Source organism: Boleophthalmus pectinirostris, unplaced genomic scaffold (genome assembly GCF_026225935.1).
Source record: "Boleophthalmus pectinirostris isolate CB_2022bp ecotype Guang Dong unplaced genomic scaffold, ASM2622593v1 HiC_scaffold_20, whole genome shotgun sequence".
Lineage (NCBI taxonomy): Eukaryota > Metazoa > Chordata > Actinopteri > Gobiiformes > Gobiidae > Boleophthalmus > Boleophthalmus pectinirostris.
In genome coordinates, this window is record NW_026571153.1 from 10,752,089 (window position 1) to 10,873,984 (window position 121,896).

Sequence of the window (121,896 nt, forward strand, 5' to 3'; positions counted from 1 at the left end):
GTACATGGAGCCTCATAAAAATGCAAAATGCTGTTACCGCAGTCAGTTGAGCCCTCAGTGATAATATCCCGTAATAATAATATCGTGGTTACCGCGACAGCCCTAAAGCTTCAGTCTCTCAAATCAAACTTTCTTTTACTCAAAGCTCTTCTTGTGCACTTATTCCTTTCACCTGCTGTCAGGTGTAAATGTGGGGCTGTCCCTGTGTCCTGTAGAGTGCGAGCGCAGGGGTTTGGGGGCTCCACAGATGTTTACAGTGGGAGCTGGGAAACAGCTGCTGCTCTACGCTGTAACATGTTCACTGTGGACTGTTCACTTGACCGCCCCAACTCTAAACTGAAATACATTGGATCTGGTGAACCAGCCGCCATTGTATGTGCGTAAATGACAAACAAAAGTAGTGTCACTATGATACAAAATAACATGTTTTAATACAGGCCACAACCACTCGACCATTAGACCCTCTTGAGTTTGGACGAGGCAACTAACTTGGGTAAAATGTAAACAAATATTATTGTTCAGTCATTGGATTTTAGGCATATGCTGCAGACCATTGCAATCAAATGCACAATAATACAAAAAGAAATACATGATTTTGTCCCCATCTAATTAAATAGAAATGACAGCTTTAAGGAGTGTATGTGAGAACAGAAAAGGGAACATAAATGAAACCAAAAAATAGTCCCCTGGCTCATTTCAAACCTCTGATAACCCTCAGTGTGCACATGAGGTCATATACACAGTTTGTATTCTACATGCCACTGGTCAGTGCCAACTGCCCTCTTAACTGCACGTTCTTTCAGTCAGACAAGAGCGTTAAACCTCCTCAATATCAGGTCCTCCAACACCACAAGTCTGACTAGAAGAAACGTAGACACTGGGGCTTTATTGCTGCATTGGATAAGCCTCAACAGACACACAGCAATGTAAGACATCAAAGTAAAACATGCAAGAAAACAAATGAGATGATAAATGTAATTAAACAAATGAATGAATAAATGATCGGGGTGGTACTAGAACATATATGAATATATATAAAACACTAGAACAATATGTAGTTTGGACTAACAGGCAGGAGCCTAATCAATGTTCATGTGATTTACTGTCAATGTGCGGCCACTTTTATTATGAGAGTGGACCCAAGGAAGAGTAGTTTGTGCATTTGCAGAGACTAATTTTGGATCCTTAAATAAACAAATTTGAACAATGTAATGTGCTGTATGATGGCCTTCCTCCACAGGACTTCATAAGAACCAACAAACATCACTAGCCTACAATTTACACTTTTGCACAATTTAAAATATGTTTTTCAACATGAGGTAGTGTGTTTGCTAGTATGTTGCTTTGAAACCATTGTCTGGCTATTTGAAAGTAAATCTAAGACTATAGTGATATGCGCAATTAATGCTCCTGTTGTGAACAAATTTAGAGGACTGAAAACAGATCAGTGTCAACAGATGGCTATGTGACAGTGGACAGTGATGCAAAATGATGTGAGAGAACTAAAGCAACGAGCCCATAATAACATGTGCTACAGAGGAGAACTCCAAACCCTTCATGAAAACAAAAAAGTATACAAAAGACCTTTACGTACAGATTCTCTGTAATACAGATATACACTTCATTGACACTGTCATGGGGACAGTAGCATAGGCTAAGAACATGCTAACATGTGCTTTAAACCCGTTTTTTTAGGAGACATTTGGTGAACTCATGTACCACAGTCAAACCAACGTGGTGTGCCATGCATATTGAGTGTCCTGTGGATTATGGGCGCACATTTAATGGAATTAGCCAGGGGGGCACAGAGAAATGCTCGACATGTCCCAATAATCTATGAGAGAGCCATGTGAGCATGGGGCCTTTGCAGTGAAAACACTGTCTGGTCGGCCAGACCTCACAGGGACACTGGTACTTTTCCATTGGGCTTTGGGGCTGGTGCAGGCCTGCCAGCCCACTCGGCTGCTGCCAATGAAAGCTATGCTATTTTGTTTTCAACTTGTCCTCTCTCACACATCCATCCATTCATTCATTCTTCTTCCTTCCTCTCTTCAGCTGGCAGCGCACTCCAAACACACTGGAATCTGGCACATTTGTAAAGATGGTTCAGATGCATCAGACATGGCAACAGCCAACGGCTTTGGGGATTTCCACAGATCGGTTGTGTTCACAGCACCATGAGACCATGAGGGGTTTGCTCAGGGCACAGTCCTGCTGCAGACTGCTCAGGACTGCATTAAGCACTTTTATTTGCGCTGTGTAAGTCAGTGAATTGGATTGTGAGAGTCTTTTGGTCCCACAGCCTGGCGTCCATGGAACAGGCTGCCCTGCATATCTAAGTGCAGTGAGAAAAGTTTGAGTTTAGTAATAGCCACAAGCTGCATGCACCTGCCGAGCCTGTTGAAGTGTGCTGCCAGCTCTGCCCTGTCTGTCACAGACACCCAGCATAATGTAAAGAAGAGATGTGGAGCAGCAGGTAAAAGGAACACACCATGTCCTCAGCAGCGCCTCCCGCTGGTCATGTGGTGCCGACACCAAATTCATTCATGTCTCTGGGGCGGATGGTCAGGTCCATGGCTTCGTGCCTGTGGGCTCCAGGCTGATGCAAACACATTAGCATTGAACTGGTCCGGCCTATACATGAGACAAACCATTGACACAGAGGCACCAGAAAATGATTAGTTGGTAAATATCCAAAAATCATTCTGTGCTTGTTGTCACATAATGACATCACTCAGTGTGGTTTGGGTTTTCTGCATTTAGGAACATACTCACATGGGCACCGCTGAGACCTTCTAACATGGTTTACATTACACACATCTTAGGCATACATGAAGCTGGTATCCATCACAGTCACTGGAGGAGCACTGATGTCCAAGGCAAGATAGGGAAAAGTCATTTGGATTTTAGCACAACATTTTTTCAGAATAACCCATTTCATACAGTCATTGAGGTCATTGCGTTGTTTACTGAAGAGATATTAATGGATCTAAATGATTTCTTAAACCAACTGGGTTATTATAATAAACATAATCACACAAAATAAAATACATAGACTTTGTCTTGGTTTTAACACAACATTTCGGTAAGTTGTAGAAATATAACCAGTAAATAAATGAGGCAGATTTTAAAAGATGGTGGCCTTGGCCCAGTGAATGTGTAAGGTCATCTGCTGGAGAATTAGTTTTCTCTGTTTTTCCCAATCCACAGTAAAACACATCTATTTCACATCTGCTATTTGCTAAAAAAAAAAAAAAAAAACATTCTATAATTGTTTCAGCTATTTTCTTACCTATGGAAGAAAAAGACAGAAATATTTTTGACACTCAGGTGTTGATCGACTTCATGATAAGTACTGATTTGAAAGGAGAAAAGACTGGAAGACTTGCAGAAAAGAAAACACATTGTATTCTACAACACATCAAATTTTACTGTGGTTAGGATACATTTAGTCGACGGTCATAATAACAATGACGATAATAATTTTACAGTCACTACAAATTACTTTAGACTTTGATGTTACATTTGTGGATGATTTCTTTCAAGACTAATTTTAATTCTGGGCAGTTCAACCTCTTGACCTCTTAACACACAAGCATGTTATGTTTAAGCCGCCTTTGGAAGAAAATAACAAAGAGATGTAACATGATATGATGCCTACAATGAAAAGCTATTCTAATGGTTAGCAGAGCAACCGTAGGTCCTAGCAGCCTGTCTATGGCGGCCTTGTATGTAGTGCTGGTGGTGGGGGTGGGGAGCTTGGAGGAGGGGAGGATTTATATATGTCATCTGTCGCTGTACAACGATAGAGCAAAGGTAAATGTGGAGGACAGACACGCAACAGCTTAGTTTATTCACATGGATTATTAGTTTTGATCTAATAATCATAACAACTAATAATAATAATAATAATAATAATTGCACTGCTTGTGCGTCTGTTTTGGTGGCATATACATATGATTCTATAGCTGCATTTTTGTGATGAGTAAATTCTTCTTCCTTTTTTTTTTTCTTTTTATCTTATTTTTTATGCTCCCATACTCTATCGTGTGTCCATCTGTCCACTTCTATCATCAGACATCCCTTACTTCTTCATATTGTTAGCCCCCATCCCCTCTCTATTTTGGGTCCTCTGTTGGAGCCCTCTGCACTGCAGCAGCAGCCTTGCACTTCCAGGACCCCTAACGCTGCACAAATGGGAGTGTGTATGTGACTCCAACATGCGCTGGGCACATAGCGTAAATCTGCTTCTTCAATCAATGGTGGGAGATAACCCAGCAGGCTCTTATGTAAGAATGTCACAGTGATCACAACCTTAACCACACTCATATAAATCAAATGGGCTACAGCCATCTTGTGCTGTTCATTGTATACATGTTACTTACACTTATGGTTTATTCAGGTATATTGTTTCTATATAAGGTTATAACGTATGTATAAGGTATTTCCATCATCACCCTGAACTGTTTTGCAAAAACTGATTGTTGATGAGTTGTTGCTATTTTTAATTTTTATGTATTTATGTATTTATTTTATTTATTTATTTATTTATTTATTTATTTATGTTGGCTAAACAGAGGATAAACCATACCCAGAGAAAGGAAGCTTTTGTTAAGAACTAAACCTCTATTATTACATTACATTATTCTGATGATAGCCATTCTGTGTCGTGTCCATCCACCTCATGCCCTCACCTAATCATCTGTAGAAACAATTCAAAGCTTATGTAACACAAACTCTCTCTCTCCAGTGAATAATACCATGATGACTCTTATTCATAGTAACAGTCCTGATCCAGGGCTGATATTCAGAACATATTGAGGACGCACAGCCCCTAGAGCCCCGAGCAGGTCAGCAGATGCATCTGAAAATACACAACAGCTGCACACTTCACCTGCACACAACCTGCTTTTTCCACAAAGACCTACTCCAGCATACTCAAGTTTATGACTAATGCAAGAGAGACACAACAAGAACATATAATAGCTCAAATAAAACCTTTAACACTTCTCATGGTAAATATACACTAGCTTATTTGTTACATAATACATTACATTTTCAGTTCAGCATAAGTAAAATGTAAATATATAAGGTACCCTTCAAAACTCCACCCTCTGCTTCTGTGGACCAATAACCTGCACAAGGAACCTACTTTATTGAAAATAATAAAGGCTAGGCTAACTACGCCTAAGAATTATTTGCATGATTTAATGTTTTCATATTTAAGCAGAATTTGGTCATTTGTATGGGGTTTGCAGATTTGACAATAGCTGTTTGCAAGGTTAAACATGTAAAAATGCTTCTGCAGCCTTTCTGTGTGTGACCAAGGAAGGGGGTAGTATAGAAATGAATTACAGATCTGCACCCCTTGCCTCCAATACCTACATTTTCTAACGGAATCACCGTGCCTTCAGACATCTACCGCAAGGGCGACTGACGGGAACTGAGCATGGACTGTCAATTGAGGATCCAGCTGGGCTATTCATCCTCGATCTACCCGTTCCACACGCGAGAAAGATAGATAAGGCCTAAATCTTTCGACTACACCAATTGACATGCCACTAGCGCGCACAACGTCAATGCGGATAAGGTTTAAACAATGGTACATCGCCGGTGCGTCACGAGAATTGGCCCCCCGATCGCTCACACGGTCTGCTGGTAATTTTCCTCCCGTTATCTAACCGCAGCGGAGCACCGGGACCGGCTGTGCCCGCTCTGCCGCAACTCTTACCGCAGGAGGGGAGGGGGAGCCGTGTCCTTGCAGTGCCCGGAGAGTGGAAGTTAAGAAGGCAAGAAGAAGATGGAGGTGATGGACGGTGCCTTTTGCGCGTTGCTGGATGCTGCTGCTGCTGCTTCTGTCGGTGGTGGTCTAAGAAGCTGGAGGATGAATGGATATAAGGCAGAGAGGAAAGAGAGAGAGACCCGGTTTGGAACGAGAACGAGAGACGTGTGCCCCCGAAGCACCGCCCACTCCCAGTGAAACAACGTCAAGTCTCCGTACTGGACTGACTGGAGCTGAGGACGAACAGAAATGGGCCCCTCCCCCTCCCATAGGCCCTGCATCCCTCCCGGAGGCTCTGCGCTTTGTACCCGGGACACATGGACTCACATGTGTTTGATATGCAGAAGGGGAGGGGGGGTCCGTGGATTCATTGGTGCGCTCTAGTCGTGCATGGATGAATTAAAAGCTGACTCCGCTTGTAAATCTTATTTCTTTTCAGGCTCTTGTAGAAATTCTCAGACAGGTTCATTCAAAAGTGGCTAGGAGATGTCACATTCTTTTATTTCTTCTAAAAGGGGAGTGAGCTTCTTAAAAGCCCCACATGCATCGCGGTTTCCATGGCACTATCTACCCGCAGGTGCTCATTACGCACATTACTGAATACCACTAATAGGCTTTTGATTAATGTATAGGTCTGCATATGATTGAGTAAGTATGCATGCTCACGAAGTCTGCAATTCACAAAAGTTTCAGTAGTGGAAATACCGATATATTTTCAGCACCAAGGACAGCATTCATAACGGCGTAGCCTGCGAGACTCAATTCCAGCAATCATTTCAGTCCAACACAAAAGAAGATAATTTTTCTGCCATTTTCACAGTCAAGATCTGTCAAACAAGTCCTAGTTTATGTGAAATAAATAGTTGTCACCACAATGGTTTATTGAAAAGAAAAAGATGCTCCTTACATGCATTAAAGCCTACTAATAGATATACTAATAGATACTAATACTAATACTAATACTAATACTAATACTAACACTACTAATCAGAGGTGGGGACTTGCAAATCGTGACTTGGACTTGAATCAGACTTGAGTCACTATTCTTCGGATTTGAGACTACTCTTGATAAAACAGACTAAGACTTGGGACTCGACTTGGACTTTAAGCTAAATGACTTGGGACTTGACTCGGACTTTATTCATGTTACTTGAGAAGACTTGATGCTTCTCCTATATATATATATATATATATATATATATATATATATATATATATATATATATATATATAGAGAGAGAGAGAGAGAGAGAGAGAGAGAGAGAGAGAGAGAGAGAGAGAGATACTTCTCTCTTTTCATTTGATACATGTGGTGCTTAATTTTACAGGAACAAGCTGGAACTTGTCCCTCTCACTTCTCTATTTGTTACTTTGGGTGTAAATGAAGTACTGTGATGTGGTATCCTCAAATGTACTACGGTGATATACAGTACAATACAGTAAAACAGAGGGAACTACATAGAACATGATACTTTTAATTTTAAGTATAATTTAGTTTAACATTCATATAAATTGCAAAAATCTAAGATATATTTGGTACTTTGGTTTAAAAACTTGAAATGACTTGAAGCTCAAAGCAGACGACTTGGTCTTGACTTGGACTTATGGGCCAGGGGCTCGAGACTCGACTTGGACTTTTTTGATTTTGACTTAGGACTTGACTCAGACTTGAGGTTAAAGACTTAAGACTTACTTGAGACTTGCAAAACAATGACTTGATCTCACCTCTGCTGCGAATAAATATACTAATACTAATAGATATAATTAATTGTTTAAGGAACAAAGCCATTCTGCACTGGAGAGCTGTAACACTTTATTTTGTATTTTTTGTGTTTTTATATGTGTTTATTGTACATAATGTGGATGAATGAAATGTGAAATGTGAGACCTGCCTCTCAAATCTGCAAAACAAATTTACCTACGGGTATGAATAAAGCAACCTAACCCTAACCTAATATATGTATTTTGCAGCTATATGTATATACAGCTGAATGAGCCTATTCTTCATGCAAATGCAGAATAATAATGTATATATGCTGCTTATTACATAAAGTCACAACAGACAGGAGGGTGCTTAAAGGAACATGCGTCCTATAACGCTAGCACCATCCTCACCTATGTGCTTGTAATCTCTGAAGTGTGAACCTAACACTATTGGAGCTAAAATAGACTATAGCCTACGTTCTTACAGCTTTTTTTTTCACTTCATGTCATTGCATTTAGTCTTACACATAAACTTTATTGATTCACAAGGGAAATTATCTGGACATAACAGCTCACAATCACAATGAATTATAATAACAAAGAGCAAAAATAAATGGTAAAAATGGCAAAAACAGCAAGAAACTGTTGTCAAATAAGATATAATTATATAAACGTATGTCTACAGTAAAAATAAAATATAGCTAGATAGTAATACTAGGGATGTAACAATAACTGAAATATCATGATATTGTATTGTCAAAGTTCTCACAATAATATTGTGGATTGTCAATAATATATACAAGTCTCTTTGCTTAAATTAAGAGTTATGATGCAGCAATAGCTAAAAAAAAAAAAAAAAAAAAAAAATCTTGGTTCTTTGGATTAAGTCTTGTTAAGGCTTGTTAATTTTAAGATGAAAAAGTAGCATATTAACAGTGTTGTTTGCAGCCTCTACCAAATATCGGAATAAATATCATATCATGAGATGTATATTTAGTGAAAATATCATACTGAGAGATTTGGATATTGTTACATCCCTAATCATCAGCCTCCCACGATATCATAATAAATATCGTACAGTGAGGTTCATACTATGACGATATCGCATCTTGAGACTTGGAAATTGTTGCACCCTTAGGTAATACCAAATATATCTGGTCTATATACGAGAGATAGACAAAGAAAAACAGTGAAAAGATGATGAGTGTGTGATGGAAATTTATATTGTGGAAAGATTTCTCTCAGTCTGCCTTTGTGTAAATGAATGTGATTTACCTGAAACCCAGACCAATCATAAACATGTGTAAATTTATGTAATTAAAGTCTCTCTCTCTTTTAAATTTTATGATGATTATTTATGTTTTGATATGTTTTTATTGTGATTTTAATGTATTTTTTATTCTGTAAAGCACTTTGAATTACTTTGTGTGCGAATTGTGCTACACAAATAAACTTTCCTTGCCTTGCCTAAAGGCTCAGCAGACACAGCTGTCTTCACCCTCTGGAAACTGTGTGTTCTCTTAGCTGTCCTCAAATGTATGTTAATTCAGTACAAGCCTGTGAAAATAGTCACTCTGCTTTAATATTTATGTAACTTGTATTTCTGTATAAATTCTCAGAGCTCAAATGAGACAGAGATTCAGAGAGAGGCTGTTGGTCTGTGGTCAGGCTCTGTCCACATCTGCTGTAACAAGAATAAACCTTTGTTTGTCTTTCAAAAACTCATAAAGCTTTGCAAATGGATTAATTATTTATCATCAAGAGATATAGTATTTTTTTTTTCCAGAACATAGTAATTGATATGATATTGGGTTATCTATTGCATAAGGGTGAGTTGTTGTAGAGTTGCATGGAGTTTGGTATGAAGGTAGTCCTCTATCTGTTACTGTTTGAGCAGAGCCTGTTTGAGAATGAGCTCCTTTGTCTCTTTAAGGTCTCTACTTTCTGTGTATCAAACAATCGTCTATATTTACCACACTATTAGGCCAGCTATTCTTCTCCCACGTGCACCTGAACATTTTTAAAGAGACTGCATCACATTCAGTTTCAGATTCAATAAAACCTTCAAATCAGGCAGGAAATCTAGGGGTAATAATGGACTCAGACGTGAACTTTAACAGCCACATCAAATCAATAACATCTGCAGCCTTTTACCATCTAAAACCATAGCAAAAATCAAAGGTTCACTGTCTAAATCAGACTTGGAGAGACTTACCCATGCATTTGTTTACAGAAGGTTAGACCACAGTAATGGTCTGCTCACTGGCCTCTCCAAACGAGCTTGGGTCCTTACTTGAACTAGGAAGTACGAGCACATAAGTCCTGTGCTCAGGTCTCTGCACTGGCTCCTGTGGCTCAGAGAACAGACTTTAAAGTGTCTCTGTGTGTGCACAAGTCTTTCCATGGACAACCACCAAAGTACATCTGTGACATATTAGTGCCTTATGAACCATCTCACACTCTGAGGAGCTCAGGGACTGGCCTCCTGTTGGTGCCCAGAGTCAGGACTAAACACCGGGAGTCAGAGTTTCAGGTTCGCGCAGCTAAAACCTGGAACAGTCTTCTTGAAGATGTGAGACAGGCCTCTACTTTGACTCTGCTTAAATCCAGGCTCAAAACGGTTCTGTTTAGCTGCATATGACTGAAAGGTTTTCACTTCACATTCTTCTCTCTAATTTATGTAATTAATGTCCCTCTCTCTTTTTATTTTTTAATTTTAATCTTGAATTTTATGATGATTATTTATGTTTTGATTTGTTTTTGTTGTGATTTTAATGTATTTCTTATTCTGTAAAGCACTTTGAATTACTTTGTGTACAAACTGTGCTATACAAATAAACTTGCCTTTCCTTTCCTTGCCTTCAGTTTTCTTGCATTTCGTTCGTTCAGATATTCGCCAGGATTAACTTTAAAATAAGGGAGATGTAAACCAGCTATCCCTTTGGCCTAAGAGGATTAAAGCAGTGCATGCGGATTTTGAGTTAGATTGAATAGCAATAAATAACAAGCTTTTAATAACAGTACCACGTGTGAGTTATTGACTTAAACAATATACAGGGACATCGGGTGAGTCAGTACGTTATAATGTAGGTCTCCATGGTGTTGAAGACACAAATAGAATCCAAATGTAAAAGTTATAATAAAAGCAACAGCAAGGCTTATTTTCCTGGTGCAGAACTGGAATTGTTGTCGTCATTCAGCACCAAGGACAGTGATCACCTGTTAGGGAATACAATGGAGCCTTTTGTATGGGATTAAATCTGTATATTTTTGTGGCAAGGCAAAAGTCAAAAGAAGACAATTCTCTATGTACAAAACAAAACATCAGTCAACAATATGAAGTTTGCTACTTTTTCATAACCCCTTTTTGTTTTTAGATACCTCTTGATGCTGTTTTTGGTGTCCTGCTTACAAAACAACACTGAAAACACACTAACCTGCAGTGTTATGTTATTGAAGAGTTGACGTAATCTATGAATAAATGAACCAGAATCAAAATAACTTTTATTGAATTCATTATTGCTTCCCACCTCTCCTACTTCTAAAACTGTGGCTTTTAAAACCTTCATCATAAATGGTAGACCAGGGAGTTTTAGGCTTTTTTTGGTGAGGCAGAAGCTCAGTTGGTAAGAGCTTTTGCCCACTGATCTGAAGGTTGACGGTTTGAATCCTGCTCTTGACATAAAACATCATTGGTTGAACGGTCAGATCCACAGGTTGGCAGTGCAGACGAATGCTGTCATTGTGTCGTTGGGCAAGACACTTTATCCACCTCGTTCAGTGTCTGTGCACACTGATGTATGAGTGTGTGTGTGAATGGGTGAGTGGTTTCTTGTTGTAAAGCGCTTTGAGAGCCTTGAAAGTGGAAAGACGCTGTATAAAAATGTGATCTGATCATTTGACAGTGAAAATACACACAAATGTAACACCCCGTACAGCAGGTATTGTGCATCACCAGAGAACTAGAGACAGCAGAGTTTAGTTTTAAGGGTTTAATTTACATTTATATGTCCAGGGGTGAGGGAGTTGCTTAAAAAGTTTGTCGAGCTTGTCCAGAGGTCCGGGCGTTGGTCGGGCTGGCGTGGCTCTGTGGTGGGCAGTCGACAGCCGTGGCGCCATGGCCCCAGAGCGCCCTGGTTTCAACCACGGAGCAGCCGACAAGTCTGAAGTCTGCCCGGGGACCTCGTCTAGACAGAAAGACAACAGGTTGTGTGAGAGAGGCACACCAAAAAAGACGTTCAGTTAAAACAACTAAATTAAACATAACCATAACTTTAACATTTACAATGAGTCCCACATCAAACAGGAAAAAAATCACACAAAGAGAAAAAACACACCCATTTAAAATGGCAGAGGAACGATACTGTTACCCCTGTTACACACACACAGACACAGGTTCATTTTTATATGTGGAGATCTGTATCAACCCGTAAATCTGACACTTAAAACAAAAGCAACTCATTACTATAAAAAGAGCAGTGTACGGGAAATACTGCCCTCTGCTGGTCAAGAAAATAATGAGAATAAAATGAGAATAAAAATCGACCTTAGTCTGATGTGTACAGAAAAAATGCGCACTTTGAGATTATTATAATCGGAATAAGACTAAATTTAGTCTACTTAATTAGACTACTCATTATTTTCTTATAGTCCTAAAAACGCTGTATTATAGAGAGACTATAGCCTATAAATCATTGTTTCTCTGCCCTTGTTGTTTTTCTTTACATACTAAATTACGTTCTGCAAGGAAAAAAAAAAGCATGCTTTGACACTGAATTATTTTTTGTGTGTGTGGATTCATTTACCACACAGTGCCCCTATGGATCAAGTTTGTCTAAGTAAGTAACTCAGTAGAAATATTATTATTACATTGAAATTATTATTATATTATTACAAATAAATGAATACATATGCATAACCTAAACCTTTTTCCTCTGGTGATCTCTGTTTACAAAACAAAAATGCCAGAGACCTACTCATTTTAGAGATTGGAATAAATTGAGTAAATATAAGAGCCAAGGCGAGCCTGATATGGGGACATTTAGATGGCAATTATTTTTTTCCATGGGGCCACATGAGAAACAGAAAATACTGTAGAGGGCCATGCCAAAATACTTAACTCAGTTCTGCAAAATATTAATTGTATTTCTTTATTTTTTTAAAAATAGGAGCAAATAGCATTGTTTTGACCGGCTGGTAAGACTGGTAAGAGTTCATGTCAGACATGTCAAACTCAGGCCCGGGGGCCAAATTTTTCCTGTGATATAATTATATTTGGCCCGTGAGATCATATCAAATATGTATTAGAGCTGCCAGCCGGCTACAGATAGACTATAGAGACATTATTTATTTAATAATTTTGTTATTATTTTATATTATGCTTGTTCTGGATTCAATGTTTAAGCAAAACTATTATTAAACATTTATTTTAATAAGAAAATGTTTTACATTACATATCTCAAAAGAAGAGAAAACATGCAGATGTTGTTGAAACTTTTTAATAAATATTTAGTTTAGCCCACGACTTGGTCCCAGTTTTTAAATTTGGCCCCTTGTGAATTTGAGTTCGACACCCCTGGTTTATGTTATGACGAAGCAGTGGAAAAGTGAGGTTGCCTTACAAAAAATGTCATTAAAAACACCTTTAAAATAAAAGCAATGCAGCTTTAGTCCATGCATAGGACAAAATTATAAAATACGTTTATTTTGTCATTCCAAATTATCGTAAAAGGACCGGTCAGAGTCAGCCAAAGGGCCGTATGCGCTACAGGTTGGAGCTCCCTGCCCTAAACCAAAGCAGTCTGAACAGAATGGGCGTATCCAGCATGTTTCACTGCCTACACTCTCCTTTTATGGCTGTAAAACTTCACTTCCCAGCGCACATTGCGGGATACAATTTGACAAGCAGCCAATCCGCGCCATGACAGAGTGACACGTGACACAGAGTGAGTTCCGACTGTGGCTTGGGGGAAACAGATCGACATTCAGCCACGGGAGAAACGCACTTTGCGGGTAAGTAAACGCGCCCAGCCTTGGTGTAGCCCTCTGATCTGTTCTTAAACGCCTTTCGGGGAGCATTAACCAGGATTTGTGCGCACTGCGGGGCATTTTTAGCTTTTATTTCTGCCAAAATAATCTGTCGTTCTGTGCTAGGCCTCCGCTATTTCCTGGTGCAACTCCACAGCTGTGCCCACTGGAATAGCCAAGTTGGAAAAGTTCAGTAAGGGGCTTTAAGAGGGCCGCTTTTCTTTGGTGCCTTGTTTCTAATGGTTAATCTGAGGCAAATGTGTCGGATTAATCTTGCATCGCTGTCGATCGCGTAGCTAAATGCACTCGTGTTGATCTGTTTTGACAACTTAGACCGCCAACTTCACCAGTCACCAAAAAGACCTTTCCAATCCGACGCGAGCGCACTGTGCCATTCCAAAGTTACACTGTCCTCACGCGTAATTTTGGTTTCACTACACGTTTTAGCCATTTGTCCCTTTCTAATATTGTTGCCTAACATGTAAAATCCCTCCCTGGTTAAGTGAAAGTTGTGCTTGCTTGGTTCTAATATCTGGTGCCATTGTAATGCTCCTGCCACTTTAACCTACTTTGAATGTCTGTAGGCGATATGTTTTAGGTTTCTCCTGGGTAAAAAACAAAAATTGGCACCAATTGGCACAATACAGTTCCCACATCATAATGTTACGAGGCCAGGTGTGCAGCTGCAGGTAACATATTTTGGGAGGAGTAACAAATCATCTTCTGTGTAAACATTCAGGGTTTTGTTTCAAAGTCATATAGGCCTAAGATTCATTCATTTCACGCTTTGGATTTTCCTGACTATGTTGTTTCTACAGGGATATTATGAGAGAGAAAGTCATGCATTTGTTATTTTACTTTCAGCTGAAGGTTTTAATATCAGATGCCCTTCCGGATCCTCCGTAATTGTCAGTGTTTAAGATGGCACAAAGTCCAGAAGGAGTCACATCTCTAACCACGTGGCTTTTATGACAGATTTGTGTAGAGTTAAAAATAAATGTAAACATTGTCTATTTTGAATATAGTTTCACATAGTATTATTTCAAGAAAAACAGTGTCACGCCATCTTTTATTTTTGTTCTCTTCTTTCCGTCACTCTTGGAAAAAAAGCTCCTATTAAAACAAATTTGAGGGTATTGCTATTGCTTTTGAGTTAAGTGTGAAGACAAGTTCTAACATATTCAGTTTGAGGCACATCATTTGTTGAACAGGGCTAAATGTCGCATTCACATGTCCCTGCAAACTGCATTTTACCTTGGTCTATTATTAGCCTGATGTGATTTGTGGATGTGTTCTGTTGTGGAGTTGTCTGTGCACTTTAACAGCTTATAACAAGTCCATGTTGCAGGGAAAACTAATTTTGAATTATTTGGATCTCCTTAACTAGGGGTGGGTTATGGCCTAAAAATGTTACGTAGCATGTATGAATCTACTCTATTTGTAAATGTCTTGACAGAGGTTCAAGTGTTACACAAAAATGATAATGTGCTATGGCTGTGTAATTACCAAATTATAGAGATTCAGTATTTTTCTTTTTGTTTTTTGTGTTAAATGCTAAGGAATTAAAGTCTGCATTGTTTAAGTAATCTTGAAATTGGTTTATAGCCTTTTAACAAACATATCTACTATATCTCCCTCCTTTTATATGTCATATTCTTTTTATATGTTATCTCATCAATAATGATAACACTATACAATTTCCTTGTTCCTGTTGTGGTTAATAGGGCCATAATGTGCTTGATCCAGCTCTGACCCCTGAGTGCCTTATACTTGTGCTATCTTTTCCAGCCGCTGTGTATCTGATGACAGCGTGTGAGCAGCAGGAGGAGGAGGGATGTAGCCAGGTGTTAGGAAGTGGTCTAGGCCAAAATCACACTTGGTTTTGATGTTTTTGCACCTTTATTTTTCAGATTCGGCGGCTGATGTTTTCATTTTGGATCAAGTAAAATGTAAATGAGTTGAAATGTGTGTCGTTTTTATTACAGAGGAAGAGGTTTTTTATGGTGTAGTACAAAGATTTACTGTGTTGATTTGATTTGCTTTTTGATGAGGGGAGGTTGGCAGGTTATGAGTAGGTTACATTGTAAATGCTAATTTCAATGTTTATTAAAAGAGCTGATTTAAAATGAAATATTAAGCCTCCAAATAAGACTATACTATGACTATTTAGCAATAATTTCTCTTTGTCTGATACTTGAACCTCAACTTACATTTAAAGACAGATTTGACCCTTTCTGTTTGAATCCCGATGGCCTATAAGACTTTTTTAAAACAGAAAATTCACGTGTTGACTTCTGGGGATTGGGTCCTTAAAGCTGCTATTCCTGTGGCAAAGTCCTTTCAACTGATAACATTTGTGTGTTTGAAAAAATACTGCCTACACATTTTAATACTGTAATGAAAATGTTTCACTTTAGTTAACATTTTGACCATTTTATTCTATTTATGGATAGACCAAAAATAGAAAATATTAACCATATTAAAACATCTGCATTTTGAAATATTTAGGGAAGATTCTACCATCTTTCTGCTTAAAAATCCTGCCTTTCTGTAACATTTCTTGTGGTGAGTCTTCGACCTGCTTGTTTCCGTACAAGCAGGTGGCAGACTCTCGTCTCCATGGAGACAAGCCACCAGGAAATGCCACCAGGCTCAGTTACACGTCAGAACTGTGTAGTGGTTCCCCGCTCGCAGTACTATGAATGTATTTTTAAGTTTTTGTTTTTGTAATTGAATAAATCTAAGACAGATAAATTGAATTCCATAATGTAAAATTCCAAAGCAACAACTTCTCCATGGAGACAAGCTGGTGGTGGACATTAAATTTACGAAGTGCAACTTTTGGCTTAAATGGCTCGATTCAAACTAAAAACCCGCCTTGATGGGTTTAATATTCACTCTATTGTTAATGTTATATGGTTGGAATGGACAGTGTTGACAAAAATTGGTTTACTTCTCTTCATTCTCTTACAGTTTCTCATTTTCACCCGTATTTGTTTTTATGACTATATGCATGACACCCTACTATTGATTACAACCTAGTTTACACCGTTATGACGTGTTCTCATTATTGTAATCGTGGAATAATTGTCCTGAATGAGCTTCTTGTAAGTCCAGCTCCACCAAAACAACAGGTTCGGAGGTGTGGTCTGTGAAATAAGAACTCCTTTGCTTCTTTCACTTTCCATGGTCCAACTGTAGCGTTTGAACTCCTCCATTGTGCCCCGCTGTATTCATTACAGATCTGGCTTTGTCCCGGTCTTTTATACGATATCCACAGTTATGTAGTTTAATGGGGCGTGTCCCTGACCACTGCCAGCTGGAGGAGTGGCTCACTAAACTTGCCATTCTCGTTACTTAGAGATAATAGTGCAATGTTGGGCGCAGTAATCGGATCGTCCAAACAGACCAGCTCCTGAATTTTTCATCATCTTGCTAATAGCCACACCTGCTTGTGGTGCTTAAAGGGGGGTAGGCTTTAAACACAGGTGCACAGACCAACCCATGGCTGCTAAACGGTGCCAAAACTCTTGGAATTAAAGCTGGCATCAGATGTGATGCTCATGGATTTTATACACTTGTGTGTATGTTATGGATTTCTTTCAGAAAAGTTCTTATTCAGAGCATACTGGGATTGTTAAACAATGCCAATAAGTGAAGGAAAGCGGGTATTATGTAAATGACGTATATCTATGATATATGTGAAAATAGGCACAAACAGGAGTGAATTTAAGTGAGAACTGAGACGCTGTGTAGTGGTAATGTGTGAGACGGTGTGCGGTCATGTGCACACACCTGCTGCCAGGGAGGAAGATGGAGTTACAGAAGACTCACTGATAAAAACACAACACTTAGTCATTTAGAAGCATCACAAGATATTACAAATGTGCCTCCCACTTAACACATTATATTAAAGCTTAATCTTTAGAGACCATCTTTTAAAGCACCATTGCTTCTGTTATTGTTTAATATTCCCACATGTTTTTGGACTCTCTGGGTGACAAAGAAAGTGCTAAATAGATGTACTTTAAAGAAGACATTTTATCATTTCCTCTCTTCTCAGAAAAGATGCATAAGAGAAATGCAGCTCATCAGAGGCTTCAAATAGACACACAGCAGCAAGTGCATTCACTTAAGCCTCTGTGTAAATGCATTGTTAAATATATGATACTAGCCTGAGGCGTTCATTACTCATTTCATAATATTTAACATTTAATAATGAAAAGTACAGTTTATGAAATGGAAAAACATTCAGGTTGTACTGTAAATCAGTACTGGTGAGTCTGATCTGACAAGTTTATGTCCATTAATATGCACTGTCCCCATTTTCTAAAAATATATATTTTCTTTTAAAGAACTTGGGAATATGAAAGCAGTGTAAAGCTTCTTTGATGCTTGTAGGTGACCGCTTAATGTTTTGTCTCTTTGTGTGTCTGTTTGTGTGTCTGTGTGTGTGTGCAGCCTGTGGAAGTGCCTCCTGAGTGATGGCCTCACCCGTGTCTGTCTGCAACTCCAACTCTTTGGACACACACATCTCTAGCGTAAGGGCACCTGCTACCTTTCTTACTATTCTACTAATACTATACTAATCTAATACTTATTTTACAACATGTTTTCATGCTTAATTTACACGTGTAGTTTTTAAGAGGTGGTAAAGTATTATAAATTATATTTTATTTTCATTTAAGTTTAACTGAATATGCATTTTGTGAGATAAATTTGTCAAATCAAATTCCAAAGTCTCATCTTACGTCCTGTGGCACTGTTTTGTACTTAAATGGAAAAGCACTAAAATCTTAACATCCCAGCATAATGTATATTACTCAGTAATATCATTTACCGGTATACATTTATACTCATTTATACTTTACCACTTATACTTTAAGATCCTCTTCTCAGGCTGACGTCATCTGTTTGAATGTAATATAAATATTCTTTGACTCAGTTGCATTTCCTCTTGCCTGCAGGTGTCCAGAGACTCTCTAAAGATGGAGCCACTCACTGATGTGTCGCTGTTGCCCGGGGAGGACGGGGTCATAGGTCAGAACAGAACACTTACTCATATGCACAAGCTCTGAAAAGCCCACGCAACACCAATTTATATCAAAGACCCACCCTTATGTGATTTCACCTCAACTCGAGGCCAGTGTTACTGATGTCCTCTTCATTTGACCACTACAGACATTACATTTAAAAAGTGAAAAGTATTAGTATTATTATCTAAAGCTATTAGTGCATAGACTTTGGAAATTAACCTAAGCTTTTATCAATTCAAGTTGCCTTGGACTTTATCTCTTGTTAACAGTAAATTAAAGGCTACTCATAATACATGAATAGTAAAATTTTTATTTCTGAGAGAGTAGTTAAAAAGTTTGAAATTTATTCTTTAGTTATTTATCTTGACTTTTGACTGCATATTTTTATTCTGCTGCTGTTATTCACAAAATGCACCCACTGTAGGACTAAGAGTACATGTTCTCTTATCTAACCATTTCTATTCACCTTATTCAGTCCTGCCCTTTTTGTCTCCAAATGTTCCTAAACATCTCTTTCTTGTGGTGGCACTTCCAGTAAAATTAATTCAAAAGTTCTGCCACTTAAATATGACATAAAGTAAAGCAATTTGTGTAAAATTTTCAGTGTTCAAATGGACCAACTTCTGCGCCGATTCTCTGGGAGGCTTTAAAACAGCTTTATAGTCCATATGGAACTTATTTGCTATCAAGAACAGCAGCCCTATGCAAAATAATACAACTTGAAATAAGGTGAATTTATATTTAAAACTAGAAAAGCACTCAGAGAGCGCAGACCTCCGCCAAGGACTACCCCCATTTTTTATATAAATTGCGATAAAATCAGTCTTCTGGATCAGATCCGGATCAGCCTTTGGAATATGAAAGAGGATCCCATTGTCCATCCCTGAGTCAAATTTCATGGGGTTTGGTCAATAATTAACCGAGATATTGAGAAACAAACTTTTTGGCCCCATTTACCACAATGTTAACTAAAATTTCAAAGTGATCCAGAAATCCTGAAAATTTCATCAAAATTGGTCCATAACTTTTTGAGTTATGTTGCTAACAGACAAACAAACAAACAAACAAACAAACAAACGCCAGCAAAAACATAACCTCCTTGGCGGAGGTAATTATAGATATTTCTTTTAGCAGTTCCAAACAGTACCACACAAAGCTCTACTGTACTAATGGAAAGTCTTGTTACTGAGCTCACCTCTCAAGTCATTATTTATAACTAACCTGGCTGCTCTCTTCTGCTTTCTCTTCCCTACTGTGTGGAATGACTCTAAATAATATAATAATAATACGGTTTATCTTTGCGCAGAAAAAGAAGTCATCTACATCTGTCCCTTCAACGGCCCAGTCAAAGGCAAAGTACTCATAACCAACTACAGATTGTACTTCAGGAGCTCGGACGCGGTGAGCACTTCCACACACTCTCACTTCAGCTGTTACAAAGGAAAAGAAAGTTATACCTGTTTCACTTTGCACACTCAATGGGTCAGGGCTGTCCAGAATTACAAAATAAAGGCAATTTTCACTTTCAATTTTGCTAAAAAGAAACTCCACTCCTCAGTCCTCTCACATCCCACCATAGCAACAGCAAAGGCCAAATCCCGAGAAGATGAGTAAGCACTACAGAAATAGAACGATACAAGGTAGTGTTACCAAAGATTCTAAAATATCAAACTGGATTTACATTATAAATTAAACGTTTGACAAACTTTTTGGATTTAAATACACTATAATTATGTTTTTTCTTTAATTTTTACCATGTAGACGAGTGTAGATTCTGATTGAGCCCTTTTAGAAAAAATATTCAATAAAAGTCCAGGAAATATTTATGTGATTTTTCAATATTCGTGCTCGTTCAAATGAATATCTAGTCTTAGTAATGATAAGGAAATGTAAAGCTTGGTACGTTTACAGTATATACATTTCTTTAAATAGCCAAATGTTTTTGTTTTTGTGATTCTGAGTACAGTTGTTCATGTCTTTTTAGGATTTGATTGTAACGCTAGATGTTCCTCTGGGTGCCATCAGTCGAGTGGAGAAGATGGGCGGAGCTTCGAGTCGGGGAGAAAACTCATACGGCCTGGACATCACCTGCAAGGTCAGACCCAGCGACACAAAAGCTGCTCTGACTCTATATCTACATGTTTGATACTAATGATCTTATTTTAATGCCATGGTGTTTAAAATCTCCTGTTCTTGTGTCTGTAGGACATGAGGAATCTCAGGTTTGCGTTGAAGCAGGAGGGTCACAGCAGGAGAGACATCTTTGATTTCCTTTTCAGACTTGCATTTCCTCTCTCACATGGACTGGTAAGATTCACAGTGACTGTATAGAAATGAAAATATTATTTGATGATACTATATTAAAATATAATATTCTGTTTGGGTCCATTAAGGAAAATGTGGTCTAAAAGGTTTACATTTGATAACATTTTGGGGCAATAAGTGACCAATTATTTTTCATGTTTTCTTGGACATCCAGGAACTGTAGATTTATAAATCTTTCAAATCTTTTATTCTGCTCTATGTCCAGATTGGAATTATGGAAAAAACTAACATGGAGTTATGTTGCCAACACAGTTTTAATAGGATTACTTTATTTTGGAAACAGTGTCAGAGATGCCATGTTGAGATGGCTTGGACATGTGCAGAGAAGGATTAAAGAATACATTGGAATAAAGATGATGTTTTTTTTTTTTCTTAAGGAATAGTCACGTATTATAAAATGGTAATAAAAGAAAATGGGGATTTTTCATCATGGTGTCAATCATTATAAATAACTGTAACACAAAAATGTGTCATTGTCAAACCCCAGGATGACCAAAGAAGAGATGAATGACTGTGGTAAAGCAGGATGATGGTTTGGGTTTAAAATGGAGCTGATTTACTGAAAAGGATAACACTGTACATGGTTTTAAATTGTGCTTTTGCTCTAAATGCAGTAATGCACAGAGGCAGTCCTTTTTAAAGTGTGACACACAGGCAGCCGCCCACATCAAAGCTCTCTGCTTGTGCATGAATTAGAGACTGAAATAGAAGATGCACTATACACTATGCACTTGCATTATTGTGTGTTTTTATCAAATAGCTTGGTCAAAACGGAGTCTAACAGTAGAGAAAGGTCAATGGAACAATACATTGTTTCAGTGCATCCTCAGATTAGTGCTTTGATTATGGAAGTGGATTGTGTTGACAGATTTATCATTGAGTATTTGGTTCATAAAAAGTATTTCCTGGAAAGTTGGCACTCTCACATTTAAAGGAAACAAACAGGCGTAACTGTGTGAGAGAACACAATTCAACATTATGATGTGTTGCAGCATATTTTCCAACTGTATTTTGACAAGTTCCTGTTTCCTCTTTGCAGCATCTGTTTGCCTATGTAACACAGGAGAAGTATGAGGAGAATGGCTGGAATGTTTATAAAGCCATGGATGAGTTGAGGCGGCAGGTAAAGCTACACATGGACATATATATATTTGTGAAATATTGTTTTAACAGTAAGCAGAGAATAAATAAGGTGTGGTTTGTAGGGTTTACCTAATAACAAGTGGCGCATTACCTTCATCAATAAGAACTACGAGCTATGTGACACCTACCCCACCGTGTTGGCGGTCCCATACAAAAGTAAAGAGGAGGATCTGAGGAAAGTGGCAGCGTTCAGGTCGAGGTCTCGTATACCGGTGAGTGAGGAACACATTACGCAGTACCTACGCTTAAACAGTAATAAGAAGAAATGTTTTAGTTATGTCAAGCTTTGTTAAAAAGAATCTAGACATTTTCTCTGCAACTGATTTTACTTTGAGGTGCACCATGCAACTTTTCTGGTGGAGAGTCTTGCCACCTGGTTGTCTCCATGGTGATGCTAATCCTTTGCCTAGAATGTTCCAGGGTATGGCATTAAATGGAAACAAATTAACGATCAGATCTGAGAAATTAGGTGCAAGTTTGCACTGAGAAAGCATTGTTTTTTTGCAATGGAAACACTCATAACTGAATAATTGCTATATAGATTTGTTTGCATAATGTGCAATGTTCCAGGCAAAACAATGGATACAAGCATGAAGTAGAAAAGTTATGCTTTACCATTGTTATTTTTCTATTCAGCAAGATAGTTTTCACACATCTATTTACTGTCAGGAGTTTAAAAAGCAAAAGACATAAGTTTTTTGTGTCATTGTGTTCCCTGTCTGATCCCAAACCCAGATAAATAAACAATCATTAAGTTGTAAACCATAACTTATAAACAAGTAAGATGATTTGCTGTGGTAATCTTTGAATGTAACAGTTATTAAGGATGTATTGCATGCTCCTTGTGTTTGCAGGTTTTGTCCTGGATCCACAGGGAGAACCAGGCAGTAATCGTGCGTTGCAGTCAGCCCCTGGTTGGGATGTCAGGAAAGAGGAACAAAGATGACGAGAGATACCTGGAGATGATCAGAGAGGCCAATGATACACCCAAACTCACAATATACGACGCTCGGCCCAGTGTGAACGCTGTGGCCAACAAGGTCTGTGTCTGTCTGGTCTATCAAACTCACTGGGTATGTTTACATGGCCAGTATAATCATCAGACAAACCAGTAATTAGATCTGATTTATGGTGTGTGTTTACAGCCACAAAATAAATCTGATAACTAAAAACACCTAGTGACATATATCAGGTAATCAGTGAATGTTTATAGTAACTTTTATATGGGAAACCATGAAAATAAAATGCTGTATATTGGTCAGCCTCAGCAATACTGTGACTAACAGGTGGATTTAACCAATTACAGTGAAGCGTGAATGTTCAGAAGTAGCAGATGACTTTACTTTAAGAATACTATGTTTACATGTACTGTGTTAAAATCATGATCTGGCTCCAAGGAAATTGTGAAATCAATTTTGAAGAAGTCAGATTACTCACGCCATATTTAACTGTTTACATGATACTTCATACATCTGATAACTCTAGAAATCCAGTGTGCGTGTAAACAGCCACTGACAAAGAAGGTTTTGTCTTAATTTATGCAAACTCTTCTGTTTCAAGGCCACTGGAGGAGGTTACGAGGGGGACGAGTACCAAAACGCAGAACTCGTATTCTTGGACATCCAAAATATTCACGTCATGAGGGAATCGCTGAAGAAGCTTAAAGATATTGTCTATCCGAATGTGGAGGAGTCTCACTGGCTCTCGAGTCTGGAGTCCACACACTGGCTTGAACATATCAAGGTTAGAACTAATCATATAAATACTTTAATATGCATTTTTACTATCAATATTTTTATTCACATATTTTATTTCATATTTTTGGTGCAGCTGGTATTGTCAGGGGCCATCCAGGTGGCAGACAAAGTGTCCACGGGGAACTCTGTGCTGGTGCACTGCAGTGACGGCTGGGACCGGACTGCACAGCTCACCTCTTTGGCCATGCTCATGCTGGACAGCCACTATCGCACACTCCGAGGGTTTGAGGTACGCCCCATGTACAATCACTGGGTTTGAGGTGAAATCACAACATTTATCGTATTTAATAAAAATGAGGGACAGTTAGGAAGTGTGATAAGTCTGTATCATTCTTTCATTAATTTTTCCATATAAAACCAAAAATAAGAAAACGAAAAAATGATTTTCTTCACTATTTGTCTCCAAAACCAAAATGAAAAAACGGATAATGATTTTTTTTTTTTTTCAGTTTTTGATTTTGTTGATGAATAATGGAAAAAACTGATAACAGCCGTTTCCCGTGTTCGTGACTTAACTCAGCATTTTATGAATATTCATTTTAGCTGCTCCTACCTGTCCTGGTTCAGTCTGGCACTGCAGTTTTTGTTGTAATACAGCGAGTACTTGGGTCTAATCACTACAGAAATGATCAAGTTCAACATCATATATTTCATTGTCACTACCAATAATGGACACCATACTACTCTGTTAACAAACTGAGGAATGTGGTGTGCATATTATTTGTTGTTAAGCTGCAAACAAATTAAATTCAATGAAAATGTATACAGATGTGTAGTGCGCATTTGCATGGGTTTCTTGGAAAAAATATTTTGTATCATATATTGGTAGTAGGGATGTAACAATAACCGAAATATTGTGATTGCTTAAATTAAGAGTTATGGTGCAGCAATTGCTAAAAAAAAGAGAAAGAGGGAACTACATAGACCATAATGCTTTGCTCCATTTCAGTGCAGACTACAAGAAGAAATAACAGTTCTAAGCACTTTTAAGTCTTAGATTTTTTAAATTTATTTTTATTAAGGACCACAGAATATAACATTTAACAAAATACAATAATCAACATTTAACAAATTACAATAATCAACATAAAACAAAGCACAAAACATACAGCAACATCCACAACAAATACACAAATTATCCCCCCCCATTTCCCCCCGACCACACATCATGAGCCTCCCCACCATATCTTGAGCTTTCTCATGATATCGTAATAAATATCATACCGTGAGGTTCATACCGTGACAATATCATATCGTGAGACTTGGATATCGCTTCACCCCAACTGGTTGGAAAGTCTCTAACCCTTGTGGTCCAGTGTAATAGTTTATGATCTCATATAAAGTTTGAAGTTGTTGTCGTTTGTCATATAATTTAGACTTACTTAGACAAACTTTATTGATCCACAAGGAAAATTATTTGGACGCAGTAGCTCACACATCACAATATAATTTAATAACAAAGAGAAAATCTATAAATTGTACTAAAAATACATTCTAAATAAGTAGCAAAAATATCACTGGGGTCAAATAAGGCATAATTATAGAAATGTATATGTACTAATTAAGTAAAAAATTGAGATAAAGTAATATAAATACAGTATATCACATTTATATACATGAGAGCGTAAGGAAAAACAGTGCAAAGATGTTATAAATTCAATATTTTCTGTTTCTCGGCTTAGGTGCTAATTGAAAAAGAGTGGATCAGCTTTGGACACAAGTTTGCCTCGGTACGTAAAAGTCACATACATATCACATATTGATCTATTACATAACTTTAGTACATTGCAATCCAGTAGACGCTTCACTAACACGTGCGGATGTGTGTTTGTGTGTTTAGAGGATAGGTCACGGAGACAAGAACCACGCGGACCAGGACCGATCCCCCATCTTTGTGCAGTTCATCGATTGCGTCTGGCAAATGACCAAACAGGTAAAGCTCCTCCTGCCTGAATGCTGCTCGTGGAGGTCACACATCATCTTAATTACCTGTCGAAGCTAAATGGGAAGTAGATGACCTTCTAGTGTAGCTGCTGCCAAGGTTGCACAACAAGGCAGTTTCTATAAAGGTTGATGGAGTCTCATTTGTTATTAGAGGGGACGTATAATGTAAAATTGACATTTATGACCTTTTCAGCCCCTCACCCAAAGCTTATTCTAAGTTTATTTTGATACATGTTTGTAATCTGTGGGGTATAGTGCTCAGAAAATTGCTCACAGCTCAGTATTTACTTGGAATTACTCCAAAAAAAAAAATGTAGGCTTTAAAAATGTCACATTTTTCAACAATAAAACCATGAAACTATGACACTGACAGAGTTTTCAACCATGAAAATCTGCTGCTTACTATGGTGAATTGCCACTATGAAGCGATGAGAAATAAGTCAAGTTTCTATTCATGAAGTTTCTGTTATAAATAAATAAATACTGCAATTTAGAAAAGAAAAGATACAGTAGTCTTTTTTTAAGCACACCCAATCCAAAGATGTGCTAGTAAAACAAAATGGAAAGTAAAAGAAATCACACTACATTACACAGACATGTTTTCCCCAAATCTGTTATGAGTTTTAGTTCCTTATATAGCTTCACTTCTGATTTAACTTCTGCCTTCTCAGTTTCCAACAGCCTTTGAGTTCAATGAGCGCCTCCTGCTGACCATCCTGGATCACCTGTACAGCTGCAGGTTCGGGACGTTCCTCTATAACTGTGAGAATGCTCGGGATCAAAATGTAAGACACAATAAACTCTCCACTCTTTATAATATGTACTATTTATAAATTATATCACTAACTCTCTCTAAATTTAAATGTGTCTTGTAGGAAGTCCGGATCAAAACAGTGTCACTTTGGTCTCTTGTCAACAGTAAAACAGATTTTTATTTAAATCCTTTCTACACGCCAGAGCCCAACATGGTGCTCTGTCCTGTTGCCAGCATGCGCCACCTAGAGCTTTGGGTATCTTACTACATCCGATGGAATCCACGCATAAGACAACAGGTATTACTTATGGGGCAAATGGGCAATGATGAAAAATTAGGACCTTTGTCATAATGATGAACATTTTAAACAAATATCAGATATTTTTTGAAAGGGTAAATATCAAAATGTTGCGTGTTATGGAAGCTTAAAATACTGTTGTAGCACTCGTAGTACCAAGACTTTAAAAACTACAGTCTACGTGCCTTGGTCTTGTTTAGGACTCGACCACAATTGGACTCGGCCTTGCCTAGGACTCGACTGCGTTTGGACTCTGTCTTATCTAGGACTCAACCGTGTTTGGACTCGGTCTTGTTTCGGACTCGGTCTTGTCTCGGACTCGACCGCGTTTGGACTCGGTTTTGTCTAGGACTCGACCACGTTTGGATTCGGTCTTGTCTCAGACTCTACCGCGTTTGGAATCGGTCTTGTCTCGGACTCTATCGCGTTTGGACTCGGTCTTGTCAGGACTCAACCACGTTTGGACTCGGTCTTGTCTAGGACTCGACCACGTTTGGATTCGGTCTTGTCTAGGACTCGACCGCGTTTGGACTCAGTCTTGTCTCGGTCTCGAGGTCTGACACTCAACAAGATAATGTAGAGATAAATTTATAAAAACGTTGAAATATATGAGCCAAACTAACTGTCAAATACAAATAAATGTCAAAAATAACAAAGCTGGTTTTGCTTCGGTCTCGATGGGCCATAGTCTCTGTCTTTGTCTTGGTTTCGAAGGCGCTTGGACTCACACTTGACGAGTGATAAAGTGGAGATAGATTTATAAAAACATTGAAATATATATTGCCAAAATAACTGTAAAATACAAATAAATCTCTAAAATTACAAACACGGTCTCAATTTGGTCCTGATGGGTCATGGTCTCGGTCTTGTCTCGGTCTTGTCTCGGTCTTGTCTCGGTCTTGTCTCGGTCTTGTCTCGGTCTTGTCTCGGTCTTGAAGGCGCTTGGACACTGTCTTGTCTCAGTCTCGAGGTCTGACACTTGACGAGTGATAAAGTGGAGATTAATTTATAAAAACATTAAAATATTTGTGCCAAAATTACTGTAAAATACAAATAAATGTCAAAAATTACAAACATTGTCTCAGTTTGGTCTTGAGGGGCCGTGGTCTCAGGCTTGTCTTGGTCTCAACCCTTAGAGGTCTTGGTCTTGTCTCGGTCTCGGGACCCTGTGGACTTGGACTGGCCTTGGTCTCAATTAGTATGGTCTTGACTACAACGCTAGCTTAAACCCATGCAGCATTTTTGTAATTTTTTTTGTGTGAATGTGTATGTGTTGAGCAACTTTAAATTCCCAACATGTAAACCAAAATAAAAGCACTCTAAATAAATATGTGACAGTTTTAAAACGTCTTGTTGTAGATGCATAATTTTGCTCTTTGCCTTCCTCACAGCAGAGCCCGGTGGAGCAGCGCTACAGGGAGCTGCTGGCCCTCAGAGACGAGTACTTGAAGAAACTGGAGGAGCTTCAGCTTTCCGACTCCAGCCCTGCACCGCGAGTGGCCAACAGCACCACCCCCAACACGCCCTCCTCCAACTCCTCTACACCCTCGCAGCACTGCACCCACCTCCAAACGCACTTCTGAGAGCTCGTACTGTGGCTTTTGTCGCCCGCGCACAGGAAGTACCCGGCTGTGGGGAAGTAGGAATGCTAATAGTTAGTTTGGTTAACGCCTAACACCCGAGTGGTGCTAGTGGTGATTATGCAATACGTCACACTATAGCCTTGTCTCTTGACGTTCCTTTACACTCATCTACAGTGAAGCCTTAAAGACGTTTGGTGATGTTCCGGAAAAGGGCTTTAACTCGGAACAGAGCACTGTACTGTACACAACAGGAACAAACAGGTTTACTATAATCCGCCCGACTTTCCTCCCTTTAACTGTCTGTCTGTCTACAAAGAGTCAGCCAACAACTCGTCACAGCAGGGCCGCCACTGCTTTCAGGGACGCTCAGTGAAAATCAGGGCTTTTTCTTGAATTAGATACAACACCAGGCAGATCGGCTGGATGATAGGGTAGACCATGCAACATAAACGTGCAGCCGCATTCATGTGGCTCTCAGATTGTGGCAAAACCAAGAGTAGAGTTTTATTCCCTTGATAAAAAATTTGTTTAAATGGGCTACTTTTGACAGTATAGTTCAGTTCAAGTGCTTTTCTTGACACAAAAACATGTCTTGCCAAATGCTCTGTTGATCAGGGTGTTTATAAAAGGAAAAAGGGCAGGGACCTACCTTGGATGAGCCACTTCTAACTGTAACAGGGTACACATAGCCAATCAGAGTATGTTCTTTTTAATCATTGCTGCAGAACTGCCACCAGTGGTCCAAAGGAAATACACATGTAGAGGGACACATGAATGCGGCGTCACCGTTGTGTTTTGATAAACTGAAATGGAGTTTGTATTTACCCTGTGCAATTAACTGACTAAAATTACTAGTGCTTTCAGGAGTTCGTGTGGCCAATGTTCAACGCACCTTGCAACACAAACTACTCCTACTGCTGCTTTACTTTTAAACTGAATCTAAAGGAATTTAAGGACTCTAGTATTAAACTGCTACTGTCCCTGCGTTGGAGGCTTGTCCCCAACTATATGTAAATAGCACTTCAGTTAGATTTTTTTTTTTTTTTAGGACAGAATGGTTTATTGGTGATTTGGAGTTGACTGGTTTTACTCTCTGCTGTCACCTCAGCTCACCTAAAAGCAGTATTTTTCTAACCTTTCTAAGCTAAGCACCAAAACTGTCCCTAAACAATGAACTTGTTGGGCATTTTGGTGCGTTTTAGGTGCTCGAGGTAGTGTATAGGGAAATGACGTGGTGTTTGCCTCTGATCCTGCTTGATTTGGTGTGGTTTTTGTTTCTGTTTTGTTTTTTCACTCGCAAATGTCAATGATGTTAAACATGCCAAGAATACCAAACACCGAAGTTGACTGTTAACAAAGGATAGTATTTGGCATGCAAGTTTTCATTCACAATAACAATCAAAATATTTTCATATTTTGTACATTGTAAAAAGAAAACAGCTCATACTTATTTATAATATTACCTAATAGTACAGAGATGTTATCGGTTTCAGTACAACAGTGTGGAGGCTGACGATTTTTACATGCATGGTTACAATCAGATAGTGTTCTCCCAAATTTGGCAGCTTTGTCTAAACCTTTCAAAAATTTTATCTGGTATTATAGAGAAGGCAATTATTTTGAAATAGTTTGTGGAAACACAATCTCAATTTAAAGGAGCAAACAGAAGTCATGTAACAAAACACTTAGGAAACACTGCGACTAGAACAAATGAATGAGAGGTATTAGCCTTTGTCTATTATACGTCAATTAAATCTAATGAAAAAGCAAATGCAGATATTGATAAACAGATTTTATATTCATTGCCATAGATAGATTTTTATTGGCAGCTATACACAACACCTAATCTGATCTTTTCAAATACATTTTCACACAACTATCTACTTAGCGTAATGCACTCACTTTTCTTTTGTGTATTTGAAGCACCTAAACAAAACTTTACTTCAGAGCATGAGTAATCTGTAAAACATTGAGATTGGACACACTAGTACAATAAAAAAAAAAAGGTTTCTTTTACTTTTTCTATCTGATGATAAAAGTTGGATATAGTTAAAAAAAAAAAAGAAAGGTTGTGGTATTTTGAGATTGACTCTGTACATTGAAGTGTCTTTGTTTGGTGAAATATTATGTGGCTTCTTCAGAAGATGAAGTTTCCCATTGACACCTGTTCACTTTGGGGTTTCCGGCCTCCTGGAGCACCAGTAATGTACTGTATGGGCACTGTTGTGTGTGTGCTGTAAACATACGTGTGTGTCCGGTCTAGATTTGTGCCTTGATTCTTTGTGAATCACCAGCTCCTCTTCTGGAGATGACTGTATCATCTGTCCCAGGTCATGTTTACAGAGAGACTGTGGCGATCACTTTGAGTTAAACTTCCACATAAATAACCCACCAGTGTTCAGAGACATGAACATGTGCTGCTACTCAAAGGTTTGAGCTGCAGCACATTTACAGAGCATTGATCATATATCTCCTGTGTAAAGCAATAGTCTTGCTCTAAGGCGATCTCCTCAGTTTACTCTGAAGCATGACTTGTTTGTTTGCCTTTTAGTGCAGAATGTCATTCTACCAAACCAGTCCTTTGACCTGTGTTTAGTGTCTGATCTGATATAGGTTTGAGGGAAGAAGAGACAGCAGCATAAAGCAGTGTGAGTGCATAGGGCAAACACAGATAAATCTATTTTTGTTATTTTTTACTTTGTACAAACAGTTTGTTGTAATTACCTCAATCAAAACCTATTTTACTGTCTAAAGGTCTAATGTTGTAAAATACAATTATTTTATGTAGTATAAAATTCTACAGTTTTATAAAAGGAAAATAATGTTGGCTCAGAAGATGTTGGTTAATTGTGGATTTTGTTTGCTTTATTGGTTTTGTCGTCTAATATTTTTGAAGGGCATTTTGGGTTTTTACTCACTAACCCCTATTGACAAGACAGGAGCTCTTTGCTTTGCCTGTCTCAAAAGTGTTTTAATTTCTCTGGTAAAAAGCTGTCCAAATTCACTTTGGCATAAAGCTAATTGACTAGAGAATGACTCCCTTCATTTCAACTTTGATTATTGTAGGGAATCCTAGTTCTATAACATCCTACTTTAACAAATACAGTTAAAATGTGTGTCAGGGCTTTTGGCATTACAAAGGGAACAAAATGTCCTGTCAGAATGCATTTTAAATGTGTTTGTTATAATCATGTTTTATTCTCCACTGTTGATGGATGGAATCCGTTTGTAAATAATACTGATTAAATTAATTTAAGAATGTTTGACTGCCTTCTTTCAGTTATTTTGATTTTGTTGTGTATAAATCGATTTGCATGGGCTTTATGATGTTTGTTTAAATCCTAAAGAAAACATGTTCTATGTAGCCTGTTCATGTGTTAATTCATTTTAATGTAATAGTAATGAGACGTGAAGGATTCCTACGCGCCTTTTTAGACGAGACTAAATGTGTTTCAGTGCGTTTCTAGGTTAGATAAACAGAGTGGATTTGGCCCATAAGCTTGAGGCGTGTGCTGAGAGTAAACTAGGCCAGGCTGATGTCTGGGCCCTAATGCGTGTAGCAGCCTCTCCTCTGTCTGCGCCTCTAGTACTTTGTAGACTCTGTAGACTCTGTGCCCTGTGCACCACGGTCTGCACTACTGTGTGCACGCGCAGTTACCATGGCAGCGCCACAGCGCGAGCTCTGCCAGATGTTTGATGCACGCGCGGGGTAGTGGCACGCGCCTAGGGGGCGGGGCTTGTGAAGAAGAGCCGCTTTGGGGCAAAACACAAAATGAACGTGTCTCAATATGACAGGAAACACGAGAGGCCTGCCCCGCAGCCCTCTGCTGCTGCTGTAAACTACTGACATGTCTCCTCAGTGACATTAGCAGAACAACTCTGAAAACGGAAATCTACTTGGGCTTGGCTCCTTCTGCACATCCTCCTTTATATCAGCGGAACTCGGCTGCATCCGCCCGGTGACCTGCAGTGAACCGTGCCGTGGAGATGGAGAAACAGATTGGGGCTGGGGCCGGGCCGGCAGACGGAGCGGGGCCCAACAGAAAGCCCTGGGCTCCGGGGACAGGCGGATCTACCAACGGGGACAGTCTGGACAGGTGAGTGTTAGCGGCTAACATGGCTGCTGTGCGCCTATTTCTAATGTTTGATTCAAGAAATTGTATTTTTTTTTTTTAACAACATTACTATCTGAACCTTATGCCGGTCAGTTTAGAGCACAAATTTCTAAAAGTTTTGGTTAGATTTGTACCAGAGATCAGTTAAGTTAACTAAACTACTTCCGGCGTATGCAAATTAAAATATGACAGCTGCGGCGCTACATTAGCAATAGCGAGCTAACAGTTAGCATGAGCTAACAACAATCCATCTAAAGGGCTTCTGCAGTGATGAACTCTTCATCGCTCCACCAAAGTATTAGTTTGTAGATGGCATTAGGCTCGTCCATGCTAGGTCTACCTCGCTGGTTTAGTTCGGCAGGCAGCACATCTGTTCGGATGTCCGAGCTTTATTTATGCATATTTGTTATGAAGACTGCAACATTTCCTTTAAAATCCCATCTAAACTGTCCTTGGATTATGTGAAATTGCTGAAACTACTTATACTCTGACCTCCAGTATAAACTAGTATGTACTAGATTAAAAAGACGTCACACTTATTTCAATTACAGATTTATAATGTGCTGAGTGTTGTCATCCTCAACAGTGCACTGTGAGTTTGGGGCCAGAGTATGTTGTTTTAGCTGTGGTCTCTATCTCTGTTCAGTCCCACAGGGTCCCATGTGGAGTGGTGTAAGCAGCTCATCGCAGCCACTCTCACCAGTCAGATCTCCAGTGTGGCCTCTGCAGATCCAAACCGAGAGAACAGAGTATGTATCCATTCCACCACAGTACTCTCTGTCCCTCACAGTGGGACTCGCCCTGCTCACAGCACTGTGTTCTTTACTGTTAGGTAGGAAGAAGACCCGACTGGTTGGTAAGGGTGCCACGTGTGGTATATGTCGCCACAGCTTTATATGTTTGTGTGTGGCTGGATTTTACTGCAGTTTAAAGAGCTGCTGGAGGTTTCTGTGCTTACAACGGCTTTTAAACTCGTTTTGTATGTGTCTACGCAGGCGCACTATTTTCACAGTTATGTATGTGTTCAGACACCCATTTATTGTGGCGAGAACTGTATTTTCAGTCTCTTTTTGAAACAGTGACATAACTCATGAAATACTTTATTCAATTATCATTTTGGAAAAGGGCAAGGGAATGTGCTGTAAATGACAGAGATTAGAGAGACTGTTACTAAGGAAATATGCAGACTAGAAGGAGAATGAACTTGGAACTAAGACTGTGTGTCCTACAGAAGAAGCAGAAATTAATGACAATAAGTGCGAAAACCTAATCAGAAAAGATGGTCACTGCACTTTATAATTGCTGGGAGCGTTCACCTGCTTTACAACATCCAGACCTTGAAAGACTGGTCTTTGAGCATGAAGAACTTGAACAAAGATCAGATGAATGCTTTGTATTTGTCACGCATTGGCAAATTAGAATAATACAATGCAGCTTGCAACATAAGTAAACCTTATAACTGCACCTATCTAATGGCTCAGTCTGCAGTGGCTTCAGCAATGTGTGAAATGTGTAACTGTGTGTAATAATCCAGGCTTGTTTGACCCTCAGGTTTCCAAGAGGCTCCCACACAGGGTAAGAGCATAAGGAGGAGCTGTCATGAGGTTTAATACTGTTTATAGGCAGATGAGCATTGTTTTGCACAGTGTTTTAAGCACCAAGTCTCTCCAGTCCACTGCACTGCTTCATCTATTGGAGTCTTTCGCGCTTTCCTTTATTATGATGTAGTCTAAACTAAAACATGTGTATAGTCATTACTGAACGCTGAATATGAACTCTTGTGGCCCTATCCCACTGTCTTGTTCCTCCTTTTCCACGCTGGCCTTTTGCAGCAGGACTCTCTAGAGGAAGAGGGGCTCAGTCACCATGACGACAGTGACTCTGAGCTTCCCCCTGACGCTTCGGCAAGTCTCAGTGTCTGCCCCCGTTCTGCATGTGTGTGCTGCTCCGGCCTGTACACTGTCCTCCATCTGTGCTCTGTGGATTAAAAGAGATAGTCACATTATTGTCTGTGCGAAGTATGGCATCGTCTTTCAAAATGCTTGATCTTTTTGTATATGTGTTTTTGTATGTTCATCTATTTTTGTAGATTAGACTGAAATCATGAAAGTAAAACCTCCTTTGAATAATTTAGGATACAATCTATTGGTTTTTAACAATGATCAAGGATGGTCAGTTTGAATGTTATATATAGATAACAGAGGTGGGATCAAGTCTTTGTTTTGCAAGTTTCAAGTAAGTCTCAAGTCTTTGACCTCAAGTCCGAGTCATGTCCCAAGTCAAGTCTCAAGTCACTGGCCCATAAGTCCAAGTCAAGTCCAAGTTGTCTGCTTTGAGCTTCAAGTCATTTCAAGTCTTCAAACCAAAGTACCAAATATAGCTTAGATTTTTGTAATTTATATGATTTTTAAGATAAATTGTACTTATAAAGTCACGGTATGTTTTATATATGAGTATTTATAGAGTATGTAAGAGTTGTAGAAATGCTATTTTTCCCTTTTTAACACTGCTAAAAGTAATATCTAGGTTAGTTAAAATTACTTAAATTAAGAATATTTGACTTTATTTGATTCGATTCTACCAATGGAATAAGTGTTTTTCTTAATTCAAGCAACATTTGATTTTGTTTCTTATTTTAAGTGCGAAAAGTAGTTTTTTTTCTTATTTTATGTGTAGCAAGATGTATTTTCATATTCTACGTACTAAAAGTCTTATTTTACTGGCAGATCATTTTACTTTTCAAGTGATACCTACTCAAATCATCATAAAACTTTCTTAATTTCAAGTCATCTTAACTCAGCTAGATTTAATTTTTTGCGGTGAAATGTCTTCACAAGATCTTAGCCTGAAACATTACAGTCAGAAATGAAAAGAATTCAGATTTAAAGTACTTTTCAAGTCACAGGCCTCAAGTCCAAGTCAAGCACCAAGTAGAGTCCCAAGTCTTAGTCTATTTTATCAAGTCAGCTCTCAAGTCCTAAAAATAATGACTCAAGTCTGACTCGAGTCCAAGTCACAACTTGCAAGTCCCCACCTCTGATAGATAATATAACACTTAATATGCACTTTTTGCAACCTTTTTTTTATTTTTAGTTAGGGTTAGGGTTACCTAGTTAATATTGAATTTTGTCATATTTTCAAATGAAAAATCCATTATCCCATTTCTAGAAATAGTGTAATTGTATCTCATACATGCATTGAAGGGTCAGTGGAGTTCCCATTAAGCTGATATAAAAAATATTATTAATAGACTTGCATGTACATGGATTGCAAAGGTAATGTAATGTGTGCAAGTATCATGTCTGCAGCATAACTGATATCCCATAAAACTCCTCTGATCACTTTCACAGGCTTCGTTCTCCCGGTGCCTCTAAAATCTAAATTGTATGTTCTATTTCTGTGCAGAATCTTCCCACGCTGAGGTACGGGGCACAGCTTAAAATGTCCCAGAACCAGGTCCCGCTGCTGCCGGGAGAGAACATCCACCTCACAGGTGCACGTCCAGGAGTGTTTAAAAGTAAAGCAATATTTATATGTATTGTGAACTTAATGGCATTTCTCTTAATTCCAGTCAAGGATGTGATGTACATTTGTCCGTTCAGTGGTTTGGTGAATGGGACTCTGACTATCACCGACTACAAGCTGTACTTCAGTGGTGTGGAAAGGGTAGGCTACTTAAACTACATTGTTAATTAAATAGTTTGTTTCACATTATAACTAAAATTGCTTATTCAAATAACCTTTTCAACCCTAGGAAACTCCTTTTGTTCTTGACGTGAATCTTAGTGCCATTAGTCGACTAGAAACCATTAGTGTCCCCAACCAAGGAGAGAACACCAATGGCCTTGAACTGGTCTGCAAGGTATCACATAGAACTGAATGCAGAGTATTTTTAACACTGTGGGTTAATTTAAAGGTCCTATATTGCACAAAATTGACTCTTGTGAGCTTTAGGCCATGTTATAATGTTGTTACCTCCTCAAAAACATACCCTGAGTTGTGTTTTGTTTTATTTTATTCACATGTTTGAGTAATCCTGGTTTATTGGGCTGTCTACATCTCCAAAACTCAAAATGCGATGTCTTTAACTGTAGTTTTCAACTTACAAGCTACCTTTTACCTTTTGTTCAGTAGAGGTATGTTTAGATGAAGATTATAACAGATCAGAAAAGAGCAAAATATGGGCCCTTTAATGATTAATCTCATGACAATAAATTTTCTTAAGTTGCTATGTACCCAAATTTATTGACATACTATTTTTCACAGGACATGAGGAGTCCCAGATTCACCTATAAAACAGAAGAGAGCCATCCTGATGTTGTCAAAGTCCTCTCTCAATACGCCTACCCTCTCTCCAACAGCCTGGTAAGTTTCTGTAAATGTTTTGACCTGATGTCCGCACTGATAATATATGAAATGATTGTTCTGTTCCAGCCCTTGTTCGCATTCCTCTACAAGGAGCAGTTTCCTGTGGACGGGTGGAAGGTCTATGATGCGACAGCGGAGTACAGACGACAGGTAAACAATGTCCCAGAGAATAAAGTAGTGTAACATGTATGGTACTGCAAGCGTCTGCCAACATCTAAGTTTATATTTTTTTCAGGGCTTGCCGAATGAGAGCTGGACCATCAGTAAGATCAACAGTAGCTATGAGCTGTGTGACACTTACCCCTCCGTCCTCGTCATCCCCACCAACATCTCCGACGAAGACATCAGACGGGTGGCCCTGTTCAGAGCCAAGCACCGCATACCTGTCAGTACTTTTACTGTAGCCTCTTCATACCTATTCTAATTCAAATTAAACCGCTATTAAAAGCGAATGACATCCAAACTCAAATTATAAAAGCATGTGGCACCATCTAGTGGTTTAATACTCATATAACACAGAACCAGGTTCATTGCTCCTCCACAGATGTGACTTATAACTTGGCCTACCCACTTGTCTCCTTGGAGATAGATTAATGTCATTGTGCGAAACATTTCATGCAAAGGAAACACCAAGCTCTTTGACCGTCCCCCAGCCCCTCTGCCCCCCGTGACTTGAACTGGTCCTATGAGGCAATCCTTAAAAATTGTCATGGCGTTTTGATTTTTATATTTATATTCAAATTTAATTATATGATGTATGTACATTTGCCGCCAAGCTCGAGATCAGTGGCGATCTATACACGCGCAGAGTTCTGTAGTGCAGTTAAGGACAGCAAAATGGCTCATGTTAAAGTACAAAAAGTTGACAGAGTGTACAGTTTTCAAAGAACAGTGGACCTCCAATTTTTTTTTGTTCAGTGTAAGGATCATGCAGTTTGTCTGATACGTAAAGAAACTGTGGCGGTTTTCAAAGAATATAATCTGCATCATCAGGGTCATACAATTCTGTTATGCGGCCAACGTGACCCCAGCCCCCATCACAGTCAGGAGCAATAATGTGGCCCCCAGAGAAAAAAATTTGGCGACCCCTGCTCTAATCCATTAATGTATTATTGATTATTGATTAATGATGTAGAGATATCCAAATTCAAAACTGGTCAAATTAACTTTTTTGAATAATCTTCAATATCTTATTGTTTTTCAACAATAAATAAACTGTGGCTGTAAAATGTAAAATGTCCATGTGTGTTATTGTTTCCCAGTTAACCTGCCTGTATCTTTTCAGGTGTTATCGTGGATACATCCAGAGACCCAGGCCACCATCGTGCGCTGCAGCCAGCCGCTGGTGGGCCCCTCAGACCGCCGCTGCAAAGACGACGAGCGCTTCCTCCAGATCATCATGGATGCCAATGCTCAGTCTCACAAGCTCACTGTGTTTGACGCCCGCCAGAGCAGTGTGGCAGACACCAACAAGGTCGTTCAAAGTGGCTAATAATCAGATTTAGCAGTATTTCAATCAATAGGTTGTGTTCACATTCAAGAATCTGATCATGTCATTTTCAGATGTAGAGGAGGGACCTTTATAACTCTTAAACTCTGTAATCTCTCACTCATCCGTTCATTTGTACAGTCCAACTACAGTTATAGAATATTGTGCTGTCATGTGAATTCATATTCATATTCTTTCTTCTCATGACTACTCTCCCTGCAGGCTAAAGATGGCGGCTATGAGAGTGAGAGTTTCTACACAAATGTGGATCTGAACTTCCTTGAAATCCCAAATATCCATGTGATGCGGGAGTCTCTTAGGAAAGTGAAGGATGTTGTGTATCCCACCATAGACGAGGCCCACTGGCACTCGGCCATCGACCAGACACACTGGCTGGAGTACATCAAGGTACTGACATCTGCTGGTAAAAGTCAAAATTACAGACACAATATTTTTAATAAAGGAGCAAAGACCATCTAACAATCAAATAGAAACCTGTTAAAGCCTGTAATTTATCATTTTAGTAACTTAAACATATCCATCTGCTTTAATTTGTCTTATTTATTGTAATAAATTGTTTGTCCTTAGATTTTACTGGCTGGAGCAGTGAAGGTGGCTGATAAACTGGAGTCGGGAAAAACCTCTGTGGTGGTGCACTGCAGCGATGGCTGGGACCGCACCTCTCAGCTCACCTCTCTGGCCATGCTCATGCTGGACAGCTACTACCGCACTATACACGGCTTCCAGGTCAGGCTACATCACATACAGAAGGATTTTACTTAAATAAAGCAACAATTGTGACAAAAACGCCACCCCCAGCCAAAGGAAATATGCATAAATTGCTCAACTACCCTTCTTTACCATAAACTGTGGTGATTTTGAGCTTTCACCACTGAGATTGGTATCAGTTTTTGCCTATTTGCGTTTATTTAGATCTAAAAATATTTGTGGTTGGTGAAGGATGATGCAGCAGTATCTGGACAGTAGAATGAGACCGAAAAATTTGGTATTTTTAAAAAATTGGCGATAAAATTAATGAATAATTTATGGGGTTTTTTTTGTTTGTTTGTTTAGGTTTTAGTGGAAAAGGAGTGGATCAGTTTTGGACACAAGTTTTCTTCTGTAAGCATCAACTTTGTTTATTTATGAACTATCACCAAAAATTATATCCTAGAATACTGAATTCCATTGTTGCGTTGCAGCGTGTCGGTCATGGAGAAGACAACCACTCCAGCTCTGAGCGCTCACCTCTCTTCGTCCAGTTTATAGACAGTGTTTGGCAAATGACTCGACAGGTGAGAGATGTTGTTTACGATGTTGTTTACATTTGGAAGTGTATTTTAATTAGTCTGGTTTAAAACTACCATGTTTCTGTTTCATGTGACTATAGTTCCCAGCAGCCTTTGAGTTCAATGAGCTGTTCCTGATCACGGTGCTGGACCATCTGTACAGCTGCCTGTTTGGAACGTTCCTCTACAACAGTGAACAGGAGAGGACAGCCCAGGTTTGTGCTAAACATTACAATAACATAAGTTTTCATGACGCCTGCTTTTATTTTCTTTCTACTTTTGTGTTTAGGAGGTCCAGAGTAAGACCATCTCTCTGTGGTCCTACATTAACAGGTAAAACACACTTTAAATTAAAAACATGTTGTGACTGTGTCTGATCAGTGCATTTGTTCCTCCTTAGCCAACCAGAGGACTTCACAAATCCCTTCTTTGTGGACTATGAGCACCATGTCCTGTATCCGCTGGTGTCATCCAGACATCTGGAGCTGTGGACAGGATACTACGCCCGCTGGAATCCCCGTATGAGACCGCAGGTCAGCATCCGAGGCTTTTCTTTACATTGCTGATTGCTTTGCAGTGAAATTACACTATCTTGTTTAAAGGTACACTATCTTGTTTAAAGGTACACTTTTTAATCTAGTACATACTAGTTTAAAGGTACACTTTTCTGTCAGACGGTCTGCCACTGGAAGGTAAATACAATGAGTAATTAAAACACCTGTAAGAGATGAACTGGAAGATCAATAAGTTTAATGCCATACTGGGAAACGTTGAAGTCACCTTCACGGGGTTAAACCAGACCAGTGTAGTGTCATAGTGCCAAAAGGTTATAGAAGTGAATTTGGAGCCAGGCTCAGTAGGATTTTTTTTGACAGACAAAATAGTGAAGAAAAACACCAGGAGAGTGAACAAAATGATTAGGCTTGACAATATTCTAATGTAAGTCAATGGGAGCCAGGGTCCGTAGGATCCAGAGGAGCCCGCATGGGAACTTCCTGTTTGGAACACGGTGACTAGCGCGTTAGTTATGTCCATTTATATATACAGCCTATGGTGGCAGTTTTATTTCACTATTATTTCACGTAGTGAAATGATATTATTTCACATCATCCCCTAGTGGTCACTGGAAGATGATGCTGAAATGTGCACAGGGAACATTCAGTACTTTCAGCACCACCCTTTGGTAGTCAGCTGGGATTCACAGAACTGTAGTTGAACATAACATACAAAGCTCTTTGATAGTTCTTTATTCACAAATAGGGAAATGGAGAATTGAAAAGTGTGCTTATTAACTTGTAGGTTTATTATTTTAGTAAGAGGTGAATCACACTGAAAACTTAAAATCTTTCAACTTAACTGTAAATTTGCAGTATTTTTGGTCACAGTGCAGTAAATACTTGACATGCAGCTGAGCCTTTGTGCTGTTTCATGTTACCTGACAGTGTTGTGCTGTGCTCAGGTCCCGGTGCACCAGACCCTGAAGGAGCTGCTGTTTGTGCGGGCTGAGCTGCAGAGGCGCCTGGAGGAGCTGCAAAAGGAGGCGGCCTCTCACTCCCTGCCCTCCTCCACAGAGCACTCCCCCTCACACCCGGGGACACCACTGCACTCTGCTGTCTGACGCCCCGGGACACCCTTGTTCCCGCCCCGGGACACCCTTGTTCCCGCCCCGGGACACCCTTGTTCCCGCCCCGGGACAATCCCTCATGCCCCAGGATATCCTAGGACACCTCAGGACAACCCCGCACTCCCTCACACCCCGTGACACCCCGTGACACCCCCAGACACCCCCAGCACTCTCTCTCACACCCCAGGAACAGACTATGCACCAAATGGTATAACAAACACCAAATGCAGGGTGTTGGAACAAAAAGGATTAGATTGGGGAATCTCTAGCTACTCCTAAATAAAATACTGACTTAAATTATGATTTTTTTAAAGTAGTTTTATATTGTAGTATTTATTTTAACATTCACTTGATGTATTTTAGTTACATTAAAATTCAATTTTTAGGCACATTGTTCATGTGTGTATGCTTTAATTAATTAAAGACAAACTGGTTACGCTGACCAGACTTAGATCTGCCACTAATCTATGAGAAATATTCTATATGGGTATGTTGTTTTTTAAGGTGGCGTTTCTGAACTTGTTACTGTCCCCAAACATCGAATAGGTTTTAGGCCGTAAATTTTCTTTTATCACAGCCCAGACTAGGTCAAAATATTAAGGGACATTTTACCGTTTTGGGTAAAATAAATTGTTGTGGATAATGCAATGCTCACATACTGTATATTTGTATTTATTATTTTAAAAATGCATTTAGTTCTCTCATTGTGCATTTTAATTAGGAAAAACCTCATAGAATGCAGAAAGTTGAAAGTTTGTGTGCCATAAATGTTCATATTGACACTGTTTACATACAACAGCATTTTAAACCAGTCTCTACCTGGTACATACATCAGAGTGTGAGGGATGAACTGTAGATATTCAATGCAATTTACATAATAATCACACCTGTACATGTTACCTTAAATCATACAAAAACTTTGCTGCCTTATGTATGTTTTTTTAATCATCCATGGTAATTATGTAATAACTGGTGAAGTTTTAAGAGGAAACAACTGCACTGTATTCTTACGGCTCATGTTGTAGTTGTATGAAGAAGCAGGTGCACCCATTACTGTTAAGATTTTGTTTACACAGCTACGCCATGGCCACGTTCACACAAAATCATGAAGTGTCCCATGTTTACTGTGGCCTTTAATGATTGCCTGGTTTGCTTATGGAAATGTTAGAGAATGCATGCTTGTACTGGATGTAGTCCTTTACTGTAGTGGTCTGCTCCTACAGACACCAACACAGACTAGTGAGGTGGGACACAGCCTATGTTATGAGCCAATGTGAATATATGGATATTCTCAGATGTGTGTCTTTTTTTAATATTACCTTTAATACTGATGTACAAACCTGTTAAGCCATACAAACTTCTGACATTCCACCCACATTTAAACAATAAACACACTGAAAGACTGAGGTTTCTGTTTTTATTATTATTTTCTTCATTAGTAACAATGAATTGTAACATACTGCCAAAGAGCTATTGTAATAAGAGAAAAGCAGATTGTTCACAATGACACTTAGAGCGTAACCACTGTCCAACATTCAGTTGTCAAAAAGACACAGGCTACCACTGTCTAGCTACAATAGCAAATGTTAAATGTAGAGAAAAGCATGCATCAAAGTGAATGTACACAGAGTATTGCAGTATTCTGGTGTAGTGGGGATTTGCTTGTAAGGTTTAGTAGAGCCCTCAGCTAATGTTTGTGGGAAAGACAGAGCTGCAGGTTTTGAGAATGAAAGGGTATTGTGGCTGTGCAGGACCAGGCACTGCGGTGGGCAACAGGGGGCGCTACAGGAGGGCCCGGGTCATGTGACTGAAGGCACAATGCACAGCAAACAGGGTAATGACAAGGTGTTTACAAAAGAGTTAAGTCACTGCTATGGCAACAGGTTAGTTAAGGAAGAGAAAGTATCCTTTCTCAGGAGCACATTTGGGCTGAACAGCAGTGGAGTAAAGTCAGCGGGGGTCAGTGTCAGTGCACAGTGTTGATGTGAGGTAAGGCAGTGAGGAGTCACATACAGTTACTGTGTTCAACTTTGTGACTTAAAGAGTCCCTATACACTTGGCACAGGCAGCAGTGCCAGGTCGACGTGGTGAAGATGTGGTTAGAAAAATTTTACAGTTATAAAGTGACATTCATGCTGTCAATCCTATCACACCGAGCCTTTTGTGAGGATATGACAAAGAATTTTAGGTGCAAAGAATAGCTATATATAGAGCAAATGGTGCAATTTTTGCAATGCAGTTTTGACCGTTTTATTTGATAAACTCGAATCCTTCATCTTTGGTGAAGATCTGTTGCTACGTTTTTTCTCCGTCACATGTTCTATACATTCATTAAACTGAAAGTTGTGCTCTTTTGGGTTTTGATGACCTTAGAAAGAAGCAGTCACTTCTGCGGGACACTTTCTCAGCAGAAGGAGGGACTGCTGTGTCCAGTGAGACAGGCCAATACAGAGGCACATAGAAATAACATAGGCCTCTGCCATCCTTCATGTCACATTTCAGCAAAGAAATTGCTAGATATAAACAGTTTTTTTTCTTTCTGGTAAAAATTCCTGCATTATATCTAGAAAGACTTTTGGAGAAGGTGCTTGGTCAGATCACAATTGTCTGATTAAAGATACTTGCTAAACATTTTGTTCCCTTCATCTTCAGTATCAACACTATAAAACATTCATTTCAGCAGCCGCACAGTCCTGCTGCAGTGTCCCAGGGGAAGCCAAACACAAAAGATATTTGGCACACAGACATTAAAAGGCTTAAGTAGTGTGTCCCCTCAGAGAGGCACAAAGCCAAAACCAGAGATATGCATAGACCCTCTACCCACTTTACCATCCAGTCACGCTTGGTTTAGTAAAACTAAAGACTGTGGTGCTTGAATGGCCCACTGAACAGCCCTGTGTAATGAAACTGTACACATATTTGCTGAGGATTTTATCCAAAACATAAACCTTGTATCCATGAACCTGTTCCAAGCTGCTCTGTAATCTTCATCTGGCTCTCCTCTCCCCCACATTCTCACAGGCCACTGGGGTCTACAACGCTACTGCAGAAATCTACTGCTCCTCCACCCCCTACATGCAAGCTGCAGTACGACCAGAAAGCTGAATTTACAAAAAGTGTCTGCTCAGCTACAGGCTAAGCTACAGGCCAAACTCGGGTACAAAGTGTAAAAAGACGAGAGGAAGAGTATAGCTCAAACACACTGACCACACAAAACTGCTCACTAAATATGTACAAGCCGCACTACTCTCTACAGCACACAGACACAGCCAAGTCCAGAAGCTAACTACTGCTAATGTCGCTAACAACTTTGTTTTTCTGCACGATCCCGCACCTCCCAACCACTGTCAACTATCCTCACATGTCAACGATCCCATGTCCATTCACGCACTCTTTATATTAGTAAGACGTTTAGAAGTGCACACTGTGGGAAGCAGTGGCACGGGGCACAGTCCTTAACATTGTTTTTGGGATTGTCTATTTGTGGCTTTTGTACAATTATTGCAATTACAAGAACATTTTCAGCTTCAGGTCGCTCTAGGGTGCTTAAAAAAGGCTGCAGGTGAGATTAATTTTCAGTGGAATCACTATAGCCACATAATATTTGGCAAAAAAAATCATCATTTCCAGTATCACAGTTTTTAAAAAGTGTCCACAGTTTCATTGTTCAAAAGCTCAATTTAAATAAAAGGCAGCAGAATAATTTCGCTAGCTTATCTGTAATGCTACATTAAGTTCATTGACTATTATTTCTAATTATTGTTACTGTTTAGCCATTAGTTGGAGACTATAGGAATTGTTTATCTCTCCCAAAACAATCTTACAACTAATCTCCACGCAACATTCCTTTCCTTAATATTATCAAAAACAGTGGTCTAAAAAACTAGAAAAAGATACAGGCTGTAAGTAGAGACAATTATCAGATGCCTTACAGTAGAAACAAGGCAACTGCATTATAAGATACACAACTAACATTACTATTATTATTATTATTATTATTGTCATTATTATTATTACATATATGAAATATTGAGAAAAAAAGGCAAAATACCACACCTTCTTTACAACTTTTCTTCATGTGTTAGAATAAGTGGCTCAGAGTTATGACTTATTTACTAGGTATAAGGTACAATACAATCTTAAATGAATTCCATGTTATTTTTTAATATATCCTTAAACTAGTCATGGGTTTCCATAAGATTAAAAGAGAGCAGTTTTCCAGTTTAAACAGGACAAGTACCATAACGGGCCAACAGTAAACAAACATGGCAACCGCCCTCACAAACTTTTTTTTTCCCAGAACGGTATTGAGTATTGAATCGTAAACTGACTTGAAATAAAACATCTATTATCCTTTGCATGCTCCTTGTGTGCTATAACACGCTGCAAATCCCCCAGAAATCCGGTCGCTCTCTTATATGAGCTGTTCTGATCACACAAAAATACTGAATCAAAATTAAAACACTTCCTGCTGTACATGAAAACATTGCCTTCATGGTTCCAGGTTAGTAAAAACAAAAAGGCAAACAGATCTGCAGACCTACACAAGTCTGGAGAAATAATAAATAACTATGTACAAAAGCTACTGGCAAAGTTTGGTATGAGCCAAGAGTCACAGCAGTAAAATAAAGTTAAAAAGTCACATTCAGAGCAGCGTATGCAGCATCTGGGGAGTGTGTGTGCTTGTGTGTACCTGTGTGTTGTCGTGGGTGTGTGTGTGTGAGAGTGTGGTGTACAGGTCAGGGGTGGACTGGAGGAGATTACACTGCATTCTCTTCAGCTGGAGGTTCTGCGTTGGCAGACTCCAGGAGAGTCTGCTGGACTGTAAAGAGTAAAAAAGAGTAATATGAACACAACATATACAAGTAATATAACATAATAGTAAAACAATAGTAACAGGAATGTAAAACCAAGAAGCCTTTTCAACTGGGTTATCAAAATGTTTTTCACTGAGATCCATATATTTCAGCACACACAAAGAGCCACAGACCAAAGATCAATACCGGAAACCAGAGCAGATCATGTAACATACATTAGATTGAACTTGGATCTTTAATATCTGGTCGGTCTCTCATTATAAACATGATAAACAAGATTTCATGAACATGGCCTTTCTTAAACTTCATGAAGCAATCATTTAAATTAGAATAGTGTAAATCACACACCTTGTGGCTCTGTGGCCACCACCGCATCTGGATTCTCAGACTTCACCATCTCTGCGTTCAGACTCTCTGTAACAGACACAGACCAGTGTTACAAACCCACCACAGGACAAGATCATGCCTGCATCAGAACAAGCCTGTTTATGCACAAAAAAAGAGAAAAGACTCAGTGGAAAACCTGATCACCTTAGTCTGGTGAACTCAGCTTTTTTTTCAGAAAGTTATTTTATTTTCGAGCTCATACCAGACATCCATCTCTATTAAAGTCTGGATAAATGGGGCAGGTCCCTGTGTGGCCAGTTAAAGACCACTGCTCTGCCCCAGGCGCACAATGTGACTCTGTCTAATAGTGTCCCAGAAGGTTTACATCTGATGTGCCATAGTTTTCATTATGTCACTCTTGCTGCACTCACCTATTGACTGATTTCATTTCAGTGTTAAAGAAGTATCCACATTATACAACTTTTATAGGAATTCCCCAAAAGTCCCAATGGCAAACGGTCTGGGTACAGGTTCAGAATTTTTGCATAAAGGCAATTTGTTGTTCAAAATCAGCACCCCAAATTTTTCTAAAATAATAAAATAAACTAGTTTGGAGCAAAATGTAATTTTGGTGTAAAAACAAAAAGAAGCAGGAGTAAGAATAGAAGTGTTTTTTCACTAAAATGACAAATCCTTACGCTGTATACTGAAGCACAGTTTCTTCTTCTGGAATGAGATGTAGCTGCTGATGGCCCCCACCAGCGCCATCGCAACTGCAGAGACTATCCCAGCAATAGTGCCCACCTCGGCTGTGGTGTCTGAAACACACTACAGTCAAACGCACGCAAACTGACTGTACATACAGTATAGATACACTATGTACCGCTGTTGTCGTCATACTGGTCGATGTGGTCAGGGTCACTGGGCTTGGCGCCTAGAACAACACATGCCCTCCTTTAGACAAACAGTAGATCCACTCGTGACAGTTACTGGGATTTCATTATAATGTGTACCTTTGCCCTTGTCTGGTTTGTATGAGGAGTCTTTACCCACGTCCGCCAGGTCGTCGTCAGAGAAGTCACCTGAGAATAAATATATCAGGGGAATGAGCTACCTGAAAATATGTTCCTGAGTTGCACAAAACATTTCACTTTCACACCACAAATAAACTTGTCTTTGGTTTGGAGGATCTCAAGGATCACCCAAGACCATATACTAGTGATTTGTGTGTGAAGTATGAAGCACAGGACAAACAGTGTGGGCCTCTCTTCCATGTTCTTGTGTTCTGTCAAAGCATTTGCCTCAATGTCTTCAAGTTTGTATCATTTTTGCACTGAACCAAGGTTATGAAAGGAGTCTCCAGACAATTTTTGCACTTTTGTATGCCTTGGCTTGGCATAATAGTGACTCAATAATGTGTTAAACAAGTAATCAAACATTGTACTTGTGTAACAGTGAGTGTTACAAATAAGAGAAAAACATGTGGAGCTCAGATCTATAAGGTTATTCTGAGGAAAATAGCTTTATGAGTTAATTCATCTTGGGCAGCATTCAAGTGCACATGCAGAGGAGTGGGATCAGCTACTAATATAAAAACTTGAAAGAAAAAACAACCAACTTTGAATAAACAAAATAGAGATGGTGTTAGTCAAGAATATTTTTGAAATATTCTTTCCTTCTTAATTTCTGCATTTATATTTATATGTAGCAAAATCCTGTAACACTTGTGCCTGTACGACTCCTGACAGAGACACCCACCTCCCTGCACCCTTTTCTTATCCTTTCCAGTATTGTCGTTGCTTGGGTCCAGGGCATCAGCCAGGTCAAAGTCATCAGGAGCAGCTGGGTCTTAGTAAGATCAAGGGAAGAACAAAAGAGGAACAAAGAAAATATTGGGAATAAAACGTCACAATAAAGGATATGTCTGATGTTTTTACAATAACTATTGCGGCGTATGTAGCCCAATGCTTATCCCACACGCCGCGGCGGGCTAAGCCACGGGGTAAAACACTGTGGACGCGTAACTCGGAACAAATGCATATACACGGTACTTGTTTGTCATAGTAGGCATACGCGTTAGAGCACTTACTTTAAAGCTGCTGCCGTCCGTAGCCATGCACCGATACCTTCTATATGCAAATCTTTCCTGTTAAAATACGGTCAACAGAAAGTTGCTCCCCGTGCTCACCCCGCCACCATGATCCAAGGCCTTACACTCAGCAGGTGAGCGCGCTCATATATAGGCCACACCACACCCACCGTGCCACCCCCAGACACCGCAGTGTAGTGCACATTAGTCACGTGAGGAAACCAATAGAACACCCACGAATGGCTCCTACAATAACTTTAGTGCAAAGTTTTTTTTTCTGACGTACATTTGTTAGTGTTAAATGTAGCTTTGAACTACTTCTCCAGACTGAATAGTAAAAAAGTATGTAACTATTATATATATATATATAACTAGTATATGGTGATATTTTATGCATACTAGTAGGGAGAAGAAAAAAATAATTCACTTAATGTAATGTGATTTATCAACAATTTTCTTATATGAAGGAGTAATGCAACGAATGCTTACTTTTGAAAGGTTGTAAATATAACAGAACAGCACAAATGAGTGCAGTTTAGTCAATAGCTTGTGTGGATGCTCTAGAGTAAGTCAGTATTATTATTAGGGATAAACAGAAAAGGTAAGGCACATGCAGAGAGAGAGAGGGGTTGGGGGGTCCCAGGAGGAGGCATGTGCCTTACTTGTATTTGGTTTGGGCTTCACTGGCGCCTTGGTGCTGGCGGGCGCCTTGGGGGCCATTTTGGGTGGGGCTTTGGTGGTTGTGGTGGCATCAACTGCGTCGTCCAGGGACAGGTCTTAAAAAAAAAGGTGCATTAGACATTCATTATAATATACAGTAGTCATCATCAGTAGGATGATGACTACAATATATTGTATCGTTTAATGTGATGATACAGTACTGATATATCAATATAGTACCAAAAGTATTTTTTGGTATATTTTACTAAATTACTTTGTTACAGCGCTACAGGTTTGTTGCTTGTTTAAAGGAAGGAAATTTGTTTATGTGACACATTTGACATATTCACTGTTTTGTGGATTAAAATGAGTGCGTTTCATTTGCCAGGCTGGCGCCACCTAGTGACTCCATTCAATTTAATTTCTCTCCAGCGACTAAGTCAGGAATCAGAATACTCTAGACAGCTTGCAAGAACCCCGGAAGTGTGAGTTCAGGCACCAGCCAATCAGAGAAGAGCCATACATTCAGTGTTGGCAACGATTCTTGAGATCGAGGATTTAAGGCCGGAACTAAGAGAATGTTTGGTGAATTTTATCAAGGGGAAAGACGTTATTGCCCTTCTTCCTACAGGATTTGGGAAAAGCTTAATATACCAGTTAGCCCTGTTTGCAGCGCATTACATATGTCACGACCAAATAGCAACGACTGGTTAAATAAAAAAACACCTATCATGGAGCGAACTAATTCTAATGCTGTGAGGTCAGACGGTTTCTACAAAGTGAAACCGGCTGATGAATCAGGCCAGCGTTTCATATTAACTTTTCACAAGAAGTGGTTTAATAAAGACTTTTAATATCACAGCCATCATTTAGCCCTTGTTTTTTTATCGAATCATATCAAATCGAATTTAAATATATCTATGAATCTCAGCCCACTGTATCGAGATATGTATCGTATCGTGGAATATGTATCGAGGTATTTATCATATTGGCAACTTCTGAATGATACCCAGGCCTAATCATCAGTGCCTAGTTTGAATAGAAATCAAAATACATGTACTAGTTCAAGTCCTGCAGCCTTGTGTAATTAATATGATCATGTAATTTTCTCAAACAAACTACAGCCACATACAAGGGTCAACACTCACTTAATATACATTGCATTGCTTATGTAAAGTTGGATTTCTAAGTATTATTTATGTCCACTTCATTGAAAGTCTTAAGTGATCCTATTTGCAACACTACACACGTTTGAACGACGGGTCTAGCTCGTGGTGTTGCCATGGATACAATGACAAAAAGTTCACACGTTTGTTAAGGACCAGTGCCACCCAGACTTTCAACTCAATGACCTAATGTGTTAATCTATTTGTCTCACATACCCTCATTTATTTAAAAAAGATAAAGATTTTCAGAATAAACTCAAGATAATTCTGAGTGTGACCCGATTTAGTGACATAACATCTTCTAAGTTGCATAAACAAGAGCTATGAAGTCTGTCTTGATCTTTTGACAACATGTTTATACATTTTTAATGACAAACACCTGTTCTGCACTGTTCTTACCGACACCTTCTTTCCCGGCACCACCTGCTGGAAGTGCTGGTGTTGCAGGCTTCGCTGTAGGGGTCACTACTAACAAAGAGGAAAAAGAAGAATGAAGCTTAGAGAACTTAAAAGTGAGCAGCGGATGACCTTGTCCAATCAACAACTGCACTTATGTTCTTTTAGTTATGTAGCCAAGGATGATGATGATCCTAACAAATACTGTATTTTCAGGAAAGTTTTAACCTTGGAAAAAAATCAAAATAAATTAAAAAAATTAAATTGATTGTCCAGGTTTTGTACACATTCCAGAAAAATAAAATGCATCTAGTTTTATTCAGTTTTTATAGGTTGTAAAAACTAATACTTGCCTGGATCAAGAGCATCAGACAGGTCCAACTCCTGCGAGATCACTGCAGAAAACAGAAAAAATAAGTTTGGTTACTGAAGCTCTTTCCTCCACAGTGAGCGGTCAGATGTTTTTGTGTGGGTCGGGCATGGGGCACTTGTACCAGTGTGCTGTGTGTGTGGACCCCCGCACCCACCCGCCACACTGTGCTCATGAGAAAATCATCCTTTTGTTTGGGCCCGGGACTGTAGTGCACATTATTGACATGAAAAGGACAAAAGCTGAGAGGAACAAAGAGCCCGGGCTTCACTGGATGCCACTCTGACATATGGAGAGTGAGAGGGAGCAGTGGCTGGGGCGATGTTTTTACAAGCTTTCAAGCCCTCTGTAAACATTAAAATAAACTCCAATTTACTTTTCACTTTTGTCCTTCTGTACATTTTTTGTATGTTTTTCTTTTAGTATAAAAGTTGTACAAAACTGCAAACTGGATAAATGAGTCTAGTTGTGGTAGAAATTGTTGCAGGAAGCCATTGTAGGTAGAGCTGCTCGATTATGGAAAAAAAAATCATTATCACGATTATTTTGGTCAAAGATTATTCAAACAATTTGTTATTGATCATTTGTGCAAAGCTTTCAAACTGACAATAAATTCAGGCTACAAATATGAACCTTAGAGCAGTTTTGCGATGTATAAAACATAAAATGAATAAAATATACGTTGAACATGAAATAAGGCATAGAAAAACATAAATGTATCAACAAAAAAAACTAAATATCCAGCTGTTCTACAATCTCTATATTTAAAAAAAAAAGAATAAATATACTTCTACTAAACTTCTTTAAGCTTTATACTTTCAACTTGATTATATGAGTTTGGAGATGGTTTGACACACAAATTGAAATTGTGTTCAGAAGTCACTTTATGCCACTGATACAGCAACAATATGGCATGACTGTTACAATAAACCATTTTACCCATATCTTAAATAAAGAATAAGCCGAAATAAAGAAGTTAAAAGATCAGTTACTTCAAGAAAAAAAAATGTATCCACAACAATATACAAAAAAAAAAAAATCAACATTATCACAATTAAAGACTGTGACTCAAAAATATTGCCCATCTTTAATTTAAGAGTTAAACTATTTCATTTCAATTAAGCAAATAATGAGACACTAACTATGCCAGCTTCAAATGGAGAACCACAGGCAAACTTTTTCATACAGGCTATTCTAAGAACATCATTTTCACATTCTTTTACGAACTGATGCGCCGAAAGGTCAGCCATCCGCTTTCAGAGTTACGAGCCCTTAATATGCATCAAAAACCCTCCGCACTTAGTGACCTCTGGAGCCGTGCAGAAGCGGCCTCTGCTCTGGGTGTGTCTGGCCCTATCCTTTATCACCTACACACTGGCATGACTCACAGCATTTAAATTATAGATAAACTATAGCCCTAATTAATGACAGCGCGCTCACAACATGTCCCCACTGCTGTTATGGTAACGAACATCATGTAAGATCATCTATGCATATGTAAGAGACGACGACACGACTACATTAAGACAAACCAGAACAAATCAATACACGTCTTTCATTATTTCATTTAAGTCACTGTACTTCCTGTGCCAGTCCCAAGCTTAAGTGCTATTTGAGTTTTGCAGAGACGAGTTCTGAATCTAAGAAGTGTAATTCTTTCCGTCATTATGGGAGAAAGGAAAAGGAAGTAGATCAAAATAATTTTCTGATCTGTATTAAGTGATCACAGATTTGATCTGATCTGCCACATCTGCCCTCGCTCACACCACACCGCACCGCTCTGCTTTTTGGATTTAGAGCCCACTGTCAGAACATTTTGCCGTGGTTCGATGATTGGACGGGATGTGAAACTTACCAGCAGGTGGCATGAAGTTCTCTGTTCTTAGTAGCTTCCTGTCTAGACTTATTTCTTACCACATTTTACCAATCTACACTATACAATCTACATCACCAAAATCAGGTTACTCACATTACTTTTCCAAATACCTACAAATATTGGCATTTAAGATGACTAGATATGCAATGTGTGTTTGTAAATGTTGAGATTTTTTACTTTTTACAATGAGAAACAAGTTATTTTACATTATTTATATGCGCAAAAATAAAGATGAGCACATTTTTAACTTACCACATTCACTTGTTTTTCTATCTGGTTTTTAACGTTTTTACTGTTTTGTTTTTTATTCATTGTATTTACTTATTCTTATAGGTCTATTTTAAGGTGTTATTTATTTGTTTTCACTCCGTTTTTACTGTGTTCAATTGTAGATTTTTTATTTCTAATATGTTATGTGTGCAGCACTTTAGCAGCACTTTGTTTATAAAATGTGCTATCAAAATAAAGTGGATTGGATTGTTTTACAGTACATGCACATGAATACAGATTAAAGTTCTGCTGACCTCTGAACCCTCTCTCAGCGCTTAATCCCCATTGGCTAGCTAAGACAAATACATTCAGGAGATTTCAATGCATAATTAATACCAACAAGTTAAGATGGCACGGCACAGGTTTTATGTACAACAAACATTTAAAGATGTCATGCAGATAGTGCTTAAATAATTCACTTGAGCACAAAGCAGTGTGAAATATAGTGGGTGGAGATCTGGACAGGCTGTCCTACTCTATATTCTGGCTATAGTCTGGCCTTTTGTTCACCTGCCTGGGTAGACACCTCATCTGTCTCATACTAACCACCATTTTGATCACCATCTTCCACATGGCTGCTATAGGGGAGAGTGACATCAGGCGTTTCCTGGCAGTGTGTGCCCCAGTCAGACTCACTGTGGGCGGTGCCAGCATCACTTTGATCCCCCATCACTTCTCCTTGTGCAGAAACTAGACTATTTTACAGCAATAAAAATAAAAAAAGAACCTTCCCATACATATTAGCCAAAGATATAACGCATAACTTCTCAGACACGGTCTTTCTCATTTAAACTGATTGTCTGGTTTTGCAGTCACAGAAAATCGAAGCACATGGACCTTTTCCCAATGAAGACAAAATCTGCGGCGCGTTCATGTGTGTACTGAAAACTGTGCCAGACTAAATCAGGCTAAAGATAGGGGATATTAGGGTTTGTGTGGTTAATGTTTGGTGCGGGAGTCGCTGGAGCCGCTGGGGCCCTGTGAGTGCGGCACAAAGGCTGAACATGTGGCGAGCGGTTCGGAGGTGTGTGCGGGACAAAGGCTTACCTTGGAGCGGCAGAAGCAGAGCCAGGACCGCGCACAGAGAGAGAGCGGAGCGGGGGAACATGTTAGCGGCGTCCAAGCACACTTCACGCACAACACGCTGACTGCACTCGGCGGAATAACGGGGCAATCCCTGGGCTATGAGTCTTGAGGCAGCCGGCCGGTCTAGTCTGCACCGCAGAGCGCAGTCAAGGCGTTCACTGTGACCGCCACGCCCACGCTGTGCCAGTTCCGGCGAGGTGCGTCAAAATAAAAGCAATTGTGTTGTGACTTTTATTTTGTAGGGTCATACAGGATGTCTAAAGTTTGAGCTTTTTTGAGTTAGTGTTTACTACACTCTAATCTCATTTGAGAAAAGCAGAAAACATAAAAAAAAACTATAGCTAAGTCTAAAATAACTTACTGTGAGCTGGGTCACCTCTTCACAGATCTGTAATTTGGCCTGGTGGTGCCGCTATGTGAAAGATAAGCTTAATGCCATAGTGCGGAATATTCAAGGCAAACGTCTCCATAGAAATGGTGATAAAAAGTGGCAGACGCGCTCCTACCTTTTAGGACGACTTTTTTTGATCCAGTTCAGGTTAATTTTGTGAGTGAGGGTATGACATGGATCTATTAAAACAACATGAGAGCAGACATTCTGTGGTGACAAACACATGCATCATGACTCGAGCCAGCGACATTACTTTTAATGGTATTTTGCTCCCTAGTAAACATTACAGATTTCTTCTTTTGTCATTTATTTTCATGCTCTCCACTCATGTTTTTTTTTTTTTTTTTCCTGTGGCTGATGTGATTGAAGTGGGCGTGGCTCTGCACAGCAGCCGAAAGAGTAGCCTAGTACGACGCGCGTCGCCCAAACTGCACTGAAGGCTTGTGGGTCTGAAGACGCACGGCGCGCAGAGGAAATGGGCGACAAACCAGGCACCAGGTGAGGCTCCTGATCGCAGATATCTACTGCACACGAAAGACCAAGAATTACAAAACGCATATTTTGTCGTCATATTTTGACAAATGTGTTCAGAATTTAACAAGAATTCAGGATTCAGTCCTAAATGTAAGCCAAATAAAACATATGGTCTTACGCAACAGGATGTTTATGGAAGATAACTGAGAAACAGCGAAAGTTCCCTTTTGGATACAACTGCATAACAGGAAACGAGATTGGCACATTTTCCCATTACTTTAATGTCTTAATATTTATAGCTCAGCTTCCACGTCGAAGCTGTCTGACTGAGGCGTATTTTGTGCATGCAGCGTTATAAGGTTTTATGTGTGTTAAATATTAGGTCTATTTTATAGGCAAGTCAAGTTATGTAGCTTACACTTAATATATACTGTGTCAAAATAGTGGAGTAGGGAGAATGTCTTACAAACCCACACTCCAAAAATTACCATAGGAAAACAAAAACATGATCAGTACTTAAGATTGCACATTACTTGCAGTTTTTGCCTCACTGTCCCTGGTTCAGAGGGGATTTGCTGAAGTTGAGTTTTTGGTGTCCTGGATTAAGGAAGTGAGGGTCTTTTTTGCTCTCCGCCCGGATGTGTCACTGATGTTTTCCCTGAGAAAGTAAAAACTAGCACATTCTTCTGTGTGTCCAATAACCTGATGTACAAGGGTCATCCGCTCAAATTGTAATACAGTTTGTTTTTTTTTTGTTTTTTTTTTATCAAATCATAATCTTACTGTTCACAGATACATAATAAATCATCTTTGGTCTTCCAATAAGTGTGGAGCTTTAACCTCCACAGACATATTGTAGTCCTGGTTTAGATGTAGCTTAGACCTGGTTTATTCCTGGTGCATTGCATCTAGTTGTTGTTAGAAATAGACAAGCTTTATCGATCCACAAGGGAAATTACTTAGACACAATAGCTCACACATCTAAATATATTATAATAACAAAAAGTACAAATATAAATGGTAATAATAAATTCTAAATAAGTAGCAAAAAGATAGAAAGAGACTAGTGTCAAATAAGGCATGATTATATAAATGTATATGTTGTATATAGTTGTTTTTAGATACTTAGTTGCAATGTATGTGAATTTTTGTTCTTCAGTTTTAGCTTAGTTAGAGAACCTGTAATATGTTGTTTTATCGATAATAAAGTACCGTAGTCATCCAAAACCTTGTAGCTGTTTTCATATTCCGCCCAGTTTTCCCATGTCAAATATAAAATTATGATCATCACAGCGTCCTAGTTTTTTCACATGTACATTGTCTGGTGCCTCTGTCTGTATGCACATAAACTTAACTTAAACCACCACTTTGACATTTGTTTTGTCTCTCTGTATGTACACAAGAGGCATTTAACACAGTCTTTGTAGAAAATTGCAGCCTAAATGCATTTGGTTTTCCTATGAGGGCTTTCTAATGTGCATTTTAATTGTTCACTTTTCCTGGAATCTATCAGGTCATTTCCTGTTTCATTTTTGCAGTGCCATTCAGCGCTCTATGTGATCTCTAATCGAGCTCCCTAATGCTTACTAGAGCCCGACCGATATGGATTTTGCTGTGGCCGATATGAAACCGATATAATGGGAGTTGGCGCTGCCGATAGCCGATATAATCGCCGATATATTTAGTGATGTAAAAATTCACTGTAAATGTTGAATTGTTTAAAAAACTTAGGTTTGGTTCTGGTGGATTTTAATTTGGGTTTATTTAGGCAACATTTATTGTTATTCTGCCTCTTTACATCATATTTACAGACAGTAGGTTGGCTTAATGGCATTTTTGCATCACATTCTAGACACTAGTGATGGGTATTCCAGTTCTTTTTAGAGAACCGGCTCTTTTGGCTCGGCTCACTAAAAGCTGCTGGTTCTTTTGGTTCCCAAGTGGCTCTTCAGATTGTTTTGTTGCAAGCAGGACTAAAGCATGTCTAAAGCAGGACTGAATCAGGACTGAACCAGGTCTAAACCAGGACTGAAAAAGGACTAAACCGGGACTTATTTATTTTATGCTAAACTACAGTCAAATATGCTCGTTTTTTTATTTTTATTTTTTTTAATCCTACGTACACGCAAATTTCTCAGAGTTTCGTTTTGAGCCGCTGCCGCTGTCAAACCACGAATCACGCGGCGTGAAGAGAAAAAAAGTGAGAAAAAGAGAAAACACGGCTCCCAATAAGGATCAGGCTCCCGTCGTTCCCTTCAAAGAGCCGGTTCTAAGAGTTATTTCGTTCGCGACGGACCCATAACTAGTAAAGAAAGTAGCGCTATTAGCCTTTAGCCGTAAATACGTGCGCGCTGCAGTAATTAATTATTTGCGCAAATGTCATAATTCACACGTCTGTTCACAGCTCATTTACATATCAGTGCAGGTCCAGGAGCAAATATACGGCCAATATAGTCACTTTAGAACAGACCAATAGAAAACAGTCTGTTTATGTGCGGGAGCTACAGCAGCTAACCCATAACAAATGACAAAAACTAGCTTCAGAGTCGACATATTTCCAACACTCACCGCTCATACAGGCTCCTCCTCACATCACAAATCTGCACTAATAAATGTCCTTTTAATCCAGACTCAAACCGATTGTCCGAAAAAAGAATATAATCTCAGTGTTTGGATCTGTGTCTGCAGGTGTAAACAAACACACGTGAGTGACGCGACTCTGTGGTGTGTTCAGGGACAGTACGGACTCCGTAGATAAATACTGATGTGGAGCCACATATTAGGACATTTATCTGTCTGTAAATTGGATTAAATGAACAGAATGTAGAGAGTCTAAGCTTTATAATGAGGTATAACATGCCCACGTGAAATATCGGCCCCTATCAGCAAGCATATCGGCCGATAGCCGATATGCCTAAAGTTGCCCATATCAGCTGATAATATCGGCCAACCGATATATCGGTCGGGCTCTAATGCTTACTTTACATTATATGCATTAATAACTGTAGATTTGATAAATAAGAAATATTCAGGACAGTTAACAGTCACATATTGTCTCTAATTTGTTGTTTTGTAAAACCTTTTCCAAATATCTTTTTCAGGGTCTTTAAAAAATCCAGTCCAAACAGTAAGGTATGGGTAGTTTCATTTTTAGTGTGGTTTAATTTGTTTATTTCAAATGTTGTTAATGTTTATATTTTGTTTTCAGCTAACAGTGTATCTTGGGAAGAGGGATTTTGTTGACCACTTGGACCATGTGGACCCAGTAGGTAAGTCCAAGACACACCAAGAGTATTATAGCTGACGATGTTTTATTTTGCTTGTGCACCACCTGATTATCTTGTAGGATATTCCACAGTATGACGCAAGAGTTATCTATCTCAATGGAAACAAGGCCAGGATGCAGGTCAGATCTGTGGAGAGTAGTCTGTTTTTTAAGCTACTTTTGAGCAATAAAAACACCTGTTATTGGATAAATGATATATAATGGTGGTGCACTCTTCACACAGATGTTTCATAGTGAACCTTTAATGAGATAAAGCAGCAAAAGATCGTCAATCATTCCAGCTACACAAAGTCAATAAAACAGCTAAAGTAATTACCAGGTTCATATCACTACAGAGATCAGAAGGTGTTGTGGCTAACTGAGTGGTAAGCGAAAATTTACCCATGAACTATTGATTGATCCTCTTAAAATGATAAAGCAGCAGATTTATTCAACAGTGCAAATCATGTAATCAGTGGTAAACAAAGGATACGTGGTAATAACAGGCGGATGTGACTCGTGTAATGGGTAACTTATGATGCCAGTCAGCCCATCATGTACCTCTCCATCTGACAGGGACACGCTGCATATTCATGTAATTATCAAGTGTCCTGATTGTTATGCTACATGCGAACAGCTCAAACAGCTGATGTTAAGGAGCTGTCTTCATCGTATTTTGTTTGTTATGCCACAAGGAGAAAAATTTCACTTCACTTCCTCAATAACAACTGGTTTTAATATTTAATTTGATCACCAAACTGAGGCTCAGTCTAGTATCATGTATCTATTGAAAAAATAAATACAAATTAAAACAAAATGATGATATTGGAGTGGTGCACTGGGTCAAATCTTACGCATACCAGTGCTCATCAGACCAGAGGGCTTGAATTCTTGCTGAGTAGAAAGAGGATGGCTGAGGCACTCTGATTTGCGGTGTATTTATTAATTAATTAATTATTAATTAATACACCGCAAATCAGAGTGCCTCTTTCCTCTTTCTACTCAGCATAAATACAAATTTAGTTTAGTTTTGAGTTCCAATTTAGTCAATAAAGTAATAAGAGATACACAAGAATTTTAAAAAATATATGATGAAAATTTAGCTTGGTTGCCATTGCAATTAACAATTTAGTACAAAATACTCTATCTGTGATGAATGGTGAAGTTTTCAAAAGTTTTCACTTTTTATATCAAGGAACCACTCTCCCATTTACACACATTCTTACACCAGTGTACGCAGATGATTGACAGCATTTATCTGTGGGAGCTCAGAGTTGGAATCGCACTGCCAAGCTGTGGGTCAGTGGATCTGATTACTCTAGTGATGTTTATGTCAAGCGCAGGACTGTCAACTTTCGTATCAGTGGAGAAACACTCCAGTTGATAAACATTAATTAAATAGTGAATGTATATTTTCAGATGGCATGGTACTTGTAGATCCAGAGTATCTCAAAGACCGCAAAGGTAAGTGTGTCTTTATAGTTTAAACAAATGCCAAATCCAAACCCCAAATCCTATTCATTTACTCTTATTCTCTGTAGTATTCGTGACCCTCACATGTGCGTTCCGGTATGGCCGTGAGGATCTGGACGTCCTGGGGCTGTCTTTTCGTAAAGTTCTCTTCAGCAGCACAGTCCAAGTGTTCCCCTGCCCTCCTGTATCTCAGCAGATTCTCAGTCCACTGCAGGAGAAACTCTTCAAAAAATTAGGACAATATGCCTACCCCTTCAACTTCTCGGTAATGTACCCACACACCAAAACTAACTATGTTTTATATTTGGGCTCATATTGTAAGATTCAAACTACACTGCAAACATGATATGGTAGAAATCTTGAGTAGAAATGTATGTTATTAAATAGGGGTGTAATGATATCCAAGTCTCAAGATACAATATCGTCACGGTATGAACCTCACGGTACGATATTTATTGAGATATCATGGGAAAGCTCATGATATGGTGGAGAGGCTCACAATTAGAGATGCAACAATATCCAAATCTCTTTTCATATATTGTTTTTACCTACTAATGTATAGCAGGACAGCTCAAAATTACCTAAAAATTGATTTAATACTGATATGAATTATACTGATTAGGGTAGTTAATGCATGTGTGCCTTGTAATTTTTTATTTTATTTTTTATTTTTTCAAAAGCCTCTAGAACCAATGTGGCTGGTTGGTCTGGTAAAAAACAATGTTATATAACAGTGATAGAAACATTGTTCATTGCCAGCTATCTTTTTCTATTATTATTCCCATAGCATTTATCACAAACATTAGGTAATAATAATTTTTTATGTGGTGGTAAATTGTTGCTTTGCAGTAACGTTCCTTGTTCATTCTTATAAGACAGATATTAAACAAAGTGTCTGTAGTAATTTTATTGTGCGTGGGAAGGTTGTCTGTGTATTAAACCCATCTATCACCTCACATCGCTCTGGGACCTCCCTTTAGAAGCGCTGGGTTTATTGGACTCATTCTTATGAATAACAACACTTTTATGTTACAACCCAAAGCAACATGTTAACAGGCTCCATGCATGATTCAAACCAAGATGATTTCACCTTTACCTCAAGATTCTCCTTAAAACTAAATATTTGGTTTCAACAAAGACGGTAAACATTGCAGCTGACAGGCCCTGTGTACACTTTCAATAACCCTTAAAGTTTTACTATGTACTTTTTCTAATGGGTGTGTCTGTCCAGCACCTGCAAACAAGACAAGAAGAAGGATTACAGACAAACTGCAAACAATATTCTAATCTGACCATCAAATTAATCCATTAATCAGATCTAAATATTGACCATGTAAATGCAGGGGCTGGCACAGAATACATCCATCTTCTGTGCGTTTTATGCACTTGTTTTGTTTTGTGCACTATGTAACTTTTCTTGTGGAGAATCATCACCTGATCATCACCTGTCTTCATGGAGATGTTATTTAACTTATTTATCTCCATGGAAATGGGCAGGGGGCACCACCAGGCCAAAGTATAGGTGAAAAATAAATTGAATAGCAAAGGAGAAATTCAATTTGTCAAGGTTTATTTGGTTGAATACATTTCGCAGCTCATCCAAGCTGCATCTTCAGTTCTGGTCAGACGCTGGTGGACACTTCCTTATATTTGTCTACAGGCAGGAGCTAACTACAATGAAACTACTCTGAAATTAACACACCTACTTGTTTATAGTTTCTGTTTGTTAGCTAGGCCTATTGAACTGCACTGAGTATGGAGTTATATTAGCAGAATCCTTCAGGGCCATAATGGAGCTTTCACATCTCTGGACCTGACCTGGCTCCAGCTATTGCTCTCTTGTTTGTTTTGATTTAGGTTTGAGGATGGAGTTGTAAATAGGAGATAGATGGTGTCTATCTAGCTAACCAATTCTTTTCTCTGGCTAAGATCTGTACCTCACTGTCCTCAAAAGAGTGGCCCGAGGCTTTTAAGTGGAAATGCACAGCAGACTGAGGTCCTGTGTTGCTCTCTCATCTGTGTTGATACATCCTCTTGTGAAGTGGCTGTTTCATTTCTCCAGTGTAGTGCTCACTGCAGTCTTCACTACACTGAATGGAGTAGACCACATTGCTTTGTTTGCAGCTCTGTGTTTTGTCCTTTGGGTCGACCAGTTTTTGTCTTAAAGTGTTTGTGGGTTTGAAATATACTGGAATCTCATGTTGTCTGAAAATCCTCTGTAGTTTTTCAGAAACATCAACCATATAAGGAAAAGTTATGCCCTTTTCCTGGGTTCTGATTCTCTGTTGTCCTGTTTTTTAACTCTCTTTATTTTATTGAACGCCCATTTTGGATATCAGCAAACTGAGAGGGCTTTCTGCACATGTTGTTCTTCTTTCTCCTTTCTATCTGTGCTTGTAGGCATGACTTGAGCCCTGTGTTGTAGTGTCTGAATATCTCCAAGTTTGTGTTGCAGTGGGTTACGGTGTTGTGGTGTGTTGTGTGTGTGTGAGATTCCTGAAGACCTCCACCTGGAGTTGCCGGTCTTCTCCTGTCGTTACTGGACAATCTAAGCCAATGTGTTCTCCTTGACATCTTCAAAATTTTCGTCCACATAATGATACGAGTGTTTGGGTGGAGTTCCTGGATAAGAGGCCAAGGCACTCTGTTCAGCTGCAAAATGTAATCAACCAAATAAACTTTGTCCAGTTGACAAATTGGATTTCTCCTTTGCCATGAATTCTATCTGGATGACTGAGGGATTTTTCACACAATAAAATAAATAATAACTGATTAAATACAATACATGTTTAATGCCATACTGTGGAACATTTCAGGCAAAGATTAACGTACCACTTTGAATCCAAGTATTTTTAAAGTATGGTTAGTAGTGATTCTATTTTTTCCAGATCCCACACAACCTGCCGTGCTCCGTGACACTGCAGCCCGGCCCAGAGGACACAGGGAAGGCCTGCGGAGTGGACTTCGAGCTCCAGGTGTTCTGTGCCAAGGCTGAGGACGAAAAGATCCACCAAAGGAACTCAGTGCACCTCCTCATCCGAAAAGTCCAGTACGCCCCCGAGAACCCCGGCCCACAGCCCATGGTGGAGACGAGCCGCAACTTCCTCATGTCGGACCGGTCGCTGCATTTGGAAGCGTCACTGGACAAAGAGGTACACCATTTTATTGTTGTATACTTTTTTACTGGGGCATGGGTGGGGAGTACTCAATTGCATTTAATCGAGTAACTGTTTAAAGAAATTATAGTTTTTAGACACCATATTTTTACTCATACTGAGGTAATATTCAGTTTGCAGTAACATTGCTCTAACTTGAGTAAAAGTTGTGGTTGCTCTTCCCACTGTGAGTAAGTCTAAAAGTGTAGTGTGACCAGAGTTTCTAAATAAAAAACTACATCCCCATTTTTTTGGTGGTTGGTAATAATAAAATTGTGAAACAAGAGTGTAATTGAGGAAAGTTGTTATGCAGAGATCACTCATGACTAACAAGTGAGTCAGTATAGTCATATTTTCTTTGTTTTGATTTGGTTTTTAAGCAGAATTCTTGTATTTTGCCTTAACAAATGACAATTAATGCTTCTCTTTACTCATAGCAGGTATCAGATTGGTCAAAAATAGGGAGATCTGGGACATTTCTTATATAAAGCTGGAACAAATCACTGGTTTTAGATAAATCCACTGGGACGGGACACAGGGGTCAAAACTGGGACTGGTAAATAGGGACGTTTGGTCACCCTAAACAAGTGACAACTAACAAACAACTAGTTGTGTGTTTGGGTGAGACACTTCTCCTACTCTGTTTGTGCTAAAAGATAAAAGTAACAGGAGGGTCCAACACAGAATGGTGTGTGAGAAGTACTGTACGGTCAATGGGTGATGGAAATTTCGAGATTCTGCATATAGTTAGCAATAGCATTATTACTTTTTATCATTGACCATGACAATTACTAAAAGGGACACTGGGCATATTCACAAACTGATCTGTAAAGCTGGTCACGTGATCGGCTGTGAGCTGGAGACATTTGTCACAGTGAGGGACACGAGGACACTGGACAAACTGGTTCAGTGGGTGAGCAGGAGTGTCCATGATGGAGAGCAGACTATAGAGGGACAGATAATACTCCCTACAACTGTACAACAACTCGCCCTTATGTAATGGATAACCCAATGTCCTGTCAATCTTCATTGTTGCACTGTCTTCCTATGACGTCTTGTATAAAGCTGAGATTTTGTACTTTATTGCTTATTTTTTATTTTGACTTGTAGTTATACATTTATATAATTATGTCTTATTTGACATCTGTCTCTTGCTATCTTTTTGCTACTTATTTAGAATTTATTATTACCATTTATATTTTTTACTCTATGTTATTATATCGTAATGTGTGAATTACTGTGTCCAAATAATTTCCCTTGTGGATCAATAAAGATTGTCTAAATCTATCTAATCTAAGTCTCTGCTTTCTTTGGCAGTTGTATTACCATGGAGAGCCTATAAACATCAATGTCCATGTCACAAACAACTCCACCAAGAATGTCAAGAAGATCAAAGTATCTGGTAATTCTTTCAAATAAATATACTGTACTCTGTGTGTATTAACATTCTGCTAATACCACTGCAATTGTGATGTTGTAGTTCGTCAGTATGCAGACATCTGCCTCTTCTCCACCGCACAGTACATGTGTCCAGTAGCAATGGTTGAAGCAGAGTGAGTACACTACTTCACACTGCTAGAGTTTAAAGTCATATGAACCAGGTGGCCTCTCCATAGAGTGGGGCAGAGTCCTGCAATGGGCCGGGTACCAGATTGTACCCGCAAATAGTTGCTGAAACGGGCAGGATTTAACGTTCTGGAATTTTACGGGCAGGTATGCGGGTGGGTAGTAATTACACACGGGTTGGTCAGGACAAAATCAGGACTACACCAGGACTACACCAGGTCTAAACCAGGTATAAACCAGATCTAAACCAGGACTAATCTTGGATTTGAGAGAGAGAGAGAAGAGCAGAGCAGAGCTCTATGCTGGACCTATCGCCTGCAGCCACATGACAGTCTACGCAGGCACACCTCCGAGCCCGTCATGACCGGCAGTCCTGGTTCAGTCCCGGAATCTGTCCTGGGGTAGTCCTGGTTTAGTCCTGGTTCAGTCTGTGGCGTGTGCAGTGCAAAAGTCCTGCATCTTGATCAATGTTTCTTCTGCTCAATAAATAATGCCTGTGTGATAACGGATTTTTGACAATAAAGTCGTGAATTCGTATTCGTACTGAAGAAGGCGTAACCGTTTAAATTCATTTTATGATTGTAATTCTTGACATCGTAACCTTTCAATTTATATTCTGATGGATGCTTCAGTTAGAATGCATTTAATTTGTTTGTGATTTTTCACGGGCACAGGCTGGTAACGGGTGGAATGTTAACGGGTCTGGCCAGGTGCGGGTTTAACTTTGATATTATATGGGTTAATTGGCGGGTGCGCTGCTGTACTGCATGGGTGCGGGAGGGTGCGGTTCTCCAAAAATTGACCCGTGCAGGACTCTGGACCGGGGTGCTTGTCTTCATGGAGGTAGATAAGTTTAATGCCATACTGTGGAACACTGTAGGCCAAACAGTAACATCTCCATAAAGATGATGAAGTAAATGACAGACCCTCCACCAACAAAGTTATTTAGTGCACCTTCAATAAATAGATGCAACAAAAATGTATTATTAAAATGTCTTATTGGTTTTGTAGCTTGTAAAATGATATGTGACTAGCTCTTCTATTATTGTATGCTGTGGTGAATATAATTTGATGTCCTCTGTCTACAGGGACCAGGTGAGTCCCAGCTCCACCCTGTGTAAGATCTACACTCTGACTCCAGTGTTAGGGCCCAACAGAGAGAAGAGAGGCCTCGCTCTGGACGGGAAACTCAAACATGAAGACACCAACTTGGCCTCCAGCACCATGTAAGCACAAAGCTAATACAGTGACCTCTGTTGGCACTGTTGATGAAATATTTTCCAGCTTTTTCACTAGTGTTGGTTATTCTGAAGTTAGAATGCCTCTTTTGCACATTCATGTCACTGTGCCAATAGATATATGCAATAGAGGTACTGTACATTGACAATTCATAAAATAAAACCCAGCAGACATTAATACAATAGTGTAAATCTGTTACAGAATGAAAGAGGCATCAGATAAGGAGACTATGGGAATCCTGGTGTCCTACAAAGTCCGGGTCAAAGCTGTGGTATCTCTTGGAGCGTAAGTGAACCATCTGACATTGTATAAATTGTATGTTTGATCTGCAGTAAAACAGTGGAGTTATGGATCGATATTTGAATACACTCACTGTTTTTTCATGTAACAAATTTGTTGTAATAAATAACAAATTATTAGTGAGCATTATAGTTGTTGTTCAAGTAGGTTTACTGTCTAAATTTATTTCATAGGTGTTGTTTGCTCTCTAATATTGAAACATATGAAATTTCCTTGACACCCTTATTTGTTTGTCCAACTATGCACATCTCTAAACGCATTCATTAGAAATTAGACTCAACAACCTGATTACATGAAGACTCAAAGAAAGACACAAAATAGTGGGTGGTTGAACAAAAAAAAAAACATAATTGGATTTCCTCTGAAGCTCATTTGTCCTTGGTGGGCAATGAGAGAGCAACAAAAGATAATGGCCATAATGACACGCCTGCCATGGCTGCAAACAACGTGAAACAGTATGTGATCATTATTTGTGTTTTGTTGATTGCATGGTAACCTTTGGTCTTTAGGGACGTGGCGGTGGAGCTTCCATTTGTCCTGATGCATCCCAAGCCTAAAGAAGAGACGCCCACTCCTCCACAACCTGGTAATCCCTTTCACGTAAATCTATATAATACTAAATAATCAGGGAACATCTAATTAACTCTTTGTGTTATTTCATCCCTGCTGCAGAGACTGGTGTTCTCGTGGACACAAACCTGATAGAGCTGGAGACTAAGTAAGTGCGGCCATGTAATTCTAGCGCAGCTGATCAATATGAATCTATCACCGCACTGCAACAAGGCTTTAGGCAGGCTTTAAACAATTCACTTATTGTGATTGGAGTGCAGCAAATCAGCAAGGAAAGCTCAAAAGTCTGCAAATATCGGAGCTAAGCTTTTGCAAACAGCTCAGGTGATTAAAGTCTACATGGCCAGCACATCCAATGCATGTTTCTTAGTATTATATATAGGAATGTAACGATATCCGAATCTCTCAGTATGATATTTTCACAATATACTATTTTCACAATATACATCTCACGATACGATATTTATTGTGATGTTTTGTGGAGGCTGACAAAACTGTGAATATGCTACTTTTTCCTCTTAAAATGCCTTGACAAGACTTAACCCAAAGAACTAAGACTTAAAAGTGATTTGAATTGTTATTTCTTCATGTAGTCTGCCCTAAAACAGCAAAGGAGTTCCCTCTGTTTTTTTTTTATTTTAGCTATTGCTGCACCAAAACTATTAATTTAAGCAAAGAGACTTGTAATTCGATATATTGTGATGGTCCACGATATTATTGTGAGAACTTTGACGATAAGATATCACGATATTTCTGTTATTGTTACATCCCTAATTATATAGTATTATACTTTTGGCATTGTGGTATTTTTGGCACACACAATATTATGCATAAGATTCAGAGGTGGGGACTTACAAGTCGTGACTTGGACTCGAGTCAGACTTGAGTCACTATTTTTAGGACTAAAATGGACTAAGACTTGGAACTCAACATGGACTTGAAGGACAGTGACTTGGGATTTCACTTGGATTTGAGGCCTGTGACTTGAGAATACTTGAGAAGCACTTTTAAATCTGAATTTATTCTATTCTAACTGTAATGAATCACTCTAAGATCTTGTCAAGACATTTACAAAGGAAAAAATTATATTTCTACAACTCTTATTTACTCTATAAATACTCATATATAAATAGACTATGAATTTATAAGTACAATTTAGTTTAAAATTCATATAAATTGCAAAAATCTAAGCTATATTTGGACCTTTGGTTTAAAGACTTGAAATGACTTGAAGCTCAAAGCAGACGACTTGGACTCGACTTGGACTTGCTTGTATTTGACTTGGGACTTGACTTGGACTTGAGGTCAGAGACTTGAGACTTTCTTGAGACTTGCAAAACGACGATTTGTTTCCACCTCTGATAAAATTACTTAAACCAAGGTAGGTCATGGGGGGGTTCTGACAGATCGGGAATCCAGTGTAAAAATTAAGATAATTCACAGTTTATTTTCATGTTCTTATTTGGATTTAAGTCCAAAATAAAAGCAAAAGAGCAGGATATGTTTAAGATTTAAGATGAAAACCTATTCAGATCATGCAAGACAAGCCAGTCCATGTATCATTCATTCATTCATTTATTTTTCAAAATAAACCCAAAAATAAGAAAACGAAAAAACAACTATTTTCTTCATTATTTGTTTCCAAAACCAAAATTAAAAAACAGATAACGATTTGCTTGACTTTTCTTTTACTTAAACTGCAATGCCGAACTTATGCACCACATACGTACTGAACCAGGACTGAACCAGTCTCAGTACTGGTCTGGTCCTGGTCTGAGTCCCAGTCTGAGTTCTGATCACCCAACAGTCTACGAGGGCGCACCTCCAGGCCCGTCCCAACACTCCTGGTTCAGTCCTGGTTTAGGACTGAGACCGGGACTGAGAGCGGGGCTGAAACCAGGACCATACTGGGACAAGAACGGGATTGAGAACAGGACTGAGACCAGTTTAGTCCTGGTTTAGTCCTGGTTTAGTCCTGGTTCAGTTCTGCTTGAAACCTGGTTTAGACATGGTCCTGTTTTAATCCTGTTTTAGTCCTGGTTCAGTCCTGGTTTAGTCCGTATGCAATGTAAAAGTCCGGCATCGCAGTTTAAGTCACGGAAACATTTTATTATTCATTTTAACACAAAATCGAAAGCTGAAAAAATGAATCATTATCAATTTTTTTCATAAGAAAATAGTTTTTTCGTTTTCTTATTTTTGGTTTTATTTTGAAAAACGAATGAACGAATGATACACGGATTTAAGCCAACGTTCTGAATATGAAATCAACCTTCTTATGTCTCTCATCAAAAGCTCTTATAAATTTTTAATGTGTTGAGCCTTGATTGTTTTATCCTTTTGCAATTTTAGTATAACAAATGCTAACAATTATTATTCCAGTAGTTATACCTCAGTCATGTTCTTCCAATAATGAATACAAGCCTGTAATGATGAATTGTAATATAAATTCTTCTTCTTTGTAGTGCACCGTCACAGGTGGATGACTTGGTGTTTGAAGATTTTGCTCGTCTGCAGTTTACTGATATGAATGACAAGGAGGAAGACCCATTCTGCTAGCTTCAACTGTAGCCACTACTGAGGAACACTTCTACACACAAGCACTGTGCACTGTAATATTGAACTTGTATGAACATTTATTATCAACATTTATAGTGGCCTTTACACAACTACCTGTGGGATAATTACTGGTGGAGATTGTCTATATGTTTGATAGTGTCTTTTGTGATTGAAATGTTTTAAATAGCATGTCTTTGTTAATATGTGCAAAAAATATTGGTTCTCAAGTTTTTAATTGTCACAAGTTGGCCTGAATACATTCCATACAGTGGTAATTCTGTTGCACTGCCATCTATGTATTGATACTACTAAATATTAAAAAGCTATGATAGTATTACTTAAACAAATGTGTTGATCGTTATTTTAAATTTAAAGCATACTTTATTTGTATTACTGAAAGCTTTGAAGAATGTATGAGGGTTAATTACTCAACTCTTAAACAAAAACAAATTAAACAAATCAAATTACGAAACTGCTGTACAGTAGAGTATTATATAAATGTTTTTTTTTTCCAATTTGACAGTAGTCCAACAGTCTTTTGTATACCCAAACAACTGCAGGTTCTGTTCATTTGCAACCAGAAAAATTAACATAACACGTTAGAAACATTAATTTCAGAAATATGAAAATCAGTACCCGTGCCAATGCAATTAACAGTTTATAACAAAATATCTTAAATGTTCCATATTACAGGAAGCTGACATCCATGAATAGACAAAGCTGTAAGTTTAATTGCAGTATGTGCTGAAGATAGTTCATTGTTTCTTGACCTGGTGGTACACAAGCTCCTTCAGGTGGTACTTGGGCAGCTCTGGAGTATATGGTTTTGACAAATTTAGATTTTTAATTGTAATTTGAAAGCCAAATACTTTTCTTTGTGATACTTGGTGTGACAGGTTTGAGAGCCACTGTATTACTTATTAGTAAAAATTTAGAAAATTTTTTAAATAACTGTAGAAAAAAACATCTTGTCAACATTCACTACTCAAGTGTCCAGAGTCTGTATTCTCATGACTGAGGCTGCTCCAACATGACTTCACAAGTGCGTCCCAGTTCTCCCAGTTTGACCTTTGCATACTCTGCTCTGTTCAGGGCCATCTGACAGTCCTTTCGGGCCGAATACGTGGAGCCCTCATGAGGTTGACCAGTAGCCACCTGTAAAACAAAATGTCTCAGTTTAAAAACGCTTATATTGAACACAATATAACTTTACTTGTTAAATATGGCAATAATTATATAGGTTGTAGTGCATGTATTGAACCTGTGTGAGATATCGGATCTGCGAACTCAGCTCACTCTCCACTCGGTTCACAGAGCTCTGGAACTGCAGCAGCTGTCTGTCCAAGAGGCTGGCATTGTGTTTGTCTTTGGAAAGCTCCAAAACAATGTTACCTACAACACAAACACAAGGGTTTATACAGTTTAATGTTGCATTGAATTTAATAGAATCACAGGAATAGAACTGGGATTTCCAAACTGTGGTACATCACTGTTGATATGCAGGTTCTGTAGGTGGTTTGCTGATTCCTGTGAAGTTCAGATATTTGCTGTATTTGATGAAAAGGTTGTAATCCAATATCATAATGGTTTAGGTCTTATTTAGACCTAAATAATCTTTTTTAGATCTGGGACTGGGGATGCCAAACGTCCCCAGTTGCTAGTCCTACTGATGTAGAAAAATATTAGAATGGCTGGAATAGTATAATTACAATATAGGTTTGTCAGTGGTTAAATGGTTTGGGTTATTCAGATTTACTACGGAATGAAATATTTTTAAAGTGCAATTTATCAAGGTAAATTTTTTTTTTTTTAAATTAAGTATAGGGTCTAATTTGTACAAAAATACACATGACAGAAGATCCTGAGTAGTGAAAGTTGATAAATCTGTGTTTCACCTGCGCACTGTAGGATCATCGCGATCTCCTTCTCCACCTCCTCCAGACCTCTGAGCCGCTCGTTAGCCATTACAAAACCGTGCCAGATTCACTATTTATGAAATAGAAGATGAGTTAATCCTTTAGATGTGGGTTTACATCAGCGAGGGTAAATATATGCTGGAAACAAGCGTCCACCAGCTCCAAACACAAACAACAGAGCGCTTCTTCTCACAGATCCGTGAGCGCGTCTGAAAGCCCCGGTCGCACAGAGATGACGTGTGCGCGACGCAGAGGTAAAGATGGCTGCTTCGTCTTGGCTGCATGGCCCGTCTGCTATGCGTCTCACGGAGGGTTTGGTGTCCGTTCTGAAAGAGCAGCGCCCGGAGTATTTACCGGCTCTGTTGTCCAGCTACAGAGAGCATGGCGTGCTTCCGGCGCAGGTGAGAGCCTCCAGACCGCGGCTGTGAGTCCAGGATGTTTGCGTTAGCCCGCGGAGGCTACAGCGCAGCACCTGGATGGATGCACAGCTTTGTTGTGCTGCTGAACATCTGGGAACCGGGGAGCGAGAGCTGCTGATCTGTGTCTAACACGTTTCTATCGTTGAGATTAACGCGTGTTTTCTGTTCACAGGGCGCGAGTGCTGTTGGAGGACTCGTTGGTTTTAGCAATGCCAAACTTGGCTCGAGTAAAACCAGGTGAGAAAGACAGCAGCATGGGATCAGTGTCAGAACTATGATTGTAGTCAATATAAACCATTTCATCATCATAAATATAGTTAAACTTCCTTTTTTTCCCCCATTTTATTCCGTGTAGCATTCACTCTAACTACCAGCTGTTATGTGCCTACACTGACTCTTAGACTTGGACAAACTTTATGGATCCACAAGTGAAATTAATTGGACACAGTAGCTCTCACATCACAATATAATATGATAACAAAGAGAAAAAATATAAATAGTAATCATACATTCTAAATAACTATCAAAAAAGATGGCAAGCGATAGATGTCAAATAAGACATAATTATATAAATGTAAATGTACAAGTCAAAATTAAATAGAAAGATAAGTAAGAAAATATGAAATCACAGCTTTATACAACAGGTCACAGAAAGACAGTGCAACACTGGTATGATTATTGTCAGGACATAGGGTTATCCGTTACATTAAGGTGAGTTGTTGTACAGTTGTAGGGAGTATTATATATATATATGTATTTATGTAGTCCTGTATCTCACTGAGCGGAGCTGTAGGAGCCTTTTGGAGACTGAGTATTATTTATCCCTCTATAGTCTGATGCAGTGGATGATTTGTTGTACAGTTGTAGGGAGTATCATCTGTCCCTCTATAGTCTGGTGTAGTGGGTGAGTTGTTCTACAGTTGTAGGGAGTATTATCTGTCCCTCTATAGTCTGGTGAAATGGGTGAGTTGTACAGTTGTAGGGAGTATTATCTGTCCCTCTATAGTCTGGTGCCATGGGTGAGTTGTTGTACAGTTGTAGGGAGTATTATCAGGACAAACTGCTCTCCGTAATGGAAAGCAGTTTGTCCAGTGTCCTCGTGTCCCTCACTGTGACAAATGTCTCCAGCTCACAGCCGATCACGTGACCAGCTTTACGGATCTCTTGGGATTTATTATTTACTTAGCTCTAAATGTGTTGTATTCCTGTGTTGTTTTGTGTTGCAGGTTTGAGGGGCTGTGCCTGCTGTCAATGCTGGTCAAAGACAGCTCTAGTGAAGTGTTCCAGCAGCACTGCCTCTCCTGGCTGCGCTCCCTTCAACAGGTTATCCAGGTAACATCATTAAACCCATACAGATATTACTTTGACCATCTTCAAAGACTCACACACACACTTACTACTTTGTATTGTTCTGCCTCCAGTCTCAAGCTCCAGTCCAGACCATTCAGTTAGCGGTGAATATTTTAAAAGATGTGTTGCAGTACTCATCACAGATCGCAGAGTTGTCCAGAGAAGTCGGTCTCAACTCGATCCTGGGTATTCTTACTTCCCTGCTTGGGCTTAAAGCAGAGGTATTTAAAATTGTAATATTCTTTGTTTAATGTGGGAACTGGTGTGTGTGAAACCTATGTATTATTTGTGTTGCCAGTGCGATTTGGCAGCTATGGAAGGGATGACCGCTTGTATGAACTATTACCCACGGGCTTGCGGTTCAATGAGGGTAAGTAAATCCACCAGCATCTTGAAATATTACCAATGTATTGTAAGTTATGCGTCTTAAACTTGTATTGTTTTATTTTCTAGGATAAACTTGGGGCCTATTTTATGTCAAAAATGGATAGTATTAACAAGAAGACTCAAGAGGTTTGTCGTCATTCACATTTGTGTATATAGTAGATTGTGGGTTCCTACTTTTTTGTACCTGAATTTATTTTTGTGTATTATTACTTCAGATGGCTTGTCAATGTTATGGTCGCCTGCCGTGCCTCGGGGGTCTTTTGGATCGGGGGGTAGGAGCTGGCAGAGCAGAAGGCTGGACCACTCAGATTCACTGCCTGCTTGCTTCAGCCAATGTCTTGCTGGATCAGATCTACCATGGATCAGAAATGGGCACGTTACAGAGAAACCATTCAGTTATCCAGCTTTAATTAAAATGTGTATAATGTTTTAATGCATGTTCTCTACCTTCTGTTTTGCTCTGCTCTGTAGAAGGAACAGTTCAATATGAAGGCCCAGGAGTGGAGCTGGCTTTCCCTCTCCTCGACCAATCAGACCCTCTCTTAGTGCTTCAGCTACAGCACAGATACACGGCCATTTGTTTGGCGCTAAAACACACTCTCAGGTAATAAACAGATGTATCAAAAACACTGTCACACTTTTTTGGATCAAATTGTTTTCCTAATAATATTAAAATATTGTGGTTGATATTGTTTATTGTATTTAATTAAACGTATTACATTTTGTCCCTCAGGGTGGATCCAGCATCAGCAGTCCGGCTTCCTGTCAGACCAATACTCAACCTGGTGTGTCGAGCTCTTGCTGTCAGCTCTAAAAGCATCGTAAGAACACATTATTATGATCTAGTTCAGTTCGTGCATGTGAAAATATATTAACTTACAAAGCAACACAAGTAACTGAATGTATATTTATTTGTTTCACAGAATTTAACTGGTGATGGGAGTGTACGGTTACTGGTCTTGCCCATCATACACACCAACACACTGGAGGTCCTGTCTGCACTTATTACAGCGTAAGTGTTGTGGCACTATAGGTTATGTATCTTGTGAAGAATTTGTCAATAAGTCAATATTTCTCCCACAGAACCCGTGTGGGAATGGTTCAGTACGCTGTAGTCCTGCAGAGGTTGTTCTCACAGACTCTGTCAGCTTGGACACCGCTCCCTGAGGCCAGCCTGGGCCAGCAGAGGGCATACAGGTATGTAATTATGAAATATATGTTGAGTGATGACACAGTTTTCTCAACAGTTTTATATACTGCAATGTTAACCCCAGTGCAGAGCTCCCAAATGTGAATATATTGTTACTTTCAAATTGTATTAAACAAAATTTTATACAGTGTAATGGTGATATTACTTCAAGTTGATGTGAATATTTTTTTCTTGTTGGTTTCAGCTCTGTGAGGGTGGCAGTGTACAAGGCTTTGGAGCTGTGGCTGCAGGTGGTCGGAGCCTCTGCAAACATCCTCCAGGGCAGCTCTATTCACTCTGAGCATCTGTTCAATCATCTGCTGGGAGAGATCACACCGGGAGCAGAAGCCATCAAGGTCTCCTCTACCTTACTTTGACTCTTTTTAGAAAACTATGGACAGTAGATTTACACAAGAAGTAAGAGTAAAATTACAGTGATTGTTTCCCTCCTATCTGCAGCTTCGAGCTGGTCTGTCCGCTGATGTGGTGCCTGGAGGAAAGCCTGGTCCTCGTAGAACAAAGACTTTGGTCATGTCAGACTCTGTGGCGCCCATGCTTCAGAGAAAGGGAGACCAGCACGCTAATGTAGACACATGTATTTCAGCCCTTAGAGGTGAGATGCCCACAAGTTTTCCCACTACATTGTACCTATTGATATTTGAATTATTTTCTAATTTAACATTTTCTTTACAGTTCTTAGAGAAATTATACTCAGCAGTGGCACACTACTAAAAGATGACATTCACAAGGTACGTCTTTTTCTGCCAAAGACGCCACAGTTATAGTTTTGCCTTGCCCGTATAACTTTATTATTTGGTCTTTTTAGCGCCTCCATGATACGGTGTTGCCATTGTGTGTACGTCTTCAGCAGCAGCAGAATAGCAGCAGCTTGTGTGAATCAATAGGGGGCGTCAGTGGCCAGTACAACAGCGCTTTGAGCAGACAGGAACTCTATAGGTCTGGACTGTACAATACATACACTGTTTAACATTAATGTACTCACATCTGAAAAAATATTGATCGTCCTGTCTTATAAAATTGTAGGCTTTTGTTGGCTCTGGTCCTGGTTCCTTCACCGTGTTGGCCTTCTCCTTTGACTTGTGCTGTGTCCATCCTGAGCAGAGGGCGTACAGACAGAAATACCAAGGTTAAGATTCAAAATACAATACTTTTTTTTTTTTACACTCTTCACACTTTGCTTGCAGATCTCTTGCTGATTTGTTTGAGTTAGTTACACCTGTTTCAGCTAGTTATGGGTGTGTTGTTTACTAAACCTTATCTGGTACATCTCATTTGCCTTGTAGGAAATGTGTTCTGTTACATCCTCTGGTGTATGCAAACTTTAGATTAGTATAAATGATAATAAAACACAGCTACAGCTTCTGCTTTTTTGACTGAAACAGGAGTGACTCATGTGATTGGACTATTTTAGCATGTGAAATTAATGAAAATTGTGTAACCACAATAATTTGACTATGCAATGAGTAACTGATGTAGCCTCTTGCATGTTCATTTTTAATTCCATCAACTATAATTTTATCCTGTTTTAAATAATTAAAATACATTTATTTTAAAAGTAAGTGTTGACTGTTTGTTATTTTCAGGTATCTTCATTCTGCACTGAGGCACTGACAATCTGTAACCTCCTCCTCCACCCTCGCACCCCCTCCATTGCCCTGCCACTACCCCCTCTCACCCTCAAACCCACCCCGTCTGCCGCGGGCATCCAGTCTGCACAAGGACCCAATCCAGGACTGACTTTGCCTACTCTTCTAGTTGGCGCTAATGGTGCCCCATCCTTCCCATCCCGCCACTCTCTGGGCCTGGGCCATGGCTCCCTGTTGAGCTCCCTGGAGAACCACCTGTCCATGGTCCCAGGACTCCCAGGACAAGCACCCTCTGCGGGTGACCTAATGCACCCTCCTCACCCTGATTCAGCTCCAGTGGGGCCCCTGGATGGACAGCGGCCTGTTTTTGTGCGCTACGACAAAGAAGAAGCCGAGGATGTAGAGATTTCCTTGGCGAGCGATTCCGATGACAGCGTAGTGATTGTCCCGCCAGGTATGCTCGACATGAACAACCAACAAGAAGAAAGTTTACCCACACCCGGTGCCACTACTGTCCCGTTACCCGGTGGGGATGCGGTTTCCATGGCAGCCACAACATCAGCACCCACCACTATAGATGGAATGTCACTCGCCAATGATTTAACCACATCCTCTCCTCATCTGACATCTAACACAACTTCTGTGAACTCATTCCCTCCATCCAACGTCTCTGTTGTGTCCTTGGTTCCTCCTATGGGTCCCAACACGCTCCCGGGCCCTGGTTCTTTAGCAGAGCCACTGTCAGGGCGACCCCAGCTCCAACAAATGCTAATGCAGCCCAACACGCCAGCGCCAATGGGAATTCTGCACCAGCTCCAGAACCAGCTTAGCCAACCATCCAGGACCCTCCAACACCCGCCACCACCCCCACCTGCAGCCAACAACGAGGACTCTGCTGTGATAAATATCAACAGCACCGACGAAGAGGAGGAGGAGGAAGATGAGGAAGATATGGACGACATGGAGGATGAGGATGAGGAAGGCTTGGACGAGGAGGAGGAGGAGGGCAGCGAGTACGCAGGGGAGGAGTTTTATGACGGGGAAGACTATGAGGAGTACGATGAAGAGGAGCCCGAGGAGCTGGAGGAGGAGGAGGAAGAAGAGGATGAGGACGGGGACATTCCACCGCTCGAGGGTTCAGAAGACAAAGCCAACGAGAGTGGGACAGAGGAGGTGAAAGCAGTCCAAGCTCTGGCCGAGGAGGGACCCATAGAAGAGCCGTTCAGCGTGGAGGCGGAGACAGAGGGCGGCATAGAGGAAGTCCAAACACGAGGGTACCCAGAGCTCAAGGTGCAGGAAGTGGAGAGCATCGGCGTGCTGGAGGAGGCCCGGGAGAGCGAGGGCGAGTCTACCATGGACCCCACCATGCCCCAGATCCTGTGCGTGACGGGTGGCGCCATGGAGGAGGAGGAGACCACGGAGGGCGGAGAGACGTCCCAGGAGGAGGCAGCCGCATGGGAGCAGGGAGAGGACAACAAAGTGGAGATAGAAGACTCATCAGACGAGCAGGCCACCAGTGAGAATCAGCAGGCAAGTGTTTTATGTTTAGGGAAAGGACAAGAAAATTATAACTGAGAACAGAAAAAAAATGTGATTGCAAGGGATGAGACAAGATGAGTTTGTGCAAGACAAGACTTTGACATCTACTAAATGGTGTATTTTTGGCCTCATCTTTTATTTACTTTTTAAAAATATCTTAGCGATACTGTGGTACAGTATCACTACAGCTTCACAACAAATTTTGCCAGACCTTGACCCTTTATTGTGCATTCCAAATGTAAACAGGTGGGGGAAAAAAAGTCTCTAATAATTTAATAATAAAATAATTTTCCTCATTCGCAAGATCTTGTGGCACGAGATCTTGCCCCATCCCTTGTCATATCAGTTCAAAAGTAAACCTAAACAGAAAGTGCTTTTCATGTTGACTTGCATTATCTTTCAGAAATGTAGATTCCCTACTAGAAGAATTATTAATCTATTAGTCATTGACAATTTCACTGTGGGTGGTTTGACCGTGGTGTCAGTGAGCAATCATACGAATACGAATCCTTTTCACTGTAATTATAATACTAAAAATTTATCTTGTGACTGTGACTTGTATAACTGTAGGAGGAGCAGGTGTTTGAAACGTCGCAGGAGGCTGGTGGCAGTGAAAGTGTTACCAGTGCTCACCAAGAGGAGGAGCTGGAGGTTTCACAGACGGGACAGTCAGACAGTGGGTCGGGGCCCACCACAACAGAGCAGGAGGAGGGCCTGACCGAGGACACAGAGGCGGAGGTTCAGGAGCAGGAGGGAGAGGCAGAACAAGACGATGAGGACAAGGACGGGAAAGGAGTGAAGAGGAAGAGGGAAGAGGACACAACGCAAAGTACAGAGAAGAAAAAGGTATAAACATCAATGTGTGTTTCTCACAGGTTTAGACAGAGACTGAGATATGCATATTTGAGTCATTTCATTTTGAATTTCACTTATTGTCTCTACTGATATAAAAGGCACAGACTACAGATAAATATAAATATAGTTATAGTTACTTCTAAATATAGTTACTTCTTGATCTTTTTAAGAATACTGCAAAGTCTCATTTGGAATACAATTAATTTATTCAGCTTGTTTTTAGATTATCAGACATAAACTATATGTATGAAAGGACATGGCAAACCCTCTAGCCACTAAAAATAGAAAGTGAGCATGGAGGCACTCCTGGCTCCACTGACTCCAGTTCCAATTCACTTTGAAAAAATGCTGCCCCTGTTTTTGTAAATACTGCTATTCTGATTTCTGTTATTGAACTTGGCTCCAAATTCGCCCTATAACTGCAGCCTCAATGAGCTTCATTTGACTGGAGCTGAACACTGTGGGTAAAGTTACACTCCCTTAGACAACTTCACCACAGTCTATCTATGAGAGCACTTCTTTATGCTGTGGGGGCAAAAATTAGAGTCCACTATAGTCGTCTCTTTGAATGGGAAAACACTGCTCAGCATTTTGTCTGTCATAACAATCAGCCACAGTACACTTGAAAAATCAAAGGATAAACTCTCATTTACTTTTCCTCTTTCCACCAGTGTGATGAAGACAGCATGGCTTCCATGTTGGCAGACTTTGTGGCCTGTCCCCCTGATGAAGAGGAAGGCCCCTCGGGATCAGGCCAGCCCAGCCAGAACTGACAGAAATGCAGCTCTTAGAATATACTTTCCTTCTGTTATATTTTTACAGTTTGGGTTACCTCATCGCTCCTTCACTCTTTATATGTTTTTGTTCATGTAGTGTACAGAACCGTACTTGGGGATATTTGAAGTTAAGTTTTAAATCTATTGCCAATAGCCACACTATTACTTCACTCTGGGGGAAGTAGAAGCTCAGATGACATTACACCATACTTATATAAGTGAAGAGTGGAGTCTGGTTCTTGAAGTTGGACCAGCCCACCAAGCAGTAGTACAGTGTCACAGTTGTTCTTTATGGACAGCCTTGTGTACTTAAACCATTTCTTTCTGCTCTATATGTATCTTTTATGCCCTGTTTTGTCTTCATTGTCATATGATAAATAATACTTCTGAAATTGTTGTATTGTTTGTTCTCTGATTTACCTCTCAAGAAACACATTCCTCAGTTTGCAAGAAAAACAAGCGACATTTTATCATTTAAAACCTTTATTTGAATAGTAACAACTGGATAGCCCTACAGGTGTTCTGTCCAACAAACTCAGCCCTTTTCCTGTTAATTATTAATTCATAAATATTAGAACGCCATGTCTCTGTGCCTTGGTTACTTATGAGAGAAATACCTCTGTTTTGACTAAGTCCAGCTGGGTCAACATTGGAGACCTCTGTTTAGGCTCCACTATGTTTATCTTGGAGGCAGTCAGTGTCCACCAAGAATCCTCCACACAAGCACTGCACAAATGGGAGTGTAACAATTTCTTTCTCTGCTTCTCGTAAGGCCATATTTTTATTATGTTTATTTTAGGATAGTGTTGTAATGTAAAAATTGATTTAAAGCTATCCAGATACATGTGGCATTTCTCTTGTTTAAGCAAAAGACTGCAAGGAGTATCATTTTGAGAAGGTTATTTTTGTGGAAGGTCAAGTAAGTAGTGAAAGTCTGTCTGTTTAAATTAAGACACTTCTTCTTGCAATCAGTTTCACTCTTAATACTTCCCAGCCTCTTTCTTTTACAGCTACTATAGTTCAGCTACTCCCCCCTCCCCTCTTCTACTAAAACCATATGTGCTGATTCTAGTAATTATTGAGTAAAAATGTTTTCAAGTAAAAGTATGAAGTCTACATTTACAAGAAGCATTGCCTAAAATATGTCCATTGCTGCTCAACCTTCTCATGTTTCTTTTATCTGATTGTATCTGTATACCCCAAACACTGACTCAACTCAACTTCCCCTGCAACCGTACGGGATGTGTCCTCATCTCTTTTACATAGCGCACCGCTACTGTATCCTCATTCACACAGTTAAACAAGTGCGTGTGTGTGTTGCAGGTTGAGGGAAGGGCTTGTGAACTTTTTGAGAACAGCACTCTACAGAGAGAAAAGCAAAGACTCAAGTGAGCCCTTGTTTGTTACAGAGGAGTAACAGCAAACGCAAACTGATGATTAGAGGTCTTAGATGTAAAGATGACAGAGGTATGTAGACATTTTCATATTACAAAATTACCATAGTGCTGGGTTTTACCAGTTTGCTACAGAGACATGTTTCCTTAAAACTGGACTGAGCTTTTTGCGTTTTTAACATCAAAATATATTCAAGGTAATTTGATTTTGTTCTAGTGTTAACAGGGGAAAGCAAGATTTCTTACAACTTTACATTTGAAGTCAGCATTTGGTTACTTTATCTAATCTCACTACATTTAAAGCTGCATTGTATATGACATGGATATATTTGTTTTATCCAGTCAGAAACCTACACTGTGACTGTGGCAACTGGGACATCGGAGTATTCAGGCACAAACAATTACATCTATGTTACTTTGGTGGGGGAACAGGGGGAGAGTGAACGCACCCTGCTGGACAACCCAGGCCTGGACTTCTGCAGAGGCGCTGTGAGTGCCTTTAATGTATTTGTCAGTCGTATAATAATGTTTTTTTCAGTGTTTTATAATGTGCAATGCCATACAGTGACATCATATGCAAAGCTGACTAACGTGCAAGGCAGCAGATTTAAATAGGGCCTAATGTTTTTGTCTTCCTCTTACCAGTATCCAATATTTGAATTGTCTAAATATTACATGCATATCACTTTTCCCATTTTTTCACTTCAGGTAGATGAATACAAAGTGAGCAGTCCCTCTCCGTTAGGCCGCCTGCTGCTGGTGCGACTGGAAAAGCAGAAGTACTGGGTGGAAGACAACTGGTTCTGTCGCTATGTCATTGTGACGGACCCTGACGGACACACAGCCACGTTCCCCTGTTTACGCTGGCTGATCGGAGACACAAAAGTGGAGATCAGAGAAGGAGTGGGTGAGACACTTACTATGAATGTGCAGGATCAAATCTGCTGAAAGGAAAACAGGAAAAATCTATTAATGTGTCATCATCTAGATCAGGAGTCTCCGACCTGTAGCTCTCCACTCCCTTCTAAGTAGCTCGCCAAGGAATTTCTGAATACACATTGCACTAAATGACTCAAATTTGATTTATTAAATGTCTATTTCTTTTGTAAATATATCATTTTGATGACTCATTTTGTGCACTGATAACTGGATAATGGGTTATTGTTTTATAGACATCTAACTGTACCTCATCTTCAGCTTACCATGATTCTTGTATTAACAAAATTTCTGGTGAACACTAAAATTAGTAGCTCTTTGGTATTTTCTTTTTACAGGAAATAGCTCACGGGAGGAAAAAAGTTATAGACCTCTGATCTAGATATTTAACATAAAACGTATTGAGAAAAAGATGCTTAAAATTAAATGAAATGAAAATGAAGAAGGTTATTTGGGAATATTTCCTACAGGCTTTTTAGAAATTATTTGGAGGGCAGTTTTATTCTGTAAACTGCAAAAACATTGTTGCAATTAACCCAATTCAATATAAATTTTTCTAACTCTTACTTTTTGTCAACAGCTAAAACATTCAAAGATGATGAATTTGTACCTGAACTGTTGGCCCACAGAAAGGCTGAGCTAGAAGAGAGACAAAAAAACTATAGGTACGTAAATAAATACCTTTTGGCTGAGAATACCTTTTGGCTGACAACATGGCTCCTCATCTAGATGGTTAAAATGGGCTCCGGGTATTCCTCACTGTATTGACGCCCCAACTGAAGCAGACCTACCCCAAGATGCACGCTTCGACAATGAGAAGAGAAGTGATTTTGAATATTCCCTACAATATGCGTGAGTGCAAATTATCTCTATACTTTTTTAAGAAGATTTTGTGGAGTTATTTTTCTTTTCCTCTCAGACTGATGGAGTTGTCCTTGAAGAAACTCGCCATCAGGTTCGGAAAATCGTGGGATGACTTGGAAGATTTCAGACGCATTTTCTGGAAGTTGAAAAGCCCCATAGCTGGTGAGTTATTTTTAGGGAAGGGTTTTGTTACTATCAGGCACTATCTCTCTCTTGTGTGATAAGACAACACAATAAACGCAACCTGATCTAAATGGAGCTGTTTCATTGTGTCCACTTGAGTCAGAGTATTGTATGGAGCACTGGAAGGAGGACTGGTTCTTTGGATACCAGTGTCTAAATGGCTGTAACCCGAGGATGATCCAACAATGCACAAAGCTCCCAGACAAGTTCCCAGTGACAGCCGACATGGTGCAGAGCTCGCTGTGCCACAAAACCAACCTGGACAAAGAGTTAAAGGTACAGCTGAGAATAATAACAATGTTTATTCTACTGTAAATGTCAGACATGTTCTTATACGTTTGTGGCATCATCTGTTTAGGCAGGAAACATCTTTCTTTTAGACTACAGCATCATGGAGGGGCTTCCTGCCAATGTTATCAAGAATAAACCTCAGTACATAGCTGCGCCCCTCTGTCTCCTGTACCAACATCCAGATGATGGGCTCATTCCTATAGCCATCCAGGTAACTTAGTGCAAGCTTCAGAGTCAGACATGTGGCTTATGTTTATCCATGGAGCCTATCCTGCTCTACACAGTCTTTTTCATTCTAACATGTTTACATGACATTTCCCCTAAGATAAATATATGAAGTGTACAAATGGCAAACGTTCCACTTGGGAAATTCTTAAAGGAACAGTACACAGTATTTTCTATAGATGGCACTATACTCTGCTGCATTATGTTGTTATGTTATGTTGTTATTATGAAATACTATAGGGCTGCTACTAACAATTATTTTACTTACTGATTCATCTTGTGATTATTTTGTTGATTAAATGATTAGTTGTTTAGATCGGTGTTTCCCAAACTTTTTTCTGGGGACCCATATTTTAAAAGTCACAAATCTTCACGACCCAAGTCAATAGACATTATTCGTAAATCACAAAATAAATTTGTGACCTCAGCATTATTGAATATAAGTTTAGGATATTTTATTGTTGACTGAGTGATCGTGTCTCTCTGAACAATTAGTATTACTCAAGTTTTAAACATTGAAAAACAGTAATCAGGGTTTCCCACAGAAAATTGGTTAGGCAAGGCGGTGCTGCCATAAAAAGGGAGGCAGGAAGGGGAGTGTGCGGAGATTCAATGCACGGGGAAGAAGTGAGGAGCGGGGAGGGGTGCACAGAGATGTATGTACAGTATATGTATATGTTATATATTGCAGACCTACATGCAGATCGTGACAAGGCAACTCAAAAAAAATCTTGTGACCCAGTATTTGGGAAACAATGATTTAGATTGTGAATTGTTTGCTGAATTTGACCCTGATGCAATTAAAATGATGCCATCCTGATTGAGCATAATTATAGTTAAAAAAATGTTCTCATCCAAAACACAAATTTCACACTTTTGAATTTGAACTTTCCACGTTGTGTTTGTAAATCCTCTGTTATAGCATGTAAAAATTCAAAAAAATAATATTACCGGTACTCATTTTCATTACTGATCATGTATGATCATGTTCTGTCTCCAGCTGGGACAGTCTCCAGGGGACGACACGCCCATTTTCCTCCCCAAAGACCCTCCCCTGGCCTGGCTACTTGCCAAGGCATGGGTGCGACACTCTGAGTTCCAAATCTTCCAGGTCCTCTCTCACCTCCTCCGCACACACTTGGTAGGTGAGGTGTTCTGTGTGGCCACTCTGAGACAGCTCCCTGCAGTGCACCCAATTTACAAGGTACCTGCATATTCTCTGCTTTTAGATTCAGTTTATTATAGTTACAGTTTTTTGCTAAATGTCTGAAAAAATACACACTGTACATACATGTTGTCTTTAAGATTCACAGTTAGGCCTTTATTAAAATATTAAAATGTATATGTGTATGATACTCCACACCTTTGTTATTACGTTTTTTTCCCTGCTTTTTGATTGTTTGTTGAAGCTCCTGGCTCCTCACCAGCGCTACACTCTGGAGATCAACTGTAGGGGGCGCACACAACTGATCTCCTCCAACGGCATCTTTAAACGGGTCTGTTTTTTTTTTGTGATTTTTAATGATTATTTATTGAAAAGAAGTGTTCCTATTACCATTTTATCAATGAAATAGTACAAAACTATTGACAAAACTGTGTTAATTGTAATTTTGCACAGGTTGTGTCCACAGGAGGAGAAGCTCTATTGATTCTGGCTCAAAGGGAGTACAAGGTGCTGACCTACCGCTCGCTGCAGCCTCACCATGACTTCACTGACAGAGGTGTGACTCGAATCCCCAAATACTTCTACAGGGATCATGCGTTGCTGCTGTGGGACGTCATACACAAGTAAGACAAATAGGCCTAGCACAAAATGTATTTTTTTTAATTGAGAATCCTACGCTTGTTTCTGGCCCTCATACTGGGATAAATGCATTAATGGGCAAAACAGTGTTCACTACTATGGTTCTTTATTGATGCATATATATACTGTCACTCATAGAGTGTATAAAGAAGTGAATTAAGCGATTGTGACATCACCCACACCATTCAGCTCCAGTCAAATGAAGCTCATGATGCTTGCGGTTACAGGGGTGAAATTGGAGCCAGGTTCTATATTATGAATATTTATATTTTTCAAACAAAATAATGAGCTTGATAATATGAACAACATTTTAAGATCAAAATGACGAGCCTCACAGCAGCAGTTACAGAGACAGAGAAGCCACAATATTCCAAAGTAAGTCAATGGGAGCCAGGGTCAGAAGGAGCCGGAAGCGCCCACAGACGAACTTCCTACTTGGAACATGGCGGCACGTTAACTCTCTCCATTTATATATACAGTCTGTGTTGTCATTCAAAATTATTGTTATTACTTTGTTATTACATGGCAGAAATTGGCAGAAAAGATAAAATCATGGAGGTGAATGATCAAGCTGGACAAGGACTTTAAAATGGACTATATTTCAAAATCTAATAGGTTTAATAGGTCACACAGAAGAGGGGATAGAGACACCTGGGATGGGTGAGTGGGAGAGCAGCTTATTTACCTTTACCTGGGAGGTGAGGGGTGACAGGGCAGTGTTGCTATATAGGATGTTTCTGTAAAAACGGTAACATGGAAACTATAATAAAAAATATATCACGAAAACAAATCCACTTCAAGAATGAATATATAGAATTGTGCTTGTGATCAATATGAGTGTTCATGATCATGTTTATATGTTTGATTTTCAACAAAAAGTTGAGAGTGACTAACTGGAAAACTGATAGCTAACTTGTGACAGGAATTTTATGTGCTGAAGTGCACAGATCATCTCACCTGTTGTAGTTCCAAACAGGTTGGCTCCTTCTGGTCAGATTGTGGTAAAATAAAACCCAGCTAACTTGAGTAACAGAGTCACTACTACTAAGTATCAAAGGCTTCTTTTTCTCAATATTTCATCTGTACTATTTCTCTTTCTACTGTTCAGTTATCGCTAACAATTTAAATAACATATCTGTCCAGTTTTGTTTCAGGAATAGTTAATTTGTACTACAAATCAGACTGTGATGTTGAGAAGGACCACGAGCTGCAGGCGTGGATCAGAGAAGTGACAGAGGAGGGCTTCGCAGAGCTGCCCAATTTCGGTCTGATATTTTGATCTAGAGGTTTTTCTTACAAAGTCAGTGATTTCATATTGATATAATGGTTTGTTTATCTCCAGGTTTGCCCAGTTCCCTCAAAGGTCGAGAGGAGTTGACTAAATTACTTGCAGTGATTATCTTCACGTGCACAGCCCAGCACGCAGCCACCAACAATGGACAAGTATGTAACTTAAAGAAAATATGGTTACACTTGATTTCAATTATATATTTGATTTTTTAAATTCTTTTTTTCAGTTTGATTGGTGTGCATGGGTCCCAAACACACCATGCACCATGAGGCTACCCCCTCCCACAGACAAGGATGCAGTTACCATGGATACAGTCATGTCCACCTTACCAGACATCAGTCAGTCTTGTATGCAGATGGCCATCACGTGGCACCTGGGTCGACCACAGCCAGATGCTGTAAGTGTTAGTCTGTACTCTGCAACTGTTATATCCAGTAATAATGGATTGTTTCCAAATGAGCTGTTTTTTGGGGGGGGTTTATGAGCAGGTACCACTGGGCCACTACACAGAGGACCACTTCACTGAGGAGGCGGCGCAGGATTTGATTAAAACGTTCAGGAAGGAGCTGAAAGAAATGGAGGAGCAGATCTTAAGTGAGAATGATGGACTAGAGCTGCAGTATTTGGTTCTCCTGCCCAGTCAAGTTGAAAACAGTATCACGATATAACAAACAGACGACTGGTGTAGTAAGTACAAGCTCTTTAAATTATGTTATTAGAAAATAACTGCATTTAGTTTAGGCAATTGTGAGGCTGAGACCCATGACTGTTTATAATGAAATTTTTCTTTTTGTCATTTGTGCCATTTACTTTTATATTACTGTGAACTGCTGTCACCTTTTTGTCTTACTATTTTTGATTTTTTTTTTGTAAAGTTTTTGTAACGCTTCTAAGGGTTACCTGATCGCTAATAAATACACTGCATTCAGAGATGCCTCTGCCATCCTTCTTTCATCTTCTGAGATTTTGGTCTGTTTTTTTTTTTTTACAATAAACAAACATTAATCAAATAAAATAACTATAATAATTACAGAAACTCTTTATGAATCAATAGACGTACCGCTAGTGCCATACACTGTCTTAATAATAATTTGACAATTGACGTATTTCTTCCTATAAAGAATAAAAACTGTTCAAATTAAACAAATTAAACTTAAACAGCAGTCTACACTTAAATGTTATCATACAGTATTTTATTTACGGTTTTCCGACTACAGTGCTGTGAAAAAGTATTTGCCCATTTACCGATTTTGTACTTTTTTTGTGATTTAGATTTAGAAATGGCTTTGTAACCTTTTCCAGACTGAGACAAGTCAGTTACATTTCTTCCTATCTGCTCTTGAATTTCTTTGGATCTGGGTATGATGTGTTGAGTTCAATATGACCCACTTCACCTGTCAGACATGATGGGTCAAACGAGTAAACGTCGACACACGGGGAAGCTCAGCAGGCGACCCTGTGGCGAGCGCGAGCGCAGAAGTGCTCTTTTCTCATGCGGGCAAACGCGAATGCACGCGACCGCGCGCGAGAAGAGCGCGGTCTCGTGTATCACGTGATCTCTTTCATCAATCAGCGAGAGGAACAGAGCGGAGCTAACTATTAAAAAGCTGTTTTTAAGACAACTGAAGGATTTTGAGCTGAGAAAAAGTTTATGATCTAAAATAGGCAAAAATCGACACAAAATCCAATCTTTTTGAAATTTGTTGGTGCCCTGTCAGCCGAACACGAGCAGTTTACTGAAATAACTACATTAATTTACTATTATTAGTACTTTTACTATATCATTTTCACAACCATTCACCTTATGTATAACGTATCTTTCTACTTAATTGTACAATGGCCTGTGACTTTAACGAAACTGCATTACCTTCTTGGTCAGTTCTTTCATTTGCTGGATATCAGAGCATCTATGATAAATGGGGTGTGAATAAACGAGCCCTGCGCTGTCAATGCTTTTGCATAGGAAGCAGTTCACTTTTAGACCACCAGGTGGCGCTATAGAGCGCACCAACACAGTATCAACACAGTGTTGGAAATGTGTTAGATCTTGAGGCCTCATCTACCCATCACTACGTGATCTCTGGATTTGAAAGGTCTGGTAGTAGTCAGGCCTGGATGTGACTATGAACTTGAACTCAGCATAATTAATATGATTAATCACAGTTACCACATCAGTTATGTCCTCTCAGTCATTACCTATGCCCTGTCAATCATCATATCTTTGTTGCACTATCTTCCTGTGATCTCTTGTATATAACTGATATTTTATTACTTATTTTTCTACTTTATTTTTACTTATACATATACATTTATATAATTATGCCTTATTTGACACCTGCCTCTTGCTGTCTTTATTGATACTTTTATTGATACAAATTTAGAATTTATTATTACATTTATATTTTTTACTCTTTAATATATTATATTGTGATGTGCGAGCTACTGTGTCCAAATAATTTCCCTTGCGGATCAATAAAGTCTAAGTCAAGGGAGGCAATTACCTTTTCATACAGGATCATGTAGGTTTGGATAATATTTTTTCTCTTAACAAATAAAATCATCACACAAACTGCATTTTATGTTGATTGGCTATCTTTTTTTAATATTTAAATTGGTTTGATGATCTGAAACAGTTAATTGTGACACATATGCAAAAAAGTAAGAAATCAGGAAATACTTTTTTCACAACACTGTACGTACATGGATCTATTAAAATAACTGTAAAACTGTATGTGTGTACTGTATGATCTCTTGAAACTACAAATATCCCACAATAAATGAGACTCGTGAACGCCTCACTGTCCCTTGGCCACGCCCCTCGTGTTGTGAACATAGGCCGTAAATATGAATGGTTGTGAATCTAAAATGGCTTGTGAGATTGAGTGATGTGTAATTGAGCTACTAAACTTGTGCGGATATTTGTTTGTTTTTATGTTTATGGAGTTGTCTGTCTCTTTGTGCGGGTAAATCCAGCTCAGCTCATGGATGTTTCCCTGCTGCGTGCTGGCCCCGAGTAGCAGCTAGCTACTGGATTAGCAACTACATTCAAGGCATTGTTGACGTCTCTCCAAAACATTTATTCCCTGTTTAAAGTAGCGAAATGACCTCAGCTTCGACTAAAGTAAGTTATTTCTCAATTTTCGGTTTGGTTTAGATATGGTCGATTCGTATATACAAATGAGCCCTTAACCTTTTAGGTGTGCTGGGTCTGGTTACTGATGCAAACAGAGCCATGCACGTCTACAGTCTATTTGTAAACATGCACACATGTCAACATCTTTTCATGTACAAATACTTGGCTACATGATTCTTGTATCCCTGTTGTTCATGAGCTTGTCTTTATTTAGTTTTTATTTATAATTCATAATAATGTATTAAAAAGTAGTGTGTGCGGACCTTGGCTTCAGGTTGGAGAGATCTTCTCTGCAGCAGGAGCAGCCTTCACCAAACTGGGCGAGCTGACCATGCAGCTTCATCCTGTAGCTGATGCCAGCCCTGCAGGGTAAATGCCTCACATGACCAAATATTATTCATAATGTGAATTTGGTTGATTACTTTTTTTTTTGATCAGCACTCAGACCAAGAGTACAGTCAAGAGGAAGATGTTTGAAGACAGCTCCCTGGTGTCATCTGATGGCCCTAAAAAGACGAGCAAGAAGACAAGTGCCGCTATGGCAAGACAGGCCACTGTGGTCCCTGTGCCTGGGGGTCAGGTTGTGAGCACTCCCACAAGAATGCAGAGCCCAACTTCAGCCCAACTTCCTCTGAAGAAACAGAAAACTGCAGGTGAGCCATGAGTCCTAAAATCCATTATGTCTTCAGAAGAAAGTCCATACTCAAGCGCTTTGTTTAGACAAAGGTCTTTATTCTGTTTGTGTGTGTATTCCATGTTTACATGTCTCTCTTGAGTCACACATAGGAGCTTGTTTGTTTGGTCTTTTTAGATGTGACTCTCAGCGCCCTGAATGACTCTGATGTCAACAGTGACCTAGTGGACATCGAGGGACTCGGAGACGGATCAACCCCAAAGAAACTAAACACATTTGATCAAGGTGAACATCAATACAGTTTTAGGAAATGTTTTTATTATTTTGTAACAAAGTTATATAGTTTTTTTGCGTGTTTCCACAGATAATTTAAACCTGGACTCCAGTCTCATCATGAATCCCAGTGACATTCCATTGCTCTCCCGCTGACCTCACATTTTTCAAGGACTTCTTTTTTTGATAGGACAATATGACTCAAGCAAGGTCTAATATTATTTTATAAAAATATCTTTGTCAGTATTATGTTTGTATGGATGAGATATTGTCCATTTTAGTAAACTGTTTCTTTAAAGAACAAAAACAAGTTTTTCATATTTTTCTATAAGACCTTACAAATATAATTTGGTTGGAAAAACCTTTCTTATTAGTATTTGACTACATAAAAAAAAAAAAGTAAAAAAAAAACACTGATGAGAGTAACTGTGTGGGCAGCATGTACCTGACTGCAGCAGCATGCCACACACTGGCAGCGCACAGAGGATGTACCAGTAATGACGTGCTGCTAAAGCCTGATACAGTGAATTTCAATACAGTGATTTTTTAAAATTTAATTTCAGCCAAATATTGGGCCTAGTGATTGAGTGATTGCGTAATCAGTGAACCTAGATGTAGCACGACTTAAGGGGGCAGTGTTCAGACGTGATGTGTGGTTGAGCTGTGGCCCAGGGCGCACAGAGGCAGCACATCAGGGTTTGGAGTGATTCAGCACAAACTGCAAAACATGACGTGCTGCTAGAGTGAGCCCTGGAGGCGAGATCCTTCTGTAAGACGACTGAGCCCACCCCCTTGGTTCTGAAACGGACAAATTCAGCATCTCTCTAACATTGACTGTTACACAATATATAATAGATACTGCGTTTACATACTGGTCTTGTTTTATATACATTACTGTTAAAATTAGAGAACTATATATAGCTTCCTAGGAAAGAGAATACAATTGAATTGAATTGGCACTGAAACATAATGCTTTCGACAAGAAATTGATCAGTAGGCTTAATTTGATAAGAAAATTTTAAAAATGGTTCATTACAGCACATGAAAAGTGAAAATGCATTTATATCACTGATAGCAGTTCAGATTTAGTAAACATGCAATAGCATTTTTTTTTTAAGAAGATCATTAAACTATTCCATAATTAAAATGAGGGGTATTTCATTTCATTGGGTTATTGCACGCAAAATAACAGAAGTTTTGAGAACTTTTTGTCATTCAAGTGGGCAGGGGTCTTTGGGAGGGGGCTTCTTTGGCAGGGGGAGTGTCCCTCTTTTAAACTTTACGTCGACTAACATTTTCAAAACTGCACAAATGAGAGAAATATTTGATTGTTAAAGTTGGTTCTCATGCACAGAGGAGAGTGTATGATTATAAGATAAACAGACCGAATAACAGACTGATAAGAGGAGCTAATGGTTGGTTAGAGTCGTGCAAAGCTGAAAGTGCGTCCACTGTCTCATAGTAAATCCGCTGTAGCCTCGCGCCCTCACATCAAAGGAACCGCGCGCTCATTTAGAAGCAGCTGTTTCATACGCACCGTCACCTAGCAACAAATCTGGCAATAAGCGCAGATATATAAGTTATGATCCGAAAAACACCAAAGAAAACATTTAAAACTTACCTTCGGAAGAAAAATAAAAACCCAATATAAATAAATGTTTAAAAATGTCCCGTATGACAGTTAGGCTGGAAATTATGCTTCAAAAAGGTTTTGATGTCTTGAAGTGTTTCTGTGCTGAGGAGGATTTGAAAGTGGCGCCAAGTCCTGCGCTGCTCCGCTCCACATCCGTGACACACACGCACACACAGCGGACACACACCGAGCCAAACCGACACGCACCCCAATATAACCCACAGCAAAATGTCCCTCGTCCCCAGTGCTACAAAACTGTGTGTCACAATCTTGAAAATATCGCACGACTGATTTTTACTTATTTTTTATTTCATTTATTATTATAACCGTCGCTGCTCTCCTGGGCCGCGGTGCAGGTCGGGAAATTGAGTCGTGGTTTTGTTTTGAATTTTTGAACTCTGAACACATGCGCGCTGTCTCCCTCTACAGGACAGTGCGTGCACTGCGCACAGAGCAGAGGTAAGGCGTTGAGTTTTTTGATTGTTGAATAGTCACCATGATGTTTTATTAATAAAGTAAACAAACACAAAATACTGATGTTTTAAACCTTATGAAGCAATGTCCAAACACTGTTTAGAAGTACTAACTATAATATCTATAACTATAATTATCTGTTGGATGTCTGCCAAAACTGCATGTGAGTGAGATACATCATGGAAGTATAATAAAATCTTAGTTCTTATAATAGATCCATGAAATGGCAGAACTGAAAAGAGGCTTCAATTGCAGAGGTCACGTGATCCGAAGCAGCGCTTCGCTCCAAACCTTCCGCTTCAAAAGTGTCAAGCAGTGGCATGATCAGTGGGCATAATATCTCTAATACAAAACTCATAGGCTGCAACAGGCCGTGGCTCTGTAGTTAGAACAGGGGCGTTCAAACTATATGCAGACATTTTTCCGCAAATGTAAGAAATTCTATCACTGTTACCTCAATGGCATCAAATTGCACTGTGATACAGATTTAAGATTCCCTTTCCAACCCTTACTAAAGGTACAGAGGCTCTATCAAAGCTGTAAAATGCACCAGTGTGAATGACTCAGTCTGTGCCTCTCCATTTCAAATATGTTTCAATATATGGCCCTCAATATATGAAAAAAGTTTGGACACCCTTGGGTTAGTACATCCCTCCACTAACAACACCAAGGGCTGTGGTTTAGTCCTAGTCCAGACACATGTTGTTGTTGTCCATACTGTTGTTGTGTCCTTTGGCACTTTGACACACAAACACCCAATATGTGGTGTGTGAGTGGGGAGTAACCTATGGACAGTGAAGGGAAAAATGCATCAAAGTCTGAAGCAACAAGAACATCTGGAAAAGTACTACATGAGACTAAACCAATAAACTATTCTTGTTATTATAACTTTTATTAGACCCATAATGGATCTAGGGGGCATAGTGCAAATCTACTTTAATGAAATATAGGACAGGACCAACCTATACAATATAAAATGAACCAATCAGGACCAAATCAAGTGTATACTTTTATCATGATCTAAACATGTCATTCTTGTTCAATAAAGAAAGATAGATATCACAAAATGTAGAGTACTTAACCAGGATTAAACTTGTATTAATTCAGACTAAAAAGGCCTTCCTTTTAACTTGTATAAACCACTACCACATAATATTGCCTTGGATTTAAAAGGCCTTCAGAGATATTCAAAGCACTTTATCACATTATTTATTCACTTCACACTGTAATCTGTTTCTGTAGTAGACTTACACAAGGCTGAATCTGCACTGTTATCACAGACCACATTCATATATTTGTCCATACATAAAAGGAATAAAAAGGAGCTTAGGCAGGAGTTTAATCATCTTTATTTTCAAATTAGTTAATAGATTGTTTTAATTACTCTTTGGCATGACAAGGAGCCATTTGTACTCAATGCTAGATTTAAGTAATTTCATTTTTTAAAGGGTTGCTCCCACAGTACAAGTAGCCTATACCTCAGGCTTTTAAGAATCCTCCCAGCAATCTCACTATGTGTATTAAAATGTTACTATTTTCAGTTCAATTCAACATTCATTCATTTGAATTCTTAATAAATTATTAACAGGAATTCACAAAGTCTTTTATTGCTCTTCTTTCTCTGCGTCCTCCTCAGGTTCGGCCTTGACCCTAAGCGGCACCAGGAGGCCCCCCGCGTGCTGCTGCAGGTTGGTGTTGACTGCTTCACAGCACTGAGCCCCTCCTTTGTCTTTGGTCAGGAAGTAGAGGAGGGCATTGAGCCACGCGTTGAACGACGCCAGCGGCCTGGTGATCTTGTAGCACATGGACACCATCGTCATAGTGTTGCACGGCACCCCTTTGGTCACTTTGAGGAGGAAGAAGATGGTTCTCGTCACATGGAAGGGGAAGAAACACAGGGCGAAGAGCAGCGTGATGGTGATGATGGTTTTGATAGATTTGCGCCTGCGACTGGCATATGGAGAGTGGGCACCAAGGAAAATAGACATGCCATCATTTTGCCTGGTGGTTCTTGTCCATCTAACTCCATTGCTCCCTCTTCTCTCATCGCTGTTTGACTTATGTGTGTCTTCTCTGTCTTTTGGATATTTGCAGGAGGGAGGTTGGGAATGCAAGGTCCTGAATATTGTCAAAACCACGTGAGAGTAACACCAAGCAATGATCGTGAAAGGTATGAAGAAGCCCAGTAAGTGCAGAGTGATTCCATAAGGGACATAAAGTGAAAACTCCTTGTCTATAGCATCATCCCAACAGTTTTGATACTCCTCAATGAAACCTATAGGCCCATTTTGGCTACTAGTCCCATTCATTAAAGAACCCTCAGTGATTTGCCCATAAAGAAAGCTAGAGTTGCTGGTTAAACTTGTCCATCTTGTTACAGAACCAGTCTGGGCAAAACGGAAGATCGGACAAGTCAATGCAAATACAACGGTCCAAACTATAACACATGTGAACTTGACTGCCTTCTTTGTTTCTAGTGTGATGGTCTTCATGGGGTGGCAGATGCCCAGGTACCTGTGCACAGAGATGCAGGTGAGGAAGAAGATGGAGCAGTAGAGGTTAAAGTAGAAGAGAAAACGCACCAAGCGACACATGAAATCCCCAAAAACCCAGCGGTCCCTCATGATGTAACTAGCCACGAGGAAGGGCAGCGATAGACCGTACATGAAGTCCGTAGAGGCCAGGTTGACCATGTAAATCAACGAGGCGTTCCAGCGCTTGGTTTGGCGGAAAGAACGAAATAGCACCACAGAGTTCAGGGACAGGCTAAAGAGGAAGGTGAAGGAGTAACAAATGGGCAGGAAGATGTATTTGTAAGATTCATCGATGTTACAGGAGGGAGCCAGCTGTGTGGGGGAGGGGGAGACTGGCGCCCCGCTGAGGTTCAGGAGCTCATGGAGTGGGGTGACACTTGTGTTGGAGTGAAGTTCTCCTTTGGGGGCCATTTTCAAAAGTTGTCCTCAGACGATAGACGAGTGAGACAGCGTTGTTGTGTTTAGATGTAAAAGTGGTCCTGTATTTTCCTTCTGCATCCTTGTGTTGGGTCTCATTCACTTATTTATTTTGTGAATAGATTCCAGACAGATAAGTCCATTGGGCCTATAAGAGAAAATAAGAGCAGGTTTGGTCAGTTACTCAATGTGAGATAGAAATACAGAGTAGATTAACAATTATTAGAAATGGTAATGTGAATTTTATACCTACATCTTCCTACACCACTAACTATCCGCCACCATCCTCTTTATTGTTGCCTCTTGATCTTTGTTCACCTGAATGTCATGATTACTAGGACACTTTTTGTCCACTCATTTCCTAGAACACTGAAAGGAGGTTGAGGGGACAGGGGACGTTGCACAATCTGACCTCCTGTGTACCGCTGTGTGGATGTAGCACTTGTTTGCCTTCCTGTGCACAGGGGTATGCTGCTGATTCAGTCTCTTCTCACCCCATTAACTTACCAATAAGTAACCACACTTCCCCACTCCCTCATTCATCCCCATTCATCAGCCATTGGCCCATCATTTCTCAATACTGGTTTACTGTCATATTCTTGGTGTCAGTGTAACCTGAAGTGCACATGATGTGCTATTGTGACAGGTGTAGAGTCCAGAGCATCTTTGGCAGCTGTAGACATCCATATTAGCCTCAGCACACAGACAGGTGCATCCGAGTGTTCGGCCGCTAATGCTCAGTGAGCCATTGGCAGCTTATACCAGCACTATTGAGCTCGAGTAAATATGGGTAATGTGTCAACCAGTAACATGACATGTTTTAGAACAACATGAAACGTCTTGTCTAATATAAATGTATCTACAAAAGGCAAATTTTTTAGTCCTTCAAATGATTCTTTGCTATTCATTATTATAAATTGTCATTGCTAATGACATACAACTTCATTATGGATCAAACTAAATTGGTGTCTACATGCGCTTTTACAACCAAAAAGGCCAACTGGTTGTTTTAAAGGCTTGGTTTATAATTTATATCTAAACTATTGGTTAATTGGTTTATAATTTATATTTAAATTCCCACCTTGTGTATTGAGAAGAGTGTACAACTTAGCTGAAGAAAAATGGTATGTGCAAGGTTTATTATTAAAAAAATCAGACAATGTAAAATATGTCACCATGACATGAATCAAAAGTAGAAATATGATAATACTATATATAATACTATAATAATGTTTACTCATCACTGGAAGCAATTCAGATATTTATAAGTAGATTTTTTTGTGTGAGAATCATAACTTTTTCTTATTTTTTTATCAATAGTGAGTCGGCAAGGGTTGTTCTTGTTTACTAGATTGAGCTTAAAAATAGTCTGCATGTCCTCACAGACGCATAAAGAGCAGCGTGACAGTGTAAATGAAGTTGGCCTGACCTCATAAATACCTGCATCACTGATGTGCATCTGGCTGAGTGCTTACCTGTGCTGCTGCCTGTTTCTCCGTATGGCTCATGTCGTCTCTGCCCCATTAAAATAATTACAAGACCATACATAAATCATCCAAAATAAAAGGTGAGCAGTTTGTCTGTTGTGTTAAAAATATATCCAGTCTTCTTAGTGGAGTCCTTTGATGCGACACTAGTCACTCTCTGTTGGTGGAGGAGCAGGCCATTAGTGACCTTGACCACTTGGACCACTTCACTTTTCACTCTTTTCAGCTCCTTCTGCAATCCCATGTTTCTATGGTGACACAGTCCCTCCCTCTGTGTGTCATCCAGCTCAACTCCCTCTTGTCTGCGCGCATGTGTCAGTGTTGTGTATGTAATAAGACATTACACTTTCTCTTTCAGGTCAAACATGACTGTGTTTACTCAAAATACAATTGGAACGACCGGGCATCTACGTAACAGTTTTAGTGTTTTCAATGCAATGAGACAGACATTTATCCAATCAGTAAAAAGGACGCCATACCAACACCAGACCAGAGTAAAATTAAAGTCATGATTAGCTGGTACTTCCATCAGGAAATGTATGAGTCAAATGGAAAAGAAGAGTGGTGAATGTTTGTTGAATAAAAAAGTTAAAGCTTTTTAAAAATACAATCACTTATCATATGTTATATAACAATATAAACACTTTTTCAAGGCATGCGTGATTATGACATTTTGAAATACGCTCCTGTTAAAGACAGCATAAGTAACCTAACACATACGTAACAAAAACTAATAACTAGCAGCTTATCTACTTAAGTCCCTTTTACACAGTAAAATACTGCATTTGAAATACAAAACAGAGGATCTGTCTATAAAGGTGCTTATAAAATGATGGTGTTTCAATCAAACAAAAGATGCAAGACTGCATCAAGTGGTTAACAACAATAGCTGTCAACTAAGACTTTGAACAAACAGCCAGGCTTGAATTGTGCTGCTTTAAATAACAGGACAGTGTCATCCTTATGATTGTTGACTACACTGAAAGTAATGTCTGGAGCAGGTTTCTCTAGTTCGTTACCACAGCTGCCACAGATCACACAGAGTTCTACATTTAAAATGTGCTGATACACTGTAGTGGACTTAAAATACACTAAAACATTTAAAAGACACAAAACAATAGTGTGCAGTCCGCTGTCCTGTTGGAGGACACATTCTTTCAAGTGTTAGTTCAGTCCAGATGTGGGGACAGTTCACCGTTTTGACCCCTGTGTGAGTGTTTTGGACAGTGTCCTGAATAAAGAGCTCACAGGGTTCATACTGCAGTCAGGTCCTGCACCTCCAGCAGCATGGCGTCCTGCTCCGTCCTCAGCTGGTCCCGGATCTGCAGCAGCCCCACCAGCTCCGAGCTCAGATCTGAGAACACACAGCAGTCACTCAGCATTTATGAACTTAGATACCAAAAAGCTCTTTTGTTTCATTAATACACAGAACATCTCTTTCCTTTAGATTTGCTACCAGGGGATCTAAAGTGTGAAATTCATCATTGTCCTGTTACACATCTTACAAATGCTTTGCTAATATTTAACTACAATGGCTTCCTCTTTCTTTTTATATATTTAAACTGTTTTGCTGTGTAAGCAAACAGGATCTTATCCAGGTCAATAGTGTACTGTATGTTATTGTATGTTCCTTATGTTTTGGATACAAATGGACTCAAGATCTAGTGAAAAAGAGCTGAAAAGATATATATATAAAAAAAAAAAGTTTATTCTTAAAATTATATGAACTACTAGAAATACAAAATACAGCATGTTTACCTTGTATGGTTTGTTTGAGAGAGGTAGAAACCTTGTTTAACTCCTTAATACTGAAGTTTTGGAGATCAGTACGCTCTAAATGCCTCCTCTCGATGACGGCATCTTTAACAGCAGTGGACTGAAAAACAAATGACCGACATTAGAAACACAGTACTAACAGTTTACAAACAAATGCCATGTGTTGAAATGGCATGTGACCCCTTAATTTTATTCAAATTAAAAGAATGACTTGTATTCACTGTTTCTACCTCATGCTGTGCCCTTGTGCTCGTGTGATTTACAGACCAAATGTTACTGACAGCAGAACAAGTTCCCCTTTCACTGAGTGTTTCTAATGTAAAATGTGTGAACAATCTGCTGTGACAGTGATCCCACTAATCTTACTGATAAACTGCTGGCTGTGGGTTATAAATCCAATATATAGTTCTTATCATCTTGTATATAATGAGTTTGCAGTAGTCAGTGGTCTTACCGATGTTCTGTGGTCTGTTCTCAGTCGGTCCCTCAGGTTCCGCAGTGTGTTCCTAAAACCTCGAGATGATTTGGGTTTCTCCGATTTGGCTGATTTTGACTTTGATTTTGATGACTTGTCCGACTTTGCTGTGGGCTGTGGGGGATTCTTTTGCGACTGAGCAGACTCCTGAACAACATTGAAAAACATGTAGTTGTCATTTATTTGCTGCTGGTTTTTAGGTACAACGTAACATTCTTATAGGCCATTCGTATTTATTATGTTTCTTGATCAATTATTGGTACAAACAAACTAAATAAACAACACCAGCTAAAATGGAACAAAACAAACTACCTTACAGGTTTAAATTTAGGTTCAATGAGAGAGTTCGGCTCCTGACCACTTGCCTTTACTAGGAAACTTAACCTTGGTATTTGGTACAAGGTGTTATTGTTGTCATGATACTGAAATTGCAAACTCTATTTAGATACTTGTATCATAAAAGAATACTTGTTATGATACAGCTCAAGATCATTCTAAAGCTATTCAGGAAAGGTTCATTTCTGTTCTGTGAGTGTGACTTTTTATTACCCGTACTTCCTCAAAAGAGTATCTAGTTTTGATACTAGTGTTAATATCGATTAGTATCTGATTTTCAGTACTTAAAATACAATCCTACTAGTTACCTTGTTGTTGGTTGCATCCTTTTTACTACTGCCTTCCTCCTTTTCCTCCTCCTCCTCACTCTCACTGTTGTTAATGAAGCAAAGCTGCAGGTTCATCTGGGTCTGAAGTCTGAACACACAAAGTGACTGTTACATACCTGTTTACATACAACATTACATGAGCAGTATCATATGTGTAAATAGTACCGAGAGGTGAGGGCCATTACGTGACTGTTGCAGGCATCATCTTCATAGTCCCAATTCTCTGCTCTGGTACCTCTGTCCTCCATCCAGCTATTATCTGGTGAACCTCCAGCCTAAAGGAATACCACTTCTACAGGTTATTATACGTAAAATAATGTCAGGTTTTCAATGCTTTCATGTGAACAAAATGATAAAATGGGGGAGATACAGTATCATAGTCTCATCAAGTAGAACCTTATAGGAAACACCAAAAAATAATGAAAAGAACAGATACTGATGGTATATACATGGAATTTTATGAGATGAGTATACGTTAAAATCAGTATTAATTGTCCCTGTAGGGAAATTTGATTTCTGCATTTTACCAACTTTCAGTGCCACTGGGGCGACCTGTCAGGAGCAGTGTGTAGCACAGTGACGCACTTCACCAAGGACAGATCTCCAGATTTTGAGTTACGCTGGGTCAGGACTACCATAGCTAGAGGATTTCACTTCACATGCCGTATAATTGTAGAATTATAACTAACTTTGGTTTAGTTTGCTTGAACTTACAGGACAAGATGTAAGTCAAAAGAGAATTTATTTAGTTTGATGATTTTTTAATTGTTATGGTAAGTGCACTTAAATGTGAGGAGATGTTTTGAAGTGACCCACCTTTGCGTTCTTCTCTCTACGCTCCTCCTCCTGCTTCTCCAGCTCGGCGATGCGTAAACTCAGGGCCTCCCAGTGCATTATGGGAAGTCCCTCGTTGTCCTCATTGTACCCCTCCTGCCAGAGCAAAGTGGCTCCCTCCGAATCTTCCTCTTCCTCTTCATCACTTGTTCGGTCCGTCTCTGCCTCATTGTACTCCTTCTCATCCCTTTGCAATCTTTCCTTCTCCCCTTCCACCTCCATCTGAAAATACAAATTAAAAGTCAACTAAAGGAGTCCCCACAAATTTAAACTTTTGACTACTTAGTTACATTTTTATAATTGGATTTTAAAATGTTATTTACACTACCCTTAATTCAATGTACCTCTCACATTAAGTACAATGCAATAACATAAGAACTTGTAAACCAATCCTTACTGCCATGTAATTACATGGCAACAAGTGACCAAAAAGTTTAGAAAAGATGTGCAGCTATGTAAACACACATAGAATGTAAACACGTGTCACTTAAGGCAGTGATGCTTAAGGGCAAAAAGATGAAGAACCTCTGGCCCAAGGCACTACCGGTGTGTTAAGTGTTAAGGCAAATATTTAGGTATCTTTTACTTCTAGCCTGGTGATGTCTACACAGTATTACTAAGACTCAAGTATTAATTGTGTTATACCAAAATGAAAACAATGTGAAGTACCTGTAACATAATGTACTTTACTGTGTACTAGTGACAACCTGCTGACTTCAAAGTCTGTGGAATCAGCTGTGGGTGCTGGGGACAGTAATTCTGGTAATAATAACTTACTTTAAACCACTTTAGCTCATAACAACTTAACAGGACATTCAATTATGGGTAAAGTATGTCTTAGAATCTATTGTAGTTTTGTACTTCTTTATATTGCAGGCCTGTAGTGTTTACTATTACAACCAGTGCTGCACTGAAACTATTGGGCCGATCTTTTTTGTAGATATAAACAACCAGGTGGGTTAATAACTCATAACAAAATGTTAATAAACTAAATGACTTAAAAAAACACTGAACGTGATTGGTCTTTCTTAGTTGGTTGGATGCCTTAGGCTCTGCCACTCTGTATCTTAAACTTAAAGTATATTTATCTCTATGTCTAAACCTAGAGATAAATATAATAAAACATTCTGAAGTATGTTTACTCGCAGAAGACGATCCTCACCGTTTTTCTAATCTTAGCAGTCCTGTGGAGCTTGTCGTCGGTGGCCTTGTTGGGAGTGTTGCCACATACCTCCTTCTTCAGACTCTCCTGCTCTTACTGTCCATCCGAGTTACACTTTTCCTCTGTTGTCTTCAGAAAAACGCCCAAAACAGCGGCCCGGAGCCCGAGTGTCTGCGGCCAAACGAAGCTCGAGGTGTGGAAAAGGATTTCACCTTTGTGGCTGTTACAATGAAAGAATCTCAAGCACTGGAAAGTCGGACAAAAGACTCAAACTTAAGGAATTTCACGCACCCGAAACAATCGGTCAATACTGAAGCAGCACGCGAACTTCCGGTCCACGTTCCTCCTCCTTCTATTTTATTTTGGTCCAGTCTTTTAGTTTACTATCATCGATCTATTAAAATAATTATTTACTATTTACTTAGCACGCCATTATTGTCATCCATATATTAAATATTTTCTTTTTACATGCTAGTAGAGCCAAAGTTGAGCACATTTATTTTGAAAAAGTAAGCACTTGTGTGTAAAAGGCGTGAGTCAGGTGAACTTTACTGCTGCTCTGACAGGGGAACACGGGTCTTTGAGTGGAGGAGGTGAGGAGGACTGTGCCTTCTGGAGCTAATGATTTAGACCTGATGTGTGAAAACATGGGTTGGTGGTAGCAGTCCTTAACTTGCAAGTTTAGGAAACATATGGGAAAGTTTAGGAAACATATATATAACTAACTGTTTAAATCATCTTTTTAACTACAAAGCATTTTCAATTCCAATAATGGCCAGGTGATGGCAGTAGGCCTGTATAAGACAAAATGAACATGACATAGCAACCTAATTTAAACACTATGTGAAACACTAACAGTGAGGGAATAGGATTTTCTTATTCTCTCTTGACTACAGCCTCAGAACAGTACTATATATTACCCAGTAAACGTGCATTAGCCTGCATTTTTTACTATTTCCATGGATAATAACAATGATAAGTTCAGTCCTTTTAGTTTCAACCTCCCATTATGTTGAAGTTAGGCCTAATAGAGACATTACATATTGACCCTGAGCTAACCCTTCCAGCCTAATGTTTATGTTTAGGACCTTTGTACTTTTCCCAGGGGAGGCATTTAATGACTATTGATCTCACAGAAATATATTGTTCAAATTAAGATACTGATCGATAAGAACTTACTATTGATATTTAATATACCTTATATTAGCCTACAAAACTGTGGCATGTGAAGTAGTAAGAGTAAAAATAAATAAATAAAATAAAAGACTTTTGTTGGACAGAAGCAGCAGTGTGTCTTTATTCTGCTATAGCTTAACCAAGTCAGCATTCATGATACACGGAGACGTAGTGGGAACACTTACAGTACTAGTGATTGGAACAAACAACAGTGAGGCAGAGGACTGACACACAGTCAAATCAACTGAAAGCACGATAAAAAGGTTTATGGCACTCATTTCAGTTTATACGTAGGATAATATTGCTTCAAAACACAACCTCTATCCATCATTATAGTTATATTCCCATTGCATTTAAATATCAAATATATTCCTTAACTTATGCATTTATGTTATTGCTAACATCAAACATAAAACATTACAGATATATTAGTTACTCTGGTAAATAGCTTTGTTGAAAAGTACAAACTTTACATAAAATAACAGTCCGGGTTTGGCAGGACACAAGGGCATGCACAGGGGTTTGTTTAGGAGAAGGCCAAGGGGACGGGTTGGGGCTTAAGCGTGGTCTCCCATTCGATGGGAAGAGCTGTCACTCACTCTGCCAATCATACATGCATTCATCATTACTGGTATGTTCATTGTCTGGTACAATTGTTTTTGTTTTTTTAAGCTAGACTATACTATTCCAGTCCATAAATAGCTTTACATGCCAACACAGTGCACTTCATTGGGACAATCATCCATCAATCACAGCGCAGGAACAACTTTCTCCCAATGTTTACATGGAAATGGCAACAAACTGGACTGATAGTGCGGTGGCTATATTGGAACACACATACATTTATTAAAGGGAGGAGACACAGGTACCATGTAACACACAGAGACACACACAAGCAGAGCCAGGCCGCAGACATAATATCACTTATACACTCGATGAAGACTTACGCCACATTTGATTGTTCTAAATCTCAAATCAATTTGGTTTCTTAGACATATTTCAGAAATAATTACAAAAATGCAATTAAGATGCTAATGAGATTACTAAAACACAAATATACTGTTCATTTGTCAGCCTTAGAGTATTTGGTTGTGAGCAATCAGAGTCCCATGCCTTTAGTTCACATTCTCATAAATGCCACAAAATGTCCCTACCCTTTCCTCTATCTTATTTTCCTTACTGAGGTGAGCACACCTACAGAACACAAAAACACTCACCCAGTTTTGACTTGATAATAGGTAACAGTATAGTTTAAAGTTTGTAGTTGAGTTATGCAACAGTGCATTTCTTTGGCTGTCATCTTTAATCGAATCATCTGCCCTCCAGCTCTCCTCCCTCTTACTGCCCCTCGTCTAGCTTTTCCGCATCCAACCCTCCGCCCATCTATCCATCCAGTGTTCCTGTTAGCTGGCAGGCCAGAGGCTGAGCCAGCGCTCTGTCACATTATCCTGTGGCTCAGTGAATTACTCTGCCTCCATTAGACTAACGAGAAAGCACAAGGAAGGAGCAGGGAGGGGGCAAGTGGGGGAGGGGAGCAGCGATAGATACGGAACAAGAGTGGGCACAAGATGACAAGGGAGGGAAAAGTTGGATCTGATGAAGAGGGACCAGAGTGAGGAAGAGGAGGAGGGTAGGAGTGAAGGATGAAACGGAGAGCAGAAAAGGGGCGAGGAGGAGACAGAGAGGACAGCTGCAAGATTAAAGAGGACGAAGATGGAGAGGCGGGACACAGGGTCGACCAAAGACTGACAGACGCATGACACAAGGGCAGACGCAAGACACAAGGAGGGACCAACAACAACAAGAAAAAAGATACATCCACTGCAGCCCAACCATATGGGGAACAAAATAAGGAGTTTGCTGTATAGCACTTAGACAGCCAGTTGGACTGTATGCTATCATGATATATAATATCAAAGAAAAGTACAGGTCTCAGATTAACAACAATATATGCTGCAAAGCAGCAATGGCTGGCTTTCTCCCTCTGTTGCCCAATGCTGATGCCCATCACCTGTCTTCCACCATAGCTTATACGAGGCTCCTTACTAAGTATCTGAGTGGCCGACAATGGGACATTGCATGTGGGAGATAAAGCTTACTTCTGAAAGCACTGCCAGAAGAACACAGGTACAGACAGGACAGGAGGTTTGTTTCTGCTCATGACATGCTGGATGTGTAGTGTCTACAACAATAATCTACATTTCACATAGCTTCACTCATAATATGTTTGGCATGTACAGATCATAGCAGCAGAGGCTGACACAAATGACACATATGTTTGAGTCCAAATAAATCCCTGATGTGGAGAGTTAGTAGAAACACTGACAGAAACAAGTGAAGCCAGCACTGGTGCACCGTCATGGACCTTTGAGATTTGATTCAAGCCACACCCACCCACACACACCCACACACACACCCACGCACACATACACACGAGGTAATGACACAGCTTTGACATTTCTCTACATTGATGACAAGTTCCCACCATAACCCCTCATTTCTATAGAGTCACAAACAAAAACAAACTTAAATAAAAATAAATATATAAATAAATAGAAAATTCACAGTGCCTGTGACTCTGTTTACTGAACCCGAAAAGCTTTTGAATGAAGTTACACTTCACTGAGGGACTACGGAGGAAAATGGCCATAGCTCTTCTCTGTGCCCTTCTCCCCTGCACTCTTTTTCTCTTGGGGCACTCAGAGGTCAGTGCAGCGCTCCTGTTTGCTGTAGTGGTCAAACTGGCTCTTCCAGTGCATCATGTAGGAGGACCAGCGGTGGAATTCCACCTTCCACTGACGCTCAGCTTCGTCAATGTTGTCTGCAACAAACAAGGAGACAAGATGACTGCTTAGAGTAACATGATTTGTATATGATTTTTATATGACACAAAACACAAGTGAATCCAATTAATCATAACAATAGCAGACTAATATTTAGTTGAATTTTATTGCAGATTAGGCTTTATGGTGTAGAGTGCAGATGGAGGGCTTTACCGGTGATGTTGAGGAGCCGAGGTAGAAAGCGGTTCCAAAAGGCACACATTTGGTTCCTCAGCCCCCGGTGAATCTTCAGCTGCTCAGTGTTAAGTCCCACATGTTTCTGCTCCGTCAGTGTGAACACAGGCCAGCGCTTCCTGCTCTCCATCATCCCATCATGGTTTATGTTGGGATTTCTATGGACAAAACACATTAAACTCTCATATCTCATATTATTTATTATAATCTGTAATATATTGGTGCACAAAAGGATGTTGCTCTCACCCAGTCCGTGCAAAGTTGGCCCAGTATCTCATCATACGGCGGCTGAGTCTCTCCTCATCCAGAGTGTAGTTGAGTCTCCTTTCCAGAGGCAGCCCAAATACAAACTCGATCTCATAACCATGGATGACACCCATCCACTCAGGCCAGGGTAGGTTGGACGCTCTGTGGTCGAACAGGTAGAGGAAGACCCCGCCTACACACATATTGTACAATAATTTTTAATAAGTTGGAAATAATTGTTCTGTCTGTATACTATACAAACAGACTACTTTTTTCTTTTTTGTATCAATTAGTTCTAATAATACTATTAACCATTCACCAGGCCAAGTAATTAGTCAGATCTGTGGAGTGGCAATCTCGCTCGTAGAAAGCAAACATGTTTAAAAAATTTTTTTAGCAATAAAAATACTTCTCATGTTAAATGTTAAATGCATTTTTATCACTGGTGTGTGCAGTGTGTCACCTCCTCCGCTGTTCACCACACCGCTGTTGCCCCCTCCAGTGTTAGATTTGAGGGCATTGTGCTGGGCGTAGGTGCGGGCAAAGTGGGCCAGCGGACAGATGACATTATGATCTCCAACAATGTCATCCAGCGCATCTCGGTTCTTTTCTCCACTGTTCTCGTCCATCCAGTCTGTGTACTGCAGCACCACAGCCTCCAGGCCAATGTCGTTAGCATGAGGTACACTGAGTTTAACACCTGGACATCAACATTAGACAAGGTTTATGGGGAGAGTTTGTCACAAAACATACACAATTCAATAAGACTTACCTTCGAGAAAGTTATCTCTGGAAATAAGGCTCTCACTGTCCTTGGTGAATCCTGGAGCACCGTAGAGCAGGAAGTAGGTGCCCTCATCTTGGTTGACTCCGAGCAGAATTTGAGTGTCTTTGAAGTTTCCTGAGTTGAGCATGGCCTCTGGAGTGTCCGGTAGAAAGTCACCATCCACAACAGGTACAAAAGAGAAGCGGAAAATGGCAGACCATGGCAGGACCTGAAGAGATACATTTAGAAATTAAAATCACGTATCATGACAAATCTAGGTGCTCTCGAATTGAAGGTTTAAATGTTGTACCGGATTTTTTCCCAGTACATAGTTCAGCAAAATGTGTCTAGATAAGTCTGCTATATATGGCTGGCATCAAATTAATTCCAACACGCTTTTATTGCCCGAGAATCAGAAAATACGCTGTTAGCATCATAGTTGTTGATGTCATTAACACAACAGCAAAACTCACCTCTGACCTCTGAAAGTTGTGAAAAGCGCTTATAAACTCATTATGAAAAATGTGCATGCTTAAAATATAATATGTAAATGAGGAATAATTTTGGACGAAGGCAAGGCATTTAAGACAAACTAGTTGTTTTTCACATTTTTAAAACTGTAAACAGCAGGAGCCCCCACAATAACATATATGAAAAAAGGGTAAATACAGGGGGGACTCTATAAAGGACTACAGTATAAACACAGATCCAAACAGCATCCATAGGAGAAAAGCTTTGCCTACCAGCCACTCCTGGTCGATCAGTTCCTGCGGAGTTTTGCTGCGAAGACAGTCCACCATCTCTGTATCATTGCCCCCGTTGCAGCCCACCAGTTTGCTCAACATTGTGGCTCGTCTCCTGGCCTCCGCAGGGCTCACAGACGCCCAGGGGCAGTTAGGAACTCCACTCTGGAGGATAGCCCGGGTGAAGGTGGGCCGGCTCCCTGGAGACAAGAGGTGGAATCCAACTGATGCTCCGCCAGCGCTCTCGCCAAATATCGTGACCTGTTGGCAAGAAAACAGTCGGTGTGCCGAACACTCACTCGTATTACTCACTGTTCTCCAGGTGCAATGCTACAAACCTGTTTTGGGTTTCCACCAAAAAAGTGAATGTTTTCCTGTACCCACTGGAGAGCCAGTCTCTGATCCAGCAGGCCGACATTTCCAGGAGCCTCAGAAGAACCATGGAGAGCAAGGAACCCAAAGGCACCCACTCGGTAGTTCATGGACACCACAATCACTGTCTCGCTGTGGGCTAGGTAACGGCCATCATACACATCCAGAGAAGAGGACCCACTGTAGAAGCCTGAGAAGACACGTCACACATTTAATTTACATTTCTGGAAGGACTTCTAATATTGGGGTCCTGATAATTGTTACTATATAATTCATAGACAACATTTTCAAGAGTGTGGTGGCTCAGGTTCTGGTCTTGGTCATGTTTTCATGGAAATAATTCAGATGTAGGTGGAAAGAATTCAGCTCTTTCAAAATTTTGTACATTATGTAACTTTTCTGGTGGTTCATGACCTGCTTGTCTTCATGGAGATCATATTACTTTGCCTGAAAGGTTCAAAGTCTGGCACTGAACTTATTTATCTTGCACTTATTGTTCAAAGGTACCTCAAAAAACTCATTTTTAGAGTGAATGGTTTTGGCTTTCCAGAGATCTAGCCACTTGCTTTTCTCCATGGAGATAGATAGATTTAATGTCATACTGTGGAACATTCCAGGCAAAGCAATAAAATCTCCACGGAGAAAAGAAAAGGTCGGACCCTCCATTAGTTACACAGCGCATTTAAACAGTGTAGTCATTTACCTCCTCCATAGATCCACACCATCACAGTCAGATTCTGAGGCCGTGGCGAGGAGGGCACCCACACGTTCAGGTACAGACAGTCCTCACTCATCTCTCTGTTGGGATTCCACATCTCACTGCCTTGAAAGCCCGGGAACGTCATATCCACAGACTGGTAGCACGCGTTGGGGTAGGCCACTGCTTCATACACCCCTGACCACGGGCGCTTGGGCTCGGAGGGACGGAACCGCCTCTTCCCCAGTGGCGGCTCGGCAAAGGGGATACCCAGGAACGCCATGACGTAGCCCCGGTCCGGCACTGGCATCCGGACCCCACGCACCCTCCCGGCATTGGTCTGCACCTCCAGGTCCTGATCACTCTGAGCGGAGACACTGGGCAGGAGTACAAAGAGGAGGAGGAGGAGGAGGGGGGACAGGAGGAGCAAAGTGGAAGTCTTCATGGTGATCAAATGTGGGCAGGACTCGCAAGAAGGGACCGAGTGAGGACTGCTTCCCTTAGACCTGCAAAGAGCCAGAAAATAAAGAGGATTCACGTGGAGACTGAGCACACTCACCCAGACAGATTCATTACATGGAAAATGAGACAGGACTAAGGTGTCATCACTCGCAGTCTGACATATTAAATATCAATATCAATGTCTGCTGGGTGTCTGCTGTGCTGACATTTAAAAAGGACAGCACATGGGTTTAACACTCAATGGGAGACACTTCACATTTTTAACAGCAATGTGCCATTTTAACTCTTCAACTCAGACACAGTGAGTGAATAATACTGGGGGAAAATATTTAAATAATGAATTAATAGCATGCAAATGTTATACGATTGATGACTATAGACAGAACAGGTCGAAGAGAAGTTTCATCTTCAGTTAAAAAGCTCATTTAAACTGTGCAGTCTCTCTCAAAATCCCAGCTAAACATAATCCATACTTTCTCTTTTCTGCAACTGTGTATAAAAACTTGTAATGTTAATAACAGGCAACAAGTGGAGGAGTTCAAGTATCTCGGGGTCTTGTTCACGAGTGAGGGGAGGACGGAATGTGAGATTGACAGGCGGATCGGTGCAGCGTCTGCAGTGATGCGGTCACTGTATCGGACCGTTGTGGTGAAGAGGGACCTGAGCCGAAAGGCGAAGCTCTCGATTTACCGGTCAGTCTTCGTTCCTACTCTCACCTATGGTCATGAGCTCTGGGTAGTGACCGAAAGGACGAGATTGTGGATACAAGTGCTTGAAATGAGTTTCCTCCGCAGGGTGGCTTGGCGCTCCCTTAGAGATAGGGTGAGGAGCTCAGTCACATGGGAGGAGCTCGGAGTAGAGCCGCTGCTCCTCCACGTCGATAGGAGCCAGTTGAGGTGGCTCGGGCATCTGTTCCGGATGCCTCCCGGGCGCCTCCCTCGGGAGGTGTTCCGGGCATGTCCCACCGGGAGGAGGCTCCGGGGAAGACCCAGGACACGCTGGAGGGACTATGTCTCTCGGCTGGCCTGGGAACGCCTCGGGGTCCCCCCGGAGGAGCTGGAGGACGTGTCTGGGGTGAAGGAAGTCTGGGAGTCCCTGCTTAAGCTGCTGCCCCCGCGACCCGGACGATAAGCGGACGAAAATGGATGGATGAATGGATAGGGGTGTAACGATGTCCATGTCTCATGATATGATATTGTCAAGATATGAACCTCACTGTACGATATTTATTGCGATATCGTGGGAAAGCTCACGTTATGGTGGGGGCGCTCACGATTAGAGCTGTAACAATATCCAAATCTCTTGGTACAATATTTTCACAATATACCTTTCACGGTACAAGATTTATTACAATATATGTTACTTTTTCCTCTTAAAATGCCTTGACAAGACTTAATCCAAAGAACTAAGACTTAAAAGTGCTTAGAACTGTTATTTCTTCTTGTAGTCTACACTGTAATAGAGCAAAGGATCATGGTCTATGTAGTTCCCTCTGTCTTTTTTAGCTATTGCTGCACCATAACTCTTAATTTAAGCAAAGAGACTTGTAATTCGATATTGTGACAGTCCACGATATTATTGTGAGAACTTTGACAATACAATATCACAGTATTTCAGTTATTGTTTCATCCCTACAGGCAACTAATAAAAACATCTGATTAACTAAGACAGCATTAACCAATCAATGGCCATTATATTACCTTAACAGCACAGTTTGACATTTGGCTGTTGTGACTGTTCAACTTGTGACTGTCATTTGTGATTAATCTTGCTGCCTTATGTCTAATCCTGCAGTTGTCCAGGTCAGATCCATAGCAAAATTAAAACAGATTTTTTCTTTTGCTTCCAGTCTTATATCTTATGAAGTGTATTGCCCCAAAACATCATCCCAGTAGTGGGGAATCAAAAGATCGAACCAGCAATCTGTGAGTTAAAAAGCAAACATCTGTATACAAACCGAACAAGTGCATCTAAAATATCTCACAACACATTTTGCAAGTCATTATAACAGCAAAAATGTCCTCAAATATCATATTTGTGAGCACTATTGCATTGTGTAATCGTTGTTTTTGAAATGTTAATGCTCATGTCCTATGTCAGATGTGAACTTGTGGCACAGTCGTGAGAGGGTAAATGTGGGTGGCCAGGCAGGGCACTATTAAATATTAAAGACAGACCCAGACCAGGCAGACTCCTGTAGCTGCACAACACAGATAATCATGTCAGGGCTACACTCCTTTCACTGTAACACGCCTTCACTATTAGAAACACAATAGCTCTGCAGGAAAATGCTGTTTCTTTCACATTTGAGCCGAAACAAAGGTGCAGTTTTATTAACTATTAAGTAAAAAAGCAAAATACTCTTTCAGTGTAACAATATAAAATGCAATGAATATATGATGCATGTGTTACTGTTTAGAAATACCAAGTCTACAAAGTGCTTCACAACAACAACAACCCAGAAGATAAAAAAAACAAAATACAGAAACTACAAAGAAAAGATACACACATAAAAATAGAAACATTTCATAAAAAGGCCTGATGATAAAAGTGGGTTTAATTACACTTACACTTAATATACTTTAGACATATTTAGATCACCATGTTACTTTTTATTGCCTTGAAAATGCTATATTTGCTAAAAACAATGCATTATCTTGTTTAATAAGTTTCAGTTTCCTTTTTGATGCTCTGATTCCCTCCTCCTTTTGCTCTCTGTCACTTGCCGTTCAGAGCACTATCACATTTCAAGCATCGTGCATTCGCTGCTAAAACGACTGTACATCCCATCAGGTTTGTGAAGGTGTAGTGGATTGTTTTGTATCATGCTTTTGTGATATATTGCGGTGTGGGAGCTTTGGTGACATTTGGGGTTTGTGGGCTGAGCTTTGGATAGGATTGTACTGCTGACCGTAAGAAGGGTTTGAGTTCTTATAAGGCCTGAGAGAGATCACTAGATTACTGAAACATGCATGGTAGAAAGCTCCAAAAAGTTGATTGTGCATGATAATCTCTTACAATATGTGTAAGAATGATTCATGGGTTGGGTCAGGGTATTAATTAAATAGTTACTAAGCTAAGCCTGAATCCTTCTTAATAAACTATAAAAATGTAGGAATTACAAGTTACCAAAATATTATTTGCTGAAATGGGGTGGGCCACCCTTTCACTTAATGAATATTGTAATAATGCAGTTCTTTCAATTAATTGTGTAATGTGCATACTGTCCTTTTTCACAATGGTAGTGCTGGGTGGAGAACCTGTTTGTTGGAGAGTGTGAGGACAAGGGAAAGGTGACATCGCCAAAATAGATCTCAAACTGAGAGGGACCGTGTTCAGAAATAGTATCTATACAAACACTCACACAGCTGAGGCATATCCCTTACCCCGCGCAAACTAATCCTGTCACTATGACAACCATACATTACAAAACATAAACAGGGCCTCCTTTACAACCACCTGACAGGAGCAGGATGACTATATCCAGCTACAACTTTTACTTCTACATCCTTTCTTTGAGATGTACCATGAGTTTAACAATTGTCTTTATTTCAGATTTGTGCAGATGACAGCATTGTCAGAATTGAGATCAGTGATTTGTAAACACAACATGTGTCAGTTTCTCTGTCAGAAAATATCATACTCTGCAACGGCCGATAGAGCTCATGCTTGACTTTCCATTTGTATGTAGTGTTTCCATGTTCCAATGCAGCAGTGCACTGAGGGATAAAGTGCTTTGAATAAAACTGCATTTTGCACACCTACAACCCAATTGTTATTCTGGCCTTGTCTGGAGATAATGTGCCTTACAGCCAGCACTGAAACAATGTTATACCCAGAATGATTCATTTTATACTGGCCAAACATCAACAGTAATTATGATGGACATCTGCCATCTATTTTACCGTAATCGTCTCCACTCACCCACTCCTCCCCTACCTGCCTGAGTATTTGAGGCTCGTGGAAAATTTTGGGCCAGTGAGTAGAAAAGCAGCAGGTGCATCCGAGTAGAGGCCCCATCAAAACTGCATCAGTGCAGTGTATAAGGGGTACGCAGAGAACACATGTCAGAGGGGAAGGAGAGCATGGAAAAGGAGGCGTGTGAGGAAGTCCGTCCACTGACACTCAGGGGGTGGGGAGAAAGTGTGTCACTTCTCAAATTAGACTGAAGAATTTGTGTATGAAGTTCACAGCAGGATTGGTTTCTGTGGGGGAGGGGCTGTGCTCTCCAGGATAGACCCTTTTACTGTACACATACAGGCCCAACATTTTTATCTTTATTGTCAAAAATATGGGGTTTTATGATCAAATATAACATAGGATGGTAATATAATGGTGTGCTATAGCAGACAGGGGCTGCTCACACATCTGTACATATGTGCAGCACCTGAGGTTGTATTGATCCGCTGCATGAATGAAAGGTGGACGAGATGAGTACAAGCAAATGTACAGTCATGTCTGCCTTGACTACAATATATTATGCATGTAAGGCTTATGTATGCCAATGTTTAAAGTAAAAGGATAATTACAATCTAGAGTTTAAACACTGTCACATGGTGCATCAACAATATAGGCACTGCTGCACAGTATAATGACAGAATGCCTGACGCAAAGGTTAATGGGAGATGTAATAAAAAAAAGATTTACAGTACTGAGGGCAAAGACATATGTCCATGCTGTGTTCTGTAGTGGCTCCATTAGGTCTGTGTGTGGACTTTAATGCCTCCTCAGAATCAGCGGTGCTGGCTCAGACTCCGCCGTGGTGATGCCTTGTAAATTACTGTTAAGAGCAAGCTACTTTTGTGTGCACCAAAAGGCACCTGTGCTGCACATTCGATTAGCTGACAAATGGAGAAATAACTCAAAGCTATTGAATCATTTAGACATCCACCAGGACAGACTGTAATAACAAACTGACTATTGCAGATATGAATACAGGGCTAAGATATCCCATCTACAGACTGGTAATCCATCTTACATCTCTGATACAACTCAAAACAAAACATGCCATTAAACAGAGCAAATACATGGTCCACAACAAGTAAGGAATAACTGAAAATTACATACACTACTTGATAAGAGCATATTTAATTCATACCAAAATCTGAGGACAGTTCAACTATATTTGGCTCTATTACCCAATCTACAGGTAGGCAAAGTCTTCATATTTGTATCTTTTGAAAATTGAAAGTAAGTTTGGCAGCACTGCTCTGGATACCATTTATAACCAATAATTAATATTGCTATGCTGCATTAGGCCTTGGCACAAATTCTGCTGAAAAAGTGAAAAGGTCCACTGCTACCTGCCAAAATTGCATTTAGTTTATGGCTCGCTGAAGCAATAAATCCATTGCTTGCCATGGAGGGTGGAGCAGAGATTCAGTGCGCTCAGCCTTTCAAACGCACACTCAAATCCAAACAGCCACTTCGTCCACATGCATTTACAGTGAGCAGCCTACACACTGAAGCCAGGACACTGTAGCCCTGAATGCAGAGAGCAGAGTACAATGGAGAAGGCTGTCACGCAGATCAAGAAAAAGTGTAATTCTACAAGATGGATCCAAAATTCACTTGCAATCAGCAGAACGTCATGCTATATGAATATATGGGACCAAGTAACAAGAGGGAATAAGTGAGAGTGAGACAGGCTTACAAGTGTTGCAGCATGTTTAAGAACAGAGCATCCTATAGCATCCTATAATTAAATCAAATAAGGTGCATATTTTTTCTTGCTTCAATTGAAAGAAACAAAAAACAAAGTACACTAAGTAAAAAGGAGAGCATTTTGTATATAAGCAACCATATGCCATTTCATATATGCCTGCATGAGCCTAGTAAAACCGGTGAATGAAATAAAAACAAATAGCCTAATTCATATGAAACTTAAACAAGGCTATAATATTTGCAGGATGTGATGTAGTTTATAATGCTTTATGCACGTGCCAGCCCAAGGGATGCCTGTTACAGAGGCTGCCTCTTATTACAATGATACGATCGCTCTCAAAATATTCAGACGTGACATGCAGTGAAATGAACATAAGTCCCACTAATAGATTAATTGGGTGACCGGGAAAAAACCGCAGTAACCATGGCTACCGCTGATGTCGCACAGATTTAAGGACAAGCAGTCCATCAGAGTCATGACAGTGAGATGAGACACGCAGCAGACATAGGCGGGAGACGCAAGGCGCACACATTTGCAATGTTAAATGTGCTGTTTAAAAAGCTACAAAGTCAAATAAAATATATAAAAATGAATGCATGGCATACCTGGCTGCTGCTCACGAAGCCCCCCAGAGCCTACTTGCTCGCACTTGCTCGTATTTTCTGGCCTGGCTCTTGACCACGCAAACCACGAGCCGCGGGCCGTGGATCGCACGTTTCCGATCGAGATGTGTCTCCGATCAGCTGCTCCAGATGAAATGTCGGTGATGCCTCCTCCCAGCAGTGCGCCGACTAAATATTCACAAAGCCGGAGCCCAAAGGAGTGACAGGAGGAGGAGACTGCTTCTAATAAATACTGCTAGTAAACATTGCGGAGCATTCTCTCGCGAGAACTCCATGGCAGAGCTGTCAACACTGTACGTGAGGACGTCCAATGGAAGAGATATGAAGAAGGGAAAGCCTGAGTGAACTAGGAACATATTTACTGCAGAAAAATGTAATGTGTGACTAATTAAGTAAGGAAAAAAGAAAGATATCAAATTCAGATAAAAGAAAGGGAAACAACACAATATTTTATAATCTTATATTATGTTATTAGAGATGGACAGATGCACATTTTTTTGCTTAAATCTTATTTCCCATGCAAACAGGTTGAGATTTTGTCTTTTACTGCTAATAATAACACTGTCTGAGTTTTATTGCCTCTCCTAACAATGATTTGTTTTAAAGCCATTATTCATTCTCTCTTAAGATAATATGCCAGCAGTCATATTGAGAAGACGATGGACCTGGTTGCTGCAGTGATATCATCATAAAAAAAAAAAAAAAATGCCCTTTTGGACTCCTGGGGGAAAGCAAAAGAGGGGATGTCCAAGAACACCTGACACTGACAGTGGAAGCAGAAATGAAAAAACAAAACGTCACATGGGGCCTCATCCAGGACAAGGCAAAACACGGACAGAGATGGAGAGACTTGGCCACTGCCCTGCACACCAGAGACATAATGGGCAGTAATTATTCATTCTCTCCTTACACTTTGTGGTAAGGCTGTCGAGGTCATTCTGTCCCAACAGCCTCTTTAACATCATCAATCACACACACTACATACACACAGGTAAGCTGGCAAAGTGTCTTGCTCAGGGACCCAACAGCAGAATCTAATGGTTAGAGCTAGGATCAAACTACCAGGTACATGGGATGCAATGATATCCAAGTCTCACGATACGATATTGTCACGTTATGAACCTCATGGTACGATATTTATTGCGATATCTTGGGAAAGCTCACGATATGTTGGGGAGGCTCATGATTAGGGATGTAACAATATCCAAATCTCTCACTACGATGTTTTCACAATGTACATCTCACGGTACAATATTTATTGCGATATTTTCTGTTAATATGCTACTTTTTCCTCTTAAAATGCCTTGACAAGACTCAATCCAAAGAGCTAAGACTTAAAAGTGCTTAGAATTATTATTTCTTCTTGTAGTCTACAGTGAAATGGAGCAAAGGATTGTAGTCTATGGAGTTCCCTCTGTTTTTTTTTTGTTTTTTTAGCTATTTCTGCACCATAACTCTTGATTTAAGCAAAGAGACTTGTAATTTGATATATTGTGATGGTCCAAAATATTATTGTGAGAACTTTGATGATACGATATCACGATATTTCGGTTATTGTTACATCCCTACCAAGTACTGATTGTTTTACCATCTGTTTGAGCCACTTGTGCACAGGTAGGGTACATCTCTGTTTCAATATCTAAGCTGTCACACAAACATAGCAAAATCAATTCCAATGTCGGTATCACCAGCAACAAAAATAACTGAAATGGGTCCCGTTGTCCTTGAACTACACATGCATATAACCATGTCTCTGCCACTCCAGTCTGGAAACTGACAACTGCTAAGCTTTTATTGCCACTGCAGACAACAGCTGCTCTGCTAATACAAGATATGCTCCGAGATGTTATATTTGTATATGTATGTGGAGGAGCTGGACACTCATTCCAACTGCAAACATTTTTGGAACTACAAACCCAATGCAGTCTGTTATTACGATCAATAAACAAAATTGGCTGCCCTTTTTCTGTAACACGACTCTGTAAAAACTGCATTAATGAGACACTTTTTTACCATGTTTGAGTAAATCGTTGCAGATGTCCAGCTAGTCATCCTCTGAGCTGAAGAATATGATCGAATTATGTATTAATTTCCATAACTCTTCATGCAGCATCGTAATGGGCCCAGTCTAAACTGTACAGTACAAAAATTTAAGAAAAATATGATTTGCACATGCCAGAAGAGAGGAGGGTCTAGTGGGCTTAGGAGCCATAGCAGCTGTTCCATTAAATAAACATTAGTATTTAACCATGAAATACTGATAAGGCTTTAGAATATGACACAAATTATAATTTTTATAACTAAATAATGCTACTATATTGATATTTTGTCCTATTATGTGATTTTGTGTATATCATTTACTAGTGAAATGAACTTAATTAAGGCTAAATCCAAGATCAAAATATTGCAAAAGATAAAATCAAAAATCATACTGAGGTGCATTACATTTCTTCAAATCTACCTGCTTCTCTCGCTGATGTTGTAATTTGGAGACGGAGTATGCAGCCCTGCAGTTAACTCATCTATTGCTTTTGCAGAGACGCTGCAGGAGAACAAGGGGAAAGAGGAGAGCAGATTAACGGAGGGGGAGACTTGCAGCAGAGGGAGCTTTAATCAGTGTAAGTGCCTTGAATCTGACCTGTCCCACCTCTCCTCCATCCTTTGGGTCCATTAAAATGCACACGCACTCACACACACAGAGAGAGAGCGCACAGTTTTTTCTGGATTCTGTCTTACATCATTACAACCTACAATTTGTCCTCTAAAGAACGACTTAAACGTGATAAAATGAATCTTCAAAACCTGCTTTGAACCAATAGTTGAAGTGCCAAGGGAGATCTACGAGGCTGAATCAAGCGTAGAAAGTGAATGAATTCAATTTGTTTAAACTTATTTGCTGGATACATATATACAGAATACATTTTATATAAAGAAAGAATAACAAAATATAAAAACAAATTGATTCCATACAACCCAAAGAGCCCAGCTTGTTTGCCTTCCACTCCAGATTCTGTCTCAGCATAATGGCAAATAGCTCTTAGTAAATAGCAGCACCACTGACGGTATATTACAAAATCAATATGGTGTGGCCTAAAAGTGCAGACACTGTTCACTGTGATCTGCACTGCTGCTTGCCATAAATCCCATCTGCTAAATGGACAATCTGGTGTTCTATAGGGTAAGTGTAGAGTGAAGAATACACTGAATTTTGGGTTCAGGATCTTGGTCTATCTGCAGATTTGTCCCTCTTTCCTTTTGTGAACCGTGCTATCAAAACATCAATATGTCTAAACTGCACTTTCATTTTGTCCGTGCTGAGACAATGCGTCACTAAATTTCAGTCTTGTTGGTTTAACATTTACAGCCAGCAAAGCAAATGTTACCACAAGATGTACAAAAGTAAGAATGCAAATTATTCTTTCTACAACCTTTCTACTTTTGCACTTTTGTCTCTACTTTTCTCACAGTTACAGGTCACAATAAAACTACTTATAGACTTGTAGCTTCACTTATCTGCATATTAACCTTAATTAACAAATATTTGTTTTTTCTGGTTTATTGGGACAATGCACTTCATTAAATATTTCAGTTTTTATGTCATTTCATTTAAAACTATACTGTGTAACCACCTGCTAATGGTCAAATCTGTTTAATACCCTACTGTGGAACATCCCATGCAAAGAAATAACATATCCTTTAATGATACAGCTAGTTCCCATGGTGTAGAATGTCATCAATGATTAATTAATTAATTAATTGCTAACATCACTGGCATTTCTAACAACTAAACTCCTCCAAATCCCTCAAACCACATCGTCACATCTGTTATTTCTTATTTAAAATCCAAAATTCACATCCAAACCTAAAAAAGCTTATTAGTATGTGCCTCTCCTTAGTATTAATAAAATATGGAATCTGCTCAGACACACGGCACACTGTAGGGTATAATATGACAAATCAGGAGGGTGCCCGCATGGGTTTATAAAGTGGGCTATCTCATTTCTAATAGTGTTGAGCATGGCCGTGTGCTGCTGATCCAGACCTATTATCTAATTGCTTCTGCAGCAACACGAAGTGGCCACAACACATCAATCTCTCCTCCCAATTTGCTGCTCTGATTCTTTTTTCACGTCCATCAGTCTTCTCTTACCAACCACACTGGCAGACAGAGAAATATTGCCCATTACATAACCTAAAGAACTACTCTACACTAGAACCTATTTGAGAAGAATCCAAAAAAATACAGTGCCAGGATAATTTAGTAAAAGTCCTATATTACGCAGAACTGACTTTGCTTTTAGCCACGTTAGAATATTGTTACCTCATCAAAAAACTAAAGTTGTGTTTTGTTTCTTTCACACATCCACCTTACTGATGGAACAATCTGTCCCTCCACATCTGAACAGCCCCCCACACTGTAGTGTTTTAAGTTTCATCTTAAGACCCACTTTTATTCTCTGGCTTTTAATACCGCGTGAGTTGTGTGGTCCTCTGTGTCTTTAATTAAATTTTATTAAATTTTATTATTTTTATTATTATTTTATTTTATTTTATTAATTTTTTTATTAATTTTTTTTATTGTTTTTATCTATTTTATTTTTTTAGTACTGCTTTTATGTATTGATTTTGTTATTTTTATTCATTGATTTTATTATTATTATTTTATTTACCATGTTTCCTCATGGTTGAAACATGGTTCTGCTGAGTTTTTTTTTAAGTAAAATTTTTTGCGTTTCTGTGTGAATCACTTTGGAAACTGTCTTGTTTATAAAATGTGCTATACAAAAAGTAAAGTTGGATGGATGGATGGATGCCAGGAAGTGGTAGTTTTCATGTTTTGTTTTTTTTTTTATCAAATTTTTATTCAAGTGTTATTATTTGCAGTTATACATATTCCAGTTGGCATTGCATTTTTCTCCCTTTAAACCCCACACCTCCCACCCTTAAACTCCCTATTGATAAGCATCTACAGAAAATCTATGTACACACACATACATACACATAAATATATACAGATTACACACACATATACATATATAATACATATATACAGCATCTACATAAACATACATATATATACACATTCACACACAATAATACAACAACAACAACAACAAAACATGTTTAGGTTTGTTCCTCCATCAAAAGACATCAACAGAAATTGTGTTATACATACTTCGTGGTAGTTTTCATGTTAACAGTGACATTTTTAAAGTAGTAAATAGGCAATTCCAGGGCTGAAATTATCCAGTTTCAGTTAATGTGTATGGAGTTTAAAAACACAATGGAGCACTTCCTGTATTACCACATGACACAAGGTGGAACAGCACAGAAATCATTTCTATTATGCAAGTTTTGTGTGATAAACATGTGTGAATGAAACAAAATACAACTCCTGGCATGTTTTTGACGAAGAAACAACATTATAACATGGATCAGAAAACAGCATAATGAGGACCCTTTACAGTTAAAGCAAATCTAAATTAAACAATATCAACATTTGACCTGAATTCATACCATGTATCGTGTATAAATTTTGTATTAACTTTGAACTCATTGAAGCACAATACCTGCAGACCACAAGACAAAACCTTATTTGCTCTAAAAATATTCCTTCCATTCATTCAAGCCTTCATGAAGACAATTTTAGTCGCCTTTCAAATAACTGGAGCGCTCTTATTCAAAGACTTTAACATCGCCGTCATTGTGATTCTTCAGTCAGCCGTGTGACTGCTTTTCAGGCTAAGTCCAGGATGATCTGTGGAATATCATTTAAATCCTATTCCAAATAAAGGCATTACTAGCAAACTATGTAAAGTATTTATTTCCACATTACACAGTTCCTTGTCTTTTGCAGCTTGCACCTTCTGGTATTTTTATTTTTTTTTTACTGCTTATAGACATTCAAATCAAATGTATTTTTTTCTGATTTTAGTTTTACTGCTGCTGTGTTCTTAATTACAAAACAAAAAACAAAAAACATTGGACATAATGGCCAAATTGTTTATGTTATAATTTGGTGAGTTTGTTCTCACAACTATCCAGTTAGAAAGCTGAGTGAGCCTCACATGAGTCTTTCATTTGGGCTGCCAATTTCAACACTGAAGTCCAGTTGGTTAAAATCTAAAAGGTCTCTCTCTGATCTGAATCCTTACTACCTAAACCCTGGTACCTGCAGTCATTAATCAGTGTCCCTCTGCTGCTACTGTATATGCTGTTATAAGCCTACTGAGAATGAGAAAAACTTGTATCAGTATCACAATGTCTTTACTGTCATTACATAAACTGCACTACAGAAAATAAAAGTCGCTCCTCAGTT

At 39.5% G+C, this 121,896-nt stretch overlaps 11 protein-coding genes across 18 annotated transcripts; 6 read left to right on the forward strand and 5 right to left on the reverse strand.

Annotated features, from left to right (window-relative positions):
* The first annotated feature begins 13,377 nt into the window (after nucleotides 1-13,377).
* Nucleotides 13,378-31,616, forward strand: mtm1 (myotubularin 1). Of its 3 annotated transcripts, none has more exons than XM_020936458.2 (16): nucleotides 13,378-13,498; nucleotides 17,975-18,054; nucleotides 18,481-18,553; nucleotides 19,856-19,950; nucleotides 20,534-20,644; nucleotides 20,755-20,856; nucleotides 21,914-21,997; nucleotides 22,080-22,229; nucleotides 22,872-23,057; nucleotides 23,578-23,760; nucleotides 23,848-24,003; nucleotides 25,457-25,504; nucleotides 25,615-25,707; nucleotides 26,390-26,503; nucleotides 26,594-26,770; nucleotides 28,162-31,616. In XM_020936458.2, exons 2-16 carry the CDS (start codon nucleotides 17,998-18,000, stop codon nucleotides 28,351-28,353), a joined length of 1,821 nt encoding a protein of 606 aa, XP_020792117.1. In that variant the 5' UTR covers nucleotides 13,378-13,498; nucleotides 17,975-17,997; the 3' UTR covers nucleotides 28,354-31,616. The 3 variants fall into 3 exon arrangements, with proteins under 3 accessions (XP_020792117.1, XP_020792118.1, XP_020792120.1); XM_020936459.2 differs by having other exon boundaries at nucleotides 28,165-31,616; XM_020936461.2 differs by lacking the exon at nucleotides 17,975-18,054 and having other exon boundaries at nucleotides 13,418-13,498.
* A 469-nt stretch (nucleotides 31,617-32,085) lies between these two features.
* Nucleotides 32,086-42,645, forward strand: mtmr1a (myotubularin related protein 1a). 4 transcript variants are annotated; one of them, XM_020936395.2, is made up of 19 exons: nucleotides 32,086-32,450; nucleotides 33,115-33,217; nucleotides 33,301-33,324; nucleotides 34,020-34,043; nucleotides 35,874-35,961; nucleotides 36,040-36,134; nucleotides 36,223-36,330; nucleotides 36,735-36,833; nucleotides 36,903-36,986; nucleotides 37,072-37,221; nucleotides 38,122-38,310; nucleotides 38,548-38,733; nucleotides 38,914-39,072; nucleotides 39,400-39,447; nucleotides 39,528-39,620; nucleotides 39,716-39,829; nucleotides 39,904-39,947; nucleotides 40,015-40,147; nucleotides 41,074-42,645. In XM_020936395.2, the coding sequence occupies exons 1-19, from the start codon at nucleotides 32,341-32,343 to the stop codon at nucleotides 41,230-41,232; spliced, it is 2,010 nt and encodes a 669-aa protein (XP_020792054.1). In that variant the 5' UTR covers nucleotides 32,086-32,340; the 3' UTR covers nucleotides 41,233-42,645. The 4 variants fall into 4 exon arrangements, with proteins under 4 accessions (XP_020792054.1, XP_020792055.1, XP_020792057.1 ...); XM_055156150.1 differs by lacking the exon at nucleotides 32,086-32,450 and adding an exon at nucleotides 32,729-32,975; XM_020936396.2 differs by lacking the exon at nucleotides 33,301-33,324.
* On the reverse strand, nucleotides 42,642-54,440 carry cd99l2 (CD99 molecule-like 2). Of its 2 annotated transcripts, none has more exons than XM_055156151.1 (10): nucleotides 54,257-54,440; nucleotides 51,047-51,088; nucleotides 50,697-50,762; nucleotides 49,134-49,247; nucleotides 48,141-48,230; nucleotides 47,396-47,464; nucleotides 47,266-47,316; nucleotides 47,081-47,200; nucleotides 46,404-46,469; nucleotides 42,642-46,060 (listed from the first exon to the last, which is right to left on the reverse strand). In XM_055156151.1, exons 1-10 carry the CDS (start codon nucleotides 54,315-54,317, stop codon nucleotides 45,999-46,001), a joined length of 741 nt encoding a protein of 246 aa, XP_055012126.1. In that variant the 5' UTR covers nucleotides 54,318-54,440; the 3' UTR covers nucleotides 42,642-45,998. The 2 variants fall into 2 exon arrangements, with proteins under 2 accessions (XP_055012126.1, XP_020792050.1); XM_020936391.2 differs by having other exon boundaries at nucleotides 50,697-50,765.
* Nucleotides 54,441-55,055: 615 nt separating this feature from the next.
* On the forward strand, nucleotides 55,056-69,634 carry arrb2b (arrestin, beta 2b). Its single transcript, XM_020936390.2, has 13 exons — nucleotides 55,056-55,184; nucleotides 58,262-58,292; nucleotides 58,369-58,429; nucleotides 59,845-59,889; nucleotides 59,967-60,163; nucleotides 62,787-63,050; nucleotides 64,371-64,455; nucleotides 64,534-64,606; nucleotides 65,708-65,845; nucleotides 66,060-66,143; nucleotides 66,668-66,744; nucleotides 66,831-66,876; nucleotides 69,194-69,634. Exons 1-13 carry the CDS (start codon nucleotides 55,162-55,164, stop codon nucleotides 69,285-69,287), a joined length of 1,218 nt encoding a protein of 405 aa, XP_020792049.1. The 5' UTR covers nucleotides 55,056-55,161; the 3' UTR covers nucleotides 69,288-69,634.
* Nucleotides 69,635-69,770: 136 nt separating this feature from the next.
* On the reverse strand, nucleotides 69,771-71,321 carry med11 (mediator complex subunit 11). Its single transcript, XM_020936392.2, has 3 exons — nucleotides 71,183-71,321; nucleotides 70,549-70,679; nucleotides 69,771-70,442 (listed from the first exon to the last, which is right to left on the reverse strand). The coding sequence occupies exons 1-3, from the start codon at nucleotides 71,250-71,252 to the stop codon at nucleotides 70,296-70,298; spliced, it is 348 nt and encodes a 115-aa protein (XP_020792051.1). The 5' UTR covers nucleotides 71,253-71,321; the 3' UTR covers nucleotides 69,771-70,295.
* A 94-nt stretch (nucleotides 71,322-71,415) lies between these two features.
* Nucleotides 71,416-79,717, forward strand: pelp1 (proline, glutamate and leucine rich protein 1). Its single transcript, XM_020936481.2, has 19 exons — nucleotides 71,416-71,604; nucleotides 71,795-71,859; nucleotides 72,849-72,954; nucleotides 73,044-73,193; nucleotides 73,271-73,342; nucleotides 73,426-73,485; nucleotides 73,575-73,731; nucleotides 73,831-73,963; nucleotides 74,093-74,180; nucleotides 74,283-74,371; nucleotides 74,443-74,556; nucleotides 74,754-74,904; nucleotides 75,008-75,161; nucleotides 75,242-75,297; nucleotides 75,375-75,505; nucleotides 75,593-75,695; nucleotides 76,153-77,685; nucleotides 78,265-78,540; nucleotides 79,221-79,717. Exons 1-19 carry the CDS (start codon nucleotides 71,464-71,466, stop codon nucleotides 79,320-79,322), a joined length of 3,681 nt encoding a protein of 1,226 aa, XP_020792140.2. The 5' UTR covers nucleotides 71,416-71,463; the 3' UTR covers nucleotides 79,323-79,717.
* An 837-nt stretch (nucleotides 79,718-80,554) lies between these two features.
* On the forward strand, nucleotides 80,555-87,246 carry alox12 (arachidonate 12-lipoxygenase). Of its 2 annotated transcripts, XM_055156702.1 has the most exons (16): nucleotides 80,555-80,792; nucleotides 80,937-80,980; nucleotides 81,062-81,208; nucleotides 81,428-81,626; nucleotides 82,236-82,320; nucleotides 82,385-82,507; nucleotides 82,575-82,681; nucleotides 82,806-82,978; nucleotides 83,061-83,204; nucleotides 84,219-84,422; nucleotides 84,628-84,714; nucleotides 84,837-85,006; nucleotides 86,166-86,287; nucleotides 86,365-86,465; nucleotides 86,540-86,710; nucleotides 86,802-87,246. In XM_055156702.1, the coding sequence occupies exons 1-16, from the start codon at nucleotides 80,759-80,761 to the stop codon at nucleotides 86,979-86,981; spliced, it is 2,091 nt and encodes a 696-aa protein (XP_055012677.1). In that variant the 5' UTR covers nucleotides 80,555-80,758; the 3' UTR covers nucleotides 86,982-87,246. The 2 variants fall into 2 exon arrangements, with proteins under 2 accessions (XP_055012677.1, XP_020792123.1); XM_020936464.2 differs by lacking the exon at nucleotides 80,937-80,980 and having other exon boundaries at nucleotides 80,561-80,792.
* A 1,853-nt stretch (nucleotides 87,247-89,099) lies between these two features.
* Nucleotides 89,100-90,663, forward strand: zgc:92664 (uncharacterized protein LOC436695 homolog). The gene is made up of 5 exons (XM_020936501.2): nucleotides 89,100-89,434; nucleotides 89,721-89,815; nucleotides 89,885-90,099; nucleotides 90,258-90,365; nucleotides 90,445-90,663. The coding sequence occupies exons 1-5, from the start codon at nucleotides 89,414-89,416 to the stop codon at nucleotides 90,507-90,509; spliced, it is 504 nt and encodes a 167-aa protein (XP_020792160.1). The 5' UTR covers nucleotides 89,100-89,413; the 3' UTR covers nucleotides 90,510-90,663.
* Nucleotides 90,664-93,852: 3,189 nt separating this feature from the next.
* Nucleotides 93,853-97,174, reverse strand: si:dkey-6n21.13 (P2Y purinoceptor 3). Its single transcript, XM_020936493.2, has 2 exons — nucleotides 96,887-97,174; nucleotides 93,853-95,559 (listed from the first exon to the last, which is right to left on the reverse strand). The coding sequence occupies exon 2, from the start codon at nucleotides 95,403-95,405 to the stop codon at nucleotides 94,065-94,067; it is 1,341 nt and encodes a 446-aa protein (XP_020792152.2). The 5' UTR covers nucleotides 95,406-95,559; nucleotides 96,887-97,174; the 3' UTR covers nucleotides 93,853-94,064.
* Nucleotides 97,175-97,257: 83 nt separating this feature from the next.
* Nucleotides 97,258-102,110, reverse strand: si:dkey-6n21.12 (schwannomin-interacting protein 1). Its single transcript, XM_055156732.1, has 7 exons — nucleotides 101,811-102,110; nucleotides 100,631-100,870; nucleotides 99,980-100,089; nucleotides 99,794-99,902; nucleotides 99,129-99,296; nucleotides 98,657-98,774; nucleotides 97,258-98,252 (listed from the first exon to the last, which is right to left on the reverse strand). Exons 2-7 carry the CDS (start codon nucleotides 100,868-100,870, stop codon nucleotides 98,152-98,154), a joined length of 846 nt encoding a protein of 281 aa, XP_055012707.1. The 5' UTR covers nucleotides 101,811-102,110; the 3' UTR covers nucleotides 97,258-98,151.
* A 3,348-nt stretch (nucleotides 102,111-105,458) lies between these two features.
* On the reverse strand, nucleotides 105,459-115,721 carry ache (acetylcholinesterase). Its single transcript, XM_020936508.2, has 9 exons — nucleotides 115,560-115,721; nucleotides 108,834-109,333; nucleotides 108,097-108,320; nucleotides 107,759-108,019; nucleotides 107,022-107,244; nucleotides 106,713-106,949; nucleotides 106,250-106,442; nucleotides 105,983-106,161; nucleotides 105,459-105,807 (listed from the first exon to the last, which is right to left on the reverse strand). Exons 2-9 carry the CDS (start codon nucleotides 109,270-109,272, stop codon nucleotides 105,686-105,688), a joined length of 1,878 nt encoding a protein of 625 aa, XP_020792167.1. The 5' UTR covers nucleotides 109,273-109,333; nucleotides 115,560-115,721; the 3' UTR covers nucleotides 105,459-105,685.
* Nucleotides 115,722-121,896: the final 6,175 nt, after the last annotated feature.

Coding starts and splice junctions, on each gene's coding strand:
- mtm1 (XM_020936458.2), top strand. CDS start 17,998: ATGGCCTCACCCGTGTCTGTCTGCAACTCCAACTCTTTGGACACACAC. Junction 21,998..22,079: donor TGGATGAGTTGAGGCGGCAG/GTAAAGCTACAC, acceptor TGTGGTTTGTAG/GGTTTACCTAATAACAAGTG. Junction 23,761..23,847: donor ACTGGCTTGAACATATCAAG/GTTAGAACTAAT, acceptor TTTTTGGTGCAG/CTGGTATTGTCAGGGGCCAT.
- mtmr1a (XM_020936395.2), top strand. CDS start 32,341: ATGGAGAAACAGATTGGGGCTGGGGCCGGGCCGGCAGACGGAGCGGGG. Junction 36,987..37,071: donor CAGCGGAGTACAGACGACAG/GTAAACAATGTC, acceptor TATTTTTTTCAG/GGCTTGCCGAATGAGAGCTG. Junction 39,948..40,014: donor CTGTGGTCCTACATTAACAG/GTAAAACACACT, acceptor GTTCCTCCTTAG/CCAACCAGAGGACTTCACAA.
- cd99l2 (XM_020936391.2), bottom strand. CDS start 54,317: ATGTTCCCCCGCTCCGCTCTCTCTCTGTGCGCGGTCCTGGCTCTGCTT. Junction 51,089..54,256: donor TCTGCTTCTGCCGCTCCAAG/GTAAGCCTTTGT, acceptor TGTTTTCTGCAG/TGATCTCGCAGGAGTTGGAC. Junction 46,470..47,080: donor ACTGTGCTTCAGTATACAGC/GTAAGGATTTGT, acceptor TGTCTGTTACAG/AGAGTCTGAACGCAGAGATG.
- arrb2b (XM_020936390.2), top strand. CDS start 55,162: ATGGGCGACAAACCAGGCACCAG. Junction 55,185..58,261: donor GGCGACAAACCAGGCACCAG/GTGAGGCTCCTG, acceptor TATCTTTTTCAG/GGTCTTTAAAAAATCCAGTC. Junction 59,890..59,966: donor GTATCTCAAAGACCGCAAAG/GTAAGTGTGTCT, acceptor TATTCTCTGTAG/TATTCGTGACCCTCACATGT.
- med11 (XM_020936392.2), bottom strand. CDS start 71,252: ATGGCTAACGAGCGGCTCAGAGGTCTGGAGGAGGTGGAGAAGGAGATC. Junction 70,680..71,182: donor GATGATCCTACAGTGCGCAG/GTGAAACACAGA, acceptor TTTGTGTTGTAG/GTAACATTGTTTTGGAGCTT. Junction 70,443..70,548: donor AGATCCGATATCTCACACAG/GTTCAATACATG, acceptor TTTGTTTTACAG/GTGGCTACTGGTCAACCTCA.
- pelp1 (XM_020936481.2), top strand. CDS start 71,464: ATGGCTGCTTCGTCTTGGCTGCATGGCCCGTCTGCTATGCGTCTCACG. Junction 73,343..73,425: donor GGGCTTGCGGTTCAATGAGG/GTAAGTAAATCC, acceptor TTTATTTTCTAG/GATAAACTTGGGGCCTATTT. Junction 74,181..74,282: donor CTGTCAGCTCTAAAAGCATC/GTAAGAACACAT, acceptor TTTGTTTCACAG/AATTTAACTGGTGATGGGAG.
- alox12 (XM_055156702.1), top strand. CDS start 80,759: ATGATTAGAGGTCTTAGATGTAAAGATGACAGAG. Junction 84,423..84,627: donor CAGTGCACCCAATTTACAAG/GTACCTGCATAT, acceptor TGTTTGTTGAAG/CTCCTGGCTCCTCACCAGCG. Junction 84,715..84,836: donor CCAACGGCATCTTTAAACGG/GTCTGTTTTTTT, acceptor AATTTTGCACAG/GTTGTGTCCACAGGAGGAGA.
- zgc:92664 (XM_020936501.2), top strand. CDS start 89,414: ATGACCTCAGCTTCGACTAAA. Junction 89,816..89,884: donor GCTGATGCCAGCCCTGCAGG/GTAAATGCCTCA, acceptor TTTTTTGATCAG/CACTCAGACCAAGAGTACAG. Junction 90,100..90,257: donor GAAGAAACAGAAAACTGCAG/GTGAGCCATGAG, acceptor TGGTCTTTTTAG/ATGTGACTCTCAGCGCCCTG.
- si:dkey-6n21.13 (XM_020936493.2), bottom strand. CDS start 95,405: ATGGCCCCCAAAGGAGAACTTCACTCCAACACAAGTGTCACCCCACTC.
- si:dkey-6n21.12 (XM_055156732.1), bottom strand. CDS start 100,870: ATGGAGGTGGAAGGGGAGAAGGAAAGATTGCAAAGGGATGAGAAGGAG. Junction 99,903..99,979: donor GTAATGGCCCTCACCTCTCG/GTACTATTTACA, acceptor TTGTGTGTTCAG/ACTTCAGACCCAGATGAACC. Junction 98,253..98,656: donor TCTCAAACAAACCATACAAG/GTAAACATGCTG, acceptor GTGTGTTCTCAG/ATCTGAGCTCGGAGCTGGTG.
- ache (XM_020936508.2), bottom strand. CDS start 109,272: ATGAAGACTTCCACTTTGCTCCTCCTGTCCCCCCTCCTCCTCCTCCTC. Junction 107,245..107,758: donor TGATCGACCAGGAGTGGCTG/GTAGGCAAAGCT, acceptor GTATCTCTTCAG/GTCCTGCCATGGTCTGCCAT. Junction 105,808..105,982: donor TCGGCTCCTCAACATCACCG/GTAAAGCCCTCC, acceptor TGTTTGTTGCAG/ACAACATTGACGAAGCTGAG.